A 125248-nucleotide genomic window follows, 5' to 3' on the forward strand; every position below is an offset into this window, starting at 1 on the left:
CTTACGGCTGATAAGCTAGCGCTGAGGCATTGGCCTTGCAACCCAATCTGCCCGCTTTGTGATCAGGATGCAGAAACAGCTGTCCATCTTTGCATTCATTTCCCTTTTGCAAAAGAAGTGTGGGGCCATGTTTAGATTGCAAAAAATTGCAACCCGATGAATAGTAGCGCTTTCGTCTTATTTGATAAATATTGTCCAATCGTGGATCAACTAAGCTCAAAAGATTCATCTCGTGATTTCCAACTAAACTGTGCAATTAGTTTTTTTTTTACCTACATTTAATGCTCCATACAAGCGGCAAAAAATTGATGTGATGGAGAGAAAGTGAAAAAACTTGGAATTTGAAGGTGATCTAAACAAGGCCTGTATGCTTGTCAAAAATTGGGTTGGAGACCACATTACTGACATTGACGGGGACGTGCAGTGCAGACTATGAAAATCTGGTGGGAGAAGTCACTACAGGGAAGATCAATAACTCAACAAAGAACAACAGCAGCCATCTTGATGTACTCAGCCTGGAACATTTGGAAAGAGCGAAACCGGAGAACCTTCGAGGGGACAACGTAGACGCCGGCTCAAGTGCTGCGGCTGATCAAGGATGAGCTGGGCCTCTTCAGTAGAGCACTGGGAAAAATACAGTTACCCCCATGAGTCCTTTCTTTTATGCTAGCTGCCTTTTGAGTTTGAGTGGTTTAGCTATGTAATAACCTTTAAGCTGTAAACTGGATTCTTGCTCCTCTCATACATGATATAGCAGTGCTCCTGCTGATTATTCCAAAAAAAAAAAATCTGTGCAAGTTCGTTGACTGATTCAATAACCTTCAAGCCACAAGCAGACAACAATAATAAACAGACTTCAGGAATCAGGAACATGTGCTGTCAAAAAGAGAATACATATAGTGATTGACACAACCATCAAATAAAAAAAAAACTCACCTGCTCAATTTCTCTCTCCCTTTCTCTAGTGAATGCTTGGCTTTTCTTAAGTTGACGTCTGAACCCTAGTGAAACCCTGCTATAACAAAATACAGTTATGAATTACATCAACAACTTATATAAACTTTAAAGAACTAGCTGCACTTCTCATCATCTGTTGGTCTGGATCTCAACAAGTATATATTCTTATAACACAATAAATTCAAACCCAACCAAATGTATCATGCATGGATAAACAAAAATTCCAAAAAAGAAAGAAATGGAAAACTGACGCAATAAAAGATAGATTGTGGAAAAGAATTTACTAAAGCAACTTTGAATCAGTTTTGGTTTACATTAACCAACCATCTAACACCGTTAGTCACTTAGTCCTTCATTGCAGGACTATATTCTGGATGGTGAATGCCGGGTTGTGCTGTTATGTTTAATTGGACAAATGTAGTTTGCTACAAGGAAGTGACAGAATCTTCTTGGATTTTACTCACATATATCATATACAGTATATATTACTAGTCAAGTGCCCATCTCTTGCAATGGACCTCAAATAACGATACCACAGACTATAATGAAATGGAGTGGACCATGCCCTGTTCAATCAGTTCAAAGTTCCTAGGTAGAAGGACAGGGGATATTCTAGGATATGCATGGGTAAGGACCAGGTACTACCCTGGTGCTTGCCATATCCAATCTTATTCCCCGTTCATGATCTATTTTATGCTATCCAAAGCATGTGCATTTACAGTCAAAAAGAAAAAAAAAGGTGTGTGTGTTGTAGGCTGGGAAGTGTTCTCCATACACAGATGTGGACATCAACCGTGCTAATATAAGGTTTGAGGGAGGCATAATACATAATTATCCATCTCCACCAACAAATTTAAAATCAGCATCCAGCCACAGAAACAGCATGGAGGGAGAGAACTGAGTTACCCATATCGACAACCCGATTTCAACAGACTCACTTATGAACTGTATAACTAACCCAAATAAACACAAACTGTTAGAGTAAGGGCCTATTGGGCCTTAGCATTAGGGTTAATTAGTCGCTTGCTTAGGGGCCAAGTCCGACCTCTCTATATAATGGGAGGAGATGTATCAATCTAATCAAGCAAGAGATTAGAAGGAAATCCCTTCTCTCTTGCCGGCCGTGGGCCAAGCCCCGCGGCCGGCCTCCCCCAGCGCCCTTGCAGCCCTAGCCGCCGCCATGAACAGTACCCGCGGTACTGTAGCACGCCGGCCGCCGTCACTCCCCTCGACTCTCTCCTCTCAATCCTAGCAGCCACATAACATCTGGTATCAGAGACCATGGCCGGATCCTACGCCGCCGTGCCCTTCTCCACACCGCCCGGCGCACATCCCTGGGCTGCGCCGGCCCTGTTCTCCGCAGCGCCGCCGGCCGGATCCTACACCACCGTGCCCTTCTCCACACCGCTCGGCGCACATCCCTGGGCTGCGCCAGCCCTGTTCTCCGCAGCGCCGCCGGCCGGATCCTACGCCGCCATGCCCATCTCCACGCCGCTCGGCACACATCCTTGGGCTGCGCTGGCCCTGTTCTCCGCAGCACCGCCGGCCCTGTCCTCCGCAGCTTCGCCCGTGTTCACCACCGCCACAGCCACTGTGGTGCCCTTGCCTGCGCAGCAGCCTGCACCTTCCACAGGTGCCTTCGGTGAGTGGATGGCGACCTTCGACCACCTGCAGCGCCAGATGGACGTCCTCGCGACCCTCGTCCATAACATTGAAGCACAGCCGGCGTCGGTGCCGAGCAGCAGTCCCACGCTGCTTTCCACCTCTCCTTCACTGATCCCGTCGTTCACCACCCCTAGCCCCGTGCCGCCACAGCAGGACAGCGATGGCGTCTTTTACGGGGGCGTGGATGGCATCCAGGCATCGGCGGCGCAGCTGCAGGCGGTGGCGCATTGCCTCCTAGCGCGCCGGCAAGGACGACAACACCCCATCTTCAAGCGGCGGCGTCCAGTCGTCCCTACAGCAGCAGCCTTGCAGCTCACGGAGAGGAAGGCGATTGCGCGGGCAAGTGCCTGCAAGGTGTTTGCGGCGGTGCGGCTGCAGGCTGCGGCGCGTGGCCTCCTAGCGCGCCGGCGGCTGCAGAAGATGCGCTCACCTATGCACGAGGCGACCTTGACGGCGGTCGACCTCAGCATAGGGGAGCGCGACCTAGCATGGTCAGTCGACCTCGCCTGGTCGGACGACCACCAGCAACCGCGCCAACCTGCTGTTGTCTTCAGGCGCAAGCATGGTGTTTTTTCCGTGGGCGGCGAACTCCAACTCTGCGGCACCGGCGATATGGGCGCAGCTTCCCTCCTTGTCACCGGCGGGGACGCACTGCCTAGCGCCATCGCATTCCGCCACCGTCCGCCACGAGCACGTCTCCGCTGGTTGCTGTTGCCACCAATTCTAGGTGGCCATACTCGTGCACCCCTCTCGTTCCGATGGTCTCCATGGGATCCAAGTGGCTACACACGTGCTGGTCCAGCAAGCGGAGGGTGCCCGCCGTATCTTCAGGAGTCAAAAATAAAGAGTCGTAGTCTTCTTCAGGTCAATAAAATAAGCCGAGATGTAAAAGGCTTATTTTTAGGTATTAGGGTTGTGTCTAGTGGAGGCATCGTTAGTGTCATCGTTAGATTGCAGCTCGAGGACGAGCTGCATGTCCAGGTGGGGTGTAGTGTTAGAGGAGTCAAGGGCCTATTGGGCCTTAGCCCATTAGGGTTAATTAGTCGCTTGCTTAGGGGCCAAGTCCGACCTCTCTATATAATAGGAGGAGATGTATCTATCTAATCAAGCAAGAGATTAGAAGAAAATCCCTTCTCTCTTGCCGGCCGTGGGCGAAGCCCCGCGGCCGGCCTCCCCCAGCGCCCTTCAGCCCTAGCCGCCGCCTGTGAACAGTACCCGCGGCACTGTAGCACCGCGGGTACTGTAGCCCGTCGGCCGCCGTCGCTCCCCTCGGCTCTCTCCTCTCAATCCTAGCAGCCACATAACACAAACACAGGCAGAACTTTGTTGTTATTATTTCGTCTTTTACCTGTCATTTTTCGATTTCTGTTTATGCACATAGAGGGAAGCATGTCCTTCATCCCCCCCCCCCTCCCACCCAAAACAACAACGCAGCTAGCACTCCGCTTGTTAATATCTAATAGGCAGCTAACATCTCATATCTAATAAAGAATGACTCATAGTGCACCAAATTTGATATAAGTTAGTATAGGCACTCCTCGTGCTAATATGAAATATGCAGAGATAAAAAGAATCGCCACAATCAGGTACACAGCATGTAAAGACCAAAATTAAACATACCACATCCTCAAACTCATCGTCTTCAAATGTAGACTTCGTCCCATTTATATTCATTTCCAAATCAACACCGTCCTGACCCTACAGGGGTATTCATCAACAAAGCATACGAGTCAAGGTTGGACAAGCATTCTATCAGCACCTAATTATCTGATGACAACAGAAGAGGATCTCTTTTTGTTGGCGAAGCTGCTTTAAATATGACGACTGTTTTTTTCGGAACTCCATTGACAGGTTTTGCAGGTCCGTAGCAAGAGAACGCTGCACATAACAGCCATGTCCGTCAAACGGGAAGAAAAAAAGAGAGAGAACAAACTGTCACTCTTTAACTTGTAACTGCCAATGATAAATAAGGTTCTATCATCACCTGGACATTCTTTTGGACATTTGAATCCTCTGATGAATCTTTCATGGACAGCTTCTGCAGCCTCTTCTCGGACCTCTTCAGCAAGTCCGTTATCTCATATGTGAGAACCTCGATTGCTCGCTGATCGTCCCTGCCATCGCCAAAGGATGGCATCAAGGCTTTGGTATGTGCCTTAGCCAACTCCACCATTTTCGTCCTTGCCCACTGCATGTTTGCAGATATCTCTTCGGAAACATCCACCCAGGCTGGGGGTAGCTTGACTGTCACAGCACCTCTACTGGAACACAGAAACCAAATGTCAGTGCTGCATAATTCATCTTATCAGCAGTGAGGCGTCCAACCAGTGACACAGCAATGAAAGTAGTTAACCTTCGGAACCCACCATTACTGCTTACTGCCTAAGCCACTGATCACTGATCAACATGTTATAATAAGTCTTTCATCGCTCAATCTACAGTGGAAATTCCCATTCCCTAGCAAGGGAAATCGCCTGTATGCTACACAGGTCGCTGCCTCGTAGTAATGAGCTAATCCGCAAAGGCTTGATTAGACCAGACAAACTAATGGGCGAGTCTAGTGAACTGCAATTCCAACCAATTCATTTGAATCACAGGTCAATTAGCCCACTCTATTTGTTAGCATGGTCAAATGCCACTCGGTCTAGTTAAGAAACTCCCATCTCGCAACCCCGCGTCGCAGCTAGCTACCTCTACTGATTCCCACGTACCCACACGGGGCACAGACCAGACAAGATGCGAGAGGGGTGTTGGAGTCGGATGGGGTGGTGGCACCTGGAGGCGGAGGGGTCGTCAGTGCTGAGGGGAGCGTAGGGGCGGTCGGAGTGCAGCAGCGAGGCCATCTCGATCACCGGCCCTCCCCCTCCCCCGCCGGACGGCGCCGGCGCGCGGACGTGCCGCAGCGCGTCGCGGTACTTGCGGTAGAGCGGCGTCCGGTTCCGCGTGGCCATGCCGCGGGCGCGAGTGGCCGAGCGCGTGAGATCTCGACGGCGGCGAAGGCATTGAGGTGGGCCTCGGATTGAGCGACGCCGTGGGGGGACGACACGGTGGGAGACGAGTCGAGCGTCATTCCCTTTCCCTCCACCACCAAGGAGGAAAGCAAGGACGATACGAACCGGGCCGGGCCTTTGGGCTATGTTTAATGGGCCTACATGGGCTGTCAAGGAGTAAGTGTGTGAGATGGGTTAGCTGTCTAATGGGCTATCAAGGTGCAATGCTTCTTTGTTGTTGTTTTTTTAATTTCATTCATGAAGACCGAAGCTTCTTCCTAGTAGTCCTAGATGAGAGAAAGCGAAAGCTTCTGTTGCATCCCACAAGAATTCTGCAGAATCTTGGTTCTACTTTTGGGCTTGTTTCTGTTCATAATATTGGCAAATTGTCGACTTTCCCGGTCTCTCATCCTCTGTTGAATTGCCATTTTTGTATGAACGAGGAAGGGACTGATGCAACCTATATATATATTTTTTGCAGTGTACAGTGAGTCAGCATATTGCACAACCAGAAGAAAGCAGATGGATTTGAGTTGCTTTCAAGCTTTCATCAATCCCTCTCTGTATGTGTGAACATTGCACAACCAGAAGAAAGCACATCGGTCTGGATTGAAGCTTGCACCGATCCCTGAAAAGTGAAAACCAATACATTTGGAACACAACAACAGCATTTGTCACCCGTCTGACACGATCATCTTATATATGCATCTCACTCATCTGAAGACAACCTAATGCAGTTCACTCACTCAGCCGAAGATCATCTTATACAGTTCATTCATCCGGCAATCAATCCTAAACATGACAGGAAAAATTCTCACACCAAGTTCGTTCCTACTTAACAGCAACAGAAAACCAGAGCAATGGTAGCAAGAAAGACGGCGGCTCGCGCTGTTGCAAGTAGCGAATGGATGTCGGTACAGGGTGATTCCGAAGGACTGGCTGACGAGGATGGCAAGCCCCATGGATATGGCCAGCAGCGACGCGGCCCACGTGAGCTTCTCGGTGATCCGGGGAATCCTGTCCTTGAGCGCCTCCGTACACGAGCCGATGAAGACGGTGTAGCTCCCCATGGAGACGACGGTCCCGACGAGGAACATGCCGAGGAACGCGGCGCCGGCGACGCGCGACGGGAGCGCGAGCGCCGGCAGGATCATCATGAGCGCGTCCGGCTGCAGGCCGTGGACGATCCCGGTGGCGAACGTGGCGAAGTTGATCTTCGTCTCGCCGCCCGCCGGCAGCGTTTCTGTTGTAGCCGGGTGCTGGTGGTGGCCGTGGCCATGGCCGCCGTTGTCCAGCGCGACGCACGGCGTGGGCACCTCACTGGCCTAGTGCGGATGACCTCGATGTGGAGGCGGTCCCTGAGGCCGAGGAAGAGCAGGCCGAAGAGGACCTGGCCGGCGTCGTGGCCGCAGCCCCAGAGCGCGCCCACCGCCGCGCTCTCCACCCTGGACCGCCCGATGGACAGCGGCGCCAGCGCGGCCAGGTGGTCCGGCCCCGACAGCGTGTGCAGGCACCCCGTCCACGCGCTGCCCAGCAGCTCCGACCTGAACAGCGTCGTCGTGCCCGCCTTGCCGGTCGGGTGGAAGTGCGCCAGCGCCGGCGGCGCCCAGGATGGCTAGACGACCAGCGTCAGGACGATCACCGAGAGCAGAGTCGCAGTTGCAGCACAAGTCACCTGTTAGAATGCACAGCAAGGCAAACGTGTGAGCATCACATGTACGTATGTATACATTATAATAGCACAGAAAAAATGCATAGAAAAAAATGACTTGTTGAAGGAAATACTTGAGGATTATTTGCCGTCGACCGGTCATCGATGTTTCAGCATCATGTTTTTTTTTCTACTCCCTTCGTCGACGTTAGAACGTCGACATCTACGTTTCAGCATCAGGATTTTTACTTTGTATTCAGCGCTTTTATTATCTACTGTATTTTACTTAACGCATAGATGGCAGAGCTTCTGCTACATTATACTACTCTTAAGAGTATTATTCTGAGGTGTTTGTTCTTCGTTAATTTCTTTTTTGGTATTCTTTCTGTCTCAGAATTGTTGCAGAGGGCAATACAGCTGCTCTGCTCTCACTCAATGTTCCTGCTTGTCTTCATGATTGGCACGGATAACACGAACACAATGGATTGTTTCTTACGACGGAATTGAAGAGCGCGCATGGATGCAGATGCAGGGCGTGCATGCAAGAACAATTACAGGGCACGACGAAACGAAGCGCTAGCACTGACCTTCTGGAAGAATCGGCGGCTGGTGATGGAAGCGCCACCATCTTCCTCGCCATCCGCCGCCACTGACGACGACGGAGCAGCGCCGGCTGGGACCGCCGGCGGGGGGCGGTGCCTGGCGACGAGGAGCGATGCGAGGGGCGGCTTGAGCTGCCCTCCGACGCCGCGGAATATGGAGACGGAGTGCGCGAGGATGGAGAGCGGCCTATGCGCGCGGGGCCTGGCCGCGGCTGCGGTGGCGACGGGCGCGCGGCGGAGGAGCGGCGGGGAAGAGATAAGCCTTTCCATGGCGCTGGCGCTGGCGCTGCGTGCGTTCACGGCTTGGCTCGACAAGGATTTGATTTGTTTGGGCTGGGACTTGAGGGGTCCGTCCTATGGCCGCGCGGAGGCGACCGTGGCCGTTCACGTGTTGCCTGGAGATTCGTGCTCCCCGCGACGCTGCGGGCCTGCATGGGCCGCGCTTGGTTTCATTTGAAGGCGGCCGGCCGGTAAAAGCCTAACGGCAGGGCTTTGAGATACGTGTGGTGGGAATTGGCGTCTCTTTTTTCACCTCATTCGATTCGAATCGGAAAAAATACGGTAATGCTCGCCTCACCCTCTACCGCCTCTAGACGCCGCACCTCCTGGTCCACGACGCTCGTGTCCCGCCCACGACGCCTGATTCCCTTCCTCTGCTGTCTTTCTCCAGCGCAGGGGCGCCGCGTGGCGGGCATAACATTCGCCCGCCGCTGCCTTCTTTAGCGTGGGGGTTACTCGCCACGGGCATTGCACCGTCCCACCCGCTGCACCCCCCGCTCTACGCCGGCATCGAGCTCTGTGGGCCGATTAGCCTCCATTCGTCCTAGCAGCAAGGTGATATTATGCTAAAAGTACATATTGCAATATTTTAGAGGTATGTTGCAAGTGTTTTTATATCGATATTGTAAAAGTAGATTATGATGTTGCACATGTGGTAATGCTATACACTTATGTTTCAAGTCTGTTTCAAATTTTGTTGCAATTGTTTTATTTGGATGTGGCAAAGTAGATATGGATGTTGTGTATATATGCAAGTGTTTCAGATATTTTCATATGCATGTTGCAAGTGTTTCATCTGGATGCTTGCATATTTTTGCAATGACTACACACATGTTTTTCAGGTGTTTTTACAAGTGTTTAAGACGTATGTTTTAAGTGTTTCATCTGCCTCCGAATATTTCAAAAGTAGATCGGGTGTTGCATGTCCCTCCAATCTTTCTACTGTCTCGCCTCGGTGTCTCCTCCTCCTCATGGCGTTGGCTAGGCATCCGTCGCCTCCTCCACCTGTCCTCGATGCCGGTGACGTTCGAGGCAGCATGGACCTCGCATGGGTCCGTGAAACAGTGCGGGAAACAGACTGCAAGTGCGGGAGTTCGAACACCCCGTCCGTCCAAATGTCCGCGCGCTAGCAAGCCCCCCCCCCCCCCCACCCCCACACACACACACAAAAAAGGAAAGAGTTTACACATAATGTCCTTCGTCTCGGTTAAGAAAAATGTACTCGTCATGACGTGGTTGTAGCTTATGGCTCCGAAAAGGAATAAGACATAATAGAACAGCGCATATATAAATAATTAATTAATCTTTTTGTGTGACACACATATGCTCATATATATGAGTGTACACTCACTTTCAATGAACACACCGTACGTACATCCTATCTCTATAAGCATTTTCAAAAAACTGAACACTGAGTTGGACCTTAAATCTCGAGATCGGTAAAGTCATCATACGGTGTCTCGGCGGTCTCGCTGCTGACAAACAGATAGCCGACCACTGAAATAATAGCCTTGTTAAATTTTGAAATAAATAAATGAGTTAAATGCACCAGAAGTTCATTAACTTGTGAGGAGGTTTCAGTTAGGTCCATCAATTTTCAAAGTGGCTTTTTTGGTCTATAAACTTTGTATGCCGTATCACTTAGGTCCATACTTCTCCATGTTGGCTTCTCATGCTGATGTGGCATGATGACTAGGCTTCTATGTCCCACTCCCACGGATTCCACCAGGGCAACAGCGGCGTCTACGGCTACTCCTCCTATGGCTTCGACCGCCTGGACTCCAGCCACTACCAGGACCATCGGCAGCAGCACGAGCACGTGGCGCAGCAGAGCCGCCGCAAACATGCTGAGGGTGCAAGGCTTTGACCCGCCCGCTGCCGTTGGGCACGGCCTACTCCCTCTCGACGGCGACAAGCATGGCGGGCCCAGGTCCATTATCTACGCACGGCGGCCGGCCGCCTAGGCCTCCAACATGCTCTCCAAGATGTTCAACTTCCTCGTGCCGCGGTCGAGTGAAAGCTCTAGTTTGGTTTTGGTTAATTGATAAAACCCTAAATGCTAACCTAGTTTATCAAAATAATTATGAGATAGGTAGCACTACTCCAGGTGATGAAGCAATGGCGAAGATCATGACAATGGTGATGGCATGGTGATGGTCAAATGCTTAAACTTGGAAAAGAAGAAAGAGAAAAACAAAAGGCTCAAGGCAAAAGTATAAAATGTAGGAGCCATTTTGTTTTAGTAATCAAGACACTTAGTGAGTGTGATCACATTTAAGATAGATAGCCGTACTATTAAGTGGAGTGAAACTCGTATCGGAATACGGTTATCAAAGTGCCACTAGATGCTCTAACTCATTACATATGCATTTAGGATCTAGTGGAGTGCTAACACCCTTAAAAATGTTTGTGAAAATATGCTAACACTTGTGCACAAGGTGATACACTTGGTTGTGTTGGCACATCTACAAAGGAGGTGATGGCCTATTTTCTATTGCGCCGAATGCAAATTTCTTGTGGTTGGCACATTGAAGCAAGGGTGAAGAAGTTAGAAGTAAAAACGAGTTGATCGCGAAGACGCTGGCATCGGTCAACTGACCGGACGCTGGGTCTGAAAGCACCGGACCCTAGCAGCGCGCGTCCGGTCAGGTGTGGCAGAAAGGTCGCCAGTTTCGGTGTTGCACCAGACGCTGGACCTGAGATGCACCGGACGCTGGTTTCTGCGTCCAGTCAAACTGACATGGCGACACAGTGACTAGGGTTTAGCATTGGACGTTGGTCTGTGTCCGGTCAAGGTGGACCGGACGCATCCGATCGAAGAAAACCAGATTTGAACCCTTACTGTAAACGACCGGACGCTGGTGGTTCAGCGTCCGGTCAGTTTTTGTCGGAGCGTCCGGTCAATTAATAGCCGTTGTAATCTGGCGACTCAAGTTTAACTCAGAATGACACGTGGCTTACATCTGTGGACCGGACGCTGTGTCTAGGGTCCGGTCAGTATGACCGGAGCGTCCGGTCAAAGCGCGTTTTGCCCAGTGAAGGGGTATAACGGCTCTATTTGATTGGGGCTCTATTTATAGCCCCATGGCCGGCTCAAGGGAGCTCTCTTGCACATTTTCATTGACATAGCAACCTTGTGAGCTTAGCCAAAGTCCTCCCACTCATCTCCATCATTGATTCATCATCTTTATGAGATTGGGAGAGAATCCAAGTGCATTGCTTGAGTAATTGCATCTAGAGGCACTTGATATTCGTGTTGCGCTGCGGATTTTGCTTGTTACTCTTGGTGGTTGCCACCACCTAGATGGTTGGAACAGCGGTGGAGGATCGGCACGAGTTGGTGATTGTTCGTGGCCGCCTTCGGTGATTGTAAGGGGAGTTGTACCTTCCCCGGCGGAGTGCCGAAAGGTAACTCTAGTAAATTGTTTGTGTCATTGAGTTACCTCACTTGTGGGGTGGTTCTTGCGGTGTCCTATTGTGTGGACAAAGTTTATGAAACACCTCTTAGCCGCCGAACCACCAAGTGTTGGTCGACACAACAGGGACGTAGCGTGTTGGCAAACACGTGAACCTCGGGAGAAAATCGATTGTCTCTTGTCTTTGGCATTCTCTCGGTGATTGGCTATATATTCATCTTGTGATTGGTTCATCCCCTACACGTCGGTATAATCACCTTACTCACTTATTTACATTTTTACAAACTAGTTGACACAAGCTCTTTAGTGTAATTAGAATTGAGAGCTTGCTTTATTATTTATATTCATCTAGTTGAGCTCTTTAGAGTAGCAAGGTTGAGAGCTCTTAGTGAGTAATTACATAGCAAGTTTGTGTGCCTAAGTAATCATTGCAACTAGAATTGTTGGATAGGTGGCTTGCAACCCTTGTAGAGCTAGAGCAAGTTTGCATTACGCTATTTGTCATACTAATTAAATTGCTCTAGTTGATTTGTAGATTTTTAAATAGGCTATTCACCCCCCCTCTAGCCATATTAGGACCTTTCATCGGGGCCCTTCGCCACTGAGCTGCTGGCCAGCCAGATGAGCAACAACTACCCGCTTCGGGCTACGACAGCAGCAGGCCAGTCCCGGAGGGGTGGCCGGCTTGTCCGACGGCGATAAGCGGTTAGTTCGGGGCCGGCGCGACGGGTCATGCTGGCTTGGTCCTCGATGGGGACAGACATGGGCTCGTTAGGTGAAACGTTGTCCCCGAAGCAGCAGCAAGCAGCCAACTAGATGAGCGATGCAGCTCTTCCTGATGAACCCACAGCAGCAGCAGCAGTCTAGATTGTCGCCGACGTCGCCGACGCCATCGGACGTGCAGCAGCACCACAAGGCGTTCCAGGCTTTCGGCGCCACCGGGGCCCCATTCGTGGAAGGCCAAGGGCTGTCCCTCTCGCTGTCGCCGTCGCTGCAGCAGCTAGAGATGGAGAAACAGGCCAAGGAGCTAAGGGTCCAGGACGGCGTGCTCTACTTCAACCGGCAGCAGCAACATGAGGGTGGCCCGTCGGTGCAGCAACAACAGCTGCCAATGGCATTGCACGGCTAGGCGCATGTCGACTATGGCCTAGCCGGCGTCGCGGGCATGCTGCGCAACTCCAAGTACACCCGCGCGGTGCAGGAGCTCCTCGAGGAGTTCTGCAGCGTCGGGTGCGGGCAGATCAAGGGCGACGCGCGGGGTGGGCGTGGGGCCTCGGCCTCCAACCCTAACGCGAGCAACAAGGGCGGTGCCTCTAGCTCCAACGCCGCGTAGTCGCCTTCTGTCCTCGCTCCCCTTCCTCGCGTCGCTGTCCCTCGCCGACAACCGGTTCCACGGCGAGCTCCCCGTGGGGGTCCCGCTGCCGGTGAGCCTCTGCATTCTCAATCTCTCTGGCAACGCCTTCTCCGGCACCATCCCGCCTCCTCCACAGTGAGGTCGCCCACGCGCGCCGCCGCCGCGTGTTTGCCACAGCAGTAGAAGGTCCAGGAGCTTGGCGTCGTGCTGGGCCATCCACACGTACACGTGCAGCCGCGACAGGATCTTGCGGAGCGACCGCTGCCGTGGTCGTTGCCGTCTTCGAAGCGTCGTCGGCGCGGAGGCGGAGGCTGAGGAAAATGACAGAGCCGTGGCACACGCCGTAGTGCGTGATGGGGAGGCCATCATCGTCAGCACCCGCACCCGACGGTCTCCTCGGCGTGGCACGACGGTGCGTCGGCGGCGGCGGGGGGCGCTCGTGCTGTTGTCGTCGAGGCACTGGCACTCGGCATTCCCAGGGACGCACAGGCCGTACGCGCCACACGGCGTCGGCAGCTTGCACCGCTCCGAGATGGCCCTGTAGTCCGGCGTCCACGCCTTGGATCCGCTGGTCCAGTAGTACGCGCGGTGGTTGCCGTCGTCTTCGAGCGTCATCCGCGGGAGTCGAGGCGGCCATAGACTGGCAGGAACGAGAGCACGTCGGCAAGGATTCAGAAAGACAAACTCTAGTTGCCTACCGTCGGCCACCGGTCACCTGGCGTCGCTGGCGGTGCTGTTGAACCCGATATCATGGCCGCCCCTGCGCAGCGTGCTGGTGAGCGAGGACGAGTTGAGCGAGTTGGCGGACGACGAGTCGTCCGACAGGCCGGCGAGCCCCAGCAAGGCGTTGTAGTCCGACACGCTGTCCTACAGGCTGAGCAACAGCTGCTGGTTGTTGGCGCTGCCGCCGAGGCTCATGGACGGCCTGGCCGTGGGGACGAACGGCGGGTCCGCCTCGCCGTCCAGCACCTGCACCATGTCGCGCATCCTGGGCCGTAGCGCGGGTTCCAGGCTGGAGCACGCGGGCCCCACCAGCAGCGCGCGCCGCGCCTCGTCCTCGTCAAACTCCCCGCCCAGGTGCGGGTCCATGGCCTCCAGCAGCCGCGCCTCCCCGCATGATCCTCGTCGTCGGCGCCGAGGCAGTGGCGCTCGCCCACAAGCTGTTTGACAAAATGCATTGTCAAGAGCTGCTTCAGAAGGACATGTCAGCAGACCGCGTCAGCATGAGAAGTCCGCGTGGAGAAGTATGGATCTAAGTGATACGATATACAAATTTATGGACACAAAAAACCACTTTGGAAGTTGATTAACCTAACCGAAACCTCCTCACAAGTTAATAGACATCTAGTGTATTTAACTCTAAATAAATCTAGGAAAATACGAATAACCGTGTCAAGTTGAGAACTTCAACTTCGATTGACGGATTTCGCTGTAAGAAACCCAACCAGCTGAAGCAATTATATAGACTAACAATTGATGCGTGTGGCGTAGTATGCACGCAGCACGGATGCATCAGCTCAAGATTCCTATCTACTACGATCTCCTGTGACGTTATTCCTGCAAAATTCAAACAGTCACGAAGAGGGCACTAATTAAACCACTCATCCACCGATAATTAATATACTACAGTGTTTAAATATGGCTAGGTCATGTGTTACCAACCATTGCTTAATTAAGTTGATGACGACTAGAGCCTCAGTCTCTTGCCTACACGCTTCTCTTGTCCATCGAAGCCCATGCATGACCGCTTCGTTGCACGCCTAGTTCCTCCTTCCGTGCCTACCTCCAACCAACACGTACTACTCTCTGTCGACCAAACCACGAACGAATCCATCCATCCACTAGTAATTAAATCGCTGATTGATGACAATGAGTAGTATCTAGACTAGGCCCCCTCCGCTTCGCTGAAAAAATAAGTCAAAACACTGTTCTAACTGATTTGTTGTGAGAGAAAAATACTGTTCCGACTAAAAAAATAAACTGAAAAGTACGGATTATAAGACAAACGAACATGGCCTAAATTTCATTACGTTGTTTCTAAAAATAACTCGCAGATAACGAAATGCAACAAATGCCATGATGTACAGTTTTATCTCATGGGCCTCGTTTGCGTGCCCTTAAACTTGGCTTGATCCGCTTCTTTTTTCATCCGAAACAGTATTTTTCTCTCACAAATTCCTCCATGGCTTCTTATACCTGCACATTTAAATATTGCGTGGTGTCATGAAATGAAATGCTCCTGATAGAGTTTCACTTTGTTTGCAATGCGTGGGGATAAAACAAACCGATTCAAGTGAAGTTTCGTTTTGGTAACCGTATGTGCTGGATTTCATCGAGACGAAACTCATGTCCTCTTTCTCTTCGTAGTTCATGTGTCACGACACCATTTTTGATGATACGCCGCTTTGTTAAATGGGAATGAAAATCCTTTCGGAACTGTTCTTATACAGTGAAGGAAACATATTAATGCCCTATTTGACCACGTACTTAGCCTGCTCTAATTATTTTATTATTAGTGGTATAATTAATTAATCTCTCGCTCCGTTCCATTTCCAGAGATCAGAGCCTCCCGTCCGTGCCGCGCGAGGCCGCTCCCCACGGGTTCCATCGCGGCCGTCCACGTGTCTGCGCGGAGTGGCGCGGACGGCGCGCATGCGAAGGCCGCGCTGGCGGCCACTTGGCCGTAGTAGCTTTCAAACGGCTTCCGTGCTGCGGGGCGGGGGACGCCCGCGCCTTCCCGCCACTCCCTCCCCGAATTCTTGCGGCGCGGCCCCTTTACAACACGGCAATTCACCACGTGCCCCCTTTTAAGCCCTTTACAGATAGAAGATTTGCACAATAATGCCTTTGCTTTGCTTTTGCTGATGGGTTTGATTATTATTACGTAAGACAATGGATTAGGCCCTCGAGATGGAACCATCTGCCTGCCTAGTCTGTCCGCACATATGGGTTAAAGCAAAAAGATGAAAAAGGAAAGCGCTTAAACGACTTGCCAATTGCCATTTGGCTCCGAGTTGTAGGCCCTGGGAAAGGTGACGGTAGTATGTAGTACAGTACATTATTGTTTCTTTTGGTTACACTAAGAGCTTGTTTAGTTCACAAAAAGTTTCCCAAAGAGTGCTACAGTAGTCATCACATCGAATCTTGCGATACGTGCATGGAGCATTAAATGTAGACGAAAAAAACTAATTGCACAGTTTGGTTAAAAATTACGAGACGAACGTTTTGAGCCTAATTAGTCCATGATTGAACAATAATTGCCAAATAAAAACGAAAGTGTTACAGTAACCAAATTCCCAAAATTCGCGAACTAAACACAGCCTAAGATTGGCGAGGGGCGATTTTTGTCTCTTGTTAATTTCAGTACCCCTTATTACTCAATGGAATCAATGAAGTAGATCATATAGGTCCTTCTTAGTTCTTTAGAGCAGCTCCAATGTATGCATCAGTTTTGCATGACGAAATCTAGTGCATGTCAGAATGCTTTGAGATTAGTACAATGTAGGGTTCAATTTATGGCCTTGTTCGGCTTGCTGAAACTTGGCTGAAAACACTGTTCTTGCTGAAATATTGTGAGAGAAAAATACTGTTCCGACTGAAAAAAAAGCCGAACAAGCCGGATTTAAGGTAAACCGAACGTGACCTATGAGGAGAAAGCCAGTTAAAAATCTATACTCTCTCTATACGTCACTTGCTCAACGTGAAGCCCTAAAGTGTCAGCTGGCTACATAGTTTTAGGGGGTGTTTGGTTCGAGCTACTAAACTTTAGTAGCTACTAAACGGTTTAGTCACTTTTAGTAACTCCAGAGTTATTAGAGATGACTAAAGCCCTTTTAGTAGCTTTTAGTCATAGTGTTTGGTTGAAAAGTTACTAAAGTGACTAAAAGCTATTAAATTTAGTAGCTACTAGGCGAACCAAACATGCCCTAGTTTTTACTCACTTCAGTACGACTACTATGCATAATGGATTTGAGCTCTGACACACGGAGTTTGATTTCTACAACTTGCAAAGTTCGATTTTTCTATGGGCGTGGTTAGATGACCGCATCCTGCTCAACCTGGCAGGGGCGATGCACAGACGAATGATTAGGTGCATGGTTTAGTCCCCTAGCCGTGCCCGCATGATGCAAAACCTATCCTCCAGTCTCGTTGCGTGCGAAAAAATTGGAAAGTAGCCTATCGCGACAGCAAAGTCTAGCAACCAAACCAGTTGTTCAATGCTGCCATGATGCATGCATAGGAACCAAACACCGTACACTTGCATGGAACTGCTCTTCAGTTTCTCTGCACGCCGGAACTGTTCTTCGGTTTTGGCTTCTCTAACTTTTTAACGAAATACCGACAAACACTAACTCCTAAAATGACTACGTGAGAAAAGTTGTTTTTTACACTAGAAGAATAAAGGCACCTAAATAAATATGACTTCTCTGACTTATTAGGTGAAGTTGTTTGCAAAAAAAAAACCCTACCAAATAGGGTTTCTAGTGTTTTTCTATTATATTACAAAACAAGCTTAGCGTTCTTTCATCACCATCGTTAAGAAATCTTGAGGTTTTACACCTATGTAGTATGTCTTATTATGCATTTATGCTATATAAATATTATTTTCTAGTTCCAATCAAACTCCTAGACTCCTGTATAAGAAAAACTCCTACTGCGGTCGTACAAACAACATTTTTTCAAACCAAAGTCGACATAAATCAGACATCCAAATCTGGAGAATTGGACACCGATACGCATGCGCTCCTTAGGCTATCTCCAACAGGAGACCTATTGCGGAATCAAACCTAAAATAGGTCTCCAACACAATACCTATAGCCTTCAACAGAGTACCTATATGAAAACTCATTTTGGGTGTTAGGAGAGGCATAGCTCAAATCTAAGTATCATCTCTCCTAGAGACACATTTGTGGCAAGGGTTGTCTTTTGGGTCTAGTTGTTGGAGAAGATCAAAAATAGGTATTGAACCATTTACACAAATGAGTCTTATATTTTGGGTCGTGGTTGTTGGAGACAGTCTTATAAATAGAGGAATTGGTCACATTTGACCAAGTGCAAATACACCCCCACAACTCTGTAAAAGTCTCCGTTCATGATGACTGATGAGTAGGGGTGAAAATGGTACGGATATTTTCCGACCATATTCGAGACCGAATCCGTTTAGAGGGGTTCAGATCTGTCCATATCCGAGTCCGGGTATTCAACATCCGACACCGTATCCGTATCCGAATACTCAAATCGTATATTTATTATATCGATATTAAATCATATCCTATCCGACATAGTTGACACTATCCGTATTCGAATCCGAATCCGGACAGAAATATAAAAACAAATGTAATATCAGTGATATCCGTCCGTATCCGATGCGTTTTCATGCCTACTGATGAGTACCGCACAGGAGGAAAACTAAAATCGACTCAAATACAAGGTCTAAACACGAAAAGAGGAAGAGAACAATCGAATTAATTATTAATGTCTCAGAGACTTCATAAATCACAATAATTATTACTCATCCAGGTCTCCGCTCTCTCTGTCGTCCTCTCCCCGCTCCCCACGCCTCCGCCTCTCGCCGGACTCCGGCGGTCCGTCCGCCGCTCGCAATCCGCGGACCGCACGTGCCTAGGGTTTCCGCTCCCATCATCTGCGCACTCGACCCCGGGGACGGCTCCTTGACGAGAGGCCTGTGGGAGGAATTGCAGCTGGGACGCCCGCCCGGACGACTTGCGTCTGGGCAGCAGTTGGGACGGAGTGGCGCGGAAGATGCTCAGCTCGTCGGCGTCCAGGATGGACGCCGCGAGGATCGGCGGGGAGCTCCCTCGGACGCACGCGACGTGGACGGCGCGGAGCGGGGAGCTGCCCAAGGGCGGCTCCGCGGGCCCTCCCCCCGCCGCGGTGCGGCACGAGGGGTGGATGGTGCGCCACGGCCGGAGGAAGATCGGGAGGTCCTTCTTCCACACGCGGTACTTCGTCCTCGACAACAGGGTGCTCGCCTACTACAAGAAGCAGCCCAGGGACAACATGGTATGTGCTGCGTCGTTCGTCGTGTGCTGAATTACTTATGCTGTCGGGATCGTCAGAGTTCTGGTCCATCTGTTGGGGGAATCTGCGTCCCTCTGCTTCTGTTGCAAAATTTGGATGCAGTTCTAGTTACTTCGGTAGTTCGGTTAGCTTTGATGTTCAGAATTTCAGATTGACGTGGGAGTTTGTTTGGACGAGCCTTTGTTAATTCGTACTTTCGTAAACTCAGGATTTCCCTCTCGCGGTTTTTGAATCTTGAGGAGGGTTTGACCAGATTGAGATGCATGGAACCGGGTCTCGATTCTCGTCCAGTGGGCATAATTGTTTTTGGGTGTAGGAATCATTCCAGCTTGCCAATTGTGAACTGTGAAGTTGAGGGGCCCATCGATGTCGGAACTAGGAACTGTTGACCATTTCGATATTTAGATGCTTTATTAATCATTAGAGTCTGGCAAGTGCTAAATAATGGCACACTTGTTAATCATGTCAGCAAATTGTTTCGTCTGCTTAGACTTCTTTAGTCTTCCAATCATTCAATGTAATGATTACCTGTAAAGCTATTGCTTCCATCAACAAAAACAAAAAACATATCTCTGGGATTAAAGAATATGCTTTTTGTTAATCAGTTTAGAAGTTCGCTTTTAACTCGTGTGTTAGCTGTATTCATGTTGATTTTTTTTACCTTATTGGGGGTACTTTCAAGGAATCAAATCCATTCCAGTTATGGTTAAAATTGAGTACACCCAGTGACACAGCATGATGTAGTTGTTTTCAACTTTGTACTGAAAATTTGTGGGTTTGCAGATTCCACTCAAGTCAATTATTATTGATGGAAACTGCAGAGTGGAGGATAGAGGGCTTAAAACACATCATGGTCAAGTAAGTTATATATCCCCTTTGCAAAATATCTCTCGAAAAGCATAGTTTGTTTGTTTAGGACGGCAGTTTACCGATTTACACGAAACTATGAGGTAGTTTTCTTATTCGCCTTCTCATTATTACTGCTGTTAACTTTTGCAGATGATTTATTTGATATGCATTTACAACAAGAAAGAAAAGGAGAATCAAATCACGGTTTGTTATAATGCTGAACTCTTCAACACTTTTAGAACTATCTGAATATATGTTACATTGAATACCTTTTAAATTTGGATTTGTTGATGTTCTTTTACCTGCACTTGTTGAAAACTGTTCTTCGCTCATTATTTTGTAAGAACGCGTGTATAGTGCAGCGGTAGCTTTGCCTCTGTGCAAGCTACACGTTGGGAGCTCGGCTCCCCTCTCCCACTAAGAAACGGCCACTTGCTGGCTATTTCCAGCGAAATACGTGGTCCGCTGATGGTTGCAGCGTGATATGCGGCCACAGGTGTGTCCTCACTGTTAGTGGCATGTCCTGGATAGCTGGGGTTCGTGTCCTTTTCTCAACCATGTGGGAGAGATTCTTCTTCTTAATGCAATGCCTCGGCGGAGGCTTTCCTCTAGGGGTCGAGTTTTTTGTTAATTATTTTGTACTATTACAAATAAGCTGCAAAGGTGAATGCCACGGTGTATACTCCAAATTTGCCCTTAACCACAAAACTGTCTAGGAACCACATTTGCTTCACTTTTGAAAGTTGAGGGTACTACTAGATATAAAGTTTTAGTCGCCTCTATACTTCAGGATGAAAACAAATGCTTTTGCCTTTTGTAGCTTGCAACTTTTTCATCCTTCTGCAGTTTGCCAACTTGTCTTATTAGCCACTTATTTTTTGTGGCCATGTATATTTTTCTATCATTGATATGAGTAATATGCCAATGCTTCCACTGTTCTTCAACCAGATGGGTGGATACAATATTCAAGATACCCTAGCCTGGAAGAGGAAGATAGAGCTTCTGATTGATCAGGTGCAGTAAGTCTGGCTTGCAAAAAAACTTATGTATCTGTATATGACATTTCTTAACATGATTATATGTTACGATAAAATCTTTTTCAGTATTTTCATGTTTATGGTCATGGCGTATAAGTGAATATAACTATTTGACCTACAAGCTTTTAAAACAAAGTTAGAAGGTTCTGCTATTTGCTAGTTAAGTTAATGAAAAAGTCTTAAACAGCCAATTTTCAGGAATTTCCAATGCACTAAGTATATATAATCAGGAATCTGGTTGGTCAGTTACTGTACTTTAGATGAACAAAATGTCAAATTGTGTCAAACAACCAAATATTGTGCAAATTGCCACATTCCATTATGATAAATATTGGTGATCTTTGTTGTGCAGCAACAGGATACTACGACAGCTAAACACCGTAAAGCTTTTGCTTCGTTGGACTTTGACATAGATCTTGGAGGACCATTTTCGTTCTCTGATCATGACAGCAGGCAAGTGAAAAGTGAAGCTGAATCTGCTTCCCCCCCCCCCCCCCCCCCCCCCCCCCCCCCCCCACACACACACACACACACACAAAAAAAAGTTGCATATTGGTCCTTTCTTTATGTTAATTGGAGATTTATTCTACTGCAGACCTGGAGATGAAGATGAAGACGAAGAAGAGCCCCAGCCCACCTTGCTTCGTAGAACAACTATAGGGAACGGTATGCAGTTCTATATGATTTCTTGTTCTATTCATCTAGACTTTATTTATTTAATATAATACTTATCTATGGCGATGCTGTGGAACCTAAGTTGCCTTTTCTTTTGTTAGGCCCTCCTGATTCTGTACTTGACTGGACCAAAGAGGCTGATATTGGGCTGTCAAATCAGAATGACATGAGTCAGGCTTACTCCAGAAAGAACTGGAGGCTTCTTAGATGCCAGAATGGCAAGTTTACAGTTCCTTTACATCAATTATTGACACTTCCTTTGAGGGCATGCACTTTGAGTTCGAGTCAAATGGTGTTACCCTGGGACTAAGTATCCCTTTTTTTAATCATTGGCAGGATTGCGCATCTTTGAAGAACTTGTGGAGGTTGAATACCTTGTATGTGCCTGCTCTTCACTCTATACTACTAGGCAGTGGATGAAACTCCTGCTATTTCTGACAGATTGACAATACCTGTTCCTTGATATTCATGTGCACTTGTGCAGGCAAGAAGCTGTAGTCGAGCAATGAGGGCTGTCGGAGTGGTGGAAGCCTCATGCGAGGCCATTTTTGGGCTTGTAATGAGTATGGATGTAACACGATATGAGTAAGTGTTTCACTTCATTTCCTTGTCATCCTTGGATGGATGCTGACCTATGTATCCTTTATTCTCTTCTGTAGATGGGATTGTAGCTTCCAATATGGGAGTTTAGTTGAAGAGGTTGATGGTCATACTGCAATACTGTACCATCGTCTACAACTGAATTGGTGTTCAATGTAACTACATTTTCCCTGTATCACTTAACAGTTATAACTTGTTGCTTCTTTCTAACAACTTGTATGATGATTACATTTCACATTCTCAATAATAATGAAAGAATGATGCTTGCAGCTTAAAAGCTAGGACTATATAAGCACTGGTTTTGATATATTCAGATTTGAGTTCAGAATTTGGAACCAGACATATATTCTATACCATTTAGATTAGCATTGCCTGTACCCAAGAGCAGCAAATCCAACAACAACAACAACAACATAGCCTGTCAGTCCCAAGCAAGTTGGGGTAGTCTAGAGTTGAAACCCACCAAGAGCCCCTAGTCACGGTTCAGGCACTTCAATAGCTGTTTTCCAAGTACTCCTATTCAAACATAGATCTCTAAGTATATCCCAAGCTTTCAAATATCTTTTATTGCCTCCCCCATGTCAATTTCGGTCTTCTCTACCTCTCCTCACATTATTAGCGTGGCTTAGGACTCCACAATGCACTGGTGCCTCTGAAGGTCTCCTTTGGACATGGCCAAACCGCGTCAACCGATGTTGGACAAGCTTTTCTTCAATTGGTGCTACCCCTAGGCGATCACATATATCATCGTTCCGCACTCGGTCCATTCTTGTGTGACCACAAATCCATCGCAACATACGCATTTCTGCAACACTTAGTTGTTGAACATGTCAAATCTTTGTAGGCCAACATTCGGCTCCACACAACATAGCCGGTCTAATCGCCGTTCTATAAAACTTGCCTTTTAGCTTTTATCGTACCCTCTTGTCACACAGAATGCCAGAAGCTTGTCGCCACTTGATCCACCCTGCTTTGATTCTATGGCTGACGTCCGCATCAATATCTCTATCCCTTTGTAGCATCGATCCCAGATAACAAAAGGTATCATTCTTAGGCACTACTTGACCTTCCAAACTCACATCTCCCTCCTCCTGTGTAGCTCCGCCAAAGTCACATCTCATGTATTTGGTTTTAGTTCTGCTTAATCTAAAATCTTTAGACTCAAGGGTCTGCCGCCACAACTCTAGTTTCCTATCTACTCCTGCCTGGCTTTCGTCCACTAACACTACATCATCAGCGAACAATATACACCAAGGGATATCCCCTTGTATGTTTCTGGTAACCTTATCCATTACCAAGGCAAAGAGATACGGGCTCAAGGTTGACCCTTGATGAAGTCCTATTTTAATTGGGAAGTAATCTGTGTTACCATCATTTGTTCGAACACTAGTCACAGCATTGTTGTACATGTCCTTGATGAGGGTCACGTACTTTGTCCAAAATTGTTAAATTTCCTGGGCGACTGAATGTGCCAGTATGCAACAATTCATTCAGCAGTATATTTACAATATCTGGTATATCTTGTGAACACGCACAATGTCTGTGTATATCCTGGCCTAGGACTCTTGCATTACTCCCGAAAGTATTAGTTTACATGTACCATGCAAAACCAACTTTCTAGAGTAGCTCTGGCCTCTGGAATGATGGCACTTGGAAGGGATTACTTTGGTACTTCTAGTCGGGGATGTAAACCTGCTACTGCTACATGGCAGCACCGTGAAGTTTGGTTCTTAAAATTATATGGACTGATTATACTGCAGCCTGCACTATCTCAGATTTTTGGATCTTCATGCTTCCATCTTATGTAAACATGCAGGTTGGTCTGGCCCCGAGATCTTTGTTATGTACGATATTGGCGGCGCAACGATGATGGAAGCTATGGTAATTTTTAAGTGATTTCTTTTCTGGTTACTCATCCATTGAGAATGCCCTTTTTGATCTTTGTGCGTAAACTTGCAGTTGTGCTGTTTCGATCTACCGAACATCAGAACTGTGGCCCTCAACCAGGATTTGTGAGAGCTTCTATCGAAAGTAATTTGCCTTCTGCTTTTTCAGGAATCTGTCCTTTAAAAAAAAATAGTTTGCCACCTTTCTTCCTTTTTCCTTAACTTCATACTAGTTCAGGTGGAGGTTTCAAGATTTCCCCTCTCAAAAGCCTCAACGGGAGACCGCGCACTCAAGTTCAACACCTTATGCAAATTGATGTTAGGGGATGGGGCGTGAACTACTTACCATCATTCCAGTACCACTCTTTGTTGCAGATGCTGAACTGTGTTGCTGGTACAAAGAACGCACAACTATTTAACCTGTAATTACATGATGTCTTGATTATCTATCAATAATAAAGTGCAAACAAAGCTTGGTCTCAATGTCCCTTTGCCTGATGGTTTGTGGTCATGAGGATTTGACATTATATTTATTTCCAGGATTGCGTGAATATTTTTCGCAAACAGATGAAATTCGTACAGTTCCAAGGATTCCGGTGATGCATACCATGGTTAATGCGGTCCCAATGAAGGAGGACCAGAACCTTCAAGAACCTGAGTCGAAGACCAAACAAACTGATAGCAAACATTTGGATATGATAGATGAAGAGTCGGAAGATGACGATGACTATCAAGTTCCTGAAGCTGATTTGGAGGTGAATGCCTGTTTTACAGTCACGCCCTAAAAACATTCACCCTACTTCTGTACTTTGCCAAAAGTTTTGTTGTTCATCACTTCACAGTTTCATTGCAATTCATGTACAGGAAGAACCTACCAAATCCGACAGTGATGCTAAGAGCTCAGGTTAGTTTTTTTTTTTTTCAAATTTCCATTCTTGTAGTTTGATTGATGACTTTATAGGTTGCCCAGTCATGTCTTAACCTGATCCCTTTGCCATTCTATTTGGTGGTCCTTCAGACCCAATAGATTTGTCTTGGTTTTCGGGCATTATTCGTCAGGATACAAATGAGAAAAGTCGTAACTGTTGGGCAGTACCTGATAGCAAGATCTTTAAAGTTCGTAGCAAGACCTTTCCACATGACAAATCAAAGGTCCAGGCGTTCAAGTGACACAATTGGTTTATTTTCTTTTTGTAGCCTAGCAGGCAATCAAGTGTTTAGTATTTTGTCATTTGACTTGCAGGTACCAGCAGGGAAGTATCTTATGGAGCTCGTAGCGATTGACTGGTTTAAAGACACCAAGCGTATGGATCACGTTGCTAGGCGGAAAGGATCTGCGGCTCAGGTCAGAAAACCTGTCATGGACTCATGGTTGCTTAATGGCACATTCCTATCTCAGTCCACTTTTTCTGTAACCGGAATGCAAACTTGGAATAGTAGAATACCATTGTCTCGGAGGACTATTAGTTCAACCAAAACTTTCCTTTCAAATAAAATACCATTGTTGCATATGGATTTAGATTAGTGTTCCTGCTCCTAACTAATACAGTGCTTCTGCTACATGATGATTTGAACTGAACCTTTACTAATGTAGGTTGCTGCTGATAAGGGAATGTTCACTTTCCTGGTAAACATACAAGTAAGCTCCTGTTCTAACAATCCCTCCATGTGTCCTGCTTGGATCTTTTCTCACAGAAACGTGACCGCACAGAGCACAAAAGAAAATAAAAATAAATTGGTGCCTTGCACAACAATCTGCATGTTTTTTAAATGCCTAATTGGTATTGATTCATAAATCATACAGAGTAGTTCATAAACATTACAAACAAGAGCAGGTGCGAATACATTGAAAATTTATGACAGACATTCTTTGCGTGATTGTTATTTATCACTTTCTCAACTAATTTTGAGAATTAAATGATAAACTTATGGATTTCTTCCAAGTTTGTTCCTATTGCTGATTTTTCTCCTATACTTAGGTTATGCTCTTTAAGTCACTGTTCTCCTGCAGATTCCTGGACCAAGTCATTACAGCTTGGTCCTTTATTTTGTCTCAAATTCCTTGGAGAAAGGATCACTGTTGCAGCGTTTTGCTGATGGTGATGATGATTTTCGAAACAGCAGACTGAAGCTTATCCCATCTGTTCCAAAGGTCTGTTCCAGTGTGAAATCATTCGAAGTGTTTTTTGTAAGCCGTTCTCACTTTAGCACTCTCAAATTCTTCAGGGGTCTTGGATAGTGCGGCAAAGTGTTGGAAGCACACCTTGCTTACTGGGGAAAGCCGTGGACTGCAGCTATTTGCGTGGTCCTGACTACTTAGAAGTAAGTCCCTTCATCAGTAACATAGCTCCAATTTGAATTCTTTTAGTTGATGAACAGCGAAATACATTCTATTGGTCATGTGTGAGCACGGTTCAGTTGAATTCAGATTGAACAAGTAGAACGTCGCATTCTTTTTGCTCATGCATGGGCTACAAACCTACGATGAATACATTCTTACATCGTGACAATTCTACAGGTGGATGTAGATATTGGTTCATCAGCGGTAGCCAATGGGGTCCTGGGCTTGGTGTTTGGTGTTGTTACCACCTTGGTAGTCGACATGGCGTTTCTTATACAGGTAAATAAAACCCCGTAGACAATCTTTGTTTCTTTCCGGCTCTAGTTCAGTGACTTCTCTGCCAAATGCTTGTTTTCTGACTGTTGCGTTGCACCTGCAGGCAAACACATACGACGAGCTCCCAGAGCAGCTCCTAGGCGCTGCGCGGCTATCACACATAGAACCTTCCGCAGCAGTGTATCCTGACCTTGAAAACATTTCCTGAGCGGGACAAATCAATCTATGCAGATTCTTTCATTCTTTCCCCCGAAGGCCCAAACGCTCTCACTTTGTTCAGTCACTGCAGCATTTTGCAGTTCGATACAGTGAGGTTCAGACAGACTGCAGCAGTCCACAACCACAAGTGCCTTGTACCTCGCCTTCATACAGTTTTGACTTTTTTGCGTCTTTTTTTATTAATACTTTACTGGTGTAGCTTGGGCTTCTTACAGATATTGTAATGCAATAGATACATCAAAGTGAGATATACAGATTCAGCATGGTTCGGAAACCAATTCGTGTACATTCGCAGCCCTGCAACGAGGATACATCAGTGCTATGGTATATATTGGTTGAAAAACATACACCGGCCTGGTAGATGACCTTTTGTGCATTGTGCACTTAATATGTGTCGAGTTTTTTTTTTGGGTTCAAATCCTGGTCTCCAATAAGAAAATCTCTATTCGTCAGAAAAAGAAAGGAACAATCGAGGCACACAATTGGCGTACAGATGAAGTTGAGTAAATTTAAAAAACCTAGACCTATTTTTGACACATGTTGCAACAAAAAGACATATTTTTAGATAATGAACAAAAAGAGACATGAGGTCATAAGAACTTATAGTTTGTATTGTAGGTTTGCACAATGGGCATAAGAAGTTTTTTTTTTTTTTTTGCAACATGTATCAAAATAGTAGTAAGTTCTGAAATTTAACTCGATGAAATTCGTGCACATCCCGAGCCGCTGAAACTCGCCTTTTGTGCTTTCACCAATTGGGCTTCCTTCATTGCTCCTCAGATCCGATCCATGAATGCCACTTTAGGCCCATGACAGCCCAAACCTCAGTGGACTTAAACCTCTCGCCGTCACGCAGCTTTAAATCCGGAGTCCGCTTCCGCATCCATTCCCCATTGCCCCTTCCACTGTCCCCGCCAGCTAGGGTTTTACCACCATGGCCGCCGCCGCCGCCGCAGCCGCCGCGCGGAGGCTCCTCTCCCGCCGCGCCTCCTCGTCCTCCCTCTCCGCGCTCCTCCGCCGCGGCGCTGCCGCAGAGCAGTCGCTGCTGCTGCGCCCGGCAGTCGTCGCGGCGGCCTCTCGCTTCGGCTTCACGCGCGGGATGGCGCGGCGGCCGGGCGGGGACGGCTACGGCCCTACGCGGCCCGGCGCGGGCGGGGACCGCGCGCCCTCGGAGATGGCGCCGCTGTTCCCTGGGTGCGACTACGAGCACTGGCTCATCGTGATGGACAAGCCCGGCGGGGAGGGCGCCACCAAGCAGCAGATGATCGACTGCTACATCCAGACCCTCGCCAAGGTCCTCGGAAGGTACGTACGGTTCGTTCTCCTCCGACCCGCCGAGGCACCAATCGTCCCCTTCCAAGATTGCCGTAGTTCCCCTTTCGAAGCTGAGTGGGGTGGTTTTCGAAAACGAAATCTGACGTTTTTTTTTTCTGTGATACAGCGAGGAGGAGGCGAAGAAAAAGATCTACAACGTCTCGTGCGAGCGCTACTTCGGGTTTGGGTGCGAGATCGATGAAGAGACATCTAATAAGCTCGAGGGTTCGTTCAATCTATTCTCTAGATGACATTATTACTTTGCTGTCCTTTTTGCTAAATTCGACCTGATACATATCTGATGACGTTTTGTTTATGTTGAGCTACAGGGCTCCCTGGTGTTCTCTTTGTGCTCCCGGATTCGTATGTTGATCCTGAGTACAAGGACTATGGAGGTAGCTTTCTTCTCTTGCCCCAGTTATCACTGTATGATTGTTCATATCTTACTTAGAATGGCATGTCGTTATGCTGCTACTAGATTTTGTCTAGCATATTGGATCGGTTGTTGTAAATAGCATATTTCATCATGGAAGCGTGATGAAGCCAGCACATTAGTTTCCTTCTTCCAATGGCTATGGATTGATATCTACACTTTCTTTTAGCCTTACCTGAACGAGACGGGAAATTAGGCTTATTATTGAATTGGTTAGAGACATGCTTCCATTTCAATGCTGTCTCGTGAGGCCAAATCTTATGCTGTTGATATTCTAGTCCATCTTGGCAAAGCTGTGTGAAGCCTTTTGGGCAATGCCCAGCTTTGAATGCTAATGGACTGATAACAAGTGTCTCTCTAACGATTCTGCGCTTCAATGAAATGGGGCTCAGATCAGTAGGGATGAGACATTGCAAGCTCATTTCATGCCCAATCTAGAGGCTTTTATATGTTGTCTTCACTCTTCAGTAGTCGAACCAGTGTCCAGTCTCAACCACGCTGGTTCTAGTCCATCTTGGCAAAGCTTGGAGCCTAGTCCGCAATGTCTTGCTTTGAATGCTAATGGACTGATAATGAGTGTCTCTCTAACGGTTCCGTGTTTTGATGAAATGAGGCTCAGATCAGTAGGGATGAGACATTACTAGCACATTTTCGAGCCTAACCTAGAGAGGCTTTTCTGAGTTTTATCTTCGGTAGCTGAACCAGTGTCCAGTTCAACCACACTGGTTTTCTAGTCCATCTTGGCAAAGCATGGAGCCTAGTTGGCAATGTCTTGCTTTGAATGCTAATGGACTAATAACAATGGTCTCTCTAACGGTTCTGCACCTCAATAAAATGGGGCACAGATCAGTAGGGATGAGACATTTGTTTTTCATTTTACTTGCATGTTTAGGCTTCTTTGTATGTTTATCTTTGGTAGCGTTTGTTTACCATTCTTAACCACACTAGTGTTCTAGTCCATCTTGGCTGAACATGGAACTTACCCAGCAATGTCTTTAGACTAGCAAGTGTCCCTCTAACTGTTCTTCACCTTAATGAAATGGGTCACAGATCAGTAGCTATGAAACAACTGCTACTATGAACAGTTGTGGTTTGCCATGGTGAAAATGAATTGAAATGAAACCCAACCTTACTTGGTTTTGAGAGAGAATTGTTGCCAAACCTCTAGCTGTCTACTCTCTGATCCATGGTATCCTCATGTCACATGTTTTTGTGCCATCATTTTGTTTAGTCCATCTTGGCAAAACAAGATAATCAATTGGCAATGTCTTGTTTTGAATGCTAATAATGGACAACTCCCAGCTTGGTTCTGCTCTTTACGAAACGAAACTAGAGTTGTGGATCAGCGGAGATAAAACATTGGATACTCCAATTGTCCTAGCATATTGGACGAACATTGGCTGTTTGGAATCACTATAGTATTAGTGATGATAGGATTTTTTTTATATTCTGTTTTCTGGTTATTTTTGCATTGCTGTTGGAAAAATATGCTAATGCCCCTAACCTTTTTGTTCCACAGCTGAACTCTTTGTCAACGGTGAGATTGTTCACAGGCCTCCTGAGAGGCAGAGAAGGGTCGAGCCGGTGCCACAGAGGTCAGCAGATAGGCCTAGGTACAATGACAGGACCCGCTACGCACGCAGGAGGGAGAACCAGCGATGAGATGTGGGATAAAAAGAGCACAATAACAGGTCCAGGTGGTTTCAGCTCTGAAATTGAAGGATAGTATCACATCTACTAAATGGACAATGTCCCAGTTGCATGTTCACCTTATGCGGTCTAGAGTATCGTTTCTATGTGCTCAACTTGGATGTATTGTACTCTGTAATTACAGTTACTCAGAGATTGAATGGACCTGGTTTGGAATGCATGCATTGTTACTAGCACATTATTGCAGCCTTTTGCACTTGTAAATTTGTTTCATGATTGAAACTAATACTAGATTGACTGAGTTTATGAAGAATCTATAATTTCATTAGTTTCTTGCACCTTAATTGCGCTTGCATCTCTTGAGAAAATCAGTATTCAAGTGTGGCATACTTGTCAATGTGGGCAAGCGTCAGCTTCAGCTGACAGGCCTTTTTTTTTTTGAGAGGTTGAGCTGACTGCATTTGCAGCTTATGAACCACTCTTTGGTACAATTGGAAAACCCCTCTTGAAACATATATGTAGGCCTGACTACCGGCTACAGGCTACTTGGAGAATTCGACAAGGCTTTATTGTACCCTAGATCGGTAGTAAGCGGCTGCCGGCTACAGGCTACTTGTTGAATTCGACAAGGCTTTATTGTACTGTAGATCGGTAGTTCGGTAGTAAGCGGTTGGACTTGTTTTGTTTCTCTGGCATGCAGTTTTGTGCTCTATCTCAATTACTGACTGCAGAAAAAGATTTGAACTTGTTTGCTGAAACTTACATATCCCATGAAATTGTTCGTTTTAAATTATTATATTTTGTACTATAACAAATATGCTGCAAAGTCAAATGCTATGATATGTTGTCATGTTTTGATTCAGTTTTACTATAGTCGCCTTTACTGTTCAGGACGAAAACAAGACCTAGAGCGCCTTGCACGTTTTCACCCTTTTGCAGTCTCAGTCTGCCAGCTTGTCTTGTTTCTTTGTGGCAACGTATATTTTCCTATCATTTAATTGCCATGAGCCTATGAATACTATGCCAATGCTTCCACTGTTCTTGAACCAGATACTTCCACTGTTCTTCAACCAGATTGAGATGGTTGCTTACTGTTCGCAGCTCAACTTTTTGCCATTGTTCAGAGGCGTCCAGAGATACAGGCCTGTGACATTCTACAACTGCTGACTTGCTAGATAGATTATTATGAACTCACGAAGATAGATTATTATGAACTCATGAAGATCCACAACTTCATTAGTTTTGTGTTATTCCATAATTCTGCTTTCTGCTCCTGATAATCAGTACTGTGATGCACCATGACCCTGTGATAACTTTCTGAACTGCACACCAAATGTCAAATAACCTGTCACTGCTGAGAAGCCTCAGCTTGAGCCGCCTGCTGCAAGTACAGCTCGACGACCTTCTCCTGCGAGAAGTCGGTGAAGTACCCTTCGCCGACGCCGACTCCCATCTCGGCGGCTAGCCGGCGCACCCTCTCCTGCACCTGTTCTGCGCCCACCGCGGCCGGGTCGAGCAGGTTGCAGGCGACCTCGGCGGCGCCGTCGCCGTGCGCGAGCCCCATGGCCTGCACGGACGCGAGCCCGCCGCCGCGCTCGCTGACGGCGCGCGCGATGCGCCTCGCAGCGCCGACGTCGGCCGTGCGCACGGGCACGTTGTAGTTGTCCACCCACGCCGTGGCGCCCACCACCACCACGCCCTTGGACCTGGACGGCGTCCCGGGCCCCGCGTCGGGGGCCACCGGCAGCGGCGACGACGGCCACGCGTCCGGCGCGCCGCGCCATTGCTCGCCGCCCGGGGAGGTCGGCGTGAAGTAGCCTAACTGCCTCCTGATGGACGCCAGCGTCCTGCCGTCTTTGTGAGCTGCGCCGTAGAGATACGTAGGCACTGCTACATAGAAATGCACAATGGTCAAGCACATGTTTCAGTGAAAATTGCAGATTTTGGCCCTAAAAGGTGGTTTATCTGCAAGGCTTATGCAATTGTATATAGCAAAGAAGGTGCCTTTTATTTTTTTGGCTCAGTTGATTGATTCTTAGATGCAGTCGTCTATTCATCAATTGCAGCAAAATCGCATTTGGGGGGTGAGGAGCAACGGACCTTGAAGCTTGTCTCCAATGTCCGCTGCCACAGCCCTGGTGAGCGCGGCAACGTCCTCGAGGCGGGCGCCGGCCAGAGGGTGGAACGCGACGTGGTCGACGACGCCGAGGCGCGGGTGCGCGCCGGCGTGGGCGCCGAAGTCAACGGCCTCGAGCGCGGCCGCGACCACGCGGAACGCCGCGCGGTGCAGCGGCGGCGGCGAGGCGGCGACGTCGCCCGCGAGAGGGGACACGAGCGTGTACCCGACCCGGTTGTAATCGTCGTCGGCGAAGGCGTTCACGAGCACGGCCGCCGGGCGGAGCCCCGCCGCCGCGCGCTCGATGGCGCGCAGCGCCCCCGCGTTGCGGGCCTCGGAGATGTAGAGCTTGCAGCACGCCAGCGCCGGCCTCACCATACTCGCGCCGTCGTCCCTCTTCGCCTGCGTCGTCGTCGTGACGACAGCAGCAGCATTTTTCTGGGCTTGGGGGAATTTGAGACGATAGCAACAGTTTGTTTGGTGAAGAGATGGTGGCTGCATTTGGTGGTGCAGAACCGCTCGCCTGGTACATGCGAGCTGCGGCCACAGATTTGTACCAAAAAGTAACTTTTTTATAATCTCACCTTTTGAGTAATCATTTTTTTAATTTAATTGAATTTACAGAAAATTGTATCAAATGAATTGGCATCTTCAGATATCAGCACAAACCCATGCCAACCCCCACAAATTATACTTCCTCCGTTCCAAATTACAAATCATTCTAACTTTCGTAGAGAGTCACAACATCTTAAATTTGACCAAAATTATTAAGATTCACTACATCGTATACTATAAAAATTATAATTAATAAAGAATATAATCTTACTTATTAGGTATCATTAATGTTATTATTTTGTTATATAAATTTAATCAAACTTGAATTGCTTTGACTTTCCAAAAAAAATTAGAATGAGTCAGAGCATCTCCGAGAGCATCTGTAAATTTGGATGTCTAAACTGGCTCTCTAAAATAATTTAGCTACTCAAAATGGAGAAGTTCCACGGCAGCTTCTCCAAAACTGGCTCTTTATTTCGAAAACTGCCACCACGTCATTAGACCCCACATTAAAACTACTCGATTTTACTGTACCACTGTAGCGCATACTGTGCCCCGTTTGCTACGTGCTGCCACTCGCACATGGTCTGAACTCTGAAACATCCATCTGCAAGCTCTCTCTCTATCTTATCTTGTTCGATCATTCAGCCCTCACCGCTCGTCCCTCCATTGTTCAGGCACTGAGTGGCTACACATCTTGAGGAGGTGCCAGCGGGGAGCACGGAGCAGCCGGGCATGGCAGGTGGTGCGAGCGCGGTTGGATGAGGTGCTGCGTCGTTGTGTAGTGCGTCATGGAGGCGCGCGCGGTAAACACGGGGGCGACCCGGATGGCGAGCGATGCCCGCTCGCCTACTCTGATGAGCGAAGAAAGCGGGATAGACTGCTCGGTATTTTGGAGTTGCTCTTATAATTTAGGACGGAAAGAGTATCAGCCTGTTCGCTTGTTCGTAAACGATCGTAAATTTCCAGCTAGGAACAATATTTTTCTCTCACACCAAACCAGTCAACAGTAAATAATCCACGATACGATACGGCCTCCCGAACAGGCTGACGGCATGTCTATATTCTTCGAATCAGATAAAAGGAATTGGAAATACATCTTTCGTCAAGAACAGGAAGAAAGTTTAGCCAGGCACTACACTACAGCAGTCCATCTTAATAAAAGCCGAAATCTCGACAGAAAACATGAAACATGAATTGGCATCGGTACCGTGTGTTTTTACATCAGCTCTCTCTGATCCACAAAATTGTACAGGAGTCCTTGCACACCCTGCTAGTATTAGGCTTAGGATTAAACACATCAGGCAGGGCGATCTAGTTATTCCAACTACAAAAATCCCAAACAAAGATCTATATGCTGCGGTGGAAATTCCAGCATTCCACGCAACCAGATATATCTTGCCCCTGCGAATTTCAGGCAGCAGCCTATTCTACCTCACCCTATAAATATCAGCTAAGGCGCTATTGGAACGTGGATTGGCTCCTAAAATCGGCTATCCTGATGCCCCGGCTGCCTTCGCGTCCTTCTCATCTTCGCCCTGCTCTTCCTTCGCGAATTCCTCAATCAGCACCCGCTGTCTTGGTGTCAAATTTCTGCAGGACATTATATGTGAGACTCACATATAGCAGTTCGATGCACAATAGTATAAGAGTACTCCATTTTGAGAAGCAGCTTACACAGGGATGTTGACATTGAAATGGACATATTGATCTCCATAGTACGGTGAGTTTCTTGCCTTGATCCCTGCAGGATACATCAGTATTTAGGTTTTGGTTTATATGCACATGCAAGTTCCCACAACTTCTTAAATTCAAATTGGCAGCTCACCTAGATGCCGCTTAAATTTATAACACATAAGCAGGAAAATTTGATTGATTGATTTATTCATAATTTTGTTACTTTTTTCCTCGAAAAACGCAGGAGAGCTGTGTATCATTATATTAAGAAGTAAAAATGGGAAAGAACCCATACAACACACCCCAGGCCAGCCAAAAAGGCAAGCCCTCACACTCACACCAACTCACTCCAACTCACGCCAAACTTTTGTTACTTCCACACAAGAAAATAATCTGACATCACTATGTTCCAGAAAACTTTTGGATATTCATCAACTTAATTGTTTCATCTTGTGCACATTCTGTTCCCTTATCTCTCTGTGTGCTATTAAATATTAATATTTTTCCTGTTTCACTTAACCTAACCGCTTCATTTTGTGCAGTTAACTAAACAACAATAATTTTAGGAACACCAGGCATGCCATTCAAAAGACTACAAGTACGCATTATAGCTGTGTTACAAGCTGTAATTAAAGAGATAAATGCACTCGCAAAACAGAACAGAAATCTGCAGAGTAAATTACCTTTTCCTCTCAGAACTACCTTCTGACCAGGCTGAGTACCAGGTTTGACCTGTGAGAAGATAGCAAGGTCAATGAAAATTATCAAAGATATAAAGGGAATGTACAATGAAAGTCAGCTATCTGACGTACCTTTAGAACAATGTCTCCACTGAGAGTTGGGACTTGAACTGTCCCTCCCAAAATTGCCTACAAAGTATGAGCAATCAGAATATGCATGCTACTAAAAACTGCTAAGGAAACAGCCTAATCACCAATTTTCAGGGGACTAGGGGAGTAGAGATGCAGGCACAAAGATATAGCCTAGACTATACCTGACTGTCTGAGTTACTAGTAGACGGATATTTCATTTAAAAGACCCACATAAGGTTCTAAGTCCCTTGTTGGTGGTAACAGACAACATCAAGAGCCAGTCTGCCGGTGTGATTAAAGTAAGAATATTGCTAGCTGCCTGAGAGGCCATAAAGATTTTTTTCTTTCTTTCTTTGCCTCTTTGGTAAGTCGATGTATCAGAATGAGGTTCACATCTTAGCACCGTGGAAAGGTGGTTAGCACCATATGGACACTTCATTTAGCTATATTCATAGGGTGCAAAATGAACAGATTGTTGGAAAATGCACCAAATTACCTGAGTCACATTCAGGACAGCATCAACATGAATATCACCTTTCTGTCTCCGGAATACAGGATCCTCACGAACCTGGAGAAAAAATAGCCTTTGCAGGTTAACTATATTCGTTCATTCATCAACTGTGCAACTGAACTGTAAGGGCCGAAGAGGACTGACCTTGAGGGTCACATAAAGATCACCTGGACGGCCATCTGGGTCTTCTCCACCTGATCTAACCACCTTTATAGTATCCTCGTTATCCGAACCTGCAACAAAAGGATAATGTTCAATTATATCTTGCAACACATAACAAGAGCATCCTAAGAGCACTGAAAGATTCCAATGAACCATGACAACTTGAAACCCACCAGGCAGTATGTCAAGGCGGACTGATTTCGTTCCAGGCACAACTTTGTTACCTCTGCATGTCTTGCAGAATTCCTAAAAGAATAACACAGAAACATAACCACAATGTTGTGGTAATTAATCAGAACTCATAAGCTGCACTATATAGGAAGTCCACAGAGCACAGGGTAACTCAATTACCTATTTTAAGCAGTTAACATGATAGAGCTGGTTTTATGTGCAGTTAGGAAATAAATCATTCATGAACCATGATTAGTAGGAAAAAATATTGTGAGGTTCAAAGTAATTCAGGCTTCAGGCTTCAGGATCGTCAACCTCAGTGAAATATCTGTGCTGAAGGTGTACTATGATGATTCATAGTATACGAGGCCTGCTACATACACTATTTTCTTTTTGTTGCAGCTGATATCTATCATTAAAAAGGGAAATCATACCTTCACACTCTTCCCAGAACCACCACATTTTGTGCACGTTGATTGCATCCTGAAGGGCCCGGTTTGCATGAACATCTGTCAACAATAGTTAAAAACCAACATAAATAAGAACACTAGTTAAACTGGATAGACAAAAGCAATGTGATGGAGGAAGAACTAACAAATCCTGTCCCCCGGCAAGATAGACATGTTTCAGGTTTGGTTCCAGGAGGCACACCGGTTCCACCTGAAAAAGAAGTCATCATCAGAAAAAAAAAATCAGAAGGCCTAAATACCTAAAAAATGGAGTCATGAGATAAAAACTATATCTACATACCGCAGGTTTCACATGTTACAGACGTTTGGAAGTTGATCGTTTTGCTGCACCCTTGAACTGCTTCCATAAATGATAGTTCAAGCGCAACCTGCGAAATGGGATCAATGGAACTGCAATGCACAGGGTACAACTTAATGTGCAATGAAAATGAGTGCAGAAATTACCTTAACATCTCGTCCTCCAAAATCCCTATCCCGGAAAATATTCCTAAAAAACTTCATAACGAACAAATACAAAAAAACTAGAATTAGTTTTAGCAGATGTAAAAGAGAACTAAAGTACACTCATCAACTAAAAGTCATCAGTTCTGAAGTTATAAAACAAAGTAATGGAGAAAGGAAATAGAAATATAATATCCAAGTAACCAACAAGAAATTACGCAATAAATAACGAAATGAAAGAAACTATACAAAATAAAACAACAACAACAACATAGCCTTTCAGTCCCAAGCAAGTTTGGGTAGGCTAGAGTTGAAACCCACCAAGAGCCCCAAGTCACGGTTCAGGCACTTCAATAGCTGCTTTCCAAGCACTCCTATTCAAACATAGATCTCTAGGTATAACCCAAGCTTTCAAATCTCTTTTTATTGCCTCCCCCCATGTCAATTTCGGTTTTCCTCTACCTCTCCTCATATTATTAGCTTGGCTTAGGACTCCACAATGCACTGGTGCCTCTGGAGGTCTCCTTTGGACATGGCCAAACCACCTCAACTGATGTTGGATAAGCTTTTCTTCAATTGGTGCTACCCCTAGACGATCACGTATATCATCGTTCCGAACTCGGTCCATTCTTGTGTGACCACAAATCCATCGCAACATACGCATTTCTGCAACACTCAGTTGTTGAACATGTCGAATCTTTGTAGGCCAACATTCTGCTCCATACAACATAGCCGGTCTAATCGCCGTTCTATAGAACTTGCCTTTTAGCTTTTATCGTACCCTCTTGTCACACAGAATGCCAGAAGCTTGTCGCCACTTGATCCACCCTGCTTTGATTCTATGGCTAACGTCTGCATCAATATCTCCATCCATCTATAGCATCGATCCCAGATACCGAAAGGTACCTTCTTAGGCACTACTTGACCTTCCAAACTCACATCTCCTTCCTTCTGTGCAGCTCCGCCAAAGTCGCATCTCATGTATTCGGTTTTAGTTTTGCTCAATCTAAAACCTTTAGACTCAAGGGTCGACCACCATAACTCTAGTTTCCTATTTACTCCCGCCTGACTTTCGTCCACTAACACTACATCATCAGCAAACAACATACACCAAGGGATATCCCCTTGATTCCAGATCAGTTTGGACTTCATGAGGTAGAATAAATTGTAGCATATATTAGATAAGAAGACAGAAATCACAGTGCCTAGTAAACACATGTTTTCTCACTTTCTGATTAGATCGAAGAAACTCCATGAAATAAGAATGCAAAATGAAAAAAGCTTCCATAGAAGATGAGTTTTTTTCCGACCGGTCAGTGACATATATTGTACAAAGTTGAAAAGAAGCAAACCAACTACTAAAACAGGAAATCTATAAGCTATGATAAGTAAATTTGTAAAGGGATGACATACATCATTCATTCCACCGCCGCCACCGCCACCACCAAAAATATCCTCAAATGGATTTCCAAAACCACCCTCGAAGCCAGTTCCGCCTCCGCCAGAAGCAGCTTTCTCATACTGATCAGGACCAACCTGTAGAAGTTAATGCTAATTCCATCAGTGCCCCAAGACACCAGGTAATCTTACTCTAAAGGTTGGTACGCTCACTATTGTGTATAGTGTGGTGTGGATAAGAGAACTACCAACAAGTTTCAAACATTCAACCACTTATGGATCATCACTAAACTTGTGCTAAGAGGAGTACAAATGTAAACATATATGCCATCAAAACAGTTGAATCATTACCTGATCATATAATGATCTTTTTTGTTCATCCTTCAAAGTCTACATTGACAGCAAAAATTATGCATCAGAATTCACAGAACCAACACACCTTTAAGTTAGGTATAAGCACAACACACTAAACAGACATCAAGTACCTCATACGCTCGTTGAACCTCTTGAAACTTACGTTCTGCATCCGCATCACCTTTATTCGTGTCTGGATGAAGCTTCTTTGCAAGCTTTTAGAGCAAATGAAGCAGAAAGAGGTAGGCACGGTAAGGTCACTTGAAGAATGGAAAGGAAACTGTCTAACGATATTTTGAGGGTATTGAGGAAAGGATAATAACAGCATGTACCATCTTAATAAACACCATGGTTACGCATTGCATTGCTATAACATTATAAGAAAAATGCGGACCAGATGCTAACCAAACTCTTGCTAAATTGGGTGAGTGCTGATGCACTTTCTAAATGCAACGGTTACAGGGCTATTGCTGGACATTTTGCACCATGATGATTTTCGTACATGGAACCTTTAACACCCTACTGACTACACATACAAATCGTAACAATAACTGAAGTAGCACAACTCTCGTGAACCTAATTTGCACCCTAAGCATGCAGTACCAATATCTACCAATGACACCAGACGAGTCTCTCAAAATGTGAGGCTGAATTCGAGGCGTCGGAACCAAACCCCATAATAGGCCTTTTTGATCTCTGATTGGCTGGCGTTCTTGCTGACGCCGAGCACATCGTAGTAGTCCCTTGCAGCCACCGGCCTGGTCCCTGCACCACGCTCCACCATCAACCCCACTCCCGACGAGCCGAGATCATAACTAATCCGAAACCAAACGAGCGAAGCAGCAACGCTTTCCCCACCACTCACTCACCGTGGAAGAACCTGTGGGCGCTGCTCGGCGACGAGAAGGGCGAACTCCGGGAGGGCGCCGCGCGTGCCGCACCGCTCCATATCCCTGCAGAGGGCGCGGAATCAGCTGAGATCACGGGGAGCACGGGGAGGCCAGGCGAGGCACGAGGAACCGGAGAATCGGAGACCTAGTGGGGATGGGGGCTTACCTCTGTGCGCCCGCGGGAGACGGGAGGAGGAGGAGAGGGAGCGGCGGGCGAGCAGGAGCGCAAGGCGTGCGCCAGCTGGGAGCCGCATGGCGGTGGCGGCTGACTGGTGGGCGTGTGGCCTCGCCGGCGCCGCGCGTGCTTGCGGGTTAAGAAGAGAACACTGCGCCGAACGTTCTGGAATGGCCTGCGCTGCTTCTGGGGGCTTGGGGAGCTCGAGATGGGCCTTTCGGCCTTGGTCCAAATGCTTCGTCGCATACGGGCCCACGGCTTATCCAGCTAGCAGGTTTTTTCTCTCTCAAAATAAAGTTGGCCAGTTGTTTATTTCAATCAATCAAAAAGAAGAATCTGTTACAGAAACGCTAATGGATAGCCGGTTGTTTCAACCAGCACCAACAACCGGTTTTTTCATCTTTAGATTTGCTTCCCCTAGTCCGTCAGATCGAGACACGCAGCAGCAGCGACCGCTGCGCTCTCTCGCCAATCGCCGATGGCCACGGGCACCGGCCAACCGTGGTGGGCGCCGCTGCCGCCGCCGTCCATGGCGGATCCCTCCGCCCTGCGGTTCCCATCCCTGCTGTCATTGTTCACGGCCGACTTGCCGGCGGAGTTTCTCCGCTCGATCTCTGGCACGCTGATGGTAGACCTCGTCGTCAAGCCGTCAGGCTAGACCTTCGAGCGCGCCTGCATCCAGGCTTGCGTCGCGCTCGCCTTCTCCCCTCCCGCCGTCGCCGCCGACAGGCTGGGCGCGGGCGCCTCGGCCGCGGAGGCCACCAGAGGTCCAGAGGGCGACGTCCAATTCAGTGTATTTTTCTGAAGAATTTGTCTGGATTTTGTATTTTTTTGAAATCTTTGAAGAATTTGTGAATAATTTGACATATATTTCTCTAATGTTTGAAATCCATAGAATTAATTTGTATTTTTTTAAAGTTTGGCATATATTTTGTGTTATTCCCAAATTACATCACTCTGTCCAAGAAATTATATTGAAGAAATCATTGTAAATATAGTAATAAGGCAGTGTAAATATAGGTATAAGACAGTGTAAGTGCATGAGCAAAAAACTGGTTGTTGGAATGGGCTAAAACAACCTGTTGTTGGCTAGACGGACTCTTCTCCTCAGCACTGCCTTCACCTGATTGGTGCTCCGGTCCGTATATCAATGTTTCCCAGCCCTCCAGTGTCCTTGCAACGATTTGGCAAGTTCCCTTTGCCTTCAAAAGAATGCAGTTCACATGTTCAGGGTACTCCAATAGGCATTTGCATGTCATAACGTTTTCTGAAAAACAACAAGGTAAGTAGAATGGATCATAGAAATAGGAAGCAAATATACATATCAATAATCCAGAAAAAATGAATTTTAATTTTACTGACAGTATTTTTTATTCCCCTGACGGTAAGTGCACCATCAGGGAATTTCTAGTAGGTTCTTGGGTAAACAGGAGGCTGCAGAAACATCTTTTCATTGTTTTACATCTTATTGTTTCATTCATTTTTTTTAACTTTACATCTCATGTGCTACTTTGGTTTCTGAAAAAGATTAATGCTAAAAGATTTTGTCTTCTTTTGGTTATTTGAAGGAAAGCCCTCAAGGATTTTGACAAACTCAGCCAATAATCTACCAATGCATGGATTGGATTGTTCGAAACTGGAGTGATGTCATTGGTGGTGAATGGAGATGAAGATATGTTGTTGCGGCATGATATTTTGTCATGTTGGTTTTGTTTTCTTAATATAATAAGTTTGTTAGGCTGTGTGCATTCTTAGATCGATCGAAACGGAGTGGTCTCTGAAAGATATTGTATCATCTTGATATATATAATATCTGACTAAGGTTAAAAAGCATCCTTTATATATATTATATATAAGAGAAAAACTAGTCCAGAATACACAACACACAAGAATTAATGCAGTCCATGGTCGTCATCCACGTACACGTGATTCAAACTCGAGAAAACAAGAACAGAAGAAACACAGATAACTAGCACTATATATTTATATAATCGAAACAAAACAAAGCTGTTCATGGGTGCATGCTGCTGCTGCTGCTGCTGATCAACGACTAACGAGCAGCAGCCGTCGGCGCTGGAGCTGGCGCTAGCACCGGCGCTGGGGGCGGCCATGAGTATGAAACATTAGAATCCATCTCTTTCTCCGGCCGGCAAGATGTCGACCTGTCGTAGCCGCTGGACCTGCCGAGCGACGATCACCGGCCAGCAGTAGTAAATCTGGGGTTCATCCCCTCCATTCATAGAGGCCCGGGCCCCAGATGAGATGGCGTCGCGGTCACGTGCACCATCGCCGTGAAGCTGGTCCACCCTCCGTACATATCCGCGAGGTAGTACAGGACGTCCGCGTTGTCGACGGGGATCCACTTCCTCAGCGTGTGCGAGGTCTGCCGGTTCACTGAGAAATCGTCCTGCAGCTCAGACGTGACGATCTCCGTCGATGTTGTTGTTTGGAAAGAGAAAGACGGAGACCCGTAGTTAGGCATGTCGAGCACGCGGATGGTGACGTTTTCTCCCGAGACGTCGGCGCGGCCGCTGGGGTTATCGGCGGTGAAGATAACAAGAAAGTTGACATTTTTCACTGGAGAGTAGGTCGTCGTCTCCGTGGTGCCGTGTGTCGGGGTCGGGGTCGGGGTCGGGGTCGTTGATGATAACCTGTCCCGCCGTCTTCGTCGAGGTCGCCGTGCCGGCGTTTGTGTTGACCGCCGAGGTCGCCCTGCCGCCGACCCTGATGGGGATTGGCGCATGCTCGCTACTGGCCGTCATACGACCCGGGACATCATATCCCACCATAGACGGTCTGCCACGATGTACATTGGTGGGGAATGGAGAAGATGACCTTCTCGGGGCGGAGGGCGACGATGATCACCATCACGACCACGGCGACGGTGAGCACACTCACCACGGCCGCCACTACGCAGCGCGCAGTGGCGAGGCAGGGGAACCTTGTGCGCTTGTGGCCACCGTACTCATCCGACTCGATGCCTTTTCCCATTCTTCAATTAATTCCTGCTGTATATACTATACTAGAAGGCGTATGTACACTACCTGCATGCACCCATCACACCTGAGGGTATATATATATATATATATATATATAGAAGGCGTATATATAGGAGAGGCTATTCAGTAGCCGGCTACAAAATAAGTTATTCTGTTATTCTGTAGCCACCTCCATTTACTATAATTTTATATACTAATTTACCATAATATAAATACATATTTACGATAGTTGGGTTACTATAACACATGGGGATATTTACCATAACGTTATATTAAACCACTTAGTAAGGAGTTACTATAATCTCGTAAAATAACATAGTAATTATCGTAACTCAAAGTGGCTACAGAATAAGTTATTCTGTAGCCAGCTACAGGATAGTAGTTCTATATATATATATATATATATATATATATATATATATATATATATATATATATATATATATATATGTTTCTCTGTAGCTGGCTGTAGAATATGATATTTTGTAGCCGGGTCGCTGTGCCGCGCCGGGCTGATCCGGTCCGACCTCAGCGTCTCAATCCTCATTCACCGCTCCCCTCAATGGATCCTCATTCACCGCAATGAATCCTCATTCGCCGCTCCAGATGGTGCCTGCCGCCGTCGCCGCCCTCTTCGTCGCGCCTCTCGCCTCTTCCCCCGCACCCGCGGCTCGCCCCCCGCTCATGCCGCCCTTCCCCTCGCCCCCGCATCTGCTTGCCATTGAAGATCCTGATCAGATTTGCCATCGCCCGCCGCTCCTGCCGCCCTTCCCCTCGCCCCCGCGTCTCGCCCCCCGCTCCTGTCGCCCTTCCCCTCGCCCCCGCACCTGCTTGCCATTGAAGATCCTGATCGGATTTGCCGTCGCCCTTCCCCTCGCCCCCGCACCTGCTTGCCATTGAAGATCCAGTGCTCTTATTGGCTGCTAGGGAGGCCCCAATCCTCCATTGGAAGTGGCTGCTGCAGAGGCCCCAAACATCCACGCCGGGAAACTGCCTGCTCGTCTCTACTCTGCAGATCCACATCAGGCTAGCAGAGAGGCTACGGAGGTGATTTATCTTATCCATGTGTCAATTTTACACTGTACATACTTGGTTCTCTGATGCCCACTGCAAATTTTGTTTCCGTGAACAATTTTTTATTTTTCTTTTCTGTTTGCCTTCGCAGTCCCTGTTTACCAATGCACATTGTTGGTCTGAGTTGGCATCTCAAACCGAGCTGCATAAGTTTTCATGATTCTTGTGATTTTTACTTAGCAATTGATGTTCCTGCTTTCAACCAAAATTGTGCGGATCATTCTAGCTAGTTTAAGTAGTAATTAATGTTACTGTTTATGGTAAATTTGATCATTCTAACTAAATTTTACCATCAATTTTAGTAACTATATTCACTGTCCACATGTCTCGTAAATATACTGTAATTTCTCGTATCCATTCTCAGTGCAAAATATTTCTCATAAATATTACTGTAAGTTCTCGTAACTATTTTTAGTGCAAAAACTTTCAAAAAAGTTTCGGTACAAATTCTCGTCAATATTTCTTACTGCAACGTATTCATACTATTGTCGTAAATATGCTTACCATATGGCTTACTGTTTATTCTTTCACAGGAAATGAGGCCTCCTAAACTTGTTCAGGGGAGATTGAAATCATTCACCCTGCACACCACACAGGAGGATTTCCACATTGATATAAGTGACGTTACTGGTGTATCTCAGACACTACCACCTCAACCAGTTCATCAGCAGCCACCACATTGTCCAGGACCATCGGCACACCCTCGATCAGAGGAGGACGATGATGATGACGACTTCATGCAACTCCCAACTAGGCACCCGGTAACGAACAATAATCAACGTCGTACTACAAATGTTGTGGTCAATGCACGCAGAGATGGAAAACTGCAGAAGAAAAATGCCCCTCGCACGGAACCACATATGAAGGTATACTGTTGCGACTAAATGCCCCTCCCAAACAGTATTCCATTACATTCTTACCACAATGGTTCCTTCTTTTCATGCTTTTGTATTAATTAGCACTTATTTTGAACAATTACACAAGTCCTGTCTCCTTTCTACAGCCTAAACAGCAAAAGGTTACCAAATATCTGAATGCCCTAACTGTTCGTTGTGCACCTTCAATTTTCATCTCATTTATTGATCTCCTTACCATGAGCCAGCGTACCAGAATCAATAATATGAATTTTGGTGGCCTCCTCCAGATCCGAACAGACAAGCTAGTTAGCAGAGAAATGTTGAAGTATTTGTATGACAGGCTAGACCCTGATACTATGGTATTGGTTCTTGGTAAAGATAGGGTTATACATATCAACCCTTTTGCTGTTAAGCAAGCGTTTGGCATTCCAGACAGTGGCGAAGAATTATCTCTACACACAAACCAGGAAGCATGCAAGGCCCTGTCTGCTTTCAAGGATTTTATTGGTTTACAAGAAGATGAGGATGTGCACACCAAGTATCTGCAAGAGATCTAGGAGGCCGACATTGAGTTAGAATCTAGGATGCTTGACGATGTCATGTGCATGAAAATTTTCTTCATGATCGCTTCTAACAAGCTGTTGTTTCCTTCCTCGGACAACAACATCAGGGCGAAAGATGTTTATTTGGCTAGGAATTTGTCTCGACTACCCACTTTGAACTGGTGCAAGGCTGTTACTGATGAAATCCGAGATGCTGCATGCACGTGGCGACTTGATAGAACAACAAAAGTTTCGCCTTCAATTACAGGATGCGCGAATTTTCTGTTGGTGAGTTTCCCATTTATCATACATATTATTCCTTCAAATATTATGATAGCTAATTAGGTACCCACATGTATTACAGTAAACTTATTCTCCCATATTTCCATTTTTCTCGGTGTAGATAGTTTATTTGGATAACTTACGCTGCAACCACCAGATCAATCACAAGGATATTCCCCGTGCCAAGTACTTTAATCAAGATTTGATCAAACAAATAATTGCTGCTGACAAGACAAAGGACTACCAAGGAAAGGTCACATTTGGGCGATTACCGGTGAGACACAGTAACTAATGTCCCCCATTTTTAAATGCAGTCCTCTGTGTCAATGCCTATTTACTGCCACTTACCTATTTCCATTTTCTGTGGGCAGCTTAGGGACATCAATGATACGGTTTACTACATGCCTCATTATTCTATTCCAGAAAACCAAGAAAACATACAACCTGTGACTAATATACATGTCGGGTACACTGAGAAGGGGTACCCTAAGCACGAATAAAAAAACGGCTGCTTAGACTTCGAAAAAATCGAAACCAGCTAAACACTGCTGGCCTCGGCCGATTCTCCGACTTGCCCGAGGCCCCCTCACCGCTGGCCTCGAGCGACCCCCCACCAAGGGCCTCGGCCGGGCCGCCGACTCTCCGTCTCGCGCGAGGCAGGCTCGGCAGCACTCCGCTGCCTCTTCCTCCTCCCGCCCCTCTGACAAAACGTCGTGTCACATTAACTCAGCCAACTGCTGCCCCTGACATCGGCCGCATGCTCGGCACAGTACAGCAGAATGGCCGACGGGACAGGAGGCAGGACTGGGCAGAAGTTACCCGCCACTGTGCTAACCACTAAAGCACATAGTTGACGCCCATGCCTCACTGTGCTACCAACTCCTGCTCCGAGAACAACGCAGCGTGTGGAGCCACGTCGGAGATACTGTGGCCTCGGAATCAGCACCCAGGATCAATAATTCCCCCTAAGGCCTCGGCGGTATGTTTCAGGGGCTCGGCAGCCTGAGGATCCATGTCCGCCGAACCCCCCACGATGGCTCGGCCTCGCCGTCTGCGGAGCCACAGCTCCCTACGACGTCATCACATGATGACCAGCACGACGCCCGCCATGCCCTGCATCAAGCTGTACTGGAGCCCCACGACGCACAAGATCAAGTATGACCGGCGCGTCACTTCTACACGACAAGGACGGGGCCACTCCATCAACCATACCACAACAGTGGCCGGCTACAGGGCTCGGACACACCGCCCCCGTTTATAGAGCAGGAGGTCTCGGCATCCCGACGCCAACTCCGCTTCGTGCGAGGCACCCCAGAGGAGGCCTCGGCAAGGGGCCTAATCTCCGTCTCGCGCGAGGCCTCATTCTCTGTGTCGCTCAGGGCCGGCTTGTCCGTGGTCCGTCGGCCCCCACCTCGACAGCACGTCATGTCTCATTAATACTTTCAACCACTCCCGCAATCTCCGCCGGACAGCGGCTCAACGCCGTACCAGCTGGGACAGGGCACGGCGGGGGTTACCGACAATTGTGTCCCGGCACTGTGTCCACGATCAGCACCTGGGACAGAGCGTGGCGGGGGTTACCAGCCACTGTGTCCTAACGCTGCACCCGCGACTCGCCGCCCGCTCAAGGCCTCGGTACTGTGCACCGAGGCCTCAGCAATCTCGGGGTTCGTGCCCGCCGAGACCCCCACCGCAGTGTGAGCCTCGTCACCAACCAGGCCTCGGCCTCGCGCACAATCTGTCCACCAGGGCTTGCACGTTCGCCGTCACATCCGCTCCGAGACATTCCCGGGGCTCCCACGACGCACTGGACCTGATGGGACAACCACGCCGCTCCAGTACTCCAAGGACGGATCGCTCCTACGGCCACGCCGCCACCAGAACAGGCCACAGGGTTCGGACGTGCCACTTCTATTGACACTACGTCGCATAGTGATACATGTACTACCCCTGTTCTCCCTTCAACTATAAAAGGAGAGGACTTGGGCCTCGTAGGGGGGAACGAACACACCGATAGAACGACACACTTCTACGCTACTTGAGAACAACGCCTCAAGCAGCCCGCACCACCCTCGCCGAGACCTGGGGCTAGCTCCCTCTCTCACCTAGCTTGTAACCCCCTACTACGAGCACTCCGATGCAAAGAACATAAGATCGATCTGTCAGACTGGACGTAGGGCCTCGATTGTCTGAACCAGTATAAACCTTGTGTCTCTTTGCATTACCATCCGGGATTAGGGGCACGCAGCACAAATTCACCCGTCGGTAGAGGGACCCCCGGTTCCAAAACACCGACAGTTGGCGCACCAGGTAGGGGACGCTGCGTGTTAGCTTCATCGTCCCAGCAGGACCCGGATGGTAGACCCCATACGACCATTACGTCTTGGCACCATAGTTTGGTTCGGGAGCCTAGAGTTCATGTCTCTAGGGCATGAGTATGACATGGTGCTCCTCGCCCCTCGAGCCCCACCATCCAACGATGAGGTCACGCCCCGGTAGCCCAGACGCAGGCGGCGCCCGGGCAGCCGCTCTCGCCGCGCTCGCCAGGCACGACGCAATGAATGCCACCCCGACGCTACGCGAACCCAGGGCGGCACGCCACTCCCCGCCGACGTCCTACGACCAGCTGTTGGTACGGGGTCCCTGGCTGGGAACCTGTCTGGCCTAAGCCTGGATAAAGGAAAATCGCCGGTGGCTCACGACGACGCCCAGTCGTCTAGTTCTACTCCACCACTCCCCGAGGGGTCGACCCCGGCAGGGCAGAATATGGAGACGGCACCGTCCTCATACCCCTTTGGGTTACGGGATGCCGCCGCCTCTTATGCCTACGCCTACACTGCCGCTCACGAGCACCCCTCGGAACGTCGCCAGCGCTTCGCTCTCGACCTGAGCATCCACTTCGACTCCTCGGACGAGGACAAGGCATGGCCCGGGGTGGATTTCTCCGAACTCCACAACCCCGGGGCGTTGCGCCAATTCTTGGCCGCAAGCGACTACTGCCTCGGCTATTCCGACTCCGACGATGAAGGGACTTACGATCCATCTCGCGAGTGCTTCCACGTCGGGCTCGGGATGCCAAGGGCGGGCGAAGAAGACGAAGGGACAGGCAACCATCCCCCACCCCAGTCAAGGGCGGGCGATGCCACGCCTCCGCGTCTTGTAGCCCCGGCGGCGCGAAACGAGAACCCCGTCCGCGGGGGGCATCGACGCCCAGACCTGGAGCAGCTCCACGAGCTTCAAGCCAAGGTCGAACAAGACCGACTCCTCCTGCAGCAGCTTCAGGACTCTCTTGAGCAGGAGCAGCAAGGGCGTGGTGAGGGCGGAGGGGCCCGAGGGAGGGCCCGCAACGTCCATCACCGCATCAACGACAACGAGGGGGGAGAGCCGCCCCCAATCTTTAATCGGGCTAGCCAGAATGTCGCCGCGGCCACGATGCTGGTCCGAGCAATGCCCGAGCCCTCCACCACCGAGGGGCGACGGGTCCGCGAAGAGCTCCGTGACCTCCTCGAGACCGCTGCGGTACAGTAGGCCGAAAGTTCCGCCTCCGCCGGCGCGGAGACACTTCGGAGCAACCCACGGTGTGACCTCGCCGGGGCCAAGATGCCTCGGTCCGTCCCGAGCCCGCTCGCGCGCCGGCGGCCAACAAGGCCCCCTCGGTGCGCGATCGACCTGGAGACCAGCATGAGGCACAAGGCGACCACGAAGTAGTTGGCAGACGACGGCGCCATGGCGACGGAGCCGCTCGGGGCTACCACCCGCATCGAGGCGGTCGCTACGACAGTGAAGAGGACCGCAGTCCTTCTCCCGAGCCACCGGGCCCTCGGGTCTTTAGCAGAGCCATTCGCAACGCTCGCTTCCCAGCCTGGTTCCAGCAACCTGCCAACCTCACGAAGTATAGCGGCGAGACGAACCCCGAGCTATGGCTGGCCGATTATCGTCTGGCTTGTCAGCTAGGCGGGGCGGAGGATGACCTGCTGGATGACCTGCTCATCATCCGCAACCTCCCTTTGTTCTTATCAGACTCAGCACGAGCCTGGCTCGAACACCTTCCTCCCGCACAGATCCACGACTGGCGCGACTTGGTGAGGGTCTTCGTCGGGAATTTCCAGGGCACCTATGTGCGCCCCAGGAACTCCTGGGACCTCAAAGGTTGCCGCTAGAAGCCAGACGAATCTCTTCGAGATTTCATCCGGCGCTTCTCCAAGAAATGCACCGAGTTGCCCCGCGTCGGTGACTCGGAAATCGTCCAAGCGTTCCTCTCTGGCACCTCCTGCCAAGACCTAGTCTGAGAATTGGGCCGGAACGTACCAACCACAGCGGCCGCACTCCTCGACATCGCCACCAACTTCGCCTCGGGCGAAGAAGCGGTTGGGGCCATCTTCCCCAACAACGACGCCAAGGGGAAGCAGAAGGATGAGGCCCCTGAGGCCTCACCCACCCGCGTCCCCAAGAAAAAGAAGAAGGGTCGCCGCCTCCAACAATGTCGCCGAATACGAGGCCCTCGTCAACGGCCTGCAAACTGCCATCGAGCTTGGAGTGCGACGTCTCGACGTACGGGGTGATTCCCAGCTCGTCGTCGATTAGGTGATGAAAGAGTCAAGCTGCCATGACCCCAAAATGAAGGCGTACTGCGCGATGGTACGTCGCCTAGAAAACAAGTTCGACGGTCTCGAACTCAACCACGTTGCGCGAAAGTTCAACGAAGCCGCGGATGAACTGGCAAAAATGGCGTCGGCACGAGCCCCCGTCCCCCCGAACGTCTTCGCCAGAGACCTCCACAAGCCATCCATCGACTATGCCTCGGCAATGGAAGAGGGCGCATCGGCCGAGCCCAACGCAGGGCCCGAGGCCCCCTCGGCCACCGAGACCCCGCCAGCCGAGCCCGAGGCCATGGCGATTGACGCAGAGCCTCCCAAGGTCGACCAAGGAACGGACTGGCGAGTCCCTTTCCTTGATCGCCTCATTCGAGGAGAACTTCCTGCGGACAGAACTGAGGCCCGATGGCTTGCGCGACGAGCCAAGACTTACGTCCTCTGCAACGGCGAGTTGTATAGGCGTAGCCCATCGGGTATTCTCCAACGATGCATCACCACCAAGGCTGGGCACTCCCTACTTTGGGACTTGCACGCGGGAGTCTGCGGGCACCACGCGGCGCCTCGGGCGCTCGTGGGTAACGCCTTCCGACAAGGTTTCTATTGGCCAATGGCGGTGGCCGACGCCACGAAGATAGTACGCTCCTGCGAGGGATGCCAGTACTACGCTCGACAGACGCACCTCCCGGCCCAAGCCCTCCAAACCATCCCCATCACATGGCCATTCGCTGTGTGGGGGCTGGACATGGTTGGGCCTCTGCAGAAGGCACCCGGGGGCTATACCCATCTGCTGGTAGCCATCGACAAATTCTCCAAATGGATCGAGGCTCGTCCGATCACCCAGATCAAATCCGAGCAAGCGGTGCTGTTCTTTACGGACATCATCCACAGGTTTGGGGTTCCTAACACCATCATCACTGATAATGGGACGCAATTCACCGGTCGCAAGTTCCTAATGTTCTGCGACGACCACCACATCCGGGTGGCCTGGTCAGCCGTAGGACACCCAAGGACGAACGGCCAAGTAGAACGTGCCAACGGCATGATCCTACAAGGCCTTAAGCCAAGAATATTCAACCGGTTGAAGAAGTTTGGCAAGAAATGGCTTGACGAACTCCCGTCAGTCGTCTGGAGCCTACGAAACACCCCGAGCCGAGCCACGGGATTCACACCGTTCTTCCTGGTCTATGGAGCCGAGGCCATCCTCCCCACTGACTTAGAGTACGGTTCACCGAGGCTACAGGCGTACAATGAGCAAAGCAACCGCACCGCCCACGAAGACGCCCTTGACCAACTGGAGGAAGCCCGAGACGTCGCGCTACTACACTCAGCCAGGTACCAGCAAGCCCTACGATGCTACCAAGCCCGGCGCATCCAAAGCCGAGAGCTGAAGGTGGGCGACCTGGTGCTGAGACTGAGGCAGAGCAACAAGGGCCGCCACAAACTGACCCCACCCTGGGAAGGGCCATACATCGTCGCCCAAGTGCTGAAGCCCGGGACCTACAAGTTAGCCAACGAGAAGGGCGAAATCTTCACCAACGCTTGGAACATAGAACAGCTACGTCGTTTCTACCCTTAAATTTCCAAACGTCGTTTACATTGTTTCTCGAAATGCAATAAAGAAGCGTTCTTAGTTGTTATAATTTTTTGAGAAACCCCCATCAAGGGGAACCTCCCCCCTTATAGACAAGTCGACTGTATAGAACCTAAGGACAGTACGATCGTCTCAAAGGCGAAAAGGCCGGCCGAGCCGTGAGAACGGCCCATGCCTCCGGGCTACAGCAGCTCCCTCACCACCTTTTCACCCAAAGGACAACGTAGGCTCCGAGGAAGTTCCATACAGAGAGCTTGTCTATCGATAGGGGCTCGACGTCTCAATAGCGCTATAAGGAAGACTCGGCTCTGCCTCTGCAAAGCCGAGCCTCCCTCGGGGGCTAAAAAGGGGGAACCCCCTAAGTCCCGAACACTGTTTGTTAATGATCTTTCAAAAAATTTCTACGCCAAACTCTCTCGCGCTCCGACGGGACCTTCACAAGAAACCCAAAGACCAAAAGCTTGTCTCGAGGCCAAAGGGCCGGTCGAGTCGTGAGAACGGCCTACGCCTCTGGGCTACGGCAGCTCCCTCACCACCCTTCGCCAAAGGACGGCTTAGGTTCCGAGGGATTTCTTTGCGGGTTCCCAAGATCGAGACAGAGGGCACAGGCTCGGAAGTAGAACAGAAAACGGTTAAAAGACCCATGTACGCAAATACTTTAAAGGCCTCAACGGCCACAAAAACGTCACGATACGGCAACTAACTCAATTCGGTTACATGGCCCCTTTCGGCCCAGGTCAAAGCTCAAGGATCGGCGGCCGGCGCGGGAGGGACCACCTCTTCTTCAAATAGACCAGCCAGCGCCGCGCCAGGTGCCTCGGCCGCCTCCAACAGCTTCGTGACCTCCACGTCAGCTTCCTCGTCATCTTCTGGCAACACGTAGCCGTCGCTGACAGCCTCGAGGTTGATAGCGTAGTGCGAGGAGACGACGGCCAGGGCACGCTTGACGCCCGTGTGCAACGCCCCCCGGAGCCTCTCATGGACGCGGCCGCTCAACGCAATCAAGCGGCTCCCAAGGGAGCTGGCCGATTGGACCCCCTCGACGTCTAGGGCCTCGCAGGCGGTACGGACTGCGCTGCGCAGCACCTCGTGCTCCCGGACCTCAACATCCAGCACCGCTTGTGCTGCAATGGAGGCCTCAGCCGCCTGGGAGGCCTCTTTCTCCAGATCTACGTTGCAACAAGGGGTCAGAAGTCAAACGCGAACCAGAACAAAAAGAACTAAGAGCACGATTCGGCGGAACTTACGCTCGGCCTTGCTCTTCCAATCTAAGGCCTCGGCCCGAGAGGCCTCGGCCGCCTTGGTAGCCTCGGCCAAGGCGACTTTGGTCAGCTGATGCTCGCTCTGCTCCGCACCTAGCTGCCCGGCTATGGCCTTGATAGAGGTCGTCGCTTCTTGGGCCCGAGACCTGAAGGCGTCTCGCTCCTCCTCCAGTTCCTTGATCTTCGCTACCAGAGGGGCAGACTGCTCCTTAGCCGTGGCCAACTCGGCCTGAAGGTCAGCACAACGAAGGCGAAGGTCCTCCACTTCCGTGCTCTGCGCCGACAAAAGCCCCTGAGCATCGGCGAGCAGGCCTGTCTGCCGCCGGAGCTGGTCCTAGATATCCCTCTCCCTTCGTAGGAATACCGATTTCCCAAGGGATCGGGTCTCGAGCTCCTAAAGAGGCAAAGCAAAAAACGCGCGTCAAACATTGCGAGGGGGCTCGGAGAGGAAACAACGTGGCACGAGAGAGGAAAAGTACTTACCTGGGTGACACCGGGCAAGTCCCGTCCCACAATAGTCATCGCGGTCTGCAGCGATCGCACTGCAAGTTGGCGGTACTGCTCGAGGGTATCCCACCGCCCCCCTCTGCGATATCTTCAAGGGCGAACACCGGCTCCCCCTCGGGATCAGCCTGGTCCCGCCAGAAAACACGCGGGAAGTTCCACCCATGGGGCTCGGGCCGCAGCCGGGCAAGGGCCGAACTCCCCTCGGCAGGATCTGGGACTGGCTGCTCCGCGGTACTAGCCGCCTCGACGTCCGCCGCCTCCTTCCCGGGGGAGAAATCATCAGACGAGATTGTCTAAACCAGGGGTGGCGCCAAAACTTGCTCTGTCTCCACTTCCATCGCCTCGGCCTCGACGGATCCAGGGGCTCCGGCCTCCACCATCTCTACCTCGGTGGCCCCAGCATCCACCGCCCCGACTTCGGAGGCCTTGGGGGCTCCGGCCTCACCCTCAATGGCCTCGGCAATGGTGGACGCCCCAGCCTCCTTCGCCCCAAGACTCACGACATCGCGAGGCGTGGGCTCCTCCTCCTCCACTCGCTCCGCGGCCGCCTCGGCACCCTTTTCCTGGGCAGCCGCCTCCTCCGAAACGGCCCCGCCCGATGCCGCGCCACGCTGCATGCCAGCCTGCGCCTCCGCCGCCTAATGGGCGGAGGAGCTAACGTTCACCTTGAGCGCCTTACGGGGCGCCAAGGCAGGATCCTCCACCAGATGCTTCTGGCTGGAAGCAAAGACACTCCCAAGGTCAGCATGCGACCAAGGGACAAACAGGGAGTACTATGGACTCCACAAGAAAAGACGCTTACCGCGAACGGGGATGCAGCCGCTTCGACACCGCCAGCCTCCTCTGCAACGGCGCCGGTGGTGGCAGCGGCGCGGCCTCGGTATCCACCGGAGCCAGCTGGCCTCCGCCGGACCCCGGCACCTCGTCGACCCTTCGCGGAGACGATGGGGTCGGCCCCACCGTCGCTCGCTCCACCTCCACCGTCGGACCCATCGGGCTGACGGCACGCTCCTTCGACACTCACGCCTCGGGCATGTCGACCTCGGCCCTGGGATGGGCCGCCATCGGCCTTGGGACACCTCCTCCTCCTAGGGGCGTCAGGCTCCTTGCCGGCGCCCCGGGCACCATCTCCCTAATGTCGGGGAGGTGTTCCAGGCAGGCCGTCCCCATGTCGCGCCCGTCGCCGTCGCCCAAAGAATCCGACACCGACGACGAGGGAGACGGCTCCAACGGGAGGCCGTCGAGCTTCTGACGCCGGCGACGGGCGTCCAGCTTTTCGCGCGCGAGGAGCTTCTTCGTGCGTTTCGCCTCCTTGGCATCCTTCTTCTTCTTCTCCTCCTCGGCGCGCGCCCTGTTCACGGCTCGCAGCTGGGCGTCCTCGGGAACGGGCGGCGGGGAGTCTCGCACGTCCCTTATCCCCTACAGGAATGACGAAGTAAGACAGCAGACAAAAAAGGCGGAAAACAAGAAGGCCGCGAAAGCATCGGCAACATCCGACTCACCAGTGAGATGTACCCCCGCGAAGGGCGCATCGGGAACGGCACCAAATCGTCGATCCTCGGCTTCCTGTCTACCGCCTCTCTCACCTGACGTAGGGTCTCGTCATCGGTAAGGGCGAAGGCGGACATCTTGATACCGGCAATCGGGTCACGCGGGGTCATCTTGAACAGCCGCCGCCACCGGGCCATCAGCGGCAACACCCTCCGGCGGTGAAAGGCCGCCACAACCACGGCCGCCGAAAGGCCGTGGTCACGTAGCTTCCCCAAGGCCCGCAATAGCGGCTCCAGCCTGGGCTGATCAACCTTGATGACGCCGTATCCCCACTTCTCTGGTTGACTCTCTACAACCCGCCCGGTATAAGGAGGAAGTCCTCCGTCGTCGTTGCGGAGGTAGAACCAGCCGTCGTACCAACGACGGTTGGACGATGATAGCTGGGCCGGGATGTAGAGGGACTGCCGGTCTTGGCGCACGTGAAGGGTGCAGCCACCGGCCCTCTGCACCTTCCGAGCCCCCCTCGTTCCCCCCGGCTTGGTGGTGAACGTCGCTCAGAACAAGTGGAGCCACAACTCCCAGTGGGGAGCGATCCCCAAGTACCCCTCACAGATGGCGACGAAGATGGCCGCCTGCGCGATGGAGTTGGGGCTGAAATTGTGAAGCTCCACGCCGTAGTAGTGCGGGAGCGCCCGCATGAACTTATCCGCCGGCAACCCGAGGCCTCGCTCATGGAAGACGACGAAGCTCACCACGTAGCCGTCGCGCGGCCTCGGCTCCGACTCATCCCCCGGAGCAATCCACTCTGGCTCGTCAGGGTCGGTGATCGAGCGAAGAAGACCGGCCTCCACGAGCGACTGCAGCTTCTCCTCAGTGACGTCAGACCGCTCCCAGGGATCCGTCAGGAGGATGACGGGACCACCAGCCATTGCGCGGTGGAGGTCGCTGCTACGGTGGTAATCTCTCTCTCTCTTTCTTTCAGTTTCTCGCTCTCGCCCTTCTCCTCCCCGGCGCTCTATGCTCTCAGCAATGGCACAGGGGCAGCGAAAGCAAATGCGGAAAAGGTAAGAAAGGGGAGGGCGAGGCTCTTTGCGTATTTATGCAGGGACGAGACGAAACCACCGGGCGACAAAATCGGGGAAGTTTCCCCAAAAAGTCCGGCGCGGTTATCCAGATCCGGTCTTATCGCCCACGCGCCCACTCCCTCCTCATTAATCGCGCATGCAGGTACGTCCCGTCGGCTGATGCCACGTCGCGTCCGACCACAGCAGCAGCAGGCGCCGTTTCGCCTCCCCGAAAAAGCCGCCTCAAAAGACGTGTCTGCCGTTATTAACCGTAGGGAGAGAAATAACCCCCCTGATTCCTTTCAGGCAAAGGAACTGGGCACCGAGCCCGCTACGGTCCAGGGGTTCGAAGGCTGGGCCCTTAGGGGTTTTGATAGCCGCCCTAGGGCAACAGAGTTAGGGGCGACTATGGGCGAGCCTATGCGAGGCCGAGGCCCAAGCAAGCGAAACGCTTGGGACGCCCTGTGTCGTGTCCAGGACCGGTAGGGAGGTCTCTGAATGGGATCCCACCATAGGGAGGCACCGAGCCACCGAGGCCCAGCGAACGGCCTCGGCACCCACTAGAGAAACCCTCCGGTACTCTTGGAGCGCGTCTCCGGACCACTAGCTGACCCCTAGCGAACGGGGTACTGGCCTCCACTCGGACTTACCCGATAACAGCTCACCGGAAATGCCATCGCTCGCGCCCACCGAGGGTAGCGCGGCATGTTCCACCCCTCCTTTCGAGCGAAAAGGAAGCGCGAGGGTCGAATAAAAAGTCAGGGGAATCCCCGACGACCCTCTTGCTCCACGTAGAGGCTAAGGGACTCTACCTGCAAACCATTGCCGAGGCCCAGCGACTTGGGCTCGCACACGAGGGGGCTCGGCAAAACAAACCCTCCTTTCGAGCGAAAAGGAAGCGCGAGGGTCGTTCAAAAAGCCAGAAGATCTCCTGACGGCCCTCTTGCTCCGTGCAGAGGCTAGGGAGCTCCTTCTGCAAAAGACACCGAGACCCCGCGACCTAGGCTCGCACCCGAGGGGGGCTCGGCGGATAGACCCTCACGCGCGAGGGGCGAACCAAAAGCCAGGAGGACCTCTGACTGCTCTCTCGCTCCGTGCGAGAGACTCGGGGGCTCCTCCTGCAACTTTGTCGAGACCCAGCGGCTCAGGCTCGCACACGAGTGGGCTCGGCAAACAGCCCCCCGTCCGAGCAAAAAGGACGTGCGGGAGACGGACAAAAAAGTCGGGAGGACCCCCGACCGCCCTCTCGCTCCATGCGGAGGCTCGGGGGCTCTTCCTGCACCCAAGATAAAGACAAGCGACCCGAGTCTGTTACAGTCCAGGGGTTCGAAGGCTGGGCCCCCAGGGGTTTCGACAGCCGCCCCAGGGCAAAAGAGTCAGGGACAACTACGGGCGAGCCTGTACGAGCGCGCCCTGTGTCGTGTCCGAGACCGGCAGGGAGGTCTCCGAATGGGATCCCACCGTAGGGAGGCACCGAGCCACCGAGGCCCAGCGAACGGCCTTGGCACCCACTGGAGAAACCCGCCGGTACTCTTGGAGCGCGTCTCCGGACCACTAGCCGACCCCCAGCGAACGGGGTACGAGCCTCCACTCGGACTTACCCGATAACAGCTCACCGGAAATGCCATCGCTCATGCCCACCAAGGGTAGCATGGCATCTTCCACCCCTCCTTCCGAGCGAAAAGGAAGCACGAGGACCGTACAAAAAGCCAGGGGAACCCCTGACGGTCCTCTCGCCCCAGGCGGAGGCTAAGGGGCTCTTTCCGCAGCATCGTCGAAGCCCTGCGATCCGAACTCGCACCCATGGGCCCGGCAAACACAATGAAAACCCCTCACTCGAAAGAGAAAAAAGCCCCTGAAGAAGTAAAATCACTCCTCCAGGGCCTCGGGGGCTACACCCGGTGGGTGCGCTCGCGCGCACCCATCGAAACCTCAAGTACAAAACACCATCCCAACAGGAACTATCAAGAGCCAATTCTCATCAGAACCTCAGGGGGAGTGCCTCCACTCCCCCCAAGGCTCGGGGGCTACTGTCGGATACAGTGAGAAGGGGTACCCTAAGCACGAACCAAAAAACGGCTGCTTAGACTTCGAAAAAATCGAAACCAGCTAAACACCGCTGGCCTCGGCCGATTCTCCGACTCGCCCGAGGCCCCCTCACCGCTGGCCTCGAGCGACCCCCCACCAAGGGCCTCGGCCGGGCCGCCGACTCTCCATCTTGTGCGAGGCAGGCTCGGCAGCACTCCGCTGCCTCTTCCTCCTCCCGCCCCTCTGACAAAACGTCGTGTCACATTAACTCAGCCAACTGCTACCCCTGACATCGGCCGCATGCTCGGCACAGTACAGCAGAATGGCCGACGGGACAGGAGGCAGGACTGGGCAGAAGTTACCCGCCACTGTGCTAACCACTAAAGCACATAGTTGATGCCCATGCCTCACTGTGCTACCAACTCCTGCTCCAAGAACAACGCAGCGTGGGGAGCCACGTCGGAGATACTGTGGCCTCGGAATCAGCACCCAGGATCAATAATTCCCCCAAGGCCTCGGCGGTATGCTTTAGGGGCTCGGCAGCCTGAGGATCCATGTCCTCCGAACCCCCCACGATGGCTCGGCCTCGCCGTCTGCGGAGCCACAGCTCCCTACGATGTCATCACACGATGACCAGCACGACGCCCGCCATGCCCTGCATCAAGCTGTACTGGAGCCCCACGACGCACAAGATCAAGTACGACTGGCGTGTCACTTCTACACGACAAGGACGGGGCCACTCCATCAACCATACCACAACAGTGGCCGGCTACAGGGCTCGGACACACCGCCCCCATTTATAGAGCAGGAGGTCTCGGCATCCCGACGCCAACTCCGCTTCGTGCGAGGCACCCCAGAGGAGGCCTCGGCAAGGGGCCTAATCTCCGTCTCGCGCGAGGCCTCATTCTCTGTGTCGCTCGGGGTCGGCTTGTCCGTGGTCCGTCGGCCCCCACCTCGACAGCACGTCACGTCTCATTAATACTTTCAACCACTCCCGCAATCTCCGCCGGACAGCGGCTCAACGCCGTACCAGCTGGGACAGGGCACGGCGGGGGTTACCGACAACTGTGTCCCGGCACTGTGTCCACAATCAGCACTTGGGACAGAGCGTGGCAGGGGTTACCAGCCACTGTGTCCTAACGCTGCACCCGCGACTCGCCGCCCGCTCAAGGCCTCGGCACTGTGCACCGGGGCCTCGGCAATCTCGGGGTTCGTGCCCGCCGAGACCCCCACCGCAGCGTGAGCCTCGTCACCAACCAGGCCTCGGCCTCACGCACAATCTGTCCACCAGGGCTTGCACGTTCGTCGTCACATCCGCTCCGAGACATTCCCGGGGCTCCCACGACGCACAGGACCTGATGGGACAACCACGCCGCTCCAGTACTCCAAGGACGGATCGTTCCTACGGCCACGCCGCCACCAGAACAGGCCACAGGGTTCGGACGTGCCACTTCTATTGACACTACGTCGCATAGTGATACATGTACTACCCTCGTTCTCCCTTCAACTATAAAAGGAGAGGACTTGGGCCTCGTAGGGGGGAACGAACACACCGATAGAACGACACACTTCTACGCTACTTGAGAACAACGCCTCAAGCAGCCCGCACCACCCTTGCCGAGACCTGGGGCTAGCTCCCTCTCTCACCTAGCTTGTAACCCCCTACTACGAGCACTCCGATGCAAAGAACATAAGATCGATCTTTCAGACTGGACATAGGGCCTCGATTGCCTGAACCAGTATAAACCTTGTGTCTCTTTGCATTACCATCCGGGATTAGGGGCACGCAGCACAAATTCACCCGTCGGTAGGGGGACCCCCGGTTCCAAAACACCGACAATACAGTTCCCAAGCATTCTTTCAGAACTAGGTGGAGTAGTAAATGTGACTGTTGCTAAGCCAAAGAGGAAGCTGTTAGTGCAAGCTCTGGCACAATTTGATATCAAATCGAAAAAGGCAACAACTTTATTAAACAAGGGACAACTAATGCTACACGCTTCACATGACCAGCTCGTTGCAAAGGTGCGGTCAATTTTGGAGAACCAGAGTTGTGAGAATAACAGCATAGATCACCAACCTCAACCAACCGCTCCTAGTGCAGGTCCACAGATCTACCCACTACTGACTCTTTTGTTCAAAAAAATAGTTAATCTTACCCTATTTATTTATTCATGTATGAAGCAGATGCCAACGATCTTGACATGCATGATATCCATAACGGAGATAGCGTACAGTCTGCACATGTAATCGAGGTGCCAAATCAGCCTGAAGGTAGGCGAAATCAGATATCTGTTGCTAATTGTATTGGTATATGCCTGTTGCAGATTCCTCATGAAACATGCAACTGCAGTTATGTCTCCACTAATTTTCATTTTCTTTGTTTCAGGATATGTCACTAACCAACATATACACCAGGAGGCACATGTGCCACTGTTACAGAACAGTCCCACGAACACAGCGGCACCACATCCCACTGATGCCACAGCGAATGCCGAGTCAGAACATGAATTGGATCATGAACACTCACCGGTTTGATCTCTAGTTACCATATGTCCAATCACATTAAGATTGCAGTATATAGCTATACTATTTACTATACAACTTTCTTAGTCAATCAATACACATGTGATTTTTGTATATGCAGGTTCACACGGATGTGACGATTGGTGATGTTGTTCCTCCAATTCTAGATCAGGCGATGGACCAAGGAGGCACTGGACAAGCATCACAGATTGGCAGTATGTTTTTTCTTGAATTTGTTTGATCAAATATCATCATAATACTTACTTATATCAGCTGCAGGCCCCAATGTCAATGTTCATGGAGGAACCTCATACCTAGATTCTCTAGTTGACCTCATTAGTGCATCTGTTATACCTACTGCCCACCCACAAACTACAACAACTGACACGATGACATCAGAGGCTGCTGTGCTTACTCAGACCCAACATCAGCTTCAAGAAAAGGTGCCTTCCACACGTTCCTTTCCCCCTTTACTGTAATTTTATCAAGCCGCTTACTACAATTTTACGATTTGGGGATGAGCACAGATTCTATGAACTAATCCCACCATTGACGATGAACCCCTCCTACCTGCTGCCCATCCACAAACTACAACAACCGACACGGTGACATCAGATCCTGTTGTGCTTACACAGACCCAACATCAGCTTCCTAATGAGGTGCCTTCCACACGTTCATTTCCTATTATTGTTTTTTTATCAAGCTGCTTACTACAATTTTACTGTTTGCGGATGAGCACAGGTTCTACGACCTGATAGCACCATTGATCATGAGCCCCTCCTACCTGCTGCTGTTTATCCAAAACCACAACGCCTTACAAGACGCCCATCCAAGTACGTGTCGCCATTTAAAGGTGATCCAATGCGAACACGAGTACCAATGTCAAAGGCACTAGCTGTGAGGAAGAAGTTCCTCCCCAGTCTCAAGAGTTTAAAGTACGCCTTACGACCCCTTATCAAATTTTGTATCATCCTCCAAGTTACTGACGACTACATTTTTCCCATACCAGTCAGGTTTTCATCAGCACAGGGTTCATAGAATTCACTGGCAATGAAATATTAGATTCCTTCACAGATGAGCAGGAGCTTTCGAGCAAATTTATGTCCTACCTTGTTCAATGCTTGAGCCATGACGAATCAGTCCGCATGCCTGATGGTGGTGGCTACAGGGTGTTCCTATCCCACCGGATTGGGGTGAGTCCACACAAAGAACACCCTAACAACCGTGCCAACAAATTTTCAGTTTCTTACTAATATGTATCAACTGTCTTTCTAGGAATACGTCAATATGGAGGATGAGGAGGAATTCGAAGAGTGGCAGTTTCATAATGCCCTTGAAATTCTAGACAGTGACATTGCTGCTGTTGACACAACTAATGTTAAGCTAGTAAGTACTACTTCTCATTCCATGAAATGTATATTAATTACAGTTTCCTTACTAATACCTTTTTTTGGGAATTAGCAGTTCTTTTTGCCGATTATGGAGGAGGACCACTATACTGTTTACTGCATCAACCTTATACATGACCGAATAGATATACTCGATTCTAGTCCTGATGACCATAGGCTTTACCATGAAGTCGTGGGAAACAGAATTATTCCAAGGCTCAATCTTCTGTTCCAGGAGGCCACAGATGGTAAGTTTAAGTCGTTTACTCGATTCAGGCGACCCATCCTACCTGTCCCTCTGCAGGGCGATGCCACCGACAGTGGATTCTTTGCCATCAAATTCATGGAGTTATGGAATGGTGAATCTTTCCATCTTCCAATCCTCACGGTACATCCTAACATTGTACTTACTTTGTCATCCAAGACTCTGCCTCTGTGTTGCAATGTTGCTGATCTCCTTTCACTGCAAAACCAGGAAAATGCGGCAATGTTTAGAGATCAGCTTCTCTACTACGCCATCTATCACCAAATCAACACTATTGAGAAGCTTCCTGCTGGACTACAAGCACTCAAGCCACGTCGTTGAACAACACGTTCGGACCATTCTCCTTTGGAATGCCAGAATAAATATGGATGCCTCAGATGCTGTGTTTTTACTTCACCGCTACTATTGGCCTCCCTCTCTTCCGTCCCATTTTACCACACAAACTACAACTGCCTCCTCTTTTCTTCGGAGCATTATCTGGGTTTGTAGGACATCCCATAATATAATGGCCCTTCAATCCACAATGGGAACAAATGCGGGTGCCCCCTGACTTCTTGTTACAGGTCTCATCTCTTTCGGGCCTTTTCCCTCCGCGCTTCCTACCCTTTGTCATTGCCTCCCTCGGTGCACACTCTGATATCAGTTCATGGTTTATATGTGGAGGTGACTAGGGATCCAAACCAGTTTCAGTTTCCTCTCCTTCCCAAAATGTAGGAGCTTGATGTTCTTCTCTTACTATATTTGCCGCGACTCCTTCATTTCCATTGTCCCCAATCAATGTTGCTCCAGTATCTCTAGCAACGGATTCACCCCACTCAGCTAATGCCATGAAATCTTCACACCCTCTCTGAACTCCAATTTTTGTTTTGTGGAGTGCCCTTACTGCCATCATTGCAACTTCAACTAGCTTCTTGGTATTATACCGTTCATATTCACAGTCTTCTCCCAAAATCACAATGTCATTCCTGTCCCAAGTTACCATCATCCTAGGATCCCTAGTGTACCTCTTCTTTATATATTCTGAAGGTATATTTTCAATTTGCAGGTATGTGAAAGCTTTAATAAGATGAGCACAGAACAACCCTGAAATGATCAATTTTGTACATATAATTAATACGATTACCGTAACAATATAACGATGAAAATATACTAGCCTTACTTTACTAAAACACTATCTTACCGGTATGCTCCCATGTCTTGCACTCGCATGTGTATTTACCTTCTCTCACATTTGCCTCCACTTTGAAAGAATGTTGAAACCATGCATATTTCCAAGACTGATTCGTGTGGGTCACCAGGTAACTATCAATGTTGTCCACATCAGGATCAATACGAAATGTGGTACTGTATACATAAGTATCCCTGTACTTTTTGTACACAGCCCTTGTGTACACCCTGCTCAAATGGCCATCAAAGCGTTGCAAGGTCACACGGAAATTATCAGCCTATTTCATATACAAACACAGCAAACATTTAGTCAACATAAGCAACAGGTAAATCTTAATCGTATTTAGACAGTATTTATATACATACAAGTTGATACTAATTCAGTCTCAACAACTGCTTATGATCTTACCTGTGACCAATGTGTTTCTCCTGCCGCCGTGTGATTTGTGTGCTGAATGAACTCAAGCATCTTGCGTGCAAATTTGCTTATGCATGTCAAATGACCTGTGAAATGCCTACTCTTGAGCATCTTATTCACACTTTCACTTCTTTGTGTAGAAGTCATCCTCCCACAATACAAAGGTTTCAGATAAGCCGCAACCCATAAGTGCCTATCCTGCCAAAGACCCTGAATAGCTTCATCTTCACGTATACCATATTCATCCACCAACGCATTCCATGCTGACTCAAACTCTACAGGTGTAAGCGGGTGATTTATCACAGTGAGAAATTTTATCTTGAGACCCTCATGCAACTTGTATAGTTTCTTCAGCTCGTTTCGATACTTATTCAGCATGTGCCAACGACACAACCTGTGTTGAGTTTTTTTAAACACCCTACTGATGGCTAAAGCCATGGCCGGATCCTGATCTGTACCACAAAACATGGAGTTACAAATCATAACATACATCTACGAGAATTTACAATCATGAGAATTTACAATAAATTAAAACAATTTTAAGACATATTTACGAGATTTTCCACTAAGAAGTATTTACGAGAATTAGGACCAAGACATATTTACGAGAATTTGCACTAAGAAATATTTACGAGAATTTGGAACCAAGAAACATTTACGAGAATTTGCAATAACAAACATTTACTAGAATTTTGTATCCTATCTTTGAGAAATATTAAAGAAAATTCTGTTTTCTAACCTGTGAGTATACATCTTGGATCACGACTCCCAGTCATGCACTTTTGGAATGATTTAAACAACCACTCAAACGTGTCAGCTTGTTCATCCTGCAAAAGTGCCTGCCCAAACACGACATTTTGTAGGTGATGGTTTGAACCGACAAACATAGCCACAGGCATGTTATACATATTAGTTTTGTATGTGGTGTCAAATGTAACAACATCTCCAAAATCTCTATACTCTGCACGCTGGCTTGCATGACTCCAAAAAACATTCTTTACAATGTTTTCATTGTCCACCTGCACCTCATAGTAGAAATATTCATTCTGAGCCTTCATCTCCGAAAAGAACTCTAGCAGCTTGGGAATATCGTTTTCCCTCTCCGCCTTGGCAGCTGCAGCTATCCTGAAATCACAACATCAAACAAATCCATTTAAACAGATAAATTACCAAATGAGATGAGATGCTGTGAAAGTACTGTACTATCTACATTACCTATTTTTCAAGTCCATCTCTGTGAATGTGAAGTTTTGCCGACCACCATATATGTCTGACAACACATTAACGGTTGCAGTGAGGGGTACATCACACCTCTGCATCTGATCAACAATCCCCATGATCGTTGGGTCCCTCTCCTTGTGCGCCTTCATGTATTGTGTTAAGCTTGGTGACGGATGCAGGGGGTGAGAGTGTTCCAACCGTATCCTCTCAAAAAACCAATACCCCTTCTTAATGTTCCATTTAACCTTCACAAATGCCATGCATCCACACCTCATTGACATTTTCTCTCTGACTCTGTCCTCCCTGGGCTTGTAGAAATCCCAATGCCCTTGTTTATTGCAGTTCAACTCAATAGCAGTTTTATGGCTCTTGGTTATGCGAACGTCGAATCCTGCTTTGCTCGCATATTTGTAGTAAAACTCCTTAGCTTCATCACTACTGTTGAAACGCAACTCATCGTTTGGCACCATTGCTTCAGGTAACAAGGGTTCCTATTTCACAGACAACAACTTTATGATCACACTGAACATTTACTGGTCATACAGTACAAATTATCCCAACACCGTCGATACATTATTATGTACACATAGTATATACCATAGTAATTAGATTTTTTCCACTATGATTACAGCAGTTCATATCAAGAAAATTTACCTCAATTGGCACAAATAAAGATTTACAACAATTTTCACTAATAATATTTACGAGCAATCTGCACTACGAAATATTCTGTACTAATGAGATTTTTTACTATAATTTACACCAACAACCATTTACGAGAATTTTAAGTAATAATATTTACGAGAAAGTGCACAAAGTAATATTTACTAGATTTTCCGCATTAAGAAATATTTCGTACACTGCATTTTAAAACACAGTACAAAGCAAATACTAAATAAAATATTTCTCCATATCATACGACTTCCATGCTACTATTCGAAGCTAGTAAATATACTCACATGCATGTACGTCTTCTTCTTATCTGGAGTCACCATGGTTGCGGGAGATACTTGTTGAAGAGGAGTCACTGTAACTAATCTTGCTGGTGTAAGGCATGGCGATGCTGAAGAGTTGCTCGATGCTGTCCCATTTGGCATCGGCGTCGTCATCGGCGTCACCGGCGGCGCCGACAACCCAACCTGCACCGACTCTGTTGACTGCTCTTCCTGGCCGTCATGGATGAACATGGCCGATGGAACTGATGAGTCCCCGGCCGGCGATGTTAGGCGACTCGCGTATGAATCTACAATCTGAATGGGTGCATTGGAAGAGTGCAATGGATATTGGCTACGTACATGCAAGCGTTCAACGCCAATAATCAAGCACTACTGCCGGAAAGTAGTAAATGCACCCACGCTCATCAGTTACCTGCGTGCATGCACTAGTGCTATGAGCGCTACTCACGCTAGGACTTCATGCGACGGAATTCTCTGACAAATACGATAAAGCAGCTGCATTGACCGCAAATAAATGAGACATCATCAACGGGAAGTACCCATCTCTCCCAGCAGCTCCGGTCATTTAGGTTCCGGTAATTCTCTGTACCGGTAGTTAAAGCGGCTAATAATTACAATACTGGATGGAATTACGGGAACCAACGAGCGCGCCTGGACAGGCATACAGCCTGTTCGTTTGCTCGTAAACGATCGTAAATTTCTATCCAGGAACAGTATTTTTCTCTCACATCAAACCAGCCAGCAGTAAATAATCCACGATACGATACGGCCTCCCGAACAGGCTGATAGCTGCCGGTGGATGGTGCGGTCACACTGGCCTGGCTACAGAATAAGGTATATAAAATTATATATTGACATTATCGTAAATTAGTATATAAAATTATGGTAAATGGAGGTGGCTACAGAATAACTTATTCTGTAGCTGGCTACTGAATAGCCTCTCCATATATATATATATATATACACACACACACACCCCTCACTTTTATATGACAATTTTAGCCCTTGATGAGTTCTACACCTTTATAGTTTTTAGTTTTTTATTTGAGATCGTTAAGATACTTAAAAAATTAACATAATGTTTTAGCACCATATTAATCACGTACCAAGTTTATCACCTTAGAAAAACCATATTTTTCTTGTATAGTATCGGATAAAGATTTCCTCAAAAAAAGATACATCGTATATGTCGGTGTTTCGTACAAGCACCGGCAAGTAAATTTATAGTAATGCGCGTTAGGCTTGGATGGTGCCCTAAAGGACACAAGATTTATACTGGTTCGGGCCGAATGTCCCTACGTCCAGTTTATTGCTGCTCGTGTTATTAGCACCGTGAACGGTTTGTAGTAGGGGGTACAAACGATCAAGAGAGGGACGGGTCCCAAGTCTCTGACGGAATGATTGAAAGGAGGTCAAGAGCTTCGTAGCAGCTTGACTGTGTGTGTTGTCTTGTTCGGTCCAAAGTTCGTCCCTTTCATGGGAGAAGCGCATCCCCTTTTATAGATGAAGGGGCTGGCTTTATAAGGATAAGGGCTTTACCTAATCTTGTGGCTCACGTCTATCCGGCCTGGTCCTTCATTCTGATGAGTGCGAAGGAAGATAAGTGCCTACAATACTATCAATGTCTTTGTAGAATGTCAGGTTGATTACAGAATGTTGTCCTACACAGGGTATGGGTTGTAGTACAGTGGTTTTGACTTATTAGCCTTTCCCAGCCTTGCTCCGCACGCCTTCTGGTTCCTGTGAGTCTTCGTCGAAGGGACGAGGGGTCGGGGTCCGGAGTAACGCCGTGGTCAAGGCCTTCTGTCTCGGCGGACCTGAGGGGTCGGGAAGCGGGCGCCGCTCCCCCGGGTCCATGGCGTGGTGATGGAATACCCGTCGTTCGTGGAGATAGCAAATCCTTTTCTGGAGCGTAGCGGTTGTCGTATATCTTCGTCGGGTTCCGTGTCCCAGGGCTGAAGGTGGCGCCTACAACTCTACAGGGCGAGGAGCACGCACCTATACAACCTCTCGGGCCCCGCGGCGTCCGGAAGGGTCTAAAGCACCCGTCCCGTCATCCCCTAGCAGTACTTTTCCTGCCAGGGCGCAGGGTATGGTTCTTGGAGCCATGGTTGACCCGAACGTCTTGTCTTGCCCTGTCCCTATCATCTTGAGGGAACGGGGATAAGTTGTCAGGAAAGATGAATCTAGTCTTCTGATATGGAGCAGGGTGAGGCTCGTTCCTTGCCGTTGGGTGAAACGGAGACCAATCCCTATCTCTTGGGCGAGACCGACCCTGCCCCTTCGGGGTCGGGCGAGGCGGAATCTATCCCTCAGACCTCGGGCGAGACCGAGCCCGCCCTAAAGGCGTCGGGCGAGACGGAGACTAGCCCTGAGCCCTCGGGCGAGGCAGAGCCACCTCAAAGGCGTCGGGCGAGTCGGAGTCTATCCCTCGGCCCTCGGGCGAGATCGAGCCTGTCCCAAAGGCGTCGGGCGAGACGGAGACTAACCCTGAGCCCTCGGGCGAGGCAGAGCTATCTCAAAAGGCATCGGGCGAGGCGGAACCAAACTCCTATCATTCGAACAAGGGATGAAACGGCGCTCTTATGCGTTCAGAAGTTTTTAACGTTCGGTGGTTATTGGTTCCACCTTCTGGGGTACCCCGGTATTAGGTCCCCGACAGTATATAAAAGGATTAAGTCCACTTTTGGCCCCTCAACTATCATGTTGGTCTAATTTTGACCCCCAACTACAAAACCGTCTGATTCAGAAACCTCAAGTTTGAAAACCATTCACTCTTGGCACCTAGACACAGTTGTGGCTGTTTCATGCCGACGTGCACCTGGTTTTGACTCGGCACGCTGGCGTTGACTGCCACATAGACGCACGCACGGGAGGGATAAAACCCGTGTATAAAATCCGGCGTTGGCCGGCGTCCCCTACCCACCCTGGGCCCCGCCTCCCGCTCCGACCTCCACCTTGAGCCATGGCCAGCCACCTCCCGAACGCCGACATTGCGGGGTTCAAGCTCTTCGGCAAGGCGACGGTTAGCCGCCTCCGCCACCACCGCCTTCGCCTACGACGGCGATGGTCCTTCCTCCTCCTCCCCTGCCTCCGTCCCCGTCGCAGCCGCCTCTGGCGCCCGGGTTGCCGCTGCGGGGGTGGAGAGCGATGAGGAGATATGGCGGGTGTTGGAGATGGGCGGCGCATCGGCGTCGGCCTCGTCGGGCGTGGGCGCGGACGAGCGCCCCAAGGAGGACGACAAGCAGGGGGGTAGCTGGCGGCGGCCACGGGGGCGCAGCCTCTGGCGGCCGAGAAGAAGCGCGGCCGCACCGCGGGGGACAAGGAGCAGAACCGGCTGAAACGCCTGCTTCGGAACCGCGTGTCCTCGCAGCAGGCGCGGGAGCGGAAGAAGGCGTACCTGACGGAGCTGGAGGCCAATGCCAAGGACATGGAGCTCCACAATGCCGAGCTCGAGCAGCGGGTGTCCACGCTCCAGAATGAGAACAACACGCTCCGCCAGGTGCTGCCTCGCCTACCTCCGTCCATCCCCCCCATTCGTTTCCGCGGTTCGATCTAAGCTCTGGAGCGTTCCTCTCGTTCTGAGTGACCGACCCTCTGGTGCTCCCGCCGTGCAGATTCTGAAGAACACGACGGCGCACGCGAGCAAGAGGAGCAGTGGTGGCGGCGGTGGCGGCAAGGGCAGAGACGGCGGCAAGAAGCACCACTTAACCAAGAGCTGATGAGAATGGGAGAGGGACCTGGTCTGTGCTCGCGCTCGCCTGATCTGACCATTGCTAGACGGCCGCCGTCACGCGAGTCGCCGCTGTCGTGCCTCCGCGGCCGCGATGGTCATGCCTTCGCGCCCCGCAGGCTGCGAATCCGCGCTGGTCGTGCCTTCGTGCTCGAGATGGTCGTGCCTCCACGCCCATGCAGGCCGCGCCTCCGCCTAGCCGTGCTCGTCGTTGGCCCATCGCCTCACCGGCGACCAGCGCCCTCCGCGCCGCGCAGGCTGCGGATCCGCTCTGGTCGTGCCTCCGCGCCCACGCCGGCCGCGCTTTCGCCCAGTTGCGCTCGTCGTTGGCCCATCGCCTCACCGGCGACCAGCGACCTCCACGCCGCAAAGACTGCGGATCCACGCCGGTCGTGCGTCCGCGCCCGAGATGGTCGTGGAGGGCCGCCGCGCCCGCGGCGTGGCCAGCAGGTTGCCGGTACCCCATTGCTATGTAAAAACATATGTTTATAGCATGTGAATCGATGACGCGTGGGCCCCACATGTCACTGAGATGGAGGTTGCATGTCAAAACCGTTTAACGTCGGTCAAAACAGTCTTGCCCCAGCCTATGTGCTAAAAGTAAACGGTTTTGACAGTTGGGGTACCGGTACTAGACGGTTTTATAGTTGAGGGTTAAAATTAGACCGACACAATAATTGAGGTGCCAAAAGTGGACCTAATCCTATATAAAAATGTAGCACACATAATTAGAACTCACTAGCACATGCAATTACAAATATCAACGTTAGTAAGACACATCATCCACTAATATAGGTTCAGTTGTTCACATCATGCCATGTCATCCACCAACATTACTTTATAATAGTTTATCTCTTTATATAACTAATTATATGTAGTCAAATTTTATTCTAAATCATCCGTAATTCCCGCAACAACATGTGGGGTATGTTTCTAATTAAATAGATATTAAAGAGTATCTATATTGTGCTAGGAAATGAATAAAGAGAAAAAACGTGCAAATTAATATAGGTAAATTTTAATTATTTGTCGGTACTAAATCCGAACATACAATACTTACGCAGCGTGGGAAGTACAATTTGTTGAGTTATTATTCGCTATACTAGTAGCAGAAATATAATGAGAAAAACAGTCAGATCCCCGATCCTCTCCTCTTGAAATCATAAGCACATGGCCAGTGGGGAGGGCGCGCATGTTTTTTAGGAGTCATCTTGCAGTTGCAGATGCCGGTGGTGGCTCTTGCCTCGAGCCTTTGGATACTTTGAACCGGATTGTAAAATTCGAGGTCAAGTACTCAAGTCAAGCAAGAAGGGCTCCGATCCGTCGACAAATCAAGCAGATGCACTTTGCCATCCTGGGCGGTGCCATGCATGCTGCCTGGCGCCTCCACGGCACCTCGACGAGATGAAGATGCTCGAGGCAAGGCTAGAGTCGAGGATGTGAGCCATCGTCGGAACACTCGCTACAACATCTTCAGCACCGACGATGGCTCACCTCCTGGCTCCGGCTCAGGCTTGGACCCCCAAGAAGGCCACCGCCGCCGCCAATATTAATAATGCGTCACACATGACTGAACAAGTCTGAAGCTATGCATCCACAAGTCGTCCGTAGTGACAGCTGGACCGTTAGACGAAGCACTTCTATAGAGCCCAGAAAATACAGAACTTGGTTTGTAAGTTTTCCAGATTAAGTTTTAGATGCTAATGATGCATGCTCATGCACAAGGCACGACAGGGTTATGACATTTATCACAACTATATAGATAGAAATTAGAGAGTATCTATATTGTGTTATTAGGAAATGAACAAAAAGAAAATAAGTGTAAATTAACATAGGAACATTTTTATTATTTGTGGGTGCTAAATGTGAACATACAATACTTACGCCTCTCGTGTGTTCGGCAGCTGGTACAGCCGCTGCAGCTGCTCTGTCTCTCACACAAACACTGTTGACAGTCAGCGAAAGCTGCTTTTACAACCAGCCGGACCGGAGCGCAGCAAGTTGTTAGAATTAGGCCAGGCTTAAATCCAGTGCGTAAAGTTTTGGGGTGTTACATTGAGTGTCATGTGGAGATGTTGCATGGGGTGCTTGATACTAATAAAAAAAATAAATTACAGAATCCGTCAGTAATCCGTGAGACGAATTTATTAAGCCTAATTAATCCGTCATTAGCATATGTGTTACTATAGCACCACATTGTCAAATCATAGACTAATTAGGCTTAAAAGATTCGTCTCGCAAATTAGTCATAAACTGTGTAATTAGTTATTTTTAGTCTATATTTAATACTTCATGCATGTGTCAAACATTCGATGAAATAGAGAATAAATTTTAGGAGGAGAAACTAAACAAGATGTTAGCATATGCGGTGGCAGAAATATAATTAGAAAAAGGACTCAGACCCCCGGTCCTCTCAATCTTCCACTCATAAGCACATGGTCAGTGTGTAGGGCGCACGTGTTTTTAGCATCTTGCAGCTGCACTTGCAGAGCCTATTCGGCTGGTATTAAAGTCGACTGAAGCTGTTTTGTTGTGAGAGAAAAATACCTAAACTCAGGTCCTGGCCAGGTGGCTCATGCCTCGAGCCTTGGGATAGTTGACCTAGGATTGTAAAACTTGAACTCAGGTCCAACAAGAAGGGCTCCGTCGAGGTATCAAGAAGATGCACTTTGCCCTGCTTTGCTTCTCCTTTCACTTCGTCCAGCCGCGCACGCACTACTTCTGAATCCTAGCTAGCACCGTGATTTCATCAGGTTAGTGTGCTTGCTGATCTCTTGCCTCCTTGTCCTTTTCATCTATCTATCATGCACATTTTCGAATCTCTTGTTCGAGGTGTAATTTTAGGTCTTTTTATTTGTGCACATTCATGTTCATTTTATCAGTGACTATCACCAGATCTACCAAATACCATATATGCACGCAAATTTGTTCAGCATATATTTCTGTGAGCTAGACAATCCCTATCGAGGCCACCCAGATTGATGGCCAAGAATGGCATAGAATTTAGAGTCGGGTGGTATATGCAATCTTCGTAATTTTAGGCAGCGCCAACAATAGTTTAACCCGAAACCAAAATCAGATTGAGTGAGATCCACTAGAGTTTCTCGAAGTTGTAGGCGGATGTTATATAGGTCCATAGAGTCGGAAAATGCATTTTTAGGTCTTTGAAGTTGGTTCGGGTCTCATCCATATCTAAATGGGTGTTTACATGATGCAATAGATGATGTGACATGTCGATTCAGTGTTTACATGGAGCTGACAAATGAGCATGTCAGCGATAAGGCTTGACCTTAGAAAAATCATATTTTTTCGTACAACCTCGAATGAAGATGACTTTTATATGACAATTATAGCCCTGGATGAGATCTACAACTTTATAGTTTTGAGTTTTTTATTTGAGATCGGTAAGATACTTAAAAAACTAACATAATGTTTTAGCAGCATATCAATCAAGTACAAATTTTATCACCTTAGAAAAACCATATCTTTCTTGTATAGTGTCAGATAAAGATACATTGTATATAAAAATGTAGCTCTTGATGAGACCTACATGTTTATAGTTTTGAATTTTGTCATTTTAGGTTGTTAAGTTTTTTAAAAAATAATATAAAGTTTCAGCAACATGTTAACTGCGTATCAGGGCATATCGTCCTTAAAAAAAATCATATCTTTCTTATATTGTGTCGGATAAAGATACATTGTATATAAAAATGTAGCTCTTGATGAGATCTACATGTTTATAGTTTTGAATTTTGTCATTTTAGGTTGTTAAGTTTTTAAAAAATAATATAAATTTTCAGCAACATGTTAATCGCGTATCAGGGCATATCGTCCTTAAAAAATCATATATTTCTTATATTGTGTTGGATAAAGATACTTTTTATAAAGTTGTTGTGCTCGTTGAGATCTATAACTTTCTAGTTTTGAGTTTTTTTTCATCTAAGATCGTTAAAATTCTTCAAAAGAACAATATAAATTTCAGTAGGATATTAATTGCGTACCAATCTTGTCGCCTTAGAAAAATCATATCTTTTTTATGGTGTCGGATAATGACAATGATAATGATACATTCAAAACTATGAATTTATAGATCTCATCAATAGCTACAAAATTCATATATTATCTTTGACCACCTGTATAGCAGGACTTGGTGTTCATCACCGGAGAGTTTCAAATGATGCAGTCTTTCCTGAAAGACGCCAACAAGGAGCGTGCCAGGAAGAAAGAGGTGGCGAGGACCTGGATTCGGCAGCTCCGTGGCCTGGCCTTCCACGTAGAGGACTGGGTTGAGTTCGTCGCCCACATGGACCCTCCGAAGTCGACGGCGTGTTCAAGTCTTTGGCGCGCAGCGCCAGCCTGGGCGGTGCCACGCTGCCTGGCGCCTCCACGGCACCTCGACGAGGCTGCCGCCGAGATGAAGATGCTCAAGGCTAGAGTCGAGGAATTGAGCCGTCGGAACACTCGCTACAACATCTTCAGCACCGACGGTGGCTCCGGCTCAGGTTTGGACTCCAAGAAGGCCGCCGCCGCCGCCAATAATCCGTCATACAGAGCATTCGAGATGCTATTCCAAGTGTTGGCGAATGAGCTTGGCAGGTTACGCAAGGTGGACGGCGGCCTAAAAAGCCTGCTCATCGCCCCTGATGTTGTAGGCGATGATGCCGACCTTCAAGTCATCTGGTTATGGCCGGGAGGTGATGACCGTGATATTTCCACCATTATCAACGATTACACGTCCTTTTGAACAAGAAAAGTTCCACAAGACGTTGCAAGATCAACTAGTACTAAGCAACGGCACTGGTCTCACCAACGACACACAGTGCAGCACGCAACCAGAGATGAACGAGAAAAGGTGCCTCATTGTCGTGGAACATGTATCCGATTTGGTAGAGTAGAACACCATCAGAAGAATGTGCCTGCCACACAAGAGTAACAAGGGCAGCCGGATAGTCGTGCCAACGCAAAACTTGAGGTTGCCCATCACCTACACGAGGGGCACGTACCTGGTGTCAGAGCTCCTATGTTACCCTGATGGTCGTCCATCTTTATGTGCATTTTATAAAAAAAAGGTAAACTAAGTCCATCTGCAACAAAACACTAACTACGGTACTTGCGTGCATGGTTTTATTTCTTGCTTGATATATAATTAATCTTAAGATTTAGGGTGTATATAGCCCGATAAAGTGCATGTATAGAGTATACTAGACCATCTACGGTAAAATGCATGTTAAATATACAAGTATACATCCAGTATATGGTTATACTTGTTTTATATACCACTATAATGGTATTATTATAATGATATATTAAAATGTTGAAGGTAAAACAGTGCAAACCTCCTAGAACCTTCCACATAACTCATGATGCTTGATGTTTTGTATGAAGCCACTAGATGTTACCACCATGAAAAATATTAGGACAATATAGAATGTACTATTTATCTTAGAAGCTTCTACGAGGGGGACACGTAATCTTTCCGTGAGCCCCATGACCTATAAACAGTGCAAACCAGCAGCTAGTTCGACCGCCGAACCACCAAGTGTTGGTCGACACAACGGGAACTAGCGTGCCGGTAAGCACGTGAACTCGAGAGAGAAAAAACATGTGTCCTTCTTGTGATTGGATTTCTCGCGGTGATTGGTGGTCATCATATTATGATTGATTCATTCCTCGACACGTCGGTATAATCATCATATCTACTCCTTTACATTCTTGCAAACTAGCTAGTTGCCAAGCTCTTTAGTGTAGCTAGTCTTTGAAAGCTTATTAGTTTGGTTAGTATGGCTCTTTAGTTAGTCTTTGAGAGCACACTAAGTTAGTGAGTAGTGACCTAGCTCTTGTGTGTGCCTAGTGATCATAGAAACTAGAACTATTGGAATAGGTGGCTTGCAACCCTTGTAGAGCTAGAGCAAAATTACATTACAGCGTTTGTTGTACTAATCAATTGTCTAGTGCTTTGTAGAGTTTTAAATAGGCTATTCACCCCCTCTAGCCATATTAGGATCTTTCAAGTGGCGGCTCCGCTACACGGCGGTGAGGCAGCGGCCGCACAAACTGGGAGAGGGCAGCCGCACGCCGTGCTGTCTTGCAACAATGCCTGGTGGTCGTCCCCGAGATCCAGCAAGTCGTCGTGGCCCACACGGCGTCGAACGCCCAGAGGAGAAAGCGGTGGATGTACCCCAGCAACAGGAGGTAGTGGAGCAGCTACTTTGGGAGCACCATCTCCGAGTAGCCCACCGGGAAACCCATGTCGGCCGCGACCGGGGCAGCGCTTGTCCGGATTTGATAGTTTCCCTTGGCGTTTTCGTGCCTCTTGGCTTGCGGCGGAGGTGGGCATTGCCTTGGAGCAGATAGGACTGAGTGGACGAGAGGATTTTTTTAGAAACTCCAGAGTGGATGGGAGGGGGTAGTTGGGCTGGTGTCGTAGCCTACCAAGGAGCGTCCGGGCGGACGGACGCCCGCACCGTAGCATTACTGGAAGAAAAATCATCAAGATTCATGAAAAAAGGAAAAATGTTCTTTGCAAGTTCGAAATATAAATGATAAATATACAAATGAATAAAAACAGGAAGGAATAAAATATAAAATAAAGGAAATAAATAAAATAAGAAAATGAGAGAGAGAAGTCAGAAACAGATGCCCTGTTCGCTTGGCTGATAAACCATAGTTGAAAGTACCGTTGGCTGATTTATTATGAGAGAAAAATAATGTTCGTTGACTGAAAAAATATGACTTATAAGCCAAGCGAACGTGACAAGAATAGAGAACTATCTTTCTGATTGGCAAGGACCCTGATGTAGCTAGAAGCACAGAGTCAGCAAGGCCTGCATTACATGGGCAGATGAAGTGCATTCACTCAGCCCAACTCGGAGGGGAAAAAAAGGATGAAAGCAGCCCGAATTAAAGGAAATCTAGTGTCAGCCCACATAAACGGCCGGCTTCAGCTGAAACGATGCAAGTAAACTTTAGTTTGCAATTGCTAATTTGCCGCTTGTGTGTGTAGCGGATGATACACGGCCTAAACACAGTTGAATACTACGTACATTTTCTTTTATTTTAGATAAAGGAATTTTATTCCAACCTCTATAAGAATTTTGCATTCAACTATCTATTTTTTATTATAAAGTTTCAACCTTCAGCTGGTGAATAAAATCTTTCAAAAAGTGACAAAAGCATGAGAGAGAGGCCGTCAATTTTTAGCGAAAATCTCCATTGTTGTAGTATTCATCACTCTTAAATCTTAATCACAAATACGGTATGAAGTTACGTTCAAGTTCAAAAATTGTACTCGTAATCACAAAGACACAAATAAACCAATTCAAGCAAAATCAATCTTCCATTGCACATCGATCGATTGGATCACAAATTCACAATACATATCACACTACACTGGCACAAGTTGTGCTGTCGAAATGCATCAACCACTGACTATCTAGACGCATCTGACCGGCAGGCCAGATGCACCGGCGGCGGTGGCGGCACCGGCCGGTTTAACTTTCGCGGGGAAGAAGGTGACGGGGCTGCAGGAGACCTTGATGTCGTAGAGCCGCGTCCACGCGACGCCGACCCTGAACCTGGCCTGCGCGGTGACCACGACGGAGAAGCTGCTGCTCATGTTTCCGGTGAAGTCCTGGGTCCAGGGTGCGTCCACCAGGGGCACCGTCGCGTTGATGGCCGCGGTGCGCCCCGGCTGCCGCAGCGGCATGCGCGTCGTCACCGTCGCCCGCACCCAGTTGTCCCCCTGGGCTCCCGGCGCCGTGCTGTTGCTGACGTCCACGAACATGCTCTCGTACGTCACCCTGGCGCGCCGGCTCGGGTTGTCGGCGGCGAGGGTGAGGCTGAGGCTGAGCACGCTGCCGCCGCCGCCTGCGGGCCCAGAGCTGTTGTGGCTGCTGCCCGTGCGCGCCACGGAGAAGGTGATGCGCGCCGGGCACAGCAGCACGAAGAAGGCGGTGACGATGGCCGCCACCGCGAGCGTCGCGAGGAGAGACGCCAAGGTGTAGCGCTTGGCGTTCACGGCCATCAGACCCGCCGCCGCCGCTGGTGGTGGTGGAGGCGCCATCGCGCACGCTTTGCTGCTCGAATCAACGCGCTGTGCAGTGTGCTATCTACTTTTCCAGTAGTCCTAGTTGATTGCCTGCACAGTTGCACGCGCTCGGGCAGAAGAGAATTAGGCTGTGTTTAGTTGGGTGAAATTTGTGATTTTGGTTACCGTAGCACTTTCGTTTTTATTTGACAATTAGTATTCAATCATAGACTAATTAGGCTCAAAACGTTCGTCTCGCGATTTTCAACCAAACTGTGTAATTAGTTTTTTTTATCTACATTTAATGCTCCATGCACGTATCGAAAGATTCAATGTAATAGCCACTGTAGCACTTTTTAAGAAAAATTTTTGGAACTAAACAAAGCCTTATCGAAGAAGCCAGCGGTACACGGTATCCATGATTGCATACATTTATACAGTACAAATATACGGCGGATATAATACTAGTCTTAGTATTAGGCACTAATACAAACCATAATAACGTCACTATCGGCGACATATATCTTTGTGAATCATATGTGTCTGAAAAATGCATTGTATATGGAAGACTATGAGCAACTATCGTCTAGTTTATTTGGCTTATAAGCCGTATTTTTTTAAATAACAAACAATATTTTTCTCTCATAATAAATCAACCGACAATATTTTTAGCCAAGCGAACAGCATATCTGGGAGCAGATCTTGTCGGATCCAGACTGATTAACATGAATGCTCATGCCCCCTGTGTAGTGTAATGTATCATTTATTTTTTAGCAATGCAATAAGATGTGCTCCATGGAAGTTACAATCAAACAAATAATCAAAACTATTTAAAAATGTTTTGCGTAAAATTTCAAAATGTTATAATTAAAGAGCTAGCTAACTGTACTATATGCCCGGGCCACCTTAATAATTAATAATGATAGTTATATTAGTGTTGCTCCACGTGTCATATCACGTGTCTGAAGAACACATTGCATATGGATAGTGTGGCAGAACCGCCTAATCTAATGTCTTTCAGGAGTGCTCGTTTTTCATTAGACACTAAGCACTCAGGGGAGAACACCAAATCACTCGGTTCTGTCGGACACACCCCAGGGGAGAATCCAAAAATCCACATTTTTACCATCAGGATCATAAATGAGAGAATAAAGCTTACATCATTCTTAACCATTATTTACATCACTTTTAATACAACATCAGAGTATAATGTTTATTATTACAACAGCGGAATGTAATCATATTATCAGAGTTACGAACAATTTATTTTAACAGCGGAATATAAACATGTTATTAGAATTACAGCGGAAATAAATATCTAATTATGACATGATGAAGTATTGTTATATAAACTACGACAACAGATTATGAAACTTTCCTTTATAAAGCATTTGGTGAGAGTTATAAATAACAACTACGATCGCAGCGTAAAGAATCCTCGCTGAGCCCACCAGAAGGTATCCACACACAAAGGTCAGCTCTAGCATCCACCTGTCACCTACAACAGGGGAAATAAAACCCTGAGTACTCAATTGTACTCAGCAAGACTTACCCGACAGGAAGAAAGAAAAGACTCCAAGGATATACAAGGCTATATGGCTTGTGGGTTTACTGCCTTTGCAGGAAGCATTACTAAGCGTGCGTCCTTATATTCGATTTTTATTAACAGCCGCATTGGTTCATTAACTAACCATTCTATGTAAGCACCTGTACTACTTTCAAGCAGGTGGTGAGCAATCAGAGTTTCTTTTTCCATTCTATCTGTCATCTTTCAGTTTTTACTACGGTGCTAGGCCATAGACAAGCCGTACCGGATCGTCCGGCGATTCGCGAATCAATGTCCCCAGCTGAGTACCCCAAAAACACATGCTCCGCTTGTACCCATGGCACAAGCAGGACCAATCCATCACTCTCCTGTTCTGGGTGTCTAGATCCCCGTCCAAAATAGGACTCCAAGCCCCCGCCCCTGAGTCCCGGACTCAGTGCGGTGCAAGGACCTCCTAACCCAAAAGAAATAAACCACCCAAACAGTCGGTTCAGAAAGAGCCGGATCCACGACAAGAGAGCAATAAGTCTTCCAAGCGCCCATACCCAAGTATGTGCTCGGGATAATAAGTCTTTGACTTGCCTAGAGTCTTATGCAACGGCCGGTCCTTAATCGACATGGACAGGGAAAGCAGTGTAACCAAGCCATGCCCCGCGTCCACGGCAACACAACCTCTTACACCCACCAATACCTAAACCATATCCCTACCCGGTCACCATTTTCTTTTCCACCATTTATATTTTCTAAGTGATAATAATTTAGTAATATATTTCTGAGCTCTCGCGAGTGACAGACAATCACTCGACTTCTACCGGAGTCCTGTAGCATAGCAATCTACACGATCCTATCATACTAGTAAGACTCATAAGATAATGATTTATATATGCAAGTGGGTTTCATTCAACTCCTTAAAACTTAATGCACAAATATAATTTAAACTACAGAAAAGTAGGGGTTATGCACCGGGGCTTGTCTGGGTAAGATATATATTAAAAGTTAGTATCTGCATCTTCAGATCATCCACCATCAACCGAATAAAAAGTCCATTGTATCATCTCCTAGAGAGAATACCATTACACTATCTTCGCATTCCCAATCATCCTTCAACTGATCTGTTGATCCATCATCGTACCTATATGACATGCAATGCGATGCAATGCAAAGATGTGATTAATCGACTGCAATCGTGACTCGTAAAATACGATTTACGCCACTCAAGCTAACGAGCTGGTTCTGACGACGACCGTATTTAGGCTACATATCCATATTGATGAATAAGACGTTATTTCTCAACGAATGTTTTAGTTATATAAACCCAAGTTGTTTCTTTATCCTATTCTATCGATTTAATCTTATTCGAAATATGGCATCATTATCTACCTAGCAAACTAATTATTATTGAGCTACATAAATTACAGTGAGTACCTAATATTGCTATGAACCTACTGTAAAGATTTCAGACCCAATACTATTACCAATTTATCACGGAAATTCCTACAAATTTATATTTTACAATATTAAGTACCTTAAATAATTTATATAGCTTCCAAGAATAATATCACACTACGTGAACCAACTATACTAATACGTAGATCATGATTTTAGGAGACTAAGAAAAACTAGTTTCACCATTTTTAGATACATACAAAAAAATTTATATTGATTTTACAAGTTTACTTTATAAGCTAAATTATAAATTGCTCTACAATTCAAAAAGGCTGGCGACACCCCTTTCGGCCTAGCTGCCAGGTCCGGCCCAAGCGTGTGTCACCAGGCCGGCCCGTAGGCGCACGGCACGGCCAGGCGCATCGCAACCAGGCCGGCCCAGGCAGCATGAGACCGGCCCAGGTGGGCGAGCACGGCCTTATGCGGCGCGGCGGCCCAACAGTCCTAAGCGGGCGCGAGGTAGGCCGGTGATGCGAGCAGGCCGGCCCACGCGGAAAAGCCCAGGGTGCGCTGCGCACTTTTGCAAAAGATATCCTCTAGTTTCCTAAAACTAATCCGCACTCCATACCACTATTCACATGAGTAATCCAATTTGTGTTTAGGCGCCTATATTTCTTCTCCTTCTCATTTCTCCCGTCCACGAACTCCTCCAGAGCAGAGCGCGCACAGCACGGCGCGGCCGGCGCCGAATTCGGCGACGGCGGGCCCGAACGACGGCGATTGAGGGTCTAGGCGACATCCCCAGGTCTTGGCGCACCCGCTAATGGTTGTGGCAACTCCGGAGGTGGAGTGCCATTCCTCACCATCCAGAGATCAAATGTATGTTTTCATCTAGAGAGGTTCTGTTAACTTAATTCAACTTAATTCGTTTCTTTTCTATTTTATTATTTTCAAGGCAGCAATGAATATTGTTTTTTCCTAGTACAATTCTAGGTAACACACACTGATCGACCAATTACCTTTGGTTGTTTTGTAATTCTTATGCAGTTGATCGATGCAATTTTGGTAGACAATTGATTCTACAGTTTTTGTCCAATTTTAGTTATGTATTAGTTATATTAGGTATGGATTCTCCGGTTAAATTTAGGCCGTTAGATCATCATAAAATCTAATGGTGCATATTAATTTATTTTTTTATTAAGCTCATAATTTCTAGACTTTATCAGCAAAGGTGGAGGTCCTTGAAGATAACACTTTTTTTTGGTACATATAAAGACTAAGATATAGCTAAATTAAGAATTTAAAAATATAAAAGAGACTATACCAATTACAATAAGTTCTTCCATAGAAACATCTCAACATCTTGAACATTAGGGGTTGTCAATCGAATTGCATGTTATCCTACTATAGTAAGAGGGTATGAATTAAGAGGTACAAGACGATGCTTCAATTTAACATGTAAATGAAGATCTTATATTGTAAATGACAGTAGATAAGACTGAAAATTGGGATGAAAAAATTGGTTCTTAAATAAGGGCAAATGGGCTGCAACAAAAGTTAACATATAGGTCGTGCTAATGTTTCTACTAAATATATGTTTTTTTTAGAATTCTACTAAATATATGTTGGGAAAATTAATGATATGAAAGTGTGATACCAAGGTGGAAAACTATTAATTGGATGAAAAGGCATATATCTAGAGTAATTTGTAAGTAAGTTTATTACAATGATAGAGTACCTTTTTGCATATGTGTGGACTCTATATTTGTGCACTGTGTTAGAAACTAAACAGATGAGATATCATAAAGTATAAGCAATTCTAATTAGACCTAGCTCAAAATTTGTACATAAATTACTTAGCTCTATTTAGAACAATATGGTGTCTAACAAAATTGTTAAGCCATGCAACAACACTGCACAGATACATACTCCCTCCATCCTAAAATGAATGTAATTCTCACTAGCCGAAAAATCAAACACTTATAAGTTTGTCTAAATCTATACAAAAAAGCACAAGCATTTATGAAATTAAATAAAGATAATTGGATTTGTTATTAAATATATTTTTTATAGAAAACATATTTGGAGTTATAAATATTGATACTCCCTCCGTCCCCAAATAAATCACTTCGTAGAATCCGTGCAAGTCAAACTATCTTAAGTTTGACTAACTTTATAGGAAAGAATAACAACAACTGTGACATAAAATGAGCACACTATAAAAATATATTATATGATCTATCTAATAATACTAATTTGATATCATAAATCTTGACGGGTTTTTTCTAGAAATTTGATCAAAGTTTAAAAAGTCTGACTAAAGACAACTCTATGAATTTATTTATTCAGGAACAGAGGGAGTACTATTTTTTATGAACGTGATCAAACTTAAAAAAAGCTTAACCAATTCGAATCCTAGAATTGCAATCTTTTTAGGACCAAGGGATCAAGTAAATAGATACAAGGAGAGTGAGAGAATTTACCACCACTTATGTTCACTTTTTTTTTTATCTTTCCCTTCTGCTACGCAACAAAACTCAATTATCACTCCCTGTTTATCAGCTATCACTTGTCGGTAGCTGGAAGCGTACAAACTATAATAAGTACCGGCAATACTGTTTCTGACGGTCGGTGTTATGTGCATGCGCTGCATGGGGCGAAGATAGATGAGACGCATGCATGCATATATACTGGTCCCAGCACAGCGCGGCACATGCACGCAAGACCTTGGGGGTCCTCGCGGTTTCTGCAATGTACTAGTGCGCGGTGGATCATAGGCTGTGTCAGCACGAGCCAGCCAACCACGGAGTATACGTAGGGTTTCGATCTGCAAACTGCAATGCCACCAGGCATGCAGCTAGCGACCACTGCGACCGACGAGGACGAGAGACCACACACAGCTGCTAGCTAGGGCCGGCGGCCGGCCGGCGCAAACGTCCCTGTCGCTGGGAGATTTTTTTAATCCTTTTTTATTTCATTTCATATTTTAATAATAATGGTACCTAAAGAAGTTATGAATCTGACCCTTTTTATCACGCTAGTGCCGCTGGCACGACCAAATAATGCTGTCGCGTCATATGCATTGGCGTGACAACAGCTGCCACGTTAGACAAGGTTTCCGACGTGGAAAATCTTGTCGTGGCGCGATACTATTGTTTTGTCTCGAGTAGCGTGACAAGGCTCAAACTTAGGCCCTGTTTAGGCCACGTTTAGATTGAAAGTTTTTTCAACCTGATGAATAGTACCACTTTCGTCTTATTTGACAAATATTGTCCAATCGTAGATCAACTAGGCTCAAAAGATTTATCTCGTGATTTCCAACTAAACTGTGTAATTAGTTATTTTTTTTACCTACATTTAATACTCTATGTAAGCGGCTAAAAATTGATGTGATGGAGAGAGAGTGAAAAAACTTAGAATTTTGAAGGGAACTAAACAAGGCCTTAGACTCCAAAAATTTTCACCCCAAAGTGTCACATCGAATCTTGCGGCGCATGCATGGAGTACTAAATGTAGACGAAAAACAAAACTAATTGCACAGTTAGGTGAGAAATCATGAGACGAAAATTTCAAACCTAATTAGTCCATAATTAGACACTAATTGCCAAATACAAACGAAAGTGCTACAGTAGCCAAAACCAAAATTTTTTGCCAACTAAACGCGCCCTTAGAAAAATCATAACTCTTTGATACGATGTCAGATGAAGATGATTTTTGTATGAAAATTATAGATCTCAACGAGATCTGCAACTTTCTAGTTTTGAGTTTTTTCATTTGAGGTTGTTAAAATGCTCAAAAAATATATAAACTTTTAGTTACATAATAATCGAGTACTATTGCTTGTCGTATTAGAAAAATAATATCTTCTTTGTATAGTGTCAAATGAAGATATTTTTTACACAAAAGTTGTAGCTCTCAATGAGATCTACAATTTTATAGTTTTGAGTTTTTACATTTGAGTTCGTTAAGATGCTCGAGAAAATAATATAAAATTTTAGCCCGGGTATACTGCTTAGATACTGCTTAAATTTTATATTTATTTTTTTTGAGCATCTTAATTACCTCAAATGTAAAAACTGAAAACTATAAAGTTATAGATCTCATTGAGAGCTACAACTTTGATATAAAAAGTATCTTTATTTGACACCATACAAAGAAGATACTATTTTTCTAATGCGACAAGCGATAGTACGTGATTATTATGGTGCTGAAATTTTATATAATTTTTTTGAGCATCTTAACATTCTAAACTGGAAAAACTCAAAACTAGAAAGTTGTAGATCTCGTCGAGATCTATAATTTTCATATAAAAATCATCTTCATCCAACGTCGTATCAAAGAGTTATGATTTTTCTAAGTTTGATACTTGTCACGCCACTCTCGGTGATGCGATAAGGTTATCCACATCGAAAATGTTGTCTAACGTGGCAGGTGTTATCGTAGCGCGACAACGTTATTTGGTCGCGTCAGCGGCATTAGACCGAAAAAGATAGGCGATTATTATTAAAATATTGAGTAAAAAAAGATTAAAAATATAAAAAGGTTCCCTGTCGCTGCAGGCATGCAGAGAGGGGTAATTTATTCGCTTCCAGACACGCGGACCGGTCTGCTTGCTTCTGGGAGGGTGACCCCCATCCTTCCTGGGCCAACGCCGATGACGACTGCTGCCGATCGTCAAACCTGCTCGGTCTCGATCGACGGCTCGACGCCGCCGTAAGACAGAAGACCAGAGGTCGTCGTCGTCGTCGTCGGCCTGCTCTCCAGGACGAGGACGCACCTCAGACACCTCACATGGACGTGATTCATGAGGCTCCCGGCAAAAGCCTGAGCTGCAATGAATTGCACAATTGGCCGCTGTACGCAGTGCCGGTCCCAGGATGCTAAGAGCCCTCTGACGATCTCGTGGCCCTTCACTATGGATAAAATCTTATAATATATAGGTATTAATTTTATTTGTAAAACAAAAACAAATTCAATAATATTTTTTTTAATTTAACATGTCTAATAATTATCGAGGAACAATGTAGATTAAGCAATATATTTGTAGATGTATGATAATTATCGAGGAACAATGTAGATTAAAAAACCAATATATTCATTTTCTTTACTCACCCATGATAAATGTTTTTAGGTAACATTCTAAAATTCTAACACCTAAATTAAAAGAAAAATATGACTATATGGGTACAAAGTAGTAGAAGTCTAGAATACTTTACAAATAATTAATTTGGATTAAAAATAAAAAGGAAAAAAATACCTTGGGCCTAAACAACTGATCGGTGATCGTAATTCGTAAGAAGCCAAGAATCAAGATATCGTCGTCGTGGAGCCCTACCTGGTCGTCGTCCTCGTGCTCCGTGTCCGTGTCTCTGGTAGTCTAGCTCTTCGCGGCGGCACGACTCGCCAGCTCCGCGTGTGTAAGGCGCACGTCGCGAACTCACGATCAGAGTGTGCTGTGTGCAGCATGACTCCTCGCCTCCTCTCTACCCGAGGGCCGTGGGGAAAGAAAACTAGAAAAGAAATGCCGATGTTGTCTTTTTAGGTCACCTGACCAGTTCTACGTCTCTCTTCTCATTAATTTGCTAATGCTTAATGAATTATAGGACCTGGGGATTTATATACTTGGGTTTGGACCTCTCGTCTGCTTCATGCCCTACGGCCGACACTGGCTGTACGTGTGCCTAGTACTATACAGTACGTAGAGGCCGATGAGTTGAATTGGACTGGTGCACTGCACTGCTGCTCCCATGTCGTGGGGGTACCACTCGTACAATGCAACGTACCCTTGCAATGGTGCCGCTCCTACCACATACCATGGCCTGTTAACTCATGAAGTAAAGTTTAAAGATGTCATATTAGATGTCACATTAGAATATTAGTGTTCGGATAGTAATAATAAAATAAATTATAGAAGTCCTTAGTAATCCGTGAGACGAATTTATTAATCTTAATTAATCCGTCATTAGCATATGTTTACTGTAGCACCACATTACCAAATCATGGACTAATTAGACTTAAAAAATTCGTCTCACAAATTAGTCACAGTCTGTGCAACTAATTATTTTTTTAGTCTATATTTAATACTTCATGCATGTGTCAAACATCCGATGTGATAGGAAATAAACTTTAGAGAGAGGAGGCTGTCGGGGGCTACTGCCGGAGCAATTAGACTGTCTCCAATGGATGACCCATATGGAGACCCAAACCCAAAATAGGTCGTTGATGTTCTGTATTAGTCTCCAACAGAATACCTATATGCGAGGTCTATTTTGAGTTCCAGTAGAGGAACAATTCAAATATAAGTATCCTCTCTCCTGAAGACTCATTTGCAAAAAGAGTTCTCTTTTAAATTCTGTTGCTGGAGAAGACCAAAAAAGGATATTACATATTTTGCATGTAGTGCTATCCAAATATAAAATAGGTCTTGTATTTTGAACGATGTTATTGGTGATAGTCTTAGGGCATCTGCAACAAGGAGCGCCTGGCCCGCTCGCAGGGAGGACGAACGTCGTGCCATACTGCCATGTCTGCCATGGGTCACAGGTCTCGCACCAATATATAGCATATATATATATCGGTGACAATGATGGTTCTATAGATTTTTTTTTTCAGGAAGCCTTACCTCTATCGTTGTTGCCACGATGACAGGGACGGCCAATGCATGCTTGAGGCAGCAATGGCTCCAACAGACTTGAGCAGCATTATGACTATATATCTCTGCGATATTTTTAGGCAACAAGGAAATTGCATATCACTTAAAGATTCAACATATTAAATTTAAGAGATAGCTAATAAGAAATTGAATAATTTGTGAGGGACTTGGATATAGTTATTATCTCGAGAAATAGAGCTCGCCAAGAGAAAACTCGAGGAATGGAGCCACGAGTAGGGAAAAGGAAATAGAAGAGCAAGAAAACAATAATATCTATATAAAATTCATACCAATAAACATAGTGGGGTGCATGGAGAAATAAAGGACAATTCTAATCAAACAAATAAAAATACTTACAAAAGTATTTTCATGTAAAAAACATATGCTATAATGGAAAAAAAATATTGCTATCTGAGTTTTTTTTGCGTGGTACGCCACCTTGCTATTCTATTTTTTAAAAATATCCGGAACATAGCCGGCGTATATTAATAAGGAGAAGAGAGAATTACATGAGCCAGCGCCGCAAACGGCTCCCTAAATTTGGCAGATCACCAAGCTAGGCAAGGATATTAAAAGGACTACTCGCAATCTAGAGGTACAAAAATGAGCCACAACAACAACTTGGCTCCTAAACAGCAACGCAACCAACCTTTATCTTCTAACCCGTCAAAAAATCTGGCCACCGAGAACCTTGCTAGTCCATTAAGACTTAAGAGGTAGTTTCCCGACCAAATGATATTATAAGATTCAAAAATGTGTTTTTGTATACTATTTTAATCAAAATATCGAACGCAATCCTCAATCTCTTCGAAAAAAGTTAACAATTTCCTTACTAATTAAAGACTTGAGTGAGGACTGAGGAGTGAGTTACGGAATGTACCACGCGGAGATCATATATATGATGAGGCAGCTTTAGCTAGGCCCTGAACTGGTGTATAAATTGTTGGTAGGCGCTCAACCGATCCACATTTGCTTTACCTATGCACATACACATATATATTCAGATTCAGAGAAGCTAAGCTTGTGCTGCACTACAGTGAATAAACCAGAGCAGGTAGTAACTGCAGACTGCAGTTAGTCTGCGGCGGCGGCAGCGCAGTAGCTATGACGGCAGACGGCGAAGAGAAATCAAAGTTCCGGTGGCTGGACGCGGCGCGCTACGCGGTGGCCGCCGCGGTGACCGTGCTCATCATGGCCGTCATCGTCAACGCCGTGAAGGTGGTCCTTCGCCCCGACTCGCTGCAACTCTCCGTCGACAAAGGTTCCATCTTCACGGAGCAGTATCCGCCACAGCTCACCATGGAGCTCAAGCTCCGGGCGCAGAACCCCAGCGGCCGGGTCCGGATGTACTACGTCGGCGTCACCGGGTACCTGTTCGACAACACGACGTCGGCGTCGGCGTCGTTGGATCCAGGATACGATTCCGTCGTCATCTTCAAGCCGAAAGACATGGCCGTGGTCCAGCAGGAGGCACTGGACTGCGGCCTAGTTATGAAGGTGGTGAGGGAAAAGCAGATGGATCCGTCCCACTTCGACGTGCTGTACAATGGCAGCAGCTTCAGCGACATGACGCTGCGGCTGGACGGCGACCTCATCACCGAGGTGACGTCCGAGCTCAACATGACTCGCCGGACCACCTACTACTGCGAGGAGCTCCTCGTCGGCGGGAACGGGGACGACGAGGCTTTCAAGTACAGGCAGGATGCCATTTGCAAGCAGCGAAGGGCCTCGAATTAGACTGGCTAGGGGCATCATTTCGACCGTATAATGTTTCAACGTAGTATTATCTTGTATTCTGTTATAGATGTTGCTAGTATCTTTGGAGATTGCTTGGCTTGACCAGATACTCTGATGCTTTCGACGATCTCTATTCTATTCAGCTCCAGTATGTACTTCTTTCTGAAAGTTGGCACTAAGACTAGAGTCAGTAAATTCCAATCGATACACTGCTACGTAAATGATTTTTAGAGACATCTGGTCTTTTCTTTTTCGAAGGCTTGTAGCCAATAGAAACGACGATCGCCCTAAAACTTGATTTATAAAGGTATTTTTTTTGTTACGAACCACCTCAAGAAATACCTAAGTCGGTGTTACCACCCCCCATACAAGTGGCTGCCCCTAAAACTTGATTTTCAGGAGCATTTTATGTTACCAACCATCCCGCGAGAAATACAACAATTTCTCATCAAGTATTAGCGCTTTCAAAAAAATTATAAAAGTACAAAATTCATAATCCGAAAACTCGTAATGAATACGATTTCAAATCATTCACCTTTTTTCCCCAAAAAATCGTGACTCATGAGGCCACGAAACCAAGTCATTGGCCATGGATGCATTGTCTATTGTTCCCATGGCCTATATATACGTAGCTTGGAAACTACTATGGGAACTTGCAAAGCACGGTCGAGTAACAGGGCACACAGCCATGGTTGTAGTTTTGCCGCTATTACTAATCCTCTTGTTCGGTTACTGCCCCACTAGCCGTGCAGCTGGCGACGAACATGGCTTCATAGGCATTGTCGACATGCAGAGCTCACTGAAACCACAGGCCGCCGCCTGCTCCGGACAGAGCACCGGTACGTCCGGTCCGGCTGCAACATCTTCAATGAGAAACATAAATGATGCAGTATTTTGTTTGCTGACAATTACTATGTGTGTGTTAACAATGTTTGACGCACAATGAAATGACAGTGATCCCGCCACACAAAGGCACTTGGGTCCCGTTGTACCGCCATCTCGGGCCGTGCTCGCCGGCGGCGGCATCTACCTGCGCGGCGAAGGCGAGGCCGCCGCCGTCATTGGCCGACCTGCTCCGCCAGGACCAGCTCCGCGTCGACCACATCCACAGGAGGCTGTCGTCGTCGTCCGAAGGCGTTCGCGTGAGCAAGCAGGCCGGTCCCGTCAAGGAACCGGTGCGTTCCGAGGTGATCCACCTCCACAACCAGCCGGTTATCCAAGTCACAATCGGCTCCGAAAGGAAGACCTCCGCCGGCGGCGGCCAGCAAAGCCAGGCGGCGGGAGTTGTCCAGACGGTGGTGCTGGACACGGCCAGCGACGTGCCGTGGGTGCAGTGCCACCCCTCCGCGTCGGCGACGGACATCACCTCCTCCTCCTCCTACAACCCAGCTAGGTCGGCCACGTACACCGCCTTGGCGTGCAACTCCGCGGCCTGCGCGGAGCTCGGCCGCCTCTACCGCGGAGCCTGCGTCAACAACCACTGCCAGTACCGCGTCCCTAGCCCCAGCTCCCCCTCCTTGTCGTCGTCGGGCACGTACGGCTCCGACCTCCTCGCGCTCGCGGCCGACCCCGCCAACGGCGCCTTATCCTTCAAGTTCGGGTGCAGCCACGCCGAGGCCAAGCAGGGCGAAGAAGGCAGCTTGGACAACGCAACCGCCGGAGTCATGGCGCTGGGCGGTGGCCCGGAGTCGCTGGTGTCCCAGACCGCGGCCACTTACGGGAGCGCCTTCTCGTACTGCATCCCAGCGACGGAGAGCCGCCAGCCGGGGTTCTTCGTGCTCGGCGGCAGCGGTGACCCCTCCGCTGGCGCCGGGTACGTGGTGACGCCCTTGCTCAGGTACGCGCGGGTGCCCACGTTCTACCGCGTGCGCCTCCTGGCCATCGCCGTCGACGGGCAGCAGCTCAACGTGACCCCCTCGGTGTTCGCCGCCGGCTCCGTGCTGGACTCCCGGACGGCCATCACCCGGCTGCCGCCGACGGCGTACCAGACGCTGCGCCAGGCGTTCAGGAGCAGGATGGCCATGTACAGGGAGGCGCCTCCGCAGGGGAACCTCGACACCTGCTACGACTTCACCGGCGCCTTCTTAGTCATGGTGCCAAGGATCGCGCTGCTGTTCGATGGGAACGCCGTCGTGGCGCTGGACCGGCAGGGGATCCTGTTCCACGACTGCCTCGCGTTCACGTCTAACAGCGACGACCGCATGCCTGGGATACTTGGCAACGTGCAGCAGCAGACGATGGAGGTGCTCTACAATGTCGGCGGCGGCTCCGTCGGCTTCCGCCGCGGCGCGTGCTGATGATGCCGGTCTCCTGGCTACCCCCGCTAGCACCCAAATTATCTACTGTAGTTTTGAGACTTGGCATTTGTTGTTTGGTTCATTATGCTGTGACAAGCGCTATCTTATTAGCAAATATCCTCGTGCGTTGCAAGTTGTAACGGTACATATGACTTGTGTTGTGCAGTGAACTAGATGTGCTCGTGCCAATTATAATGATGTAGCAACCTTTGTTGGATTAAATTGGGCTTGGCCCAAACCTTTTTTTACTAATCACATAAATTTAAGACCTACAATAAGTGCCACGTACAATAGAGGATTAAAATCCCATATAAAAAATTGACTCGAGATTAATTCACTTTAAATAGGTGGATATTATCTGCACCTGAGGTTAAAAAACTATTGTAAAGCGAGCCACGTACTCTTGGATTTGCAACTCCAAACTATAACTGATACCATGTTAGAAGACCAACCTCATCCACAGCATGCTAAAGGAGGATACAATCTGCCTCTACTAAACCATGGACTTCTGTCATGGGTGGGTGGGAGTGGAAAATGGAGCAAAAGTGGGGTGGGAGTAAGAGGACAGATGGACATGAGAGAGTGGATAGGCCAAGAGGAGCTGAAGGGAGAGACTAATGGGAAGGAGGAGAGAGCGATGGACCAAAAGAAGGTGGAATGAGTTTTAGCTCTTTACCTCCGCTACCACCGCCAAGCGGAGGTGGATAGTCACCCTTGAGCGAGTGGACTATGGACCGTGTCGAGCCGAGACCGGGAGCTAAGTAAATGTGGCGTGCCATGTAGATGAGGAGTGATGATGGAGCTAATAAGGCATGAAAAAGTGATGTGCCTTGCTTGTAGTATAAGGAGTAAGAATTAACGGCAAACAAAAGTTTTAGGACTGAAATGACCACTTTGATATATAGTTATGGATGAATGGGTCCAAAAGTGAAATTTGAGGATTGAAATGGCTAATTTGATAGTTTAGGATGAAGATGAAGCTGAACTCATAAGTAAACTTTATGGCCAAAATGACCACTTTAGTAGTTTGGGGACGAAATTGAACATCACTTGATAATTAAGGATTTGTGGGATGAAAATAGTTATTCAAGAAAAAAAATTGTGTTGTTTATATGTTTGTGTTAAGTAGTGCAGTAAGTTTAAAAACATGAAAAGCCTTCACAACATACTAGAGGAGGATACAATGTGCCTCTAATAGACCATGGACTTCTGCCGTGGGTGGCTCGGAGTGAAGGACAATAATGGAGTTGAAGTGTGGGGTGGGAGTAAGAGGACACAGATGGACATAAGAGAGAGCGATGGGCCAGAGGGTCTGAAGTGAGAGATTATTAATGGACAGAGGAATAAGTTTTAGCTCTTTACCACCACCAAGCGGAGGTGGATAGTCACCCTTGAGCAAGAGGACTGTGGACCGTGTCGAGCTGAGAGCTAAATAAATGTGGCATGCATGCCATGTAGATGAGGAGTGGTGCTAGAGGTGATAATACATGAAAACGTGATGTACCTTGTAGGGTGAGTAAGAATTAACCCAAACCAAATGTTTCAGGACTGAAATGGCCACTTTGATTTATTTATTTTAAATAATGGAACAAGGCTCCGGCCGCTACACCCCTGGAGGGATATACAAAGCCGTACAACACACCACCAAGCACTTAGGCTCACAAAAACATCGAAAAAAAAATCAAGACACAATTACACAAAGAAACAGAAAACACCAAATAAACAGAATGAATGAGTCCAAGAGTAAAATTTGAGGATTGAAATGGCTACTTTGATAGTTTAGGATGAAGCTGAACTCAAAAGTAAACTTTATGCCTAAAACGGCCACTTTAGTAGTTTATGGACGAAATTGAGCATTACCCGATAACCGAGGGAGGAAAATAGTTATTCCAGAAAAAAAAAAATTGTACTGTTTATATGTTTGCGGAGTATTTTATAAGTAGTGCAATAAGTTTAAAAACAATGAAAAGACTTCACAAGTTTTAATCTTTTTTGCTATGCTCCTTTTCGTGGCCATTGGCCTATATATACGTTGCCAGGAAACCACATGGCAACTTGGAAGCAGGATTCAGTAATAGTATAAGCGCAGATAGCAGCAAGATACACGGCCATGGCTGTTTTGCCAATATTGTTAGTACTCTTGTTGGGTTCTTCTCCAACTTCCCGTGCAGCTGATGAAGAACTTGAGGTCACTGTCCTGGACGTGAGCTTGCTGGAACCGCATACCAGCTGCTCCGGACACAGGGGTACGTTCATCGTCCTACCGGTGCATATGACTGTGTAAAGTCAAGTGTAAATTAACATTGGTTGGCACGCAATGACAGTGATGCCGCCCCACCCCCACAACAACAGCTGGATGCCGCTGTTTCGTCCTCTCGGCCCGTGCTCGCCGTCGTTCAAGGCTGCTGCGGCGGCGGCGAGGGCGAAGCCGTCGCTGGCCGCCGTGCTCCGGCAGGACCGGCTCCGCGTGCACCACATCCATAGAAGGGTGTCCGGCTCCCGCGGTGCCCGCGCGAGCAAGGGCTCCTTCAAGGAACCGGTGTCTGTCGAGGAAACCCAGCTACACCACCAGGCCGCCATTTCCGTCGAGGTTGGCACGTCACAGACGAGCTCCGAGGTACGTTCGAACTGGTAGTTTGGTCTTTGTTTTTCAGTGATTTCTGTCATGCATTAATTCCTGTACATTATATATCAGCCTAGTAGCAGCATTCGTCCGGCGGCCACCGACGGCAGCTCAAGCCCACCGGTGACGGTGGTGCTGGACACGGCCGGCGACGTGCCGTGGATGCGGTGCGTGCCCTGCACCTTCGCGCAGTGCGCCGACTACGACCCAACCAGGTCGAGCACCTACTCCGCCTTCCGCTGCAACTCCTCCGAGTGCAAGCAGCTCGGCCGCTACGCCAACGGCTGCAACGCCAACGGGCAGTGCCAGTACATCGTCACTGGCGACTCGTTCACAACGTCGGGGACGTACAGCTCCGACGTGCTCACCATCAACTCCGCCAACCCCGTCCACGGCTTCCGGTTCGGCTGCAGCCAGAACGAGCAGGGCAGCTTCGAGAACCAGGCGGACGGGATCATGGCGCTCGGCCGCGGCGTGCAGTCGCTGATGGCCCAGACGTCGTCCACCTACGGCGACGCCTTCTCCTACTGCCTCCCGCCGACCGAGACCACCAAGGGCTTCTTCCAGATCGGCGTGCCGATCGGAGCGTCCTACAGGTTCGTGACGACGCCCATGCTGAAGGAGCGGGGGGCAGCGGCGACGCTGTACCGCGCGCTGCTGGTGGTCATCACCGTCGACGGGAAAGCGCTGAACGTGCCGCCGGAGGTGTTCGCGGCGGGGACGGTGATGGACTCCCGCACCATCATCACCCGCCTGCCCGTTACGGCGTACGGGGCGCTGCGCGCGGCGTTCAGGAACAGGATGAGGTACCGCGCCGCGCCGCCGCAGGAGGAGCTGGACACCTGCTACAACCTCACCGGCGTCCGCTACCCCAGGCTGCCGAGGATCGCGCTGGTGTTCGACGGGAACGCCGTCGTGGAGATGGACCGGTCCGGGATCCTGCTCAACGGTTGCCTCGCCTTCGCGTCCAACGACGACGACAGCTCGCCGTCGATCCTCGGCAACGTGCAGCAGCAGACGATCCAGGTGCTCCATGACGTCGGCGGCGGGAGGATAGGGTTCCGCAGCGCCGCCTGCTGAGTGCTTGCTGCTGACCGATAGGAATCTTAGCTTGGTTCCTTTTGCATGTTGTGCACGCCTATGCACAAAACTGAGTATGTTCTGTTAGTGCAAGTGGACCTTGTGTAATACGTATTGTTAGGCAATAATGGAAATTCTATTTCGTCAAGCACAGAGAGAGTGTCGGAATCATGTTGTGAATTCATTGTGATCGCTCCGGTGGCGGGTATTCCTGATGAAGCCAACACGGTTTAATTTGGTTGCATCATCGTGCGTGCTCCGTTGGAGTTCTATGATGGATTGCTTCAATTTCTTGGGTACTAGCTCTGTTCTCATTTCTCAACACCAAGGACAGTGTGCAATAGAATGGCAATCCGACAAAGAGGATATGAAGGCCGCGTTCGGATGGCCGGATATCGTTGGAATCCGAAGAAATTAACGCTGTCAAACGCATTAACCGTGAATTGTTTTTAGAGTTAAATGCATCAGATTAACTTGTGATGAGGTTTCGGTTAGATCCATCAACTTCCAAAGTGATTTTTTGGGTCCATAAACTTTATACGCCGTATCACCTAGGTCCATACCTCTTCACGTTGGCTTCTCGTGCTGACGTGGCATGATGCCGTGGCCATATAGGCCATGCAAGTGCACCAGCTCGCCACTGCCTCGGCGCCGAACATCGGATGCACCGTGCGCCTTACGCGCTGCAGGCCACGTGCGTCAGGCTGTCGTAGAAGGCCGCATTCCCGCCGGGCGTCAACCGCGCCATGCTCGCGGACCTCCTGGAGCTCGCCAACTCGATGGAGTCGCGTCCTCCTGCTCCTAGACAGCGGCGGCAGCCGGCTCTTCTTGGGCGAAGCCGAGGCCGGCGACGCCAACGCCGCCGCGGCGTCAGCGACGGCACCGACCTCGATGAACACGGCCATGGCGAGCGGCTGCGCGGCAGTAGAACGAGCGAGAGCGCTGGGAGAGCGAGGGAGGCCAGAGGAAGCGCTGGGAGAGCGAGGGAGGCCTGAAGGAAGTAACCAATACTACCGCAAAAATACACGGAAATATCAATCTTTGTCCCCTCTTAACTCCGAATCCGTTTAGTTTTGGCACTAAGAGATAGTAACAAATGTTGTAGAGCTACGCAAGATCTCCAACTTTACTTAAAGTGCCAAAGTCTAATTCGGCCTGGTTGGAGAGATACAAGCTTCCAAAGTAGGGTGGCGCGGCGCCGTCCTCGCTGATGTTGGGGTTTAGTCCCACATCGTGTAGCGATTGTGGGGGAGCACAACATATAAGGCGGGAGAACCTTCACCTATAAGGCTAGTCTTTTGGGTTGAATAAGCCTAAGGCCTTATATGTTGTCAGCTCCGGTGGACCTGGGACCTGTGGAAGCGCAGGCTCGTGGTAACGAGCCGGGCCGACTGTAAGCCAGCTCCAAGATCGAGAACTCGGTGGTCACCACCGGTTCCAACAATTGGTATCGGAGCCGGTACCCATGGTAAAAAAAAGCTAAACCCGATAAAAAATCTCGAGCGTCACATATGGCGGGGGCATCCCGATGTGTGACTAAGGGGGAGATTGTTGGGGTTTAGTCCCACATCGTGTAGCGATGGTGGGGGAGCACAATATATAAGGCGGGAGAACCCCCACCTATCAGGCTAGTCTTTTGGGTTGAGTAAGGCCCAAAGACTTTATATGTTGTCAGCTCCGATGGACCTAGAACATGTGGGAGCGCAGGCTCGAAACGAGCCGGGCCGGCTGTAAGTCAGCTCCAAGATTGTGAACTCGGTGGTCACCACCAGTTCCAACAATTGGTATCATGAGCCCATGGTCAGAAAAGCTAAACCCAATAAAAAATCTCGAGCGGCACACATATGGCGGGGGCACCCCGATGTGTGACTAAGAGGGAGATTGTTGGGGTTTAGTCCCATATCGTGTAGCGATGGTGGGGGAGCACAACATATAAGGCGGAAGAAGCCCCCATCTATTAGGCTAGTCTTTTGGGTTGAGTAAGGCCCAAAGGCCTTATATGTTGTAGCTCCGGTGGACCTAGGACCTGTGGGAGCGTAGGCTCGTGGTAACGAGTCGGGCCAGCTGTAAGCCAGCTCCAAGATCGTGAACTCGGTGGTCATCACCGGTTCCAACAATTGGTATCAGAGCCCATGATCAGAAAAGCTAAACCCGATTAAAAAAATCTCGAGCGTCACATCATGGCGGGGGCACCCCGATGTGTGACTAAAGGGGAGATTGTTGGGGTTTAGTCCCACATCGTGTAGCGATGATGGGGGAGCACACCATATAAGGCGGGAGAACCCTCACCTATCAGCACACCATATAAGGCGGGAGAACCCTCACCTATCAGGCTAGTCTTTTGGGTTGAGTAAGCCCAAGGCCTTATATGTTGTCAGCTCCGGTGGACCTGGGACCTGTGGGAGCGCAGGCTCGTGGTAACGAGCCAGGCCGGCTATAAGCCAGCTCCAAGATCGAGAACTCGGTGGTCACCACCGATTTCAACAATTGGTATCAGAGACGGTACCCATGGTCAGAAAAGCTAAACCCGATAAAAAAATCTCGAGCGTCACATATGGCGGGGGCACCCCGATGTGTGACTAAGGGGGAGATTATTGGGGTTTAGTCCCACATCGTGTAGCGATGGTGGGGCAGCACAACATATAAGGCGGAAGAACCCCCACCTATCAGGCTAGTCTTTTGGGTTGAGTAAGGCCCAAAGGCCTTATATGTTGTAGCTCCGGTGGACCTGGGACCTGTGGGAGCGTAGGCTCGTGGTAACGAGCCGGGCCGACTGTAAGCTAGCTCCAAGATCGTAGACTCGGTGGTCACCACCGGTTCCAACAATTGGTATCAGAGCCCATGGACAGAAAAGCTAAACCGAATAAAAAATCTCGAGCGGCACACATATGGCGGGGGCACCCCGATGTGTGACTAAGAGGGAGATTGTTGGGGTTTAGTCCCACATCGTATAACGATGGTGGGGGAGCACAACATATAAGGCGGAAGAAGCCCCCACCTATTAGGCTAGTCTTTTGGCTTGAGTAAGGCCCAAAGGCCTTATATGTTGTAGCTCCGGTGGACCTGGGACCTGTGAGAGCGCAGGCTCGTGGTAACGAGCCGGGCCGGCTGTAAGCCAGCTCCAAGATCGTGAACTCGGTGGTCACCACCGGTTCCAACAATTGGTATCAGAGCCCATGGTCAGAAAAGCTAAACCCAATAAAAAATGGCACCCCGATGTGTGACTAAGGGAGAGATTGTTGGGGTTTAGTCCCACATCGTGTAGCGATTGTGGGGGAGCACAACATATAAGGCGGGAGAACCTTCACCTATAATGCTAGTCTTTTGGGTTGAGTAAGGCCCAAGGCCTTATATGTAGTAGCTCTGGTGGACCTGGGACCTGTGGGAGCGTAGGCTCGTGGTAATGAGCCGGGCCGGCTGTAAGCCAGCTCCAAGATCGTGAACTCGGTGGTCACCACCGGTTCCAACAGCTGACGCGTAAGTTCGGGAAGCCCGCGTTCACGGGGAACGTCCTGCTCTGCGGGTACTCTGCTTCCACGCCCTGCCCGGCGTCCCCGTCACCCGCGCCGGTGGTGCAGGTCTCCACGAGGTCGGCGACGTGGTCCATCGCTGGCCACCATGGCGCGTCTGACAGGTCACCGTGCCCCACGTTCCTGACCTCGCTCCACCACCATGGCGCCGTCGTTGGGGTAGTAGATGGCGCAGTAGTCCGCCACCCAGTTCTTGATCGCCGCCCACATGTCCAGCCCGTCCACCGCGTACGGGTAGTTCCAGGCCTTGTACGCCTTGGAGGCAGTGCCGGCCCTAAGGGTGGGGCAGGAGGTGCGACAGCCGAGGGCCCTCGCGGGATGGGGGCCCAAGCCCAAATATATAATATTTCGTACCCTTTAGCTATAGTCCATTAGGATTTAGGATTAATGAGCAAAAGGAGTCGTCGGCCTCTTTCTTTCCAGGAGGCAAGGAGCCGAGCCGCCAACACCCGCACACGCGAACATAGCGATCGCGAGTCGTGACTTCCGAACTTTTGGCGAGACGTGAGACTGCGAGAAACGCAGCGCCGATCACCAGTTCACCACGCGATCACCAGCGCAGATCACCGAGGCACCGACGCCCGAGTTCCAGTCTTCTAGAAGCCAGACGACGGCGTTCCAGATGACGGCGGCGACCAGGCAGTTGAGGCAGGGCTCGACGAAGACGACGACATCTGATCTTGGTTATTGCCTTCTGCCCTTTTTGTGATTTGTGAATCTTGGTTCTGAATAAGTTCATGTCCAAATTATCTAGGCCCTAGGTTTTTTTTGTTGTTTAATTTTTGTCTAGTACTTTATACTCATATAGTCATGTTTTTCTTGTTATTTAGGTCAGGTGTTAGAATTTTAGAATGTTACCTAAGAAATATTTATCGAAAGAGGCCGTCGCGACGGTGTCGCTAGAGGGTCCTCAAAATCCTAGGACCGGCACTGCTTGGAGGACATCTCCATGTTGTACTTGCTGGGGAAGTAGGTGACCTCGTGTATGCCACGGAAGACGCTGTCGTCCTCTGGTCACCCGAGCCGACGACGATCTGGCGCGCGACGGCGTTGATGTGGAGCGTCTTCCGGAAGTGTGGATCGGGTGCAGCACGCTCAGCTGCCGGTTCGCCGCGATCACGATCGGCTCCATTGATGCGTGCGTGTTGAGCCTACACCACGGACATACACACATGTTGACCTCGTCTTGTTTGTACCAGGACCGTGTAGGAATCGATGGACGACCCACGTAGGAGAGAAGACTCCCTGAATGAAAGTGTACTTACCAGTGGGTGACGAAGTTGTTCTCGGCGGCGTGGGCCTTGGCCAGCTCCCATGCCGAGAACCTCCCGGCCGTGACCGTGATGTCCCCGCTGTCCGGTGGAGTGTACACCGTGCTGACCGCGCCAAGCTGCTCCTTCTCCGGGTGCGGCGAGCTGAGCTCGATCGCGAGCGGTTTGAGCGTCGAGTCGTCGCGGTTCAGGAACAGGAGCGTTCTCGCGGCGTACACCTTCCTTTGTGACACCTCGGCCTTCTCCTCGTCGCCTGGGAGCTCGTTGATGCGCTTCAGGTATGGCATCACCCAGTCGTGGTGGTCCACGACGTACAGCCTCCTCTCCTCCACGGCCTGCATGCATGGTCATACATACACGCATGAAACCACTATCTTCTTCAGGCATGGTCTCTGCTTATCTTGCTGTCCATTGTGTATATACCTGCTGCACCGTCATGCCAACCATGTTCTTCTCAACATGATCCTTGGTTATCTTGCTGTCCTGGTGGCCGAACACTCCGCGGTCAAGCTCGCTCGTCAGCGGGAACCTTGTGACGCGCTTGATGCACACCGGGTTCGCCCCGGCGATCATCTGCCGCGCGAACTCCTCGTCCTTCCGCCAGTGTGTCGGGTTCACTGCACCAGACGAACAAACAATTTTTTTCCTTCCCTTTGAGCACATTCGCGATGACACCATGCATCGTTGCAAACGATGATCGATCGCAGTACGGACCTGAGATGACCTAGGGCACGACGGGGAACGGCGTGCCGCTGTTGATGATCCCCTTGGCCTCCGGGAGCCGGCCAACGTCGTCAAGGCCGAAGAGACGGTAGACATCCGCGAGCGAGCTGAAGTGCCCGCCCAGCGGCGGAAGCGTCGGCGAAGTTCTGCAGCAGCAGCTTGCCTCTGACCTGCACGCTCGTCGACGAGGCTCAGCTCCCAGCGCCAAGTCGGCAACGGCATGGGGACGGGGCTGGCCCGACGCGAGGCTGCTAGGTGCGCGCGCCCTGCTGCCGCCACCGCCACTGCTACCGGCAAAGCGCACGCGGAGGCCAAGGTCGCGAGGGCCGTCGCCGAGGCCGTCAACGACACCGCGGCGGCGGCCGCGGCCGTGTTCATCGAGGTCGGCGCCGTCGCTGATGCCGCGGCGGCGTTGGCGTCGCCGGCCTCGGCTTCGCCCAAGAAGAGCCGGCTGCCGCCGCTGTCCAGGAGCAGGAGGACGCGACTCCATCAAGTTGGCGAGCTCCAGGAGGTCCGCGAGCATGGCGCGGTCGACGCCCGCCGGGAACGCGGCCTTCTACGACAGCCCGGTGCACGTGGCCTGTAGCGCATAAGGCGCGCGGTGCATCCGATGTTCGGCGCCGAGGCAGTGGCGAGCTGGTGCACTTGCATGGCCTGCATGGCCACGGCATCATGCCACATCAGCACGAGAAGCCAATGTGGAGAGGTATGGACCTAGGTGATACGGCATACAAAGTTTATGGACCCAAAAAGCCACTTTAAAAGTTGATGGACCTAACCGAAACCTCCTCACAAGTTAATGGACCTCTGGTGCATTTAACTCTTGTTTTTACGTCGGAATGCATAACCCAAGGGGGGTTTGCGAGTGGTGTGGATTATATATTTGTGTAGTGTGTTAGAAAACAAACAAATGCGAGAACAAATATAAGCGATTTTGATTAGACCTAGCTCAAAATTTGTACATAATTAACGGCAGCACTAGCACAACGGACGTCCGGATGCCCGCAGCTGCTCCGCCCCGTCCGCTCAGATTCACGCGCCGCTCGTACAAGCTCCATTTCCCACGCTCGCATCCAAACCGTCTGCTTCAGATCCGCTGCCCACGCTGCTCGGATGACTCGCCCCCGCATCTTCCACACCGGCGCGTTGCCCCATCTCTTACAGGCCGCTCGAAAGACTCGCCCCCGCCTCTTCCACAACAGCACCGCGTGCCCTGTGCCTCATTCCCACACCATCGGTAGCGGCCTGCGCCTCCTTTATGCGTCGGTGGCCACAGCTCGGCCCAGCCCGCCCTCATGGACACCAACACCGGCGGTCTGCACTTGCAACATAAAACACTCGAATGCAACATACATTTGAAACAGATGAAACATTTGGGACATACACTTGCCGCATGTGTGTGAAACATATGCAATATCTAGATAAAACAATTGCAACATGAAAAAACACTTACTGCAACATAAGACCGAAATAGCTGAAACATTTGTAACATACTGTTGCAACATGTCGGGGCAGAAAGTGACCAACACGTAAATATTTATAGTTTTGCTGTATGTTGTGATCGGAGATGGCCCAGCACTCAATGACACAGGGTTTATACCGGTTCAGGCAACTTGTCCTACGTCCAATTTGAGTCAGTCGGTGACTTTATTCCTCAGCCCAGGTGCTCGAAGTTTGCAGTGGGGTTACAAACAAAAGGGAGAAAGATGGGGGTACAAGGGGTCCGGTAGGACTCTGGTCTGAAGGGCTGAGAGTGACGGGAGCTCCGCTATGTGCTAAGTGTTGAAGCGTGTGCTCTGTATATCCTTAGAGTGTCTAAAGTTACAGAGGATGAATCAATGTAAGTGAACTGATGGATCTATCTCTCGAGAGAGAGCGCATCCCCTTTTATAGATAAAGACGGTGGCCTTACAAGTGAGAGGGAGAGAGTACGTATGCTACTAAGTCTTGTTGCCCACACCGGCGGGTACAAAATGATGGTAGGCGCCCACAATACTGTTCAATGTCAGATGCATGTGGGAGGTTGCGTCGTCTTCTTCTGATATGGCAGACGTCGATACCTGTCATATTGTTGATGCCCAGAGCCACGTAGGGGGTTTTACCATGTTTGCCTGGTATGATAAATGTCGGCGCCCACAACACTATTGATGCCCAGAGGCATGTAGGGGGAGCCTTTACCGCGTTTGTCTGGTATGAAAGTTGATGGCGCCAACAATACCGTAGGGAAAATATCGGCGCCTACAATATTGTTCGGGAAGGTCACATGGTACTGTCCTGCAGGTGTACAGGGTACGGTCCTTGGTATTGCGGTTTGACTTGAGTGCCCTGCCTTACTTTCTCCATCCGTTTCTTGGTCCTTACCGAGCAGGCGTCCCCGGTTGATTGGTCCCAGTCAGCTCTGATTGTGTCAGTTGGAGAAGAGCTGTGAGCAGGGGTTCGGCGTCGCCCCCGTCGGAGACACGGGTTGGAGTCGGAAGTAGTGTTTGGCCAGGCCTTTCGGTCGGAGAGGCCATCCGTAGGCGGGCCGGAGTCAGAAGCGAGGCCTTCCGGTCGGAGAGGTGGGCCAGAGTCGGAAGCGGGCGCCGTTCCTTCTCGGCCAGGTCATTTTAGGTATTTGTGCCGGCCTAGGAGTTGCACGTCATTCGCAACATTGTCTGCTAGGCCGACCCTTTGTTGGGAAGCCGGTCTATGAGGGACCCCGTGTTTATGAACCCGACAGGAGCCCTTAAGCCCCTGGGCGATTCGGGCTGAATCGTCTGGGGGATTTTTGTCTTGATGGCGGGTGCACGCGAGCGCACCCGCGGGTGTAGCCCCCGATCCCCCAAGCGACCGGGCAGAATTGTCTGGGGGTTTTTCGTGTTGCCAGTGGGAGAAGTTTTGTTTCGTCAGCGGGTGCGCGTGAGCGCACCCGCGGGTGTAGCCCCCGAGCCCCCGGGCGATTCGAGCAGAATCATCTGGAGGGTTTTGTCAGTGGGCAGTTTCATGGATCGAGATAGTTTTCAAGGATCGGGTGAGACAGAGTCACGTCGGCGCGCCGGGGGATTAGGCAAGTCGGAGTCGCGGATCCAAGCGTCGGGCGCGCCTGGGGATCAGATGAGATGGACTCACGGATCTAGGTGCAGCTGAGGCAGTTTACTGATCGGGCAAGACGGAGCTCGCGGATCCTGGCGTCGGGCGCAGCCGAGGCAGTTTAGGGATCGGGCGAGACAGAGCTTGCGGATCCTGGCGTCGGACGTAGCCGAGGCAGTTTAGGGATCGAGAGAGACGGAGCTCGCGGATCTTGGTGTCAGGCGCACGCGTCAGGCGTAGCCGAGGCAGTTTAGGGATCGGGCGAGATGGAGCTCGCAGATCCTAGCATCGGGCGCACGCGTCGGGCGCACGCGTCGGGCGCAGCCGAGGCAGTTTAGGGATCGGGTGAGACGGAGCTCGCGGATCCTGGCGTCGGGCGCACACGTTGGGCACAGCCAATACAGTTTATGGATTGGGCGAGATGGAGCTCGAGGATCCTGGCGTTGGGCGCACGTGCGCAGCCGAGGCAGTTTAGGGATCGGGCGAGACAGAGCTCGCGGATCCTGGCGTCGGGCGCTCGCGTCGGGCGCAGCCGAGGCAGTTTAGGGATCGGGCGAGACGGAGCTCGTGGATCCTAGCGTCGAATGCACGCATCGGGCGTAGCCGATGCAGTTTAGGGATGGGGCGAGATGGAACTCGCGAATCCTGGTGTCGGGCGCACGCGTCAAACGCAGCCGAGGTAGTTTAGGGTTCGGGCAAGACGAAGCTCGTGGATCCTGGCGTCGGGCACACGCGTCGGGCGCAGCCGAGGCAGTTTAGGGATCGAGCGAGATGGAGCTCGTGGATCCTGGCATTGGGTGCACGTGTCGGGCGTAGCCCAGGCAGCTTAGGGATCGGGCGAGACAAAGCTCGTGGGTCCTGGCGTCGGGCGCTCACGTCGGGCGCAGCGGATCCTAGCGTCAGCTCGTAGATCCTGTCGTCGGGCGCACGCGTCTAGTGGGAAAAGCAAGAATGTCAAACAAAAGCAAAAAAATATAAATCATTGAAGCTTGGTGCTCATCTCTTGATCAGGCGTTGAACAATAGGACAAATGTAATTTAGACCAACTCGAAGTTGTAAACAAATCCACCATGTAACCACCATTGTAATCATGTTGAAAAAGAAAGCAACGCTTGGTTTCTAAGAAAGGCTCAGTCACGGGAATAAAAGACGATGTTCTTGTCTCTACATTTGCTTTTGCTTCCTCGATACTCACCACACGACACATGCAAGAGAGAAGGAGAAGCTTGCGTGGAGTGGCTGGGTGAGCACATAATGGTTGAAATTGGTTTTAGTGAGCTATCTTATGCCTCAGCTGCTTATCACCACCGCCACCTACAATTGTATTTTTCTAGAGAATTTTTTTTACTCTGTAGTTGCATTTTCTGACGGAGGTAGTAGTACTCGTTATTGTTACGACTTACTCCGTACGAATGAACACCCCCCGGACGACCAACGCATCTCCCGTCTATCTTTGAAAGTCGTCGAGTCGTCTGTTTATTTTTTAATAAGCAGTCGTCTGACTTGATTGTACGTACGTAGGTACTAGTACATGCGTATGACAAGGCTTCATCGATCGGGCAAGCTGTTTGTGAAAGGGTCTCGGCCAAGATGTGGACACCAAGATCGTGACATGATGATGGTGATGCTATGGTGATGATCAAGTACTTGACTTGAAAAGAAAAAAAAAGGTCCAAGGCAAAGATATAAGTGGTAGGAATCATTTTATTTCAGTGATCAAGACACTTAGCGAGTGTGATCACATTTAGGTTCGATAGCCGTACTATTAAGAGGGGTGAAACTCGTATCGAAATACGGTTATTAAAGTGCCACTAGATGCTCTAACTCATTGCATATGCATTTAGGATCTAGTGGAGTGCTAACACCCTTGAAAACATTTGTGAAAATATGCTAACACATGTACACAAGATGATACACTCGGTGGTTGACATATTTGAGCAAGGGTAAAAAAGATAGAGTTGAAAAAGAGTTAGTCGCGCTAGTCACAGAGTGACCGAACGCGTCTAGTATGGCGACCGGACGTGTCCGGTATTAATGACCAGACTATGGCTCAGTGGAGTGACCGGACGCTGAGGAGTTACTGTTCAGTATCCGATCAATATGAGTTAGCTCGGTTTAGGTTTGCAGAGAAGCGACCGGACGCGTCAGGTCACCACACTAGACATGTCCGGTGTGAACCAGCAACTCTCGGGCTTCAGTGCTATAATTGATCGGACTCTGAGAGCATCCGGTCTGGTGTGACCGGACGCGTCTAGTCGGCCCAGAGCGGCTCTGGGAGCTCTCTGGACTCGGCCGGACGCTGAATCTCCTACGTCCAGTCCGGTGTGACCGGACGCCTCCAGTCATTCCAGAGCGGCTCTAGGAGCTCTCTAGACTCGACCGGGCATTGAGTTTCCTGCGTTCGGTGGTCCACACCGGATGCGTCTGGTCGCAGTTGAGTGTGGTACTCATGGTAGCAACAACTACTTTATTTTAATGGGACACGTGACGGTCAGGCAGCGATCGGACGCAGGCGACCGGACATGTCCGATCACCGACCGGACATGTCTGGTGCACACAACCGGTGCGTCTGGTCATCCCACAGTCAGTCCAATAATTAAGCCAATGGCTCTATTCGTGGGGGCTCTCTTTTTAAGTCCCATGGCCAGTTCAAGCTCACTCTCTTAGTCATTTACATTGACATAGCAACTTTGTGAGCTTAGCCAAAGCCCTCCCACTCATCTCCATAATTGATTCATCATCTTTATGAGTTTGGGAGTGAATCTAAGTGCATTGCTTGAGTGTTTGCATCTAGAGGCACTTGGTGTTCGTGTTTCGCTACAGGATTCGCTTGTTACTCTTGGTGGTTGCCGCCACCTAGACAGCTTGGAGCAGCGAGGATCATCGAGCGGACGTTGGTGATTGTCTCCAGCTCCGATCATGGTGATTGTGAGGGGTTTTTGACCTTTCCTCGGCGGAGAGCTAAAATGTACTCTAGTAAATTGCTCGTGGCTTGTGTGATCATCATCTTGTGTTGGTTGTGCGGCACCCTATTGAGGTTTGGCGGGTGATGCTAATCAGCTCGTGAACCTCCAAGTGAGTGAATCGCCACAATGAGGACTAGCTTGCCGGCAAGCAAGTGAACCTCGGTAAAAAAATTATTGTGTCATCATTTGATTCTGAGGTGATTAGTATTCATCCTTATGATTGATTGGTTCATTCCTTGACTCGGTGGTATATCCATCTTGCTCTATCTCTTTATATTATCGTAAACTAGTTGTCAAGCTCTTTAGTGTAGCTAGTCGTGAGAGCTTGTTAGTTTGTTTAGTGTGGCTCTTTAGTTAGCCTTTGGGAGCACACTAACTTAGTGTAGTTACATAGTCATTGTGTGGATAAAGACTATAGAAACTAGAGTTATGATAGGTGGCTTACAATTTTAGTAGGTTAGTGCAACACTTGCTTCGCCTCATAATTGTCTAACCTGTTTGCTAAGTGTTGTTGTAGAAATTTTTAATAGGCTATTCACCCCCCTCTAGCCATTAGGACCTTTCAGCGGACCAGACGGGTTCGGAGATTCCCGGCCCAGGCCCTGGTTGCGGCCTGGGCACAGGGGAGCGGGCGTGCGCACTATGTTGGGCCGCTGCTGGGCCACGAGCGCGGGCGACATTTTGCTGCTAGGCCGAGCACTGTTTCAACGGGCTAGCCCAAATGAACAGTAGAACTATATTATTGTTTTATTCATTTTCAGAAGCAAATTTTGATGTTTTTTATCCATTTTAAATCTTTGTCAGAATTTGAACCAACGGGGTAATTTTTTTTAGAGAGTAGATGAGTATAGTAAAATAATTCTGAAAAGTAGATAAAGAATTTTTTGATGTTTCCGCTACAAAGTTTAATGTTTATTATCTTCTAATTAAATTCGAACCAACAAGAGAATTTAATTTGAAGAGCAGTTATTTTTATTCAGTAAATTATGATATTATTATTTTTCTGACCAACGTTGATAATAGCAATATTATAATGATTATTTATAAGTTTTCCATGCATTAATTCTATTTCTGCTCAATGGTGATGTAGAATTAGTGTATAAGAAAGTTATATGTTTTAATTTTGACCAACATTAAATTAATACATGTAATTATTATGATATATGTAACAGAACCGACCAATTATACGAAATTAAGTAAGAAAATCATCTGACAGAGCAGACGATTTAGCAAACTTAAGCCCGTATAACCCGGTAGTCCATGAAATCACGAAGGATTTCAAACCAACTCACATCCCAGCCAAGATCGTAATAAGTTTAGCGGTCACCATCACATATTACATAAAAGTTCGCATCACAGATACATCAGAGTTTAAATATAGTTATTACAAATAAGTTCGAATAAAGTAGCGGAAGCCATTTGTTCAAAACCACACACACTTACACGGAGTTCAATTACAGTGCCAGCTAATGATCATCTCCAACAAAAGCATCAAATGAGACGTAAGGAATGACCATGCCCATGGTCCTAAGCATCACCCATCGCAGGATACAGGCAGTTGATACAATAGCCATAATACATCTGCCCATCTGCAACAAGTGGGAATAAAACCCTAAGTACGAGAAGGTACTCAGCTAGACTTACCCGACATAACCGAAAATAAGTGACACCAAGGATTATGAAGGGCTTTATAGTAGGGTAGCTGACTCATTTGCAAAAAGAAGCATTTTTAGCATTTCAAGAACCTTTCTAAAAGCATTTTTGTCAAGTTAATTATTTATAACCTGTCGACTAGATTTGCACCTATACTAGAGCAAACATGTGATTAAGCAATAATGATAACCCATGATCATTAATCAACTTCCATAATGTCATATTCATTATAACTGTCCAAGTGTTCCATTAACATTACTACGATGAAGTAACTCAAGTCAAGTGCTCACTATCCAGGAGCGATGGCGATTCGAATCGATTCCTAACCAGCTGGTGATTTATTCTTTACACAAACCTCACTCACCCGCTAAAGTGAGGTATCGGTCACTGAGTCAACTATCCAGGAATCTCAAGTTTGCCAGGAACCACATGTACCCAGGGTCCGACCGACTGCACTTTGGTCTTATCATCTCGCCCCTGTGTCCTACCACACCTGCTCCGGCAAAGTGCGCTGCGGGCAATCTACTCGGCCTGAATAATCTCCTAGCTTCGCGGTCGAAAGGTACTTTATTCAGCCAGCTAAATGTAAGGCATGCGTTCAACATGACTCGAGGCCCAACAACGGTCGGTCCTTAATCGACACAGACAGAAAGCACTACAGTTCAAAACTCTATAAGTCTCTGTCCGGTCTCAACTTCATTTAACACTTAGTTATACCATGACTTTATAGTCATCCAAGCAGATCTAGGTAACCTCCTATGGCTTGTAGGTGACAGGAAATCACCTGACTTCTACCGGTCTAAGCCAGCTAAGCATTGACTCGACTGCGGATACCAGGGTAACAAGGCTATAGTATAACAAAGGTAGGCAAGGTATAATGCAGCAACGGTTGCAAACAACTCCTTAACGTAATGCATCATTTAAAGTAAAGTATTTAATTAATAATTGTAAACCGGGGAGAAAATGCTCCAAGGCTTGCCTCTCTCGAAGGAGCTCGGGCGGTGATCGGGGCACTCCGGAAGTTCCTCAACGTCCTCCTCGTCGGCTTCGGTCACTTCCTGCGGCTGCACCTCGAGCTGCTCCTCGGGCTCCTCGGGTATGACGACTGGGTTCTCGGTTTGCGATCCTGTATGATGCAATGTGCGTAAGTGCTTATGCAATCGGTGCATCGGATGAGATGAATACAATGGATATGCTTGAATGCAAGGTAGTCAACATCATCCAAGAACATATACTACAAGCACATGTCATCTACTGCATTCTCTTCTACTACTAATATGCTAAATCAACACATCTCATTAATTGCTTCAAAGATACACCAAAGCTTCACTAATTTCTTAATCACACATAAAGCAACACTTGATTAAACCCTAATTAATAATAGGTTTGAATAGCAATATCTATTTTTATTGCTTAGAAAAATCTTATAAAATTTCCATAGCATAGTACTACCCGAAGTAGTCTACCATCAAATTTTTATGGCATTTGGATAAGTGAAATAGCCTACACAAAAATGACAAGCTTGGACCTAATTATGAATGTGAAAATACTTTGTATTATGAAAAATGTCAAACAACAGATTTAGTATTTTTCCTAAGATCTTCATAGCATACAATCATTGTACAAAAATTATCACCTGCATGTTTTATACAAATTTTGCTCTCTAGCAAAAATAACAAAAATCAGCCACTAAAGGCACTTGAACTACACCTCATAATTTTTTTATAGAACATGCATGGCATATATTTTTCATAGGAAGTACATTACACAAAAAGAGTAACAAACTTGGAAGCATATTTTTCTAATATATATAGGGTTTAATACACATTTTACAAGATATCAGCAATATCAAGAATTAAATAAAACTTTACAGAAAAGTATCTCAAAAATGACATTCAACATTTTTATCATGTAGATCTGGTGACAAGGAACACAACGAAATTTGTTTCAACAAATTTGGAGCCAAAATGAGTACACAAACATTTTCCAAAGCATTTAAGTAGAAATCTGAAAAATCATTTTTGAAATCCTTTTAAACTTCAGCCGACACAATTGCTGGGTGCACCCGGACCCGAGCCAGGGTGTAACACCCCGGGTGTTTAAATACTAAAACTGCCATGTCATCATATGCATTGCAAGGCAATTGGTCATATTAAAAAAATTTGTATGCATTCACTAAAATAAGTTTACATTTATGTTATAAGCATTGCTTGGTATTGTTTCAATCAAGTTCGAAATCTTTGTATTGATTTGAAATTCCGAAAACCCTGATTTTCAGTATTGAAACCCTACCCTGAAAATCCATTTCAAAATCTAAGCATATTTTGGGGTTGAGCCCAAAAGCAAAAGTGTAGAGCTTGACAAGTTATACAAAGTTTATTTTTTGGAGTTTTTTAAGTTGTTTAGAAAAATTTGGAGTAATTCAAAAAGGCGTAATTCATTAAATTTCTCTATTCGAATTCAAAAGTTCATTTCAAAATCTAGACCAAATTAGGAGTTGGTTATAAAAGAAAAGTTGTAGAACTTTTGATTTTGAATAACTTTTGTTTTTGGAGATTTTTGAGTTGTTATGAAAATTTGAGAGTAATTTGTGAATTTTGGCGAATGGCAAAATTGTAAATACTGTGAACAGTGTTCACCGCCGTAGCTACACCGCCGGTGACCTTCGGTTCGCTTCCAGACGCGCGCGTGGACGTCCTCGGCTTCGCGCTGGCATGGGAAAGGCTCCTGCGTGGCTTCCTTGCGCTTCTGGCCGCTCCTTAAGGCCTAAGCCGTCGCCGTTCTTCGCCGTTTCCCTTCCTCTGTTTTCCCGGCGCCATTGCCGTAGCTCTGTTGAGCCCTCGCCGTCGAACTAGCGCCTGTGTCCTCACAGCAAAGTGCTCAACAGCCTCACCTCTTCCTTGCGCACCCATCCAACCGGTCGTTGTCGTCTAACTTCGCCAAATTTAGCCGCGCGTCGTCTTTCTTCCCCACGGCCGGCAGCATCTCCGTCGAGTGTGCCTCGCCGTGGCCAGCGTGTTACGGTGATCCTCTGCCCCTGCTGAGTCTTGTTTCAGCTTCGCCACGATGCTGTGGTACTCCATGACACATTGATTTCTCATTTTGACCACCACAGCTCCCGGAACATCGCCACCGACGACGATTTGCTCCGCCGTGCTTGCTCGGAACGTCGACCCACCTCTCCGTTGCTCCTCCGGCCTTGTGCTCTACTCAGTCGCGTTTGGGGTGAGCTGCTGATGCTTCCTGGGCCATCTATTTAAGCTTTACAGGTCTCACGTTGCCAGCGTAGCGTAGCCGTGCCGTCGTGGCCGCCATGGCCGGTGTAGTGCTCGGTCCAGTTTGTAGCTAGCCCAGCTTGTGCCCTAGAATGATGCGCCTAGTTGAGGGGAGTGTTTTGGTGCTTTGGCCGTCGCCGTTGGTCTCGCCGTCGATGAGATATCGCCGGTCAGCGCCGTCGTTGCCGTGGTCAGCGCGCGAGGTTAGGGATGACAGGTGGGGTCGGGTTGTCAGTGACTCAACGTTCAAATGGAATTTTTCTATTTTCATATTTGAATGAATAGTGATGTAATTTGTTATTTTTGTGTAGATTTATTTAGAGCTCCAAAAATTATGAAATTTTTTGTGTGGCTTCTCTGTGATGTATAATATTTAAGAAAAATATGAAATAATGTTTTTCTGTACTTTTTGAATGTGATAAAAATTGCTCAATTTATTAATAAATGGATTTCCATGATTTTTCTAGGCTTATTTAATTATCCAAAAATTATGAAATTTGTTTTGCCACTTACTTATCATGTAATAAACATATACTAAAATTTTGAGCTCAATTAGAATAAGTTGATTTATTTCATAATTTTGAATTAAATAATTAATTCATAAAAGCAAATAGTAACCTTTAATGATTTAGGTTTTGTTTGAAATTTTGATTGAGTGATGACCTTGGGTCATTTGTTGATAATGATCCTTGACCATTGATGTATGTGTTACGAAAAAGATTTAGTTTGTTTGATTTACAACTGTACCGCAAAGGAAAGTTGTATTCAAATTGTTAATTTTTGCATCCATCATCAAGCATCATGTTTCGTATTCCGCATCATGTTAAACATGGCATTGTTATTACGTGTAGTGAACGAAGGTGAACACATGGTAGTTAATCAAGTTGTTAAGGAGGTTAATTCGTCTGTTGAGGTCGGATCGAATACTTGTGAAACGTCGCAGGAACCGGACTTTTCCGTCAACGAAGGCAAGCCCCGGATGCATACAACCCTACCTTGTATTTTACAAATTGATTTCGCTTTTGCTTCTCTTTACTGCATTAAGTGATTAGGAGTTAAGTGAAAAACAAATTGGTGCATTACCAACCTTGTTATTCCATATTTACCATATTACAAATTTTAAATTCGTATATGCCTAGTTTTGCTTAGCTATGCTTAGAACGATGAAAGTCGAGTGATTACCTGTCACCTGCGAACTTTAAATGAAACTTTGGTTAACTTATGTTATCATGTGATATGGGAATGTGGAGTAATAAATCTAGACCGGGCGGACTCGGTGTGTGTGAGCCATAAGACATGGAGGTCTTGTGAGCGGGTTCTTTCCGCCTGTGTCGATTAAGGCACGTCCATTGTTGAATTGCATGAGGTGAGAATTTGTAGTACTAACCACATACTTCGGTAAGCCTTTACTCGGCTATTCTATTATGAGAATGGCTACTCGCGCACTGGGAGTGGAGAGATGGCAGGAATAGCGTGTACCCACGTGGCAATGGGCTGGATTGGTGGAGTACTGTATTCTCGGGTGGCGCGGACCTGTTCTTGTTTTAGAGGATCCGAGGGTATATTGGTATATGGAGGTCAGGGATCTGCATATGCCGTGTGGTCTAGAATTCCCAGCTGGGTCCTTAATCAGTTCGAATCGTCGTTGCTCCTCGGTTATGGAGACTCAACTCACTGTTCATCATCATAGTATTAATAACTGGAACTTAAGAAAGGTTTGCGAAAGAGATTGATATGAAGTTCATGATCTCATTATGGATCATGGCAGATTCATATGTGGTACTTATAAAGTTTTACCTTTGAAGTAAAGAATTTTGGTAAAGAGCTTTTACGCAAAAGAACTTTGATTATTATTAAAGTCATACCTTGAATCCCTGAGCCTGCATTCCTTAGTTTATCAGTTATTATTTCGGGTAAGTCTTGTTGAGTACTTTTGTACTTAGGGTTTATTGACCCTTGTTGCAGGTGAGCCTCATGAGCAGATCTATTTTGGATCGTGCTGCATGACAGTTGTTCCTTGTGATGACGATGAGAAGTGAATGTGTGGCCCTTGGGTAGGGCAGTTTTATTGTGTGTTTTGTATTATATTATAATGTCACTCCACTACTACTACGGTTTGTAATATTTATCGAACTTAGTTTGTAAGGTTTCAAACAACTGGTCTGTAAACTAAGTTATCGTAAGACTTCCGCTGTTTTTACTCTAGTATTGATATTTGAATAAATGTTGTAATACTACAATGACTCTATAACGTGATCCTGCTCGGAAATCATGGATGATTCGGGGTTCCCCGAGGACACCCGACAGTCTTCTTAAGTTACCGGAAACATATGCATAGTTGTCAAAGGTCATCGGACAGTGATAGGTGCATGTGGGTCCTGTAATTTAGGAGGTTCTGCCACAGAATGGTATCAGAGCGATCGTTACAAGGTTTTTGTTGTATTATTTTACAAAAACTTCAAAATGATTTGGATGACTAAATTTAACTTGATAATTTGGTCCAAATTGCTTCTGACTTATCTTATTTCTTTCTCACCATTCCATATTTGATTAAAAAGGTTTTGTGTGGTGGAGTAGTAACCTTACTATGCCCAATATAAAAATAAATGTTGTTTATGTGCATTATAAACTTTGATGTTTTTGTTCGTAAGAACGATTCATGCATCATGATTAATTCACTCGTTACTTCCTTCACCTCTTAAGTCTGGAGTTGAGTAGTGAGTCTGATTTGAGTAATGTAATCCATCTTAGCTACTCTTTAGACTTTGATCAAATGGTCTTACTTGGATTAAATTGGCTTCCTACAGTATGACTCGTGCCAAGATGATGCCCCGTAAGTCCACTGGACCCAAAGGAGTTCCTCGTCACCAACTTGCCCCTAGAAATGACAGTGCTAGCAGTAGCAGTTCTAGGCCTGATCCCCAGGCAGAGATACAGAGAATTTCTGCAGAATTAGCACAAGCTACTAAAGATAGGGCTTTAGATGCTATACAGGTAGGAGAATTATAGGATCAATTGAGGCGTCTCACCACCGCACACAGGAACTATGAAAGCATGTTAGTTCATACGGTGGAGGAAAGAAATGAAGCTTGGCACAGGGAAAATGTAGCTAGAGCTAGAACTCATGAGCTAGAATTCTATGTAGAAGATTTAGAAGAACATAATACCTATCTACATGAGGAAGTTCATAGGCTTAGCAATCTACTAAATCCAAATCATGAGCCCCAAGCTGATGCCATGGACCCTGGTGTCATCCTTGCTGATGATAACGAATCGAAAGAGGAAGAAGAAGAAGATCCTGAAGAATTAGTAATGATCAATGAAAGTGATGATGAAGGCGGTAATAATTCCGGAATGGATACCGAGCCTGAAGTTTGAAGTAATCACGGAAAGGAGTAGAGTTGTATAATAGTTAGTTATAGTTAAGTTATGTAGTCTTGTTTTGGTACTTACAGGTTCTGGTGTTTATATTAGTAAACCCTATGTAATGTGTCTGAAGTAAGCTTTTGTGCAATTCAATAAAGGCTTATGAATAAAGTTTTGTTTCTTATGAGCTGATGCGTCGTACGCGGGGTTCGTATGTTCCTGGAACTTCACAAGATGAGGATGGTATTCCAGATCCACCACCAGTTCCAACAAATCTGGCTGATGCTATAACCGTACTTGTCAATGTGATGGCCGAAAATTCTCATTTGCTTCATGAGATAGCTCTAAGTAATCAGAATCAGATGCAAGGAAACCATGGTCGCCACCATAACAGACAGGAGGCTACATATGTTGATTTTATAGACACAAGACCACCGGTGTTCACCAAGGCAGATGAACCATTAGAGGCTGATGACTGGCTCTGAACCATAGAGCAGAAATTTGATCTTATTCCATGCACGGAGTATCAAAAACCTGTGTTTGCCGCCCAGCAACTTCGAGGTGCAGCAAGTGCTTGGTGGGCAAACTTAGTGGCTATGCAACCAGCTGGCATTCCAATAACATGGGCTGAGTTCCGTACTGCCTTCAGAGCCCATTATATCCCTGAAGGAGTGATGACAATGAAGCTAGATGAATTCCTTGCTTTGAAGCAAGGAGATCAAACCGTGATGCAGTATATGGGAAGATTCAATCACCTGTTATAATATGCATCAGAACATGTCAATACTGATGCAAAGAAGAAGAGGTGATTTATGAGAGGTTTGAATACCAAGCTGCAAACAATGATGACAACTTGCACCAATGTCACTTATCATGAGGCCATAAATATTGCAATTGCTTCAGAGTCAAAGTATCGGTAGCATAAGGAGCTCAAAAAGAAAAAGAGTATGCTGTCCGGATCTTTTGGGGAAAATCAGAAGAGGCAGAGGATGATTTATCATCCAGTACATCATAATCGTCCTCCTTACCGTCCGCCACAATCTCAAGCTGGGCAACAGTCAAATGTCCGTCCTGCTATAACCTATCCGAATTCACAGTCGACCAATGCTCCTGGTGGCAATGCTCCAACGTCCTAGGGTCACAACTATCCGTGTTACAATTGTGGAAGGACTGGTCATTTCTCCAGGGAATGTCCATATTCTAGGCAGGCTAATCAAAATTATCAGAAGGCCCCTGCCAATCAACAACAGGGTCAGGCACCAAAAAAGAACCCCAATCAGAATGCTCAGAAGGGCAAAGATGAGAGGAAGACAGGACGGGTGTTCTATATTCAAGCTGAAGAAATTCTAGAAGGGGAGCCAGTGATGATGGGTATGTTTTCTATTGCCAATCACCCTGCAGTTATACTTTTTGATTCTGGCGCATCGCATTCATTCATCAATAGAACATTTATCGTGAAGTATGAAATTTCAATTGGGGCAACAAAGGAAAGTTTCTTTATACAGTCACCCGAGAGATGTCTGTGTACTAAGGAAATGGTATACCAGGTACCCGTAAACCTGGGTGGACATATTTTTCCCACTACCATGATTATCCTTAAGGACCAGGATATAGATGTAATCTTGGGAATGAATTGGATGTTGTGCTCCTCCACCTTATATGTTGTGCTCCTCCGCCTTATAGGTGGGGGTTTCCCCGCCTTATATGTTGTGCTCCTCCACCATCGCTACACGATGTGGGACTAAACCTCAACAATATCGAGTTTAGCTTTTTTTACCATGGGCTCATGATACCAATTGTTGGAACCAGTGGTGACTACCGAGTTCACGATCTTGGAGCTGGCTTCCAGCCAGCCTGGCCCGTTACCACGAGCCTATGTCCCCACAGATCCCAGGTCCACCGGAGCTACAACATATAAGGCATTGGGCCTTCCTCAACCCAAAAGACTAGCTTTATAGGTCTCTTCTTCCGTCTTATATGTTGTGCTCCCCCACCATCGCTACACGATGTGGGACTAAACCCACACAATCTCCTCCTTAGTCACACATCGGGGTGCCCCCACCATATGTGACGCTCGATATTTTTTTTGAGTTTAGCTTTTTTTTATCATGGGCTCTGATACCAATTGTTGGAACCGGTGGTGACCACCGAGTTCTCGATCTTAGAGCTGGCTTACAGCCGGCCCGGCTCATTACCACGAGCCTGCGCTCCCACAGGTCACAGGTCCACCGGAGCTGACAACATATAAGACATTTGAGCCTTACTCAACCCAAAAGACTAGCCTAATAGGTGAGGGTTCTCCCGCCTTATATGTTGTGCTCCCCCACCATCGTTACACGATATGGGACTAAACTCCAATAAGCAGCAGTTCATCCGAGACCATGTCGCTCGGCAGCGGCCCGGAGTCGCTGGTGTCCCAGACGGCGGCCACCCACGGCAACGCGACGCCCAGTGACACCGGGTTCTTCGTCCTCGGCAAGCCGCCGTCTTCCAGGACAAGGATGTTCGTGGCGACGCCGATGCTCAGGTTCAGGCAGGCGCCCACGCTGTACCGGGTCCTCCTCCGCGGCATCACCGTCGCGGGGCAGCGGCTCAACGTGTCGGCGACAGTCCTCGCCGCCGTCTTCGTGATGGACTCCCGCACGGCCATCACACGCCTGCTGCCAACGGCGTACCAGGCGCTGCACGCTGTGTTCCGGAGCAGGATGGGCGCGTACCGCCTGGCACCGCCTAAAGGGAGCCTCGACACCTGCTACGACTTCACAAGCGTCATGGTCGTCAGGGTGCCGAGGGTTGCGCTGGTGTTCGACCGGAACGCCGCCGTGGAGCTGGACCCCTCGGGGATCCTGCTCGACGACTGCCTCACGTTCGCGCCCAACAGCGACGACCGCGCTCCGGGTATCATCGGCAACGTGCAGCAGCAGACCATCGAGGTGCTCTACGACGTCGGAGGGGGCTCCGTGGGCTTCCGCCGCGGCGCGTGCTGATCGAGCTCTACTACATGCTGCAGTGCAGGCAGGCTGCCGGCGGCCTACCATGCAGGCCCGCTAGCTTTGTGCTACCAATAACTACCGATTTGGCATTCGGCATTATATTTCAGAATGTATTTGCACTAGCTAAGCTAGTAGTTTATGTATTTTGCATTGAATAAATTCTAGGCATGATAGTTTGTTTAGTTCAATTAGCTGGCCGTCAGAACTTATTTACAAGTGCCTAGTCTGACACGCGCTTTGTTCGCGTAGGACGGTAGGAGCGCGTTACGCGCCACGACTCTGAGATTTGGGATGGCAGGCACTACACTCCAGTCTCCCGTCATGGTGTCAATTCATTTATGAGATTTAGGCCTCGTTTGCTGGTCTAAAACTTGGCTGAAAAAAGTTGAAAAAAACTATTCCGGTTGAATTGTTGTAAGAGAAAAATAATGTTTTGGCTAAAAAAAGAAGTCGAACAAACCGAATATAGGGTAAGCTAAACAGGACCTTAATAAAATTTGGCAAATTTTTAATCACGATTCCTACGCTTCAGATGCCTGAGAAAGCGATTGGGATTCAGGCGACGGTTTCACACGTGCTCCGTGCATGCGCCACCGTCCGTCCGTCCCCAGCGACGCAGCAAGCGTATTCCGGATCACAGGTCTGCATGCACGGCACACGCACCCACAAGTTCGGATAAGGAAACGACGGCATGTGTATGAGAACAAACAGCTACGTATGTACGTACTAGGCGGCCGGCCGGTACGGATTATCTGTTGTAAAGTTTGTGATGATTTGCTAATTGTTTTTATGTTATAAAATATTAAATTCTTGTCCTTGCCTTACAATAAAAATAATTGTAAATTGTCTTTGTGCCAACAAAGATCGGATTTTGTCAGATTTGTAGTTTTGTCTAACGAGGTTTTTATTGCCGGAACAAAAAAACTGCAGATTATATCTACTTCAATTGCAAACAACAAAAACTATAATTTAAGCATAAAATGTATGCAATAACCGTCGCCTGAAAAAAGCTAAAATGTCAGGCACCTGAATTTTAGCAAGTCCCATTTTTAATAGCATGCATGCCAAAAATTTGACATACATAATTTTTAATATGGCACAACTTGCATATATTAATTCATGAAATCATATATGGCAACCATGACATAGCAACACGTCCAAATTACTTTCGTATTGCAATGCTTTCTTATTGAACCAGCAGAAAAGGTTAAAACCGGCCCAAAGGAAAATCAATCTGCTGTAGACGCAGCCCATGTCATACGCGGAAGAATCGTCTCTCTCTCGAGCCTCGGCTGATTGGAAGATTTGGAGAAGGAAAGCAAGCAGGCAGGCGGGCCTCCCAAAATGCCGCAAAGGCCCATCACTTATCAGGCAAGGCGCATCCCGATCAGGCAGGAGGGCCTCCCCCGCCCGGCCGGCCGGCCTGCAGGCCCATCCCGATCAAGCTGCCAAGACACACCTGCACAGGGCATCACAGCCCAATAAGGGCTCGTTCGGTTAGCATAATCCAGGGCCAGGAAGTATTCCAGATCTACTTGATCCACTTGTTTATTCAAATTAAGCTACCCGATCTAGTTAGATTTTTTCCAAGGAGCCATTCTCTAATAACCGAACGGGGTCTAAGCGGAAAACCAAATTTCCTATATGGAGTATTTCCTTTAAGGATTGCTGGAGGTGGTTTTTAGGGGCGTCTGGCCCAGTCACTCGTACCAATCCATCTCTACGAATTACCAATTCACTATCCACTACACCACAGCCCTAGAATAACGACGTACCATCGGTGGGTATAGGTCGATATAGCGACTCGGTCGGTATAGATCTATGCTGACACTTTCTTGAAGTCGCTGAAATTGGTGTTGGTATAGAGCTATGCTGACCGGCAAGTTTTTAGAGGCTATAAATACCGACGAATGATACCGACAAATGGTCTGAGGCTATAAATACTTTTAGCAACTAACAGTCCAACGCGAATAATTCACATAGAGACAATATATATGTTGCTAATCTGCAGTACATAATGACCCCCAAATCATCTATTATCATCACACAGACAGCTAATGTTAGCAAGTTTATTAGAAAATCGATGAATATTTGTACATGCCTATAGAAACTTGACATTTCATACATATCAAAACTTGCTTTGACCAATGAAAAAAATAAATTAACTAGGTGAAACTCATATATTAAGACCGGCAACAGGGAATATATTTTCATCAACAATACAATTTTGTCAAATGGAAATGTAAAAAATAATACTATGGTCAAAATTGTGTATTGGAGACCGTGCTAATGGCGAAAAACATTGTGTGCTTATTGGAATAGAGAATATAATAGCAAGTATTTAGGGAGTTAAGAGATCCAGATTTCCCTTTTGAAAGAATTGGCACATACATGTGCCTACATGACTAGATCTACATCCACCTATTGAAGCCTGAACAAATTAGGATGAGGACAGTAGACAACTCGTCATAACCCAGATCCAAACTTGAATTAATGGTCAAAGTATATGGGTACATTCGCCTAGGAAAGAATACTACTATTCTAGTATTTAAATGTCGTAAAATATAATAATTCTAGCTACTAGCTTGTTAGCTCCTCAACTCTAGGTATAGTGCCAATTTTTAGCGAAACGAACAGGGCATCTGAAAATTAGCTTATGCTGATGCTTATGGTGATTTGTTGTGAGAGAAAAACATTGTTCGTTCGTTGAAAAGTACTGCTGAAGTAGTTCAAGCGAACAGAAAGGGCCATCATATAAATGCAAGATGGCAGTAGGCATAGGGTTTGTAGATGTGATTATTTGTCTTGTCCTCACCAATACATGTGCAGAATTAAAAGATATAAATATTTGACTTAAGATAAAGCTAATACGGCATGTAATAAAAAAGGGAGTATATATTGCGTCAGAATTTGTGGCATAAATTACCTTGGTTTTGTAGAAGACGCATAGAAATTGGTTATCACCAGGAACTGTCGAAGCTCCAATACTTCGCATGGCGCCCCTATGCACGGAAGGGCAATCCTTAATTGTGGCGTCGACAAGACTATCCGATTACCATTCTTATAGTCCGGCAGGTAAATTCTACTCTTCCGACGTGAATACATCTTCCAAGACAACGAGATACCTTTGCTCTCTCATTTGCTGCATGAGCTTAGCTTTCATGGGGCTGTCTTCTTCCGTAACCTCTGCTTGGTGAGAGCTGCTGCTCATCTCATGGAGAATTGAGCCAGCAAGCTCTTGACAAACTCATCGTGGTTGAAGGGATGCGTGAGCTTCACCTAGGCACGGATTTTGAAATTTTCACAGGTTCTTGGGTCACGATAGACCCTCCTAAAGACGGAGGCCGTCCCAGGATCACCACCACTTCCTTCTCCTATATTGCTTCCCCAAATGGAGATAACCTGGAGATCATGGTCACCATCATTTTTAGGGACGACCAACTCTTGGAGGCTATACCGCCGGCTGTGGCTGTGCCACATCCCAGTGGCCTCCCACGCATCGCGTAGGATGTCGAACGCCGCCGCCGATGGGTAGGTGGTGGCATCCGGCGGCTGCTCTACCGGAGGCATGACAACAGTGACTGCAGGCTGCTGCTGCTTAATTATTGTTGTTGGAGCCGTGGAGGATGAGGTTGTTGTAGCGAATGTTTCTCTGACTCAGGTCCTCCACCCTGGCCTTGAGCTGCTTGATGTCGGCCACCGCCACATCCAGGGGCAGCGGTGGCGCACGGCAGTTCACCGTGTACCACAAGCGTCGCAGCCACCCCCAGCGCGACACCACAAAGTAAACATAGAAGACGGAACACGAATCGGAGCTCAAATGCGCAAACCTCGGACGAGACAAAATTCCGGGCCAGAAAATAGGCTGGAAATTCGGAGAGCACAGACCGGAAATTCTCCTGGAAATTTGTTCGTCTCAGCACAGAACTGCACAGCATGGGGCTGCTCACGCTAGGCGAAAACCAGAACTGAGAGAGAGGGAGCGAACAAGATAAATTCACAACCGTGAATACCTCAAAGCAAAATGAAGTAATTTAATGTTCCAAAGATGAGCTAACAATTGCTTGAAGTAGTACTTCACTGTTGCAAAGAAAAATCACTCGACAAAATAAGAACCAATCACGAAAAGCACGTACTGGACAGACAGAGAGGAGGAAGTCGGACCAGGCAGCCGAGCGAACCAAAATCACCAGAAGCCGAAGCCTGCAGAACCAAATCGCACGAGCGAGAGAGCCGAAGATGACCGACCACTCGGACGCAGTCCAGCGACAGAACCAGAGGTGGGAGAGGAGCGTCGCTCCTGAGCGAGATGGACAGGGCGCAGAACGGCGCTGGCTGCGAGCGGGCGGTGAACCGCCTAGGAGCAGTCCGGTGAACACTGGTGCTTGCGGTGCCCAGGGCGCAAACCAGAAAGAGCAAGGGCAGGGCACCGGACACTGTGACGGTGCACCGCTTGGCACCGAGGCGGTGAACACCGGAAGGTGCGGTGACAGCAGCCTACGAACAGGGAGAGGAACGATCACAAAAATCAACTAAATCCGATCCAAAACTCCATGATTCATTCCCAAAATTTGCACAGAGAGTCACCACGGAGTAGGGAAGCTATTCCCAAGAAATCATCGCCCGATTTGAACCCTATCTTCGGGAAATTTTTGATTGAGCCAAGAACACAAAAAAAACGTTCCCAAAACGAAAAACGCCGATTTCTTCGTGCTCGAGTCAATTCAACCAAATTAACTTTTATGATAGCTTCAACTCAAGTCATAACACGAATCAACGCAAAAAGAACGACTCAAATTGGTCTAGAATCGACCAAACAAAAAATCCCCAAAATAGCACCGAAAATCAAAAAAAAAAAAGAAGAAGAAAAACTCAGAATTGGGGGAGAGAACAAGTGGTGAACGAATTTGATCCTGGATTAACTCAACATGTCGGATTACATGCCATTTTTAACCAAATCAAAGCTAAGATGGTAAAAAGCTCAAAAACAAGAGCCACTCTTTTCTCTAACCCTAGCCTCCTCTCAACACAACACAAATGAGAGTAACCCTCCAAGGATAACTGCTCAACCAGCCCATTCACATATATATATATATATATATATATATATATATATATATATATATATATATATATATATATATATAGGCGCACGTCATAAAATAAAAACGTCCCCACATGAAGTATTCATCCTAAATACCCGCTAGGGGTAAATATGTCCAAGTTTTTCTTCGTCGATCCAACAGACCCCGCGCCTTCTCGACTTCGATTCGCCTCAACACAAGCTTCGAGATACCACCACGTGTCCGCTGATCCGCCACTCCCCGGTTTTGAGGTCCAAACCGGTCAAACCCGCCACCGATGGCTTTGAGTCCCAAACCACCAAACTGTCCACGCTTGGTCTTGAGGCCCAAACAAAAAAAAAACCGCCCTCCGATGGTTTTGAGGACGAAACCACCAAACCTCTCCGATGGTTTTGAGGACGAAACCACCAAAACCCTCCGATGTCGACGCGTGTCCGACCTCCACCAAGTTTGACGCCTTCGCCTCCTTCTTGACTTGACCGACGCCATCTACCTCTCCCATGTAAATGCATGTCCGGCCTCCGCCAAGTGCCACGACGCCATCGTCCTCCTCCTTGACTTGGTCGACGCCGTCTTCATCACTCATGTACTCTTGCGCTTGTCGATGTCCCTAAGTTTTAGCCACCGCGGCTGATCACCCGACCTCTTGGTCCCTCGGTCCAAGCGTCACATCCGCCCTTCACCGCTCCTAGTCCATCGGCACGGCACGTCTCTACTTGACCTTCAACTCGCCGTCGACCACCACCTCCGAGCTTCACACCTGCGCACCACAAGCCAAGAGACATGTTGCACAACCCCAACTCACGCCATGGTTAGTTCACCAGCTCAATCCAAGACGCAAGTCACGTTGACAATCACTCATCACAACTGAACCAGAAGGGCACATATCAACCTTGTGTTCACATATTTACAAGCTTCACGTCGTAGAAACAAACTCTTACATTTACAACTACAGTATTGCGCATCTGACTCGTACTAAACACAAAGACAATCTCTTAACTAATGACATTACCTATCACGGGGCTCACATCGAAACAATTACCAGTAGAAGGATGCCTTTAAGTGAATTTATGTTATAAATAACTTCATAGATGTCATAATTTACCCAATGGCCAGCCTGTTTGCTTGCTCGTAAACGATCGTAAATTTTCAGCCGGGAACAGTGTTTTTCTCTCACACCAAACCAGCCAGCAGTAAATAATCCACGATACGATACGGCCTCCCGAACAGGCTGGAATATTTGTGATGCTGTCAACAGATTCAAATTACACCCTTAGCTCATCACAAACTTTGAATTGTGCAATCTTATACTTACTTTCAACAAGGCTATCCGGCATGCCAGCTCAAGTGCATGGGCAACTTCATTGAATCAAATGTAATTCTGTTTAGCTTTTTCGAAGGCGCACCAGTCTGCTGTCACTTGTCAGCACAACATCTGCGTTTTTCAGTACATCAGTGACTGCAAGCCGCTGTTATTTTCTCTCACTTTTGCAAGGGTTTTGAGCTCTTTCCTGATGTCCCGTTTAGTGTTCCTATCTTAGTCTTCAGTGTTCCTATCTTAGCCTTCAGCAATCTGCTATTGAGCACCTACAAGAGAGAGGACACGTATCAATAAAATCCTAACCACAGAGAATAAAGAAACCGAAGTCACAATTATAAGAGCTTCGTCAGTAGTTTGTTGTGATTTTCTCCCTTCCTTTTGAAACCAAGTTGGCTTTTGAAAATCACAACCAACTTGGTAGAAAGAAAGAAAGTTTGAAACCAGTTTGAATTTGAAACACTCGATCTATCAGAAAATAAGCATTGTGTCTGAAATTATGTGGTGGTTCCAAGTGCAAGTTAACCAGGAATTGCTCATAGGGAGCAAACCTGAAAGTGTTGTTGCAAGGAAGAAGTGGTAAAAAGAAGATTGGTCGCATCCTATGCATTTCCTTCTAGTAGGCTGTGTAATTTTTCCAGCTCCGAGTAATGATTTTCTGGTTTAGAGCTTTCACCGAGTAGCAGTATGTTCTAGTGCTATTTTTCAATTGCTACAGTCCA

General features: G+C 48.1%; 12 protein-coding genes and 5 pseudogenes across 13 annotated transcripts; 10 read left to right on the forward strand and 7 right to left on the reverse strand.

Moving 5' to 3' along the window:
• Positions 1-4564: 4564 nt before the first annotated feature.
• On the reverse strand, positions 4565-5573 carry LOC136525509 (tlg2p-like protein a). Its single transcript, XM_066518472.1, has 2 exons — positions 5398-5573; positions 4565-4883 (listed from the first exon to the last, which is right to left on the reverse strand). Exons 1-2 carry the CDS (start codon positions 5571-5573, stop codon positions 4565-4567), a joined length of 495 nt encoding a protein of 164 aa, XP_066374569.1.
• A 675-nt stretch (positions 5574-6248) lies between these two features.
• LOC136529580 (chloroplast protein FOR GROWTH AND FERTILITY 2-like) lies at positions 6249-8160 on the reverse strand (annotated as a pseudogene).
• LOC136525510 (BEL1-like homeodomain protein 2) lies at positions 8134-12893 on the forward strand (annotated as a pseudogene).
• A 5543-nt stretch (positions 12894-18436) lies between these two features.
• On the forward strand, positions 18437-27113 carry LOC136527207 (protein ENHANCED DISEASE RESISTANCE 2-like). Of its 2 annotated transcripts, XM_066519830.1 has the most exons (22): positions 18437-18938; positions 19740-19814; positions 19956-20009; positions 20754-20819; positions 21195-21295; positions 21438-21508; positions 21619-21735; positions 21854-21894; positions 22002-22102; positions 22177-22272; positions 23934-23998; positions 24077-24148; positions 24242-24397; positions 24544-24758; positions 24868-24907; positions 25022-25155; positions 25247-25348; positions 25598-25642; positions 26015-26155; positions 26230-26325; positions 26522-26623; positions 26724-27113. In XM_066519830.1, exons 1-22 carry the CDS (start codon positions 18678-18680, stop codon positions 26826-26828), a joined length of 2256 nt encoding a protein of 751 aa, XP_066375927.1. In that variant the 5' UTR covers positions 18437-18677; the 3' UTR covers positions 26829-27113. The 2 variants fall into 2 exon arrangements, with proteins under 2 accessions (XP_066375927.1, XP_066375928.1); XM_066519831.1 differs by lacking the exon at positions 25598-25642.
• Positions 27114-27715: 602 nt separating this feature from the next.
• Positions 27716-30494, forward strand: LOC136528693 (multiple organellar RNA editing factor 2, chloroplastic-like). The gene is made up of 4 exons (XM_066521666.1): positions 27716-28144; positions 28281-28378; positions 28483-28548; positions 30106-30494. Exons 1-4 carry the CDS (start codon positions 27774-27776, stop codon positions 30246-30248), a joined length of 678 nt encoding a protein of 225 aa, XP_066377763.1. The 5' UTR covers positions 27716-27773; the 3' UTR covers positions 30249-30494.
• A 930-nt stretch (positions 30495-31424) lies between these two features.
• LOC136528692 (formiminotransferase cyclodeaminase-like protein) lies at positions 31425-32890 on the reverse strand. Its single transcript, XM_066521665.1, has 2 exons — positions 32337-32890; positions 31425-32123 (listed from the first exon to the last, which is right to left on the reverse strand). Exons 1-2 carry the CDS (start codon positions 32851-32853, stop codon positions 31585-31587), a joined length of 1056 nt encoding a protein of 351 aa, XP_066377762.1. The 5' UTR covers positions 32854-32890; the 3' UTR covers positions 31425-31584.
• A 1193-nt stretch (positions 32891-34083) lies between these two features.
• On the reverse strand, positions 34084-40167 carry LOC136527507 (chaperone protein dnaJ GFA2, mitochondrial-like). Its single transcript, XM_066520263.1, has 17 exons — positions 39960-40167; positions 39773-39856; positions 39577-39668; positions 39035-39118; positions 38901-38939; positions 38565-38687; positions 37155-37205; positions 36991-37078; positions 36836-36900; positions 36675-36749; positions 36243-36315; positions 36052-36140; positions 35893-35964; positions 35397-35453; positions 35268-35316; positions 34585-34651; positions 34084-34500 (listed from the first exon to the last, which is right to left on the reverse strand). Exons 1-17 carry the CDS (start codon positions 40045-40047, stop codon positions 34401-34403), a joined length of 1296 nt encoding a protein of 431 aa, XP_066376360.1. The 5' UTR covers positions 40048-40167; the 3' UTR covers positions 34084-34400.
• Positions 40168-43549: 3382 nt separating this feature from the next.
• LOC136525512 (lysine-rich arabinogalactan protein 19-like) lies at positions 43550-43867 on the forward strand. Its single transcript, XM_066518474.1, has one exon. The coding sequence runs from the start codon at positions 43550-43552 to the stop codon at positions 43865-43867; it is 318 nt and encodes a 105-aa protein (XP_066374571.1).
• Positions 43868-44577: 710 nt separating this feature from the next.
• On the forward strand, positions 44578-62772 carry LOC136526706 (uncharacterized; annotated as a pseudogene).
• A 331-nt stretch (positions 62773-63103) lies between these two features.
• LOC136525513 (protein FAR1-RELATED SEQUENCE 5-like) lies at positions 63104-66429 on the reverse strand. Its single transcript, XM_066518475.1, has 6 exons — positions 66202-66429; positions 65237-65733; positions 64761-65146; positions 64013-64473; positions 63617-63881; positions 63104-63519 (listed from the first exon to the last, which is right to left on the reverse strand). The coding sequence occupies exons 1-6, from the start codon at positions 66427-66429 to the stop codon at positions 63104-63106; spliced, it is 2253 nt and encodes a 750-aa protein (XP_066374572.1).
• Positions 66430-69339: 2910 nt separating this feature from the next.
• LOC136529984 (transcription factor HY5-like) lies at positions 69340-69920 on the forward strand (annotated as a pseudogene).
• A 7443-nt stretch (positions 69921-77363) lies between these two features.
• Positions 77364-77993, reverse strand: LOC136525514 (uncharacterized). Its single transcript, XM_066518476.1, has one exon. It carries the CDS (start codon positions 77991-77993, stop codon positions 77364-77366), a length of 630 nt encoding a protein of 209 aa, XP_066374573.1.
• Positions 77994-88496: 10503 nt separating this feature from the next.
• Positions 88497-89411, forward strand: LOC136525219 (uncharacterized). Its single transcript, XM_066518208.1, has one exon. It carries the CDS (start codon positions 88646-88648, stop codon positions 89276-89278), a length of 633 nt encoding a protein of 210 aa, XP_066374305.1. The 5' UTR covers positions 88497-88645; the 3' UTR covers positions 89279-89411.
• Positions 89412-89949: 538 nt separating this feature from the next.
• On the forward strand, positions 89950-91774 carry LOC136529494 (aspartyl protease family protein At5g10770-like). The gene is made up of 2 exons (XM_066522566.1): positions 89950-90117; positions 90233-91774. The coding sequence occupies exons 1-2, from the start codon at positions 89967-89969 to the stop codon at positions 91573-91575; spliced, it is 1494 nt and encodes a 497-aa protein (XP_066378663.1). The 5' UTR covers positions 89950-89966; the 3' UTR covers positions 91576-91774.
• A 1878-nt stretch (positions 91775-93652) lies between these two features.
• LOC136529575 (aspartyl protease family protein At5g10770-like) lies at positions 93653-95411 on the forward strand. Its single transcript, XM_066522653.1, has 3 exons — positions 93653-93821; positions 93900-94192; positions 94271-95411. The coding sequence occupies exons 1-3, from the start codon at positions 93686-93688 to the stop codon at positions 95276-95278; spliced, it is 1437 nt and encodes a 478-aa protein (XP_066378750.1). The 5' UTR covers positions 93653-93685; the 3' UTR covers positions 95279-95411.
• Positions 95412-98913: 3502 nt separating this feature from the next.
• On the reverse strand, positions 98914-101024 carry LOC136525515 (probable linoleate 9S-lipoxygenase 5; annotated as a pseudogene).
• A 16488-nt stretch (positions 101025-117512) lies between these two features.
• LOC136525516 (aspartyl protease family protein At5g10770-like) lies at positions 117513-118118 on the forward strand. The gene has a single exon (XM_066518477.1). It carries the CDS (start codon positions 117513-117515, stop codon positions 118116-118118), a length of 606 nt encoding a protein of 201 aa, XP_066374574.1.
• Positions 118119-125248: the final 7130 nt, after the last annotated feature.

This window comes from Miscanthus floridulus, chromosome 19 (genome assembly GCF_019320115.1).
Source record: "Miscanthus floridulus cultivar M001 chromosome 19, ASM1932011v1, whole genome shotgun sequence".
Taxonomy (NCBI): domain Eukaryota; kingdom Viridiplantae; phylum Streptophyta; class Magnoliopsida; order Poales; family Poaceae; genus Miscanthus; species Miscanthus floridulus.

Excerpts from the sequence above, each read along its gene's own strand:
- LOC136525514 (XM_066518476.1), bottom strand. The coding sequence starts at position 77,993 with ATGGCGCCTCCACCACCACCAGCGGCGGCGGCGGGTCTGATGGCCGTG.
- LOC136527207 (XM_066519830.1), top strand. The coding sequence starts at position 18,678 with ATGCTCAGCTCGTCGGCGTCCAGGATGGACGCCGCGAGGATCGGCGGG. Across the intron at positions 22,103-22,176 it reads ATGGATGTAACACGATATGA|ATGGGATTGTAGCTTCCAAT; the intron begins GTAAGTGTTTCA and ends TCTCTTCTGTAG. Across the intron at positions 26,624-26,723 it reads ACATGGCGTTTCTTATACAG|GCAAACACATACGACGAGCT; the intron begins GTAAATAAAACC and ends TTGCACCTGCAG.
- LOC136525513 (XM_066518475.1), bottom strand. The coding sequence starts at position 66,429 with ATGTTCATCCATGACGGCCAGGAAGAGCAGTCAACAGAGTCGGTGCAG. Across the intron at positions 65,147-65,236 it reads GAGATGGACTTGAAAAATAG|GATAGCTGCAGCTGCCAAGG; the intron begins GTAATGTAGATA and ends TTGTGATTTCAG. Across the intron at positions 63,882-64,012 it reads GAGAAACACATTGGTCACAG|GCTGATAATTTCCGTGTGAC; the intron begins GTAAGATCATAA and ends TATATGAAATAG.
- LOC136528692 (XM_066521665.1), bottom strand. The coding sequence starts at position 32,853 with ATGCAGCCACCATCTCTTCACCAAACAAACTGTTGCTATCGTCTCAAA. Across the intron at positions 32,124-32,336 it reads CATTGGAGACAAGCTTCAAG|TGCCTACGTATCTCTACGGC; the intron begins GTCCGTTGCTCC and ends TCTATGTAGCAG.
- LOC136528693 (XM_066521666.1), top strand. The coding sequence starts at position 27,774 with ATGGCCGCCGCCGCCGCCGCAGCCGCCGCGCGGAGGCTCCTCTCCCGC. Across the intron at positions 28,379-28,482 it reads GACATCTAATAAGCTCGAGG|GGCTCCCTGGTGTTCTCTTT; the intron begins GTTCGTTCAATC and ends GTTGAGCTACAG. Across the intron at positions 28,549-30,105 it reads TGAGTACAAGGACTATGGAG|CTGAACTCTTTGTCAACGGT; the intron begins GTAGCTTTCTTC and ends TTTGTTCCACAG.
- LOC136525219 (XM_066518208.1), top strand. The coding sequence starts at position 88,646 with ATGACGGCAGACGGCGAAGAGAAATCAAAGTTCCGGTGGCTGGACGCG.
- LOC136527507 (XM_066520263.1), bottom strand. The coding sequence starts at position 40,047 with ATGCGGCTCCCAGCTGGCGCACGCCTTGCGCTCCTGCTCGCCCGCCGC. Across the intron at positions 39,857-39,959 it reads TCTCCCGCGGGCGCACAGAG|GGATATGGAGCGGTGCGGCA; the intron begins GTAAGCCCCCAT and ends CGCCCTCTGCAG. Across the intron at positions 34,652-35,267 it reads GGTAGTTCTGAGAGGAAAAG|GGATCAAGGCAAGAAACTCA; the intron begins GTAATTTACTCT and ends TGTATCCTGCAG.
- LOC136525509 (XM_066518472.1), bottom strand. The coding sequence starts at position 5,573 with ATGGCCACGCGGAACCGGACGCCGCTCTACCGCAAGTACCGCGACGCG. Across the intron at positions 4,884-5,397 it reads GACGACCCCTCCGCCTCCAG|TAGAGGTGCTGTGACAGTCA; the intron begins GTGCCACCACCC and ends TCTGTGTTCCAG.
- LOC136525512 (XM_066518474.1), top strand. The coding sequence starts at position 43,550 with ATGAATCCTCATTCGCCGCTCCAGATGGTGCCTGCCGCCGTCGCCGCC.
- LOC136529494 (XM_066522566.1), top strand. The coding sequence starts at position 89,967 with ATGGTTGTAGTTTTGCCGCTATTACTAATCCTCTTGTTCGGTTACTGC. Across the intron at positions 90,118-90,232 it reads CTGCTCCGGACAGAGCACCG|TGATCCCGCCACACAAAGGC; the intron begins GTACGTCCGGTC and ends ATGAAATGACAG.
- LOC136525516 (XM_066518477.1), top strand. The coding sequence starts at position 117,513 with ATGTCGCTCGGCAGCGGCCCGGAGTCGCTGGTGTCCCAGACGGCGGCC.
- LOC136529575 (XM_066522653.1), top strand. The coding sequence starts at position 93,686 with ATGGCTGTTTTGCCAATATTGTTAGTACTCTTGTTGGGTTCTTCTCCA. Across the intron at positions 93,822-93,899 it reads CAGCTGCTCCGGACACAGGG|TGATGCCGCCCCACCCCCAC; the intron begins GTACGTTCATCG and ends ACGCAATGACAG. Across the intron at positions 94,193-94,270 it reads CGTCACAGACGAGCTCCGAG|CCTAGTAGCAGCATTCGTCC; the intron begins GTACGTTCGAAC and ends ATTATATATCAG.